Source organism: Xenopus laevis, chromosome 9_10L, assembly GCF_017654675.1.
Source record: "Xenopus laevis strain J_2021 chromosome 9_10L, Xenopus_laevis_v10.1, whole genome shotgun sequence".
Taxonomy (NCBI): domain Eukaryota; kingdom Metazoa; phylum Chordata; class Amphibia; order Anura; family Pipidae; genus Xenopus; species Xenopus laevis.
Genome location: NC_054387.1, coordinates 116,943,201 through 117,087,379, shown reverse-complemented (window position 1 = coordinate 117,087,379; position 144,179 = coordinate 116,943,201). Strand labels below are relative to the sequence as shown.

The following is a 144,179-nucleotide window of genomic DNA, read 5'->3' as shown; positions in this document are numbered from 1 at the left end:
CCACACCCCCTAATTACCATGTGCATTTTACTAAATTTGTCATGAAAGTTTGAACATATTTCTGAGGTTTGTATGTGTTACTACAGTTTTGCAAATTGCCCTTTAAGCTGTGAGTCTAAATTCTCCCAAGAGACCTGTTATCTTTTATTGGTACAATTGTTTCTTTGCTTATTTTAAATTGTTACAAATGTGTCCAAGTGCACCTGTCACATATTCGGGCATCTCTGCCAAAAGCCAATTAAGTTCTAATGTTGCATCTTTTTCTGGCTGTTCAGTGCAGACGATCAAAGAGAAATTTGGGACATTTTAGTGATAATCCGGGACTGTGGGTTGAGCTGTCAAAATCGTGACTGTCCCACGAAAACCTGGCCAGGTGGGAGGTATGTTATATGCCTTATAATAAGGTAAAAAAAGAAAAATCGCCTGCGCTAATCACACACGGTGATTCGTTTTCCGAAGTCGCCCGAAGTTTCCTCGTGAAATCGCCGGCGACTTTTCATTTTATCCAGGTGCAGAGCAAGGGGAGTTGTGCGACTAAATCTCCCCAAATCGCCCAGTGTGTCCCAGCCCTTAGCGTTGAAGCAGCAATTGAGCCCTCTGTACTGTCTGGTGTTTCAGTCTGGAAGCTCAGTAATTTAGATGCAGGTTCTGAACTGTTACTATTTTTCAACATTTAGTTGATACATTTCTCAGCAGCATCTCTGGAGTATTGAAACTATTGTATCAATGTAACAGCTGCACAAAGATAAGAAATGTAACAACTAATGTATCGATTTAGAACAGTTTACAGGTTCGGCGACCCCCCCCCCTCCCAGAGCTGCTTTAGAAGGTGAAAAATGAAACTTTACACTTCAAATATTAGAAAAACAGTCACACATAGAAAATAGAAAGTAATTGGAAAAAAAGTCATTATTTCTGGTGATCTGTCAGAAACCAACTAGGTGTTTTCCAAATAACATCACTTCAGTAATTTAGATCTTCATGTAAACATTAAATAAAGCCAATATGCTGGTTTTGCCTCCAATAAGGATTCATTATATCTTAGTTGGGATCAAGTACAAGTTACTGTTTTATTATTACAGAGAAAAAGGAAATCGTTTTTTAAACATTTGGATTATTTGGATAAATTGGGAGTCTATGGGAGATGGCCTTTCATAATTCAAAGCTTTCTTGATTATGGGGTTTCCAGATAATAGATCCTATGCCTGTACTATACAAATGAATGTGGGGTTCTCTTTTGTCAGATATTGCTGGCTTACCACTCAAGCAGTGCTTTGATTAAGGATTTTGCCAGGATTCAGACAAATCTACGTGCCTGGCTGAACCAAATCCTTAAAATCTTGACTTTTCATCACACAAACAACATAGTAACATAGTAAGTAAGGTTGAAAAAAGACACATGTCCATCGAGTTCAACCTTTTTTTTTTTTTTGTTTATTAACTACCTATCTGCCAGTTGATCCAGAGGAAGGCAAAAAACCCATCTGAAGCCTCTCCAATTTGCCTTAGAGGGGGAAAAATTCCTTCCTGACTCCAAAATGGCAATCGGACTAGTCCCTGGATCAACTTGGACTATGAGCTATTTCCCATAACCCTGTATTCCCTTACTTGCTAAAAAGCCATCCAACCCCATACAAGGAAGTAAAAGAATTGTAACTGGACCTGCAGTGCGTGGTTTTCTTTCTCCCTTCCTGGACGTACTTTGCATATATGTAAATTAGGTTTCAGAATTGGTTCTGCCGAATCTTTCACAAAGGATTCGGCCGAATCCCACAATAGTGGATTTGGTGCATCCCTAGTTTTCATTAATGTAGCCTACCATAGAATAGTAAAAGCAAATATCTGATTAGTTGGGTTACTGCACTGATCCAAATGAGGATTTATGTTATTAGAAGTGCCCAACCCTCTTATAAGTACAATAAGGAGAAACACCCAGGTAAATAAACAGAAGGAGCTAAAGGACAGGATAAAAACAACAAATTTGGTCATGGTTTAGGGAGAAGAACGGACGTTTATTCCATCCTGCAAGTGAACAGTAGCATTGTCCTAGTGGAATTAGTGCAGAGCTATAGTCTTGCTGGGTCACGTAGCCTCCAGTGTTTTTCAAACCTCAACCATTATACAAATATTACATTATCAGAATAGCAACTGACAGCTTCCATATTACTGTACTACATCTCCCAGAATCCCCCAAAACCCTTCAAGTTAAGGTGGGATTAAAAAGCAACTACTGGTTGCCTACGTTAGAAGGAACACTAAATAACATTGTGCGTTGTGTCTCCTTCTTGAATATTATTTTAATTGTGGGTCAGAATGGACGGCAAGTTTTACATCTGCAACAATACGCAGCCCAAACATATCCAGGGACGCAAAGGCAAACTAAAGATGACCATAGACGCACAGATATAAAACAAATTTCCATACGATATTCGGTGCGTGTATGGTGGGAAATAAGCCGACCGATATCAGCAAAGGACTTGGATATTGGTCGGCTCGTCGATCGGTCTGGATGGAAAATTTTGATCAGGTGCCTTTGAAGGGACCCAAACATCGGCCATTGTTAGTGCTGAATCATCAGATAGAGAGAGAATTCTATTGTTTCTGTCTTTATATCTGACGATTCAGCTCTACACCTGTGTATTGAAACAAACAATCTTTCTTGGAAAGACCTTATCCATTGGCCTACCACCCAGAAAACAAATGACAAGGGCAATGTCTGTTGGGCGCCCTCTACTGGTTACATTACAATTAAAAAGGAGGCTAAAATGTCTTCAGAGTCGCTTGCAATGTTGCATACTTGCAAGCTCATAGAACTTATTTAAAAAGAAAAAAGGAACACTAATTAAAAGGGCTGGGAAATGCAACAGTCTGCTATAATCCTTAGATGGGATATTGGCTTCAAGATTGCCCAATCTAAAAATGAATCTGGCAGAGAAACAATTTAGGTCAGAGAATCTTAACCCTTTCCTTAATGTGTGTGTATATATACACACACACAGCCTCTGATTTACATCAATGTGGCAGTACCAATGAAGGGGCAAGACTTGCACAAAAATATTAAGACATTTAAAGGAATACGGACACTTTTTTCTACTTTAAAAAAAAAAATAAAACATCCCCAGGTCAACAGCCTAAAACATCCTGACCTGAAGATACAGCTTGTGGTCACTTATGGCAGCTTGTAGCCAGATAAATTCCTATGCTCTTCTTAAAGGAGTTATACACTACCTCCCTTAAAAGATCACATGCCAATGACTATAATCGCTAAAGTTTTAGCTCACCACTCTGCATATTAAGTTAGAGATCCGTCTTTGATGTTTCCAGCTTATTTGGAAGAATGCGGTTGCCATCTTGAGAAAGGAATATAGGCTTCCTTTCACTATTGTGCATGCGCGTAAAATCAATCCTCCTGACCCACATCATATATAGTTGTGGCCAGAACACATTAAAAACACTTTCCCCCCTCGCTGCCTGGTAGCTCCTGCCTGCATGAATAAGAACCAACAATCAAGAGATGCGTAGCTTGCAAACTGATTTACAGGTGCGTGTTTACAGGGTGTCAATTATGACGTGTGACTAGATTAATTTGCATGCGCGTCAGCGTAGAAGGGAAAAAAGCATGCGCAATGGTATCTAATTTTTCCTAATGCGCCTCAAGGCTGCCTCGGGCAGCTTGTAGGAAGCTTGCTATGAAAACAGTGACGTCACTGGACTCCTTCACTCGCATTCTCAGCAGTGCGCGTTTTCTGCTGCTAGACAGCCCTGTAAGTGCTTCTTCTAACAGCCTTATCAAACAACTTTAGTTATTTTTTTTTTTAGCTTTCATTCTCCTTTAAGTCAGGCCAGGAATTTTGGGTGGCTAACAGTGAAATGCCAGTATCACTTATGGTTGAGATTTGTGACCACACAATGAATACGGGAGTAAAAAAAAAAAAAAAGCAATAGACTGAGACCTTCTGCCTACATATATGTATTCTGTCCATGTTGAGATTTCCCCTAAGCCACAATCCAGATCCCATTTTTCCTATAGAGCCTCCATTCAGAGAACTGAATTCCCAGGTATAGTTACCCCACAGGTTTTAAACACATCATGAATACACTTGTTTTCTAGGTAGGCGATGTTTAAATCTACATTCAGTGGGTGACAGAGGGCATACAGCATGGCACTGCAAGTCTTCCTTTTTAAAGGGAACTCGTGTGAGGTTTTAAAAAAATGGGACAGAACTTACCCAAATGGGGTATCATTTATATCCAATAAGAACAGAGGAGAGAGAACTTGACAACATAAGAATCTACAAGACTTTTTTTTGTTAAGATTGTTACAAGAACAAGAATGGAATAGGTGGTCTGCGTGGCAGGTGCCTCCTTCATTCAACCTTCAGTCCCCAGATAACCTGCTGTGCCTGAGCGAGGCGCAACCGATTGTGGTTTCTTCTGGCTGCCTGGGAAATATTTATTCTTATTTTGTAGGGTGCCGAGCTTCATGGGATAGTGGTAAAGAGTCCATATCTTTGCTCCTTCTTCACAGACAGGTAAGCTCTGCAATAACTAGTTTCCTGTTGATCGCTTTCCTACGGGGAGAGAAAAAGCGTGTTAGGCATAGGACAGTACAATCTTTGTATATAACTGCACAGAATAGTATATATACTACATAATCCCTTGGGGTGGCACATAAACTGACAGCTACACTGCACTGCTTAAAGGAGAACTAAAGCTTAACTAAAGAAGTAGCTAGAAATGTTGTACATTATGTTTTGGGCTTCTGTACAAGCCCAAGGCAACCACAGCCCTTTAGCAGTAAAGATCTGTGTCTCCAAAGATGCCCCAGTAGCTCCCCATCTTCTTTTCTGCTGATTCACTGCACATGCTCTGTGCTGCTGTCACTTACTGAGCTTAGGGACCCACTCACAATATACAGTACACATAGAATAGAAATGTCACAATATAAGGCTGATTAGTAATTAATATGGATAATTAATACATGGAAGCACAGAAACCAGTGCAATTAGCATCAGAATTTAATAATCAGCCCTGTAGCATCAGCTTATATTACAGACCAACCTCATTTTCTGCTGGATAATTAGTGACGAGCCCTAAGCTTAGCTTCTCAACAGCTGCTCAGAGCCCACTGAGCATGTGAGTGTCACAGACACTTTCCAAGATGGTGACCCCCTGTGACAAGTTTCAAGTCCTGGATCATTGCGGCTAATGACAAGCTGAAACTTTAGGCTGGTGCATTAAGTTCTGTACATAAAATATGGCATTTTTGGCTATATTTATTTTTAGGTTTTAGTTCTCCTTTAAGCCAGCAGCAACCAGTGAACCTCTAGCTCAATTTCCAATGGAAGGCTGTCACGGGCAGAGACATTGGGAGTTAAAGTACGAGAACATTTTAGAGGGACTCGATTGCTCATGCCTGACCAAAACCATCAGCGTAGTTCACCTATATTTAAAGGAGAACTAAATCTCCACTAGTAACAACAGCCCCTTTAACTGCCTTCCATCACCCCCCTCACTTCTCCCTCCCCGCACTGTGTGTTAATCAGAAAGGTGCCCCTGAAAAAAAAAAACCTGAGTTCCCCAGTGCCATCTTCTGCCTGTTCCAATTCATTTGGGTCTCTTCAATGACATGAAGCCTGCGGGAGCCTGCACAGTTCAAGCAGATTCCTGACTAGGCCCAACTGCGCATGTTCCAGCAGGTTTAGTGTCAACAAACAGACTTGAAAGAATGCGAATGGGCAGAAGATTGCACCGGGGAACTCCACTGTGCAGCTCTGCATTTTAGGTAGGGATGCACCGAATCCACTATTTTGGATTCAGCGGGGGGGGGGGTGATGGAAGGCAGTTAAGGGGAACTGTTGTTACTAGGGGGGTTTAGTTCTCTTTTAAGATGTAAAGGAGTAAGGGAGAGGAAGAGGTATAACTTAAAGGAACAGTTCAGTATAAAAATAAAAACTGGGTAAATAGATAGGCTGTGCAAAATAAAAAAAATATTTCAAATATAGTTAGTTAGGCAAAAAAACAAAACACTACTGCCTGCTTTGCAGCTCTCAAACTCTGAGTTAGTCAGCGACTTTAAGGGGGCTGCACTGTTCAGTGAGTTTGCAATTAATCTTTGGCATCCAGCTCAGATTCAGAAGCAAACAGTTATGGCCCATATGGCTCCCCTAAAGTCATTGATTGGTTACAGACTGGTAACCAATCAGAAAGCCGCAAAGCAGGAAGTAGGGTTCTGGCAGTTATGTTACACATCCAGTCACTCCAGCCTTTATAAATTATTTTGGCTAACTAACTATATTGAAAACATTTCTATTTTGCACATGCTATTTACCCAGTTTTTATTTTTACACTGAACTGCTCCATTAAAAGAAACCTTTACTGTAATTTAGACTCATGTATTTGCTGTTGTTATTTTAGTTTCTCTGCAGTTCTCCATTTGAGCCTTTAGGGTAAGGACACACGAGGAGATTCAGGGAGATTTTGTCGCCGGGCTACTAATTGCCTTGTCTTTTGAGCAACTATCTCCCTGAACTGCCTCAGCGTTTTTCCCCATAGGCTACAATGAAAAGTTGCCTGCGTTAATGCACACACGGTGATGCGTTTTCAATAGTTGCCTGAAATTGCCTCACTGAGGCAACTTCTCCCTGTCCTTACTCTTAGGGTAGGGACACACTGGGCGATTTGGGGAGATTTAGTCGCCTGGCGACTAATCGCAGCGACTTTTCTCCCCGAATGCCTCCCCTCACTCTGCGCCTGGATAAAATGAAAAGTCGCCGGCGCTAATCACACATGGCGATTCGTTTTCCGAAATCACCCGAAGTTGCCTCACGAGGAAACTTCGGGCGACTTCGGAAAACAAATCGCCGCGTGTGATTAGCGCAGGCGATTTTTCATTTTATCCAGGCGCAGAGTGAGGGGAGGCATTCGGGGAAGATTGGTCGTGGAAAGTCGCGGCGATTAGTCGCCAGGCGACTAAATCTCCCCAAATCGCCCAGTGTGTCCCTACCCTTAGACTGGAGGGCTGTTCCTTATGTTAACAGCGGCTCAGCTGGTTGCCATTGAGGGAGGGAAGAGGCCTGAGGCTAGGCAGGGAAAGAATCAGCTATTTTATAACCTACAGAAAAGTAAATATCTAGACAATTTTATTGTAAAATCTATCATCCAATAGGAACAGACATTTTTTATTGGCAAAGCCATTTCACAGCAATTTGGTTGTCAAGTTTGTTAGAATTTAGGGAGGAAATAAAAAGACTGTTCCTACCTCACAGAGGTGTCAGGAGCTAAACATTCTCTTTAGTTTGCTTAGGAATCCCTCCTTGTTCTCCCCTGCCTGCTCAGTCTCAGGTCTCTCCTCCCCAGCTGCAGAGCTGGGCTGGTTTCTGCCTGATGAGCACAGCAACGATACCGTAAATACCTTGTAGCTTACATGCAAGGGATGCCCCATGGCAAACACATCCATGGCAACTTCTGTCACAGGATCTAGTTCTGCCAAATTAGACTGTGTCCCCCCCAGCTTTTCCCACTACCTAGTACGTTTCTATTCTAACACTCCAATAGTTCCCCCAGCCATATTCTTCACTTTTAGTCGCTAGTGCTTAACAGTACATGCGAGTGTATGAATAGGTGGTTCCCTAAATTAATGAACAGAAGGTAAAATACCCTCACCTGCTTTACTAAGCTGAATGTCTGCAGGCATCTCTTAGACAGGGGTAAACATGAAAGAAGTGGGCTAGGCAGAAAATGTAATCAGCCAAGTACTTCTCTGCACAGCCTCAAGGTGTGATTTGGCTGGAAGCCTTACAAATGAACCAGGTTCAGTTCAAACATAATGGTTTTGTAATGGGATTCTTATAAGGAACCCTATAAAACAAATTGTGGCTCATTTAATAACCCTATTGCATTAAGCTATAGTAACCAATCACAGAACTGAATTCATTCTCCAACTTGGTTAAGGTGGCCATAGCTGTAGAGATCCTCTCATTTGGTGATGTCACCAAACGAGCGGATCTCTTCCCGATATGCCCACATTGAAGTGGGTGATATCGGGCTGATCCAATCGTGGGCCCTAGTGCCCAACGATCGGATCATAATGGATGCAATACAGGTGGTCGGATCGCTGGACAGCATAGTTGCTGCCGTGATTCGAGAGGAATTTTTTACCTGCCCGATCGAGATCTGCCCGACTTTCGGTCAGATATTGATCAGGGAAGCCCGTCGGATGGCCCCACACACGGGCCAATAAGCTGGTGAGTTTGTCTGTCTGCAGCTTTTATCGGCCCGTGTATGGGGGCCTTTAGACTGTTCAAAGTTTATTGTGGAATGGTTTCTATGTGTTGCTGCACTTTGGCAAAAAGGACAGATATCTTGTAAATAAGCCCCACACATTTCTTTTGGCTTGGGATCACTTACCTGTTGTTGTGTTAGTGATGCCATTTACTGTTCCTTCTACATCTGTCTCATCCTCTGCAAAGCTAAGCATTAGCATTCGTTGCCTGTCAGTCAGATGCCTGCAAACAAGGGGAAATACCCAAATCTATTAGCTGGCATTTATTCTAACTGGCTTGTCATTTCATGTCATAAGATCTCTCACCTGGGTACTTTGACCTTGACGTGGATATAATGATCTCCAAAGCCATAACTGCTCATACGAGCAATACCTTTTCCACCAATCCGAATCCTCTGGTCTGCTTGTGTGCCGGCAGGGATCTGGGAATGGTAGCAACAAATCAGTTTTAGGGGAAAATTACACAAGCCTTTTCAAGGATAAAATATATACTAGCATTGCACCACCGTTAAGAGGAAAAGAAATATGGTTTACTCTGAAAAAATGTTGCTTTCAGTTGCCCATTGCCCTAAATTAAGGGGCACATTTACATCCTAAAGGCCTGGAATGGGAAATAGAATGTCAGAAAATGCTAGTGAGTTTTTTTTTCACATCAATTTTTTTTTATTCTTCATACAGGATTTTTTTTTCAAAAAAGCTCACCACCTAAAACCTTCACTTTATTTTTTGGGGAAATTTGTGGGAAAAATATCCTGCGCAAAGAATCTAGTACCCGAGTCCTGGAACCCTCCTATTCTGATCATGCGTAACAAACAACGAGTTATACTTACAGGGACATTGATGGGTTCATATAGTCCTTGTGCACGGGCAGAACCCCCCAGAACAGCTTGAGCAACGGAAATAAACAGGTCCGAGTGAATATCTGCCCCATCTCTTCTAAAGACTGGACTTTTCTGCACCTGTAACAGATCAGACGTTTTAATGCTGGTGCCTGGGACTAAACAGGATATCAAAGATTTCTAAGCTTTTCTAAGCTTTCAAAAATAAAGGCCATAAATCTAAACATTTAAAGTGACCGGAGCCTCCAGCAGAAGCCCATCTGTAGCTTTATGGTCAAGAACAATATAGTGAAAAAAGTACCCCTATTGTAAAATATAAGAATTTATAAGTTACCAAGGAGTTCCATGACTACGAGGCCGAAGTAAGAGTGTTTTAATACAAGTCATGGAACTCTGAGGGGACTTCCAATATCCTCATATTTTGTAGCAGGGGCACTTTCTTTTATTACATTACACAAGTTTCAGTGAGTCATGTGACAGAAATGACATCACTAAGCTCCGATTATAACCAACGAGATCACTGAGCACCGTGTATATAGTGAATAAAGTACCCCCTCTTGTAAAACATAAGGATATTATAAGTTACCGAGGAGTTTCATGACCATATAAAAACACGAGGCCGAAGGCTTTTATACAGGTCATGGAACTCCAAGGTAACTTCTAATATCCTCATATTTTGCAACTGGGGATACTTTATTTATTATAATACACAAGTTTCAGTGAGTCGTGTGACAGAAATGACATCAGAACTGACCGTTTGATGACATCAGAACTCACAGTTTATAAGAATATCATTTACAGGATATTCATGGCTTTTGTGTATTATAAGGATATAATTTACAGGATATTCAAGGCTCTTGATCATCATAATTTCACCCTTCTTTGTAAGTGATTGTGAGCAGCAATTTTACTAGAGAATACACATGTCTTAAGCAAGACTCTGCAAAGCACATTGCCAAAGGTTTAGCATTACTGCACTCTGCTGTGCAGGATAGGGTAGTATAACAAAGTATTCTTCATAGAATTTAAAGCTTTCAGGACCCAGGATAAAGCACCTACCCGAAATGTAATAAAAATCTCTTTCTTTCCCACTGGCATCCGAACCGTCTGCCCATTTTCCACACCTGTCCGGAACCAAAAGGGAGATTTCACTGTACAGTCCAAAAGGGATAGTGATAGAAATATTTATTTATCCACAAGGCACTCACCTGCAGGTACAGGCACAGTAACAGTTTTCTTCTGCTTTGTTTGGCCAGAGCCCCTGCATGACAGGCAAGGGTTGGTCATGGTAGAACCCTTCCCACCACAGCGCCGGCAAGTCGAGCGCATCACAAAGGGGCCAGTGTTGATAGTTTCCTTGTTAAAACAAACATACATGGTCATTTCCAGCCCAACCCAAAACAACGTGGCAGGTGTCTATACAAATGTAGTTCTTACCATCCCAGTTCCATTACAGTAATGGCAGTGCTGCAGTTTGGTGCCAGGCTCATTTCCTTTCCCATCACACCTGTGGCACGTGTCTGTAATGTTTACAGAGATCTCCTTGTTCACTCCCTTAGCCGCCTGAATGAACGTGAGGTCCATGATGTACTGAAAGAGGGAGATAAGCTTGCATGGTAAAGAAACACCATGTTTCAGATAGGCATGCACCGAATCCACTATTTTGGATTCGGCCAAACCCCCGCATATGCAAATTAGGGGTAGGAAGGGGAAAAAAAATTTTACTTCCTTGTTTAGTGACAAAGTGTCACACAATTTTGCATATGCAAATTAGTATTCAGTTCAGCCGGCAGAAGGATTCGGCCGAATCTGAATCTTGCTGAAAATGACTATATCCCGGCCGAATCCTAAACCAAATCCTGGATTCGGTGCATCCCTAGTTTCAGAAATATTACACATTTCTAATTGCTACTGCTGTCTTACCTCTTGTGGCTGCTCAAATATGCTACCTAAATCTCCAAACGGGGAGCCAGAGAATTCCCCAAAGATCTTCCGGAAGAGTTCCTCTGGATCGACAGTAGGACCTCCTCTCCAGCGTTGCTGACCTCCTCCGCCTCCTGCCCCGGCAGCAAAGTCTGCAGTTCCATAGGTGTCATACTGCTTGCGTTTGACCTCGTCACTCAGGACCTGAGCAGAAAACAGACATCAGTTATCGTTCAGCCATAGTCATTCAGAATCTCATTGAATTATAAATCTGGAATTAGGGCCAGAAAAAAAGTACAAATGCACTTTTCTTAACCATTATTTCAAAATGCATCAGTTAAAGGAAAAGGTTAGTTAAACTAAAGAAGTAGGTAGAAATGTTGTACATTATGTTTTGGGTTTCTGTACCAGCCCAAGGCGACCACAGCCCTTTAGCAGTAAAGATCTGTGTCTCCAAAGATGCCCCAGTAGCTCCCCATCTTCTTTTCTGCTGATTCACTGCACATGCTCTGTGCTGCTGTCACTTACTGAGCTTAGGGACCCACTCACAATATACAATACACATAGAATAGAAATGTCACAATATAAGGCTGATTAGTAATTAATAAAGATAATTGCTACATGGCAGCACAGAAACCAGTGCAATTAGCATCAGCATTTAATCAATCAGCCCTGTAGCATCAGCTTATAATACAGACAAACCTAATTTCTCTCCTAACTTCTCAACAGCTGCTCAGCGCCCACTGAGCATGTGGTGTCGCAGACATTTATCAAAATGGTGACCCCCTGTGACAAGTTTGAAGTCCTGGATCATTGCTGCCAGGCCCGGACTGGCAATCTGTGGGTTCTGGCAAATGCCAGAGGGGCTGCTATAAGGTCCCATAGAAAGTCAGCATTTAGTGGGCTGGTCGGGGCTGTTTGGGCCTCTATGTAAGCTGATTGGGCCTCTGTGTACCTGAAATGCCAGGGCCTATTTTAATTCTCAGTCCGGACCTGATTGCTGCTATTGACAAGCTGAAACTTTAGGCTGATGCAATCAGTTCAGTATATAAAATATGGCATTTTTAGCCCCATTCATTTTAAGGGTTTAGTTCTCCTTTAATAGTGCTGCTCCAGCAGAATTCTGCACTGCAATCCCGTTCTCAAAAGAGCAAACTGATTTTTTATATTAAATTTTGAAATCTGACATGGAGATAGACATATTTCAGTTTCCCAGTCATGTGCCTTGTGCTCTGATAAACTTCAGTCACTCTTTACTGCTGTACTGCAAGTTAGAGTGATATTACCCCCTCACCTTCCCCCTCCCCCCAGCAGCCTAACAACAGAACAATGGGAAGGTAACCAGATAACAGCTCCCTAGAAGATCTAAGAACAACACTCAATAGTAAAATCCAGGTCCTACTACGTCACATTCAGTTACATTGAGAAGGAGAAACAACAGCCTGCCAGAAAGCAGTTCCATCCTAAGTGCTGGCTCTTTCTGAAAGCACATGACCAGGCAAAATGACCTGAGATAGCGTCTACACATCAATATTACAACTAAAAAAATACACTTGCTGGTTCAGGAATTAAATTTCATTTTGTAGAGTGAATTATTTGCAGTGTAATTTAGAAAAAAAAAACAACATCATAAAAATCATGACAGAATCCTTTTAAAGTAAATAATAAACCAAAAGGCCAAGGTTGGGTGATTTCCACCAGCTCAAAAAAAAAAACCACTGGCAGAGAATCCTCCCCCGTGCCCTTTAGAATTGTTACCTCGTATGCTTCTGCCAGCTGAGAGAACTTTTCTTTAGCCTGCGGATCCTCCTTATTAGTGTCTGGATGGTACTTTTTGGCCAACTGGAAAGGAAAACAGCATTCGGGTTAAAACAACATCTAACTTCACAGATTGTGTTATATAGTTGTGACAAGGTGAAATGCAGAACCTGATTATATTAGAAATAGGGATTCTCTTGTACAGTCTGGAGGCACCTGTGCACCCATAGATTCTGCCACATATTAAGCTGCCCATAGATGTTGAGATTTTTAAAAGATCAGATCCTGATCGTGAGACCACGATCTACTGGGAACGATCGTACGAATTGACCATCAACTAAAAAGACCAATTTGCCAGGAAAACAAAGGGGAGCTGCCTGCTTGGCCCTGCAAACATAGATAGATTGCACTGGGGCCGACAAAGATTTTTTGACCTGGTCGATCAATGTCCGAAAATTCGTAAGATGTTCGATCGTTCAAATCCCACTAACCGCACGATAATTTCGAAGGATTGGTCGGACTTCCCTAAAATCGGTCGTTCGGCAAGAAGAATCGTCGCGTCTATGGGGAGCTTTATAGTAAGAATCACCTGACCAATTTGTGCAGGCGACGGTCACTATAAAATGTGGGGGAGCAGCCACGGCTCTGCTATGCAAGTGAAAAGCGGTTTATTGTGAATACTTTCCCCACAGAGATCCCAATGGAATCTCCCCCAAAAAGGTCACGCAACAGACCCACAATTCCATGGATGCAAAGAACTGAATAGGGAACCTGCCAGCTCTGTGAATAAGACTTAGAAGTCTTGGCAGATACTGCTCGTAAGACTAAAAGCAAAAGAGCCTGTTAATTCATAGTAATCAATCAGCGTTTTTTCTTGAATCATTTTATTTTACTACAAAGGCCCTTACATATGAAATAGTGTATTAATATCACTTAAAGGGGTTTTTTCTTGTTGTATGTAAAGAATGGCCTATTCTTAGCAACTTTTCAATTGGCCTTCATTTTTTATATATTTTTTTTGTCTCTATCTGGTTTTCAGATGGGGGGGTAACTGACCCCAGCAGCCAAAAACCTATAGCTCTATGTGGCTACAGTTTTATTTTTACTTTTTATTAATCATCTTTCTGTTCAGCCCCTTTTCCTATTCATATTCATGATTCTCATTCGCACCAGTGCCTAGTTGCTAGGGCAAATTAAAACTCCAAACTAGAGAGGAGCTGAACAAAAAACGAAATCATTAAAAAAAAAAAAGTATCTATCTATCTATATCTATATATATATATATATATATCTATATCTATATATAGTCCAGCTCCTTGGTCTTGGAGTATCATTGTCTGCATCCAACTAAAATCTAATTTAAAAGGCACACACCACCCTTAAAGGAACACTAACATCAAAAAAGAAAGTTTTTTCAAAGTAATAAAAATATAATGCAGTGTTGCCCTGCACTGGTAAAACTGGTGCGTTTGCTTCAGAAACACTACTGCTGTTTATATAAATAAGCTGCTGTGTAGCCATGGGGGCAGCCATTTAAGAACAGGATACACAGTAAATAACAGTTAAGTTCTGAAGAATCTTATTGTATACTACAGAACTTATCTATTATATATCCTGAGCCTTTTCGCCTTTTGTAGCTTTGAATGGCTGCCCCCATGGCTACACAGCAGCTTATTTATATAAATAATAGTAGTGTTTCTGAAGCAAACACACCAGTTTTACCAGTGCAGCACAACAGTACATTATATCTTCACTACTTTCACACAAGACCTTTTTTTTCCTTTAAAAAATAAATTATAGAACCTGCTATGAGAAATCAGTAGGACAAAGTCCTCTGAAACATGATGCAACTAATCACAAGGTGGGAAAGCAACAGACTATTAATTAACTCCTTTCCTACCCATACTAAGCAAGTTTGAAACATATATAGATATATATATCTGAGAGTTAAGCTCTGGACTGTATTCAGCAGGCAGATAAGCAGAGCACAAACCAGTGACAACATATTTTAAAGTGTTGTACAAACAAATTTCAAAACTGTACAAAACACAAATACTCCATAGTTCCTTGTAAGTACAATGTGTGTGAGTCCCACCTGGTAATAGGCCTTCTTTATTTCTTTCTGGCTTGCGTTCCTCGGAACCCCCAGTACCTGGTAAAAGTCTGTCTTGTTGTATGAGGAAGAGGTGGTATGGAACTGGGAAAGGCGCTCACACAGGACTGAAAAAGAAGTGAAAAAGAAGTTGCAGGTTATACATCAGCCTCTGTATTTGCGTCCGACCAATAAGCAAAAAGGATCCAGCAGCCCAATGAGTAACATAGTAACATAGTAAGTAAGGTTAAAAAAAGACATGTCCATCGAGTTCAACCCTTCTACCTATCTGCCAGTTGATCCAGAGGAAGGCAAAAAACCCATCTGAAGCCTCTCCAATTTGCCTTAGAGGGGGAAAAATTCCTTCCTGACTCCAAAATGGCAATCGGACTAGTCCCTGGATCAACTTTATAAAGTTTACTGCTGCTCCTTTAAAAGTCACCTTCAAGTTAACTTTTAGTATGTTATAGAACAGCCAGTTAAAAGCAGCTTTTTAATTGGTGTTCATTATTTATATTCTATAGTTTTTCCGTTTTTTGCCTTCATCTTCTGGCTCTTTCCAACTGTCTAATAGGGGTCGCTGACCCCATCTAAAAACAAATGCTCTGTAAGGCTACAAATGTAATGTTATTGTTACTTTTTATTACTCATCTTTCTATTCAGGCCTCTCTTATTCATATTCCAGTCTCTTATTCAAATCCATGCATAGTTTCTAAGGTAATTTGAACCCTAGCAACCAAATTGCTACTATAGCAAACCAGAGAGCTGCTGAATAAAAATCTAAATAATTCAAAAACCAGAAATAATATTAAATGAAAACCCATTGCAAATTGTGTCAAAATATCACTATCTACATCATACTTTAAAGTGAACTGGAAGGTGAGCCACCCCTTTAAGTAGGGATGCACCAAATCAGGACTCGGTTTGGGATTCGGTCTTTTTCAGCAGAATTCGGCCAAATCCTTCTGCCCGACTGAACCGAATAATTTGCATGTGCAAATTAGGGACGGGGAGGGAAATTGCGTGACTTTTTTTCACAAGGAAGTAAAAAAAGTTTCCCCCTTCCCATTCGGTTTGGTATTCGGCCGAATCTTTCGCAAAGGATTCAGCCGAATACAAAATAGCGGATTCGCTACATGTATTTCTACCCTACAAATGTCACTGTTAGAGGCTTGTTGGCCACCCCAGATCAGAGAGAGATCTGCAACCTGTGGCTCTCCAGCTGCTGCTAAACTTCACATCCCAGAGAAGCCCCAATCCCAAAAGCACTGGAAGTCTCAGGAGGGGATGATGGGAGTTGTAGTTGAAATAAAGCGTCAGACGATTACACCAAAGGCTCCTACATTGAGCCACTTATTCGCTGTATAAATACAACACATGTCCTTGAAGTTTCGAGTTGCTGCACAGCTGAGTGTTCCATGCAAAGGTCAGTCACTAGCAACAACACGGATCGCATAATCCTTTACCTGCAGCTGGGCCACGGGCCGCCCGCAAGGCCAATACCAAAGCTGCCTCAGCCCTGGGCCCCCGATGGACACCGGGAAGGATGTGGCCCCGAGCTCCAGACACTGCGACCAAGAACCAACGCGACGAACAGCGAGCCGCCATCTTCCCCAGGACAAGCCGGCACACTGCACATGCCTATTAGACACACGGGGGGAGGAAAGTCATTGGGACACCGGAAGTACGCCATCTTACTCCTCTCAGTCCTCCTTAAAATGAATTGCTCGAAGTGACAGGAAGTGTAGAAGTTTCCATATTGGTACTCTCATGAGCTGTCAAGTGACCAAGGGGTCGCCTGTCAACGCCACCATTTAGGTGGAAAGTTTATGAAACGAGCCTTTTCCGATATAAATTAAAGATTTCTATTATTTGGCTTTAAGTACAGTAAATATCCCGTATTGGCAGGGACAGTGAGAGACTATATTTGCCTTGGGCCTATGTTTTGGGTCTATGGTTGCCTCCTCACCCCATTGAAACGCAAACACATATGGAATTCACACATACCTCCCAACATTTTGGAAGTAAAAAGAGGGACAAAAAAATTTTTTCGCACGTAGTGCAGCATTTTTTGGCCACACCCCTTTATGTGGCCACACCCCCTAATTACCATCTTTGTTTTACAAAATTTGGCAGGTTATGAAAGTTTGAAAATATTTCTCCTTATCTAAACTGTGTTTTTGTGTCTCAAAATTGTTACAAAGTATGTTATTTGCACCTGTTAGCTGTTCTGGGCTCTCTGCTAAAAGCCAATTTAGTGAGAAACTTTGTTTCTTTTTCTGGCTGTTCAGTGCAGAGAAAAGAGGGACTTTCCAGTACAAATGAGGGACTGCGGGTTGAGCTGTCAAAAGAGGGACTGTCCCTCCGAAAAAGGGACAGTTGGGAGGTATGTCCACAGTCTGTATGGCTAATTAGGAATTCATTTACATGCATGCTGCAGACTGAACTGATTTATGTGCAGCCATGCATCATGCATTTAAACGAATTGCTAATTAGCCATGCAGGCTGTGGATTCCAAGGGGCAAATTTAGGACGAAGTGCCCAACACTGGCAAAAATTCATCATTTCGGAACTTCGCAGATTTACTAACGGTCGCTGGCGCAACTTCGCTAGTGAAGGAGATAGACTCTAGCGGTAGTTCGCTCCCTAACGCCAGGCAAATTTTCACTATTACGAATGGACGTAACTATACAAATTCACTAAGATGCGGATTTTACTGAACGTTACCTCTTGCACCAGACTTTCCTTCGCCAGCTCAGACCAGGCGAAGTGCAATAGAGTAGATAGGACTTCCTCAAAAAATAGTTGAAAATTTTTCTAAGTCCCAAAAAACGCTGGCGACTTTTCCTTTTTTCAGGGTGACAGGCTGCAAAAGAACGTAACATTTTTTTGGGGTAACCAGCTTCCCTCCTACATTTCCTAACATATGGAACATTAACTATACACTGGGCTCATGTGTAGGGCAATATAACAACTTTATTTATTTTATTAAGGTTTCCCGTGTTTGTGTAGTATAATGTATTTGCTGCTACATATACGTCCATTTAACTTTAACTTCCTGCCTTATGCAAATTAGCCAACGCTAGCGCAACTTCGATTGGTGCAGTAACGCTAGCGCAACTTCACTTCGCTTGGTGCAGTAATGCTAGCTCAACTTTGCCAGCGTTCAGAGCCCTAGACGCAACTTTGGATTTTAGTGAATTAGCATTGTCCTGGCGAATTGTTGCGCTGTGAGCAAAGCCGTCGCTGGCTAATTTTCTGAGGTTAGTAAATTTGCCCCCAAATGTATTTGGTTGTAAAGGGGTGAGTTGGCAACCCTATTTGGGTCCCCTCAGCAAAGTAATTTCAGGCTTTAACAAATAAATAAATATACAGGGATGGGATCCTTTATCCAGAAACCTGATATCCAGAAAGCTCCAAATTATTGGAAAGCAATCTCCCATAGACTCAATTTTAATCAAATTATTCATACATTTAAATACGATTTCCTTTTTCTCTGTTATAATAAAACATTACCTTGTAATTGATCCCAGCTAAGATATAATTAATCCTTATTGGAGGCAAATAAATCCTATTGGGTTTATTTAATGTTTACATGATTTTTTAGTAGACAAATTATGGAGATCCAAATGACCTTGTACCTCTTGGGCCCCCCAGCAGTGCAGGGCCCTCTGTATCTCATGGGGAAATGTGTAGTTGTTTTACTATAAACATCATTGAAAGAAATACAACAGATTTTAGTGCTGATTTATGAACAGTAGGTGCTAAATTGCACACGTGGAGTTACCAGTAGCAACCAATCAGGAGACAGTTTTAAACAAGCGACTACAACTTAGAAAATGAAAGCAGAGCTCTGATTAGTAACTGCAATTTAGCACCAATGTTCTTAAATCAGCATGTTTATCTTATATGTGAGTATGGGCCTAAAAACTGCTAAAACATTACATTACTTTTTAATGTCAACACAGTATAAAAGGCAAGTATATTTAACAGTAATGTGTGCAGGCACCCGTAACCCTAATTAATAACTGTAATTTAATTAGAGACTGTTCTAGTACATTCCTGTGGTTGAAAGGGATGTTAGGGCTCTTTGAAATATGACTAAGTGATTGGAAATTTTTATTTGAATGTTTATTACTTGGATCTTATGAGCATAGCACAAGCGTCAATGAAACAATGGTGAAATTATTGGCACCAGGGTATTCTGCCTACACACTTGTACACTGATTCAATGCAAAGGCACATCTCTTGTTATAAACAGGGCTGTGGCGTCATTACATAAATCCTTCGAATCCGATACCTCAGTTTATGGTACCTCCGAATCCAACTCCGACTCCTCTATTTTTAAAGGAACAGGAACATCAAAAACTAAAGTGTAGCAGAGTACTTAAAATATAATGTTCTCTTGCTCTCACTGGTAAAAGCTGTGTGTCAGAAAGACTACTATAGTTTATACAAACAAATCTGCTGTGTATGGGGGCAGCCATTCAAGCACAGGGCACACAGTAGATAACAGATAAGTACTACTATAGTTTATACAAACAAGCTGCTGTGTAGCCATGGGGCAGCCATTCAAGCTGGGAAAAAAGGCACAGGTTACATAGCAGATAATGGATAAAAGACTATTGTCTTGGACAGGACGTATCTGTTATGTGCTATGTAACCTGTGCCTTTTCTTTTTTTTCAGCTTGAATGGCTGCCCCCATGGCTACACAGCAGCTTGTGTATAAACCACATTAGTCTTTCTGAAGCAAACACACATCTTTTACCAGTGTATACGAACAGTGTTTTATATATTATTTACTTTAAAACGCTTTCATTTTTTGATCCTTTAATATACTAATGTATTTTCCATGTTGATTGAAAGAAGTACACAACATACAGGCCATTTTATCACTGCCAAAGCTCAAAAATATAAACCACATCCTTTGGTAATTCTAAACCAAAGTCAACTACATAAACCAAAAACAATTGGAAAACCTAAAACAGCATATATATTAATTGAACCTGGCATATAGCTGTAGGATAGCCATTAAATACAATCCAAAATTAACTAAAGTATTGTTCTTAGAAACAGAATTGCTTCTGCCATATCCTCCTTCACAGAAGCTCTTAAATCTGAATTGATTATTTTCAGTGCTTGTATTTAAATTTATTAGGAGTCGGTACATTTTTGGTGACTCTGACTCAGGTACCCAAAATTGCTCCAGACTCCACAGCTCTACTTATAAATACCCATTTGAGAGTATGACATGTGAAAAATTGTCTTGTTTCTAAGATTTATGGGGGACCTAAATTGGTTTTGCTGTGGGGCCCAGTAACGTATAGTTACAACACTGCTTATCTCTGGCACAAACAGTAAAATAGATGCATATTATGTGAGTTGCCTGTCCTTGGTACAATTTGACCAAGGACATAAAGGGTTTTCTTGTTCCATTGCCCCCAGTGTTTTTTTTTGTAGGATGGTTCATTTTTCTCACTCCTGCCTGTCCTGGTTTGACCTCTGATTGTCTCAGACACTTTGCAGAGTAATCTTTAAAGGAGAGAAAAGACTGAGTCATGGATTTTCCCAAGGGATACATATGAGCTGAAATGTGAGAGACAGCAATTGCAGTACAATAAGCACAGGGGAGTGTTCTGCTGATAAACGTAATGTCTATCTCTGTACTTCAATACCAGGAGCACAACCCAAAAGGCTACGTTGTTTCATAGTGTTCTATGATTTCTGTCAGACTGCTTTTTATTCCCCGGTTGTTTAATTTAGGTGGACAATTGCTGCCCATTCAGCAATTTATTACACAAAAAATATTTTGGGAATGTTAGTACATTAGCGCGGTGTTATCTATTAGAAAACACATGGGCATACTGTTCATCCAAACTTTGGGCAGGTTTTAGGGGTTAAACTGTACTTAGCTCTGTCTTTATTGGGGTAGGATGAGTAAAATCTAATTGTGTTTATTAAGTCAGAAGTCAAAATGATTTCCAAATAAGCTATTATTTATATAGATTGAGTGAGCTGGGCAATAATGTTTTAACAAACAATGCATTTACCATACACATGCAGTGAGAACAGATTACATGCTTGCTACCCAATATATCCAGTGCTAGCTGTATCACATTTTCTAATGTTTAGTACATGTTGCTTTAGTAGATGATGCTTTCCAACTTTTTTTTACATTTGAATGTAGCTTATTGGTAAGAAAAAAAGTTGGGGATCCCTGCTCTAGACTCTGGCCGCCTGGCAAGGGTATGAAAATGGATGCCCCCCTGCAACCATCGAATCCTTCGCCCCAGCCTGCAGGCCCTAATGCTACTTAGGATTGCCACCTGTTCGGTTTTGAACCGAACAGTTCGGTTTTTCTAAGGCCTGTTCAAGTCTCAACCTTGTGAAACCCCAACAATAATCTGGCCAATAAATAATAACATTTAAATACTAAGACACTCACCTTAACATGGCTTAGTTATTATCAAGTACAGTCAATTTCTTATTATTACAGCAAGTTACATAGTTAAGTTGGGTTGAAAAAAAGACCAATTTCAAAAATAAGAAATTGTTTTTCTAAATTAGCATGTCTTTATTTCAGAGCTTTCTTGATAAATGATTTCTGTATAATAGATCCCATACCTAAGGTTTGGGCTTACTCGTCAGGCAGAGTATAGATAGAGATAGGATTGCCACCCCTGTGGTTTTGAACTGGACATCTCGGTTTTTCAAAGGTCTGTTAAAACATTTAGAAAACTGAGCAGAAATCAAGCTACACCCACCTCGGCATCATAACTCCACATCATTGTGCCTTCCTCTGATGTCATCATCCCCGCCCGAACATCACTGTCCATCCACAACACTATCTGTCCCATCCCCTGTGTTCGTGTTTAGCCGCTGGCACAGGTGGCTACCCTAATGCTACTCCATCCAGCATGCTTGCATGCTCCTTAGCAACTTACTATATCACATACCTAGCAGTAATCCCAGGGTTCCCATAGTGATTTGTGACTAGAAAATGTGTAGGAAAAGGATCAGATCTGATTGTAACATTTATATTTGAAACAGATGACTGGTGAAAAACCATAACTGGGTTATATTTGTGATGTCTAAATCTGGGAAGAAATAAAATGATTGATTATATATATATATCATTAAAGGAGATGGAAAGGCTTCGTACAGCAGAAAACTGCACCGGTCCGGGGTTATTCCATCGAGCACCATGGATCGATCTTCCTTCGTCTTCCTCCTTCTTCGCGCGGTTGCGCATGCGCAGGTAGAACGAAAAGCTAAACTTTTTTCGTTCAACTGCACATGAGTCTGCCCCGGGAAATTTGGAGAAAAAAGACGCCGGAAGAGGATCGCTCAGTGGTGCCCACTGGTATTACAAGTGATTGTATTGACTTACCTGAAACCCTGGGCCGGTGCTCCTATCAGCAGAAAACCTATCAGGCAAGTCAATACAATCACTTGTAACATTTGGCACCCCCAAGTGTGCAAAGCCTTTCCTTCTCCTTTAAATGAGACATATAGGATAAATGAGAAAAACTCAAATTTTGCAGGCAATTATCAGCAATATACAGTGTCGGACTGTACACCCGGTGGGCCCCAACCCTTAATGGGCCCCCGCCGGGCCAGTCCCCTCTCCCAATCGGCAAAAAAGAAATAGTTTTTTTAGGCACAGCGCAGTGCCATCTGCGCATGCATGTGCAACCATTTGATCCTTCTGACAGGCTTCAGTTCCCTATCAGGTCCTGCAAGCTGAGCGCACGCATGGAGGCGCTCGTGTGCGTATATCACCATGCTCATGTGCTGATGGCGCTGCCAGGCACGCATGTGCTTACGCTACTGGGTAGCGCAGAATTTTTTTTTTTGAGTGGGGTCTTCCGGAGAAGGGGTCTTCCGGAGAAGGGGTCTGGCCCGGCCGGGCCAGTCCGACACTGGAAATATTCAATAAATCAGCCTGAAACACTTCTTCTATATCTAAATGAGTATAATGCACTGGTATGTTCTTATTTTTTACGCAAAATGTATCCTTTAAAGGGGTGGTTCACCTTTGAGTTAACTGTTAGTATGCTATAGAATGGTCAATTCTAAGCAAATTTTTTAACTGAACCTCATTTTTTATTTTGTATAGTTTATGAATTATTCTGCTGACTCTTTCCAGCTTTCAAATGGGGGTCACTCACCCCACCTAAAAAACAAATGCTCTGTAAGGTTACACATTTATTGTTATTGCTTCTTTTTTATTGCTCATCTTTTTATTCAGGTCCTCTCCTATTCATATTCCAGTCTCTTATTGAAATCACTGCATGGTTGCTAGGGTAATTTGGTAATAAGTCAATTAACTAAATAAACAAAAACTGGAGAGCTGCTAAAAAAAAGCTAAATAAATAAATCAAATATATCAATTAACTAAAAAAATAAATTAAATAAAAACTGTAGGGCTGCTAAAAAAAGCTAAATAAATAAAATAAATCAATTAACTAAATAAATAAACTAAATAAATAAAAACTGGAGAGCTGCTGAAAAAAAGTGAAATAAATAAATAAAACTGGAGAGCTGCTGAAAAAAAGCTAAATAAATAAATAAAATAAATCAATTAACTAAATAAATTAAATCAATTATCCACCATTTATTCCCTGTTTGCTATAACTGCAGTAAAGCACTGCGTATCTTGACAGCGCTATATAAATAAATGATGATGATGATGAAATAAATAAATAAATAAAATAAAAACTGGAGCGCTGCTGAAAAAAAAGCTAAATAAAAAAAAAACCACAAATAATAAAAAATGAAAACCAATTGCAAATTGTCTCAGAATTATCACTCTCTACATCATACTAAAAGTGAATCCAAAGGTGAACCACTCCTTTAAAGAACATTCCAAAAGTACTTTTCTATAATGAATGAATTGGAAGCAACTCTGCGTCTGTGCTTGTGTAGCCCGCTAGGTGTCGCTGTCTCCTCTCATTCAGCTGGCGCAGTGACAGAGACTACATTTATACCACTGTGCATTGGCAGTCATCCATAGCCGATGTTGGAGCAATAGATAGAGGAGCAGGGCTGGGACAGGGAGTGGTAATGGATGACCGATGACATCGCTGAATGCTGTCTCAGGGGCAGGGAGGGACCCGGGGGAGAGGAAGAGACAGCAGTGAGTGAGTGAGAAGCGGCAGGTAACTGGCTCCGAGACTCAGGGACTCTCACACACTCACAGACTGCGTCACAAGCTCCTCATTCGTCATGAATCGATTCAGAACATCGAAATTCAAGAACTGCATTCCCAAGATCCCCAAGAAAGCGGTGAGTAGCGGAGGGAGGTCCTGCTGGGCTTGGGCTGAACTACAACTCCCAGAATCCTCTAGGCAGCTAGCCAGAGGCACTGAGGGGCGCTGTTGTGCAAGTGCAGAGGTTAAAGGTCCCTGGAGTAAGAATTCATGGCTGCACATGGCTGAGAGAGAGAGAGAGTTAGTGATTAGTGTGCGACAACACTGAAGCCTGTGTTTATCCTGAGGGGCAGTGGATCTGAATGGCAGGCGGGGGGGGGGGGGGGGGAGCATTGGTATGTCACATGTTAATAACGCTGGCAGGACTCCCCCACTGCGCAAGTACATAGGGGTGCCTGATGCTCAGTTGCTGCTATAGGGTCTTGCAATATGTTGGAGTTCTATAAATACATGTTAATAATAATAATAATAAAATAATAAGAGGACCCTCCCTCCCTCCTGCACAGACATCTGCTCCACAGGAACATGTCTACTCTAGGGCTGGTTTCAAGGAGACATATAGGAACCATGAAAAAACCCTAATTTTGTAGGCAGTTATAAGTAATATAAGGTGTTGCTTTTAATGGTGCTAAAAATTAATATTATCTTTAAAAATAGCCCCTTTAGTGGAGCTCCCTATAGATGTTCTCTGGTCCCTGTCTGTGTTTCAAATGAGGGGTGGCCGTGTCCTAATGGTCTCTGCCAGAAGCACAGTAGGAGGGGGACAGCCAATCACAGCCCTGCAGTCACACAAACAAAGACAGGCTTCAGTTCCCTGTCAGGTCCTGCTAACTGCTGATTGGTTCCTGTCCTACAGAGCAGTGAGCTGAGAGCCACCGGCTCCCCTGCACAGCCTGGGAATTCAGGGAGCAGGAAGTGGAAGAGAAGGAATAGGCTACAGTCAGGTGACCTGCAGCAGTCCCAGGCCTGGCAATCTGTAGGTTCTGGCAAATGCCAGAGGTGCCATAGAAAGCCACTATTTAGTGGGCTGCTTGGGCCTCTTTGTACTTGGAATACCAGGGCCTATTTTGACTCCCAGTCCAGACCTGACCCCCAGTCCCTGTCAGAAACAAGCAGCAGTTGGGCAGGCAGGGGTTAATTGCACGGCCGACTCTTGTCAGGGTTTATATGTGGGTGCTAAAGGGATGGCTCTGCTTTATTTAACTTTAGGCATGTTATAGAATGGTCAACGCTAACCAACTTTTCAATTGGGTCTTCCTTATTTATTTTTATTTTTTTTTATAGTTTTTGATTTATTTGAATCCTTCTTCTGACTCTTTCCAGCTTTCAAATGGGGGGTCACTGACCCCATCTAAAAAAGTTTTGTAAGGCCACAAATGTATTGTTATTGCTACTTTTTATTAAAGGAGACATTGTGTAAAAAATAAGAATGTCCCAGTGCGTTATACTCCTTTAGATATAGAAGAATTGTGCTTAAAAAAAGTAGTGTTTCAGGCTGATTTATTGAATATTTCTGCAAAACCCTAATAATCCCTCCCTTCTCTTCCACTTCCTGCTCCCTGAATTCCCAGGCTGTGCAGGGGAGCCAGAGGCTCTCAGCTCACTGTACTGTAGTATAATGTGTTGTATCTACCGCTCAACCACCACTTCACTTTCCTGCAATGGTGGTGCTGGTTCTCCGTCCGCCCCGGCAAGGCCCCTCAACAGTAGCAGCAAAATCACAGGTCAGCACACACTCTATGTATCTGCAGTCGGGGATGTGGCCCCTCTTTTTATTATTGTATCACTACAATGTATTTTTATTAATGTATCACTACAAGGATCAACGTTTTGGGGGGTTCAACCTCCCTTCATCAGGATGAAGGGAGGTTGAACCCCCGAAACGTTGATCCTTGTAGTGATACATTGATAAAAAGAGGGGCCACGTCCCTGACTGCAGATACTAGAGTGTGTGCGGACCCGTGATTTTGCTGTCACTGCACTGTAGGACAGGAACCAATCAGCAGCTAGCGGGACCTGATAGGGAACTGAAGCCTGTCAGTACTGTGTGACTGCAGGGCTGTGATTGGCTGTCCCCCTACTACTGTGCTTCTGGCAGGGACCGTTAGGACACACCCACCCCTCATTTCATACAGGGACAGGAACCAGTGAACATCTATAGGGAGCTCCAATTAAGGGGCTATGTTTAAAGATAATTATTTTTAGCACCATGTAAATGCAACCCCATATATTACTTATAATTGCCTACAAAGTTAGGATTTTTTTTCATTTATCCTATATGTTTCCTTTAATCATCTTTCTATTCAGACCCTCTCCCGTTTGTATTCTAGTCTCTTCAAATCAATGCATGGTTGCTAGGGTTATTTGAACCCTAGCAACCAGATTGCTGGTATTGCAAAGTGCTTTTGAATAAAAAGCTAAATAACTCAAAAACCACAAATAATAAATAATGAAAACCAATTGTAAACGGTCTCAGAATATTCCTCTCTACATCATACCAAGAGTTAATTTAAAGGTGAACAAACCCTTTAAAGAGAAAAAGGCATTTGCAATGGAGCCACAGCATTGGGGGGGGGGGTTTAACGTTGAAATGAAAGTACAACATGTGGCGCCCACAGACAGTTGAAGGGGAATGCTGGAAGTTGTAGTCCGACCACAAGTTGCTCGTCAGTTTCGAGCCCCCACATCAACCAAATCTTATTTCTCCTTTAATGGCTACAAGTGATATAAAGGGTCCCGAATCCTGATCCCCAGGCGCTTAACCCCTTCAGTACCAGGCACTTGCTGCCAGTTTGCTTTACACTGACACAGATACACAGGCTCTCGAGCAGTTGTCGGAGCATCAAGTTTCCGTTTGTTTTGTTTGCTCAAAGATTTCACAAGATTTGCATTTCCTCTTCTCCTTCCTATTCGAATACCTAGGTCTCATGCCTCATTAGGCAAGCTCAGAGGGGGACATTTTGATTGGCTTAGCACCATTTCAAGGGAAACAATATAAAAGTAAAAAATGTAATTTGAGGCGAGTTTCCGATATACATTCATTGCACATTTTTAATGGAGTGGTTCACTTTTAAGCTATCCTGATGAAGGGTGGGTGTTTCCCCCCCGAAACGTTGATGTTTGGTGGCTGAATAAAAGGGGATATTCCCCGACTGCATTAATCAGCGTGCGGATCCGGTTTTTATACACATCGGTTGCTAAGGGACCCGGCCGGGTCAACGGAAGGAACGCACCACCAATTGCAGGATTGTTGAACTACATGTGTGTGGTAGGAGAATTACATTGTAATCACTTTTCAGCTGGCCATAGATGCTGAGATTTTTAAAAGATCAGATCCTGATCGTGAGACCACGATCTTCTCAGAATGATCGTACGATTGTACGAATTTACCATCAACTAAAAAGACCAATTTGGCAGGAAAACAAAGGGGAGCTGCCTGCTTGGCCCTGGGACCGACAAAGATTTTTTTGACCTGGCCGATCAATTTCCTGACAGATGTCGGCCGAAAAATCGTACGATGTACGATCTTTCGAGTCCCACTAACCGCACGATAATTTCGAAGGATTGGTCGGGCTTCCCTAAAATCGGTCGTTCGGCAAGAAGAATCGTCGCGTTCATGGGGAGCTTTAATTAACTTGTAGTATGTTATAGAATGGCCCATTCTAAGCAACTTTACGGTTGGTCTTCATTTTTTTAATGGTTTTTAAATTATTTGCCTTTTTCTTCTGACTCTATCCAGCTTTCAAATGGGGGTCACTGACCCCATCTAAAAACAAATGCTCTGTAAGGCTACACATGTATTGTTATTGCTGCATTTTATTACTCATCTTTCTATTCAGGCCTTTCCTATTCATATTCCAGTCTCTTATTCAAATCAGTTCATGGTTGCTGGGGTAATTCGGACCCTAGCAACCATATTTCTAAAATCGCAAAGCGAAGAGCTGCTGAATAGAAAGCTACATAACTGAAAAAACACAAATAATAAAAAATGAAAACCAGTTGCAAATTGTCTCAGAATATCACTCTCTACATCAGGGATCCCCATTTTTTTTTTACCCACGAGCCACATTCAAATGTAAAAAAGAGTTGGGGAGCAACACAAGCATGAAAAAGTCCCTTGGGGTGCCAAAAAGGGCTGTGATTGGCTATTTGGTAGCCCCTATGTGGACTGGCAGCCTACAGGAAGCTCTACTTGGCAGTGTACTTAGTTTTTATGCAATTAAAACTTGCTTCCAAGCTTGAAATTCAAAAATAATCACCTACTTTGAGGACATTGGGAGCCACATCCCAATGTACTAAAAGTTAACTTAAAGGAGAACTAAAGCCTTACTAAAGAAGTAGGTAGAAATGTTGTACATTATGTTTTGTCCTTCTGTACCAGCCCACGGCAACCACAGCCTTTAGCAGTAAAGATCTGTGTCTCCAAAGATGCCCCAGTAGCTCCCCATCTTCTTTTCTGCTGATTCACTGCACATGCTCTGTGCTGCTGTCACTTACTGAGCTTAGGGACCCACTCACAATATACAGTACACATAGAATAGCAATGTCACAATATAAGGCTGATTACTAATTAATACAGATAATTACTACATGGCAGTACAGAAAACAGTGTAAGTAGCATCAAAATTTAATAATCAGCCCTGTAGCATCAGCTTATATTACAGACCAACCTCATTTTCTGCTGGATAATTAGCGACGACCCCTAAGCTTAGCTTCTCAACAGCTGCTCAGAGCCCACTGAGCATGCGAGTGTCACAGACACTTTCCAAGATGGTGACCCCCCTGTGACAAGTTTCAAGTCCTGGATCATTGCTGCTATTGACAAGCTGAAACTTTAGGCTGGTGCAATAAGTTCAGTATATAAAATATGCCATTTTAGCCACATTCATTTTAAGGGTTTAGTTCTCCTTTAAAGACGTACAACCCCTTTAGGGAACTGGTTATATGTAAATGTAATTGGTACTGATAGGTGCATCTGGCTGACTTTTTTTTTTGCAGTCCTCGTTCAGGCTCCTAAAACAATGTAGCAGAAGCCAGCCGATTAACAGACCTGGAGAAGGACAGATTTGTGCTACATTGGTTCAGGAGTCAGAACCAGAAAATAGAAAGGGATAAACAGACACAGCTTTCAACATCAATCACCTCACAAACCATTCCCAGTATTCCTTCAAGCCCAGTGGAGGAAGCCCCCTATCTCTGCTGTACAGCTGGAAGCAGGGAACATTGGTTTTACTGCATTGCATTTTTACTTCAGCTACAGGGGTGCAGTGATATTATGTGGTGTCTTTTTGCTGTGGTTGAATAGAAGGGAGAGGCCCGTGCAGGGGCCCTATGATTAAACTATGAGTTCACTTCTCCTTTATAGGGGTTGTTCACCCTCCAAACACTTTTCAGTTCAGTTGTTTTCAGATTGCCCTCATTTGAAATAACTTTTTTCAATTGCTTCATATTTTTTAATTTTTTACTGTTTTTCCAAAATCTAAGTTTAAAGGGGAACTCGGCTTCCAAAAAAATCTGAAACCAACTGAAACTTTCAAACTGGCTGCCAGATCCCAGCAGACACTGATAGGTTTTTCATCTAGGCTAATGTAATAATAGGAACAAAGCTTGGTCTACAAACCCACAGCAACCAATCAGAATGTAACATTTACTGGTCAAACAAACATCTAATTGGCCAATATGGGTTTCTTGATGTGCTAGGTATGGGTTACTAGCAGGTCTGGACTGAGATTCAAAATAGGCCCTGGCATTTTGGGTAAACAGAGGCCCATACAGCCCACACAGGGGCCCAAACAGCCCCCCACCAGCCCAATATCATTGTCTATGGCAATTTACAGCAGCCCCTCTGGCATTTGCCAGAACCCACAGATTGCCAGTCCGGGCCTGGTTACTAGACCTTAACAAGCTTTTTCTTTTATTACATTATTATGTTACTAAAAGGCTGTAGGGGCACCTACATTTAATAAGCCTTTTCTTGTGAGGCTCCCTTGAAATACTGGAGAGTCCAGATGACAATTTGCACACTACACACAGACTATTTTTCCTCTGCACTTGAACGTCAAGATTATATGCTTGTACCCCATAGTTTTATTTTGCTTGTTCCTGGTTTCACATTTTTTTGACGTCAGCATTTTACTATACAAAGGATCAGTGTAGAAGATAAAGGGTAAGTAGCGCCCTCAATAACACTTACTGTTGTATAAAAGAGCACACAAAGCCTTGCATGTTTGTAGCAATTGGTCCATTGCAGTGCAGCGATTCTCACCATTTGCCTTTATTGTGCTTTCAGGAATGGATTAATGACATTGGATCAGCATCATCATCATCCACTGGGAACAACATCAAGTGTGGGCAAAGCGCTATTGCTTTTAATACAGACAATGCAGGTAGGTTGCACCATAGCAACACTTGCAGATTACTCGCAGCACAGTAGGTTGCCTACATTATCAGGGCTGGATAAAAGAATTATCCCCAGGAGCCAGAATTCTGTTTCCACTCTTCATGTCAGTGAGGTGACTGTATAAACACTGTACCCCCATATGTAATAAAAGGAGCCGTATCCCTTGGCAACAATAGGATGTTTGCTTTTAAAAATAATTGTTTGGTATAAAAATAAAAACTGGGTAAATAGATAGGCTGTGGAATATGAAAAATATAATATAGTTAGTTAGCCAAAAATGTAATGTATAAAGGCTGGAGTGACTGGATGTGTAACATAATAGCTAGAACACTACTTCCTGCTTTTCAGCTCTCTTGGTTTCCATTTATTGGTTACCAGGCAGTATCCAGTCAGAGACTTGAGGGGAGTGGGGTCATATGGGTCATAACTGTTGCTTTTGAATCTAAGATGAATGCTGAGGATCAGTTGCAATCTCACATAACAGTTATGTCCCATGTTGCCCCCTCAAAGTCACTGACTAACTGCGAGTTAGAGATCTGCAAAGCAGGAAGTAGTGTTCTGTTCTGTTACGTTAGGAATACAGTCACTCCAGCCTTTAAACATTACATTTTTGGCTAATTAACTATATTAGAAACATTTATTATCGTGCACAGCCTATTTACCCAGTTTTTATTTTTTATTTTTTTTTAACTCAGGTGAGATTTTTATTTGGTACAAGCAATTACACACACAGGTATAACAAACCTTACATTAGCATACATAATTGACAGGTTATAAGAAGTAACCGTGATAAGGCAACTACAGAAAAACAAGTTATCCATGTCTCAGAACATCCTGTAAACATGTCAGTTTATACATTCTCCAGTATCCACAGCTGCCATACTTTCAAATACTGATCAGAGGTATTGTTACGCTTAGCAATTAATTGTTCTACATTACACATGTTTTGGACCGATTTTTCCCAGTCAGCATAGAGAGGGGGAAGTGGAGATTTCCATACCTGGGCAATGAGTCTGCGCGCTTGAAATAGAATTTTATGAAGTATTTTTTTTGCTGGGCGAGTCAACTGAGTAGGTGGGTCCATACCTAAGATATACCACTTGGGGTCAAGCGAGATCTCAAAACCCAGGATGGTGGTAATACGTTTTTGTATCCCAACCCAGTACTCCTGTAAAATAGGGCATGACCAGAACGTGTGCAGTAAGGTTCCCTCCTCAGCATTACACCTAATACAAATATCCGGAATATCAGGGTTGACCTTGTGCAGCCGAGATCGTGTATAGTATGCTCTGTGTATCAAGTACAGTTGTAAAATTCTATACTTATATATGGGAGAAATAGATAGAGGGGTTAACAACACCTGGGCCCACTGATCATCAGTAATATAGTCAATGGAGTGCTCCCAGCGCGCCCTTGCCTTGATAGGGATTCTCCGCAATACCAAATTTTGTAATTCTTTGTAAAAGTGCGTGATGGAGTGACGGGAATTTTCTGAGATCAATTGTTCCATTATGGAGGAGGTACCAAATTGTAGATGTTTAGATTTAGTCAGTCTATAAAGCGCAGCTCTTACTTTGTGGTATACTAGCCATTGAGATTTGGGCAATGAGTAGGTTTGTCGTAACTCATTAAAGGGGACCATGCCATTGTCGGTCCAAACCTGGCCTACACACCATATCCCTGCCTGGATCCATTCCTTTGGCTTGGAGAGTTTGTCTAGGGGGGCCAGTTTACTGTTATACCATAAGGGGGTTTGCAGTTCTAGTACTGCAGGATGGGCCAGTTGGAGAGACCGTTGCAGACAGAGTTTCTGGGATTCCACCAGGAAGCAGTCGCTCGTCAACTGTTTAGTCTTATAAAGGTTCAGGGCCAGAATGGCATAGAAAGGAGGGAGATCAGACTTTAATAAACACTGCCATAGCTGAAACAAGGCGTCTTCCGGCTGAGCACCTTTCAGAGTGCGGATTTGTGCGAGTTGGGCCGCCAAGTAGTACAGATACATGTCAGGGAGGGCCATGCCCCCATCAGTTTTAGGTCTCTGCAGCGTTTTGATAGCTAGTCTACATCTGTTGTTTCCCCAGATAAATTGCCGAAAGAGAGTCTCTAAGTGGGCAAAAAAGGGGGTTTGGATCTTAATAGGCGCATGCCACAGTACATAAAGAAGCTTTGGGGCGATCACCATCTTTATAAGTTGGATTCGCCCGGTTGGACCCAAAGGGAGAAGTTCCCATGCCTGAAATTTAGTTTGAACCCAGTAGAGTAAAGGTGCGACATTAAGAGCATAATAAGAAGATACAGGGGTAGCAACCTGAATGCCCAAGTACGTAAATTTATCAACCAAATGTAGTTTTGCACAATCCGGGTTCAGGGGACCAATTATGGGATGTATTGGAAAAAGTGTGGATTTGGAGGGGTTAATTTTAAGGCCCGAAATACGTCCAAAGGCTGCGGTTAATGTCAGAAGTTCTGTCAGTGAAGCGTGTGTGTGTCCCCTAAATACACTAAAGTGTCGTCAGCATACATTTGCACTTTTTCCTCTCTGTTTGCCAGGCGTAGGCCAGTAATGCGTGGATTTTGTTTAATTGCTAAAGCCAAGGGCTCGATGGCCATGGCAAACAATAAGGGAGACAGAGGGCACCCCTGGTGTGTACCCCTAGCTAAGGTAAATTTCTCAGTTTGTGAAGCATTGAGTTTTAGGGATGCCACCGGGGTCTTATAGAGAAGTTGAACTAGGGAAGTGAAATGAGGGCCAACCCCAAATGCTTTAAGGACACGCCATAGGTACGCCCATTCCACTGTATCAAAAGCTTTAGCTATATCTAAAGCAGCCACAGCTCTTTGCCCCTTATTACAGTGGTCCACAGACAAATTAAGCATCAGCCTTCTAATATTGTGTGCGGTGGTTTTGTGAGGGATAAAGCCGGTTTGGTCCTCAGTAATAATGTGGGAGATTACACCCAGTTTTTATTTTTACACTGTTCCTTTAAAGTTTAAACAGATGACTAGTAAATGCAACCTGCTGATTGGTTGCTTTTAATTTACTGCTCCTGGGCAAACATAGTACCTAATATTTTGGGGTTCCTTAACCCCATAAGACTAAGATCACTCTTGGCCTTTACCTCCTATCAGGGACTTCCATGACTGGCCTTTAGTTCCCAAATGGCAGATATTGCTGACCAGGAGCATATTCATTCGACCATGAGTAGTCTTTAGTGCACATGCTTCTGCTTGCTGATCATTGCCAACCAACATGGGAGTGGATGTGACGGCCAAATATAATGGCTGCAAAAGGGGTGAATGGGTTAGGGAGGAGGCAGGGGGCACTGAAGTTAGTTTCCCTTTAAATCTAACAAAAGTGCAGCTGGTTTCTCAGGGATGATTTTAGTGGCCAGCTCTAGACTGAAACTGTTGGGTTTTCAGCTTTATAACTGTAATACAAAGGATAAGAAGCTCCACCCCTGAGTCTGCCAAACGTGGAGATGACCCAGTTTCTCACTTTTTTGTTTTTCCCTCAGGGATACTCGGTATTACTCCACTGGAGGTCAGAAGCGGAGAGAAGAGAACGGTCTCCACAATAAGCTGTCACACAGGTATCCTCTCTAAGTACATATGACTGGTGTTCAGTTAGGGCCCACCAGAGAACCTGACATCCAGGGGCCCATTCTCACTGTAATTAGATAGAGACAGAGCCAAATGCTATAGAAATTATATAGGATTAAGGTGAGTGACAAATGGCTTATTATGGGAACAAGTCTGCAGCCCACTAGAAGATCCTTTGTTAATATGGCAGGCTAGTCCAACGCTAGTTTGGTATTTCCTAGCCAGAAGGAACTCGTAATGTATTTGTGGGATGGATAATATTAAAATGAAGATGTTGTACATATAAATCTAAAGATCCCATGGGCATTAAATGCATTTGAAGGCCACTTCTGGCCCCTAGCCATCTATTCTACAGCACTGTGAGGCACAATTCTTCCCTTAATCACCGTCTTTGTGCTTCTCATCCATTGCACTCTTTTGCTTCCTTCTCTCTGCCGACTCTGCTTTCTCCCACCCTCTTCTCTTTCTCACATGCATCCCACACAATTTGCAGTGGGAGTCTGGAGACTGATTCCCATTTAGAAACTGCCTTTCCCCTTTCTACTGTAGCTCAAATATTTCAATGTCTCTATTATATATATATAGCTCTCATTGCTGGGGCCACTATATGATATCTCTTGTTGCTGGGGTCAATGTAAGGTAGCTCTTGTTGCTGGGGTCACTATAAGATAGCTCTTGTTGCTGGGGTTACTGTAAGGTAGTTCTCATTGCTAGGGTCACTATAAAATAGTTCTTGTTGCTGGTCTTACTATAAGGTAGGTCTTGTTGCTGGGGTCACAGTAAGGTAGCTTATTTTTGAGGTCACTATAAGATAGCTCTTGTTGCTATAAGATAGCTCTTGTTGCTGCGGTTACTGTAAGGTAGCGCTCGTTTCTGGGGTCACTAAGATAGCTCTTATTGTTGGGGTCACTGTAAGGTAGCTCTTGTTGCTGGGGTCACTATAAGATCGCTCTTATTGCTGGGGTTACTGGAAGGTAGCTCTCATTGCTGGGGTCATTATAAGTTAGTTCTTATTGCTGGGGTTACTTTAAGGTAGGTCTCGTTGCTGGGGTCACTGTAAGGTAGCTCATTTTTGAGGTCACTATAAGATAGCTGTCGTTGCTGGGGTCACTGTAAAGTAGGTCTTGTTGCTAGGGTCACTGTAAGGTAGGCCTCATTGCTGGGGTCACTATAAGATAGCTCTTGTTGCTGGGGTCACTGTAAGGTAGGTCTCATTGCTGGGGTCACTAGTGGGAGCCAAGACAAGAGTTACTTGCCTTGATCACAAGTTGGCCTGGCACTAGCGAGTGTCATTGTGTTCTCATAAGCTCACACTCATACTATAATTAGAGAATGGGTCAGTGAGGTGGGGATGCTCTTGCTATTGGCAGGGAAAGAATATTCCTGCCTTTATAGGAAAGAGATGGCACATAACCACTACCTACGATGCCCATCTTCCTGCTGAGATTGGCACAAGCAAATTACAATCTTATCTGTGGGCTGATGGATCACAGTCTGTACCTACCCCAATGGTTCGGTAAAAAAAAAAAAAATGTGACTCATCTGCCAGATTCCAAGTGATTAGAAGGTTGCACGTTAATGTTCTGGCACTTCCCTCCACAAGAGACTGTGCCCAGTGTGCCATGTCCATAGACGATTATTAGAGGGATGGCATAGGAACAGGATTTATTTATATCATGAGTAGAAATCATTTCTCTCTTGTCGTTTGTACCACAGATTTGGTGACAGACTTCGCCTTTTCACCGTTTGCTGATGATCTCTTGGTCACTGGATCCTCTGACCAAACAGTGAGTGAGCTGAAAACGTTACGTCTGCCTTATCCTTCTGCTAAACATATACACATGTTGGTCTCTTCCTATTTATAAACCTTTAAAAAAATGTGACGATGATGAGTGATGAAACTGCACCGAGCGCTCTGCTAAGCACTTTTGCAGTTTACATTAATTATTTCTTATTTTTGGCTTCTAAGCTAAATAAACGGCTTATTGTAATGAAACGTGTGACTACATCGCCACCTGGTGGTCAGTTTTCCTACTATAAGTTGGGGAGAATGCGTCTGACAGAATGACCAGCAGGTGGCACCGTAGATACACAAATCATCAGTAGCTCTGAAACCAGAAATAACAAATATTGTATGTAATGCAATTGTGCATCACTCTTTTTTTTTTTTAGGTTTACGTTTTCTTTTGCGTATGATGGGGGGGTTTGAGATGCAGATCATACTGACTGGTGGTTTCAAGGATTTTTTTTGTGAATTAAAGGAACAGTAACACCAAAACCGTATAATGTATATAATTAATAAAAATATAATATACTGTTGCCCTGCACTGGTAAAACTGGTGGGTTTGCTTGAGATACTCTACTATAGTTTATGTAAACAAGCTGCTGTGTAGCCATGGGGGCAGCCATTCAAAGATGAAAAAGGAGGAAAGGCACAGGATACCTTTAAAACACTATAATTTTTCGGTGTTACAGTTCCTTTAAATAGAGGTAGAGCAGCTTTAAAGGGAAATTATCGCTAAAATGTAATATTAGCTTCAGCATACTGAAATAAGAAACTTTGTAAATACAATCAATTAACTATTCTGCATTGTTTCTGAAATAATGAAGTTTATATTCACTATTCCTCTCTCAGCATCTGTTTTTCTTCATTTTCTCTTAATGCAGCAGTTGGGTGTCAGATATTCATTGACAGTTAGATCCAATATATCTTATAGGGGGGGGGCTCCTTTTGCCTGGCAGATGTGTTAGAGCTCACTCAAATAGCTGATTCCAGTACATAAAACAATCTAACAAAATAACTGCCTTTTGCTCAAATTCTGCATGTAGTGAGACAGGATTTCTGGTTATTTTATTAGAGTGAGCTCTAATACATCTTCTAGGCAAAAGAAGCCCCCCCTATAAGTTATATTGGATCTAACTGTCAATGACTATCTGACACCCAACTGCTGCATGAAGAGAGAATGAACAGAAACAGATGCTGAGAGAGGGATAGTGAATATAAACTTGATTATTTCAGAAATTATACAGAATATTTAGTTGATTGTATTTAGACGGTTTCTTATTTCAGTATGCTGAAGTGAATATTACATTTTCATTTTCGCGGTAGTTCCCCTTTAAGACAATAAACATATCTTTTTGTGATCTCCAGTCCACTGGACCCTAATCCTCCAGTCATATACCATGGCTGTATACACTATAGTTATAGCAGTGCATGTGTGTGTACCACTTGTAAGCTAATCACTCCTATATATATATATATATATATTGCAGATAAAGCTGTGGCGGGTGTCAGAGGCAGCGGATGCAGGGTCCCTGTCTGGCACACTGGCAGGAGTTGAAGGGCAGGTAAGGGCCTTGCAGTTCCACCCATCAGCCGATTCCTTGCTTGTGACTGCTGCTGCAAAGACAGTGCAGATATGGGACTTATCCAAGGAGATCAAACTGACAGGTGAGAGTTTATGCATGGATACAGAATGGGTGAGTTTCTTGTCCTCTGACCACCATCCATTAGTAGGCAAACTACATTTCTTATCCCTTTTATGGATATAAATCTCAAAATAGAATTTCAAAACATTGACAAAAACTGGTTTCCATGGTAATTGAAAAGGCAAGAGTTTTATTTTTATTAACAAGCTACAGGCAAACAGTGAAATACACAGTTGTTTTCATGATTCCCATGCACCTACAAAGGAGAGGCCCATAAGGGATAAGTACCATCGCTTTTGATATCTAGTGTCAAAAGATCTTCATACAGGAACAACCCCACCTTGAAATGGCTACTGTGATACACAGAGAGAATAAGACCATTTCCTTTGTTACTTATGTCTGCATCTCTTCATTATGTTGTAGCTCTGGAAGCACACGGGGATCAGGTACAAAGTGTTGGCTGGAACCAAGATGGTGTCCTATTAGGGACATCCTGCAAAGTAAGTAAGACTAGATACCTTCATTAATTATGTTATTTTTCTGCTTGCAAGTTCTCCGGTGTAGGAGGGATCATAATCCTGTGATTTTACAGAAAGGATTGAATTACAGGTATGGGACCTGTTATGCAGAATGCTCTGGACCTGGAGTTTTCAGATAATGGATCTTACCAGATTTTGGATCTTCATACCTTAAGTCTACTAGAAAATCATCTAAACATTAAATCAACCCAATAGGCTGGTTTTGTTTCCAATAAGGATCAATAATATCTTAGTTGGGATCAAGTACAAGCTACTGTTTTATTATTACAGAGAAAAAGGAAATAATTTTTAAAAATTTGGATTGTTTGGATAAAATGGAGTCTACAGGAGATGGCCTTTCCGCTATTAAGAGCATTCAGGATAACGGGTTTTCCACTATATGGGGGTTAAAGGCAAAGATGCCATCACATTATTTATGCTGACACCCAACATAGAATTTCAAGAGAGATAGAGGCTACAGTGGAAGTTTCTTACCGCTCATTGCAATAGGAAGAGCAGCAAATTGATGTAATACGGTGCATTGCCTTTTTTAGCCCACGTATCTTCTCAGTGCATATTAAGTAATGGGTGTTTAAGGGTTAATAATCTGCCCAACATTAGCTTGCTGCACTCTCGCATCCTACTGTGTCTCTGGGTTAACTTATGTCCATGTCTTTGTGTTGGCAGGATAAGAGGCTGAGAATCTTTGATGCACGCGGCGGTACAGGAGCCATACAGGTAGGGAGAAATGTGCATTATAGAGCCTAGTTCTTGAGCCTTCAATAACGTACTTACGGAGATGCAAAGTTTAGACCCTTGTTGTTTGTGCAACATTATATTTGGATAAAATCAATTTAGTTGTTTTCTATGGATTAGAAAAAAAAAACACTTTTACTCATTTAAACTGGGCAAAGTTGCATGTGGGCAGTAACCCATAGCAACCAGTTAGATGACTGCTTTCATTGTTTCCTTGCAGCTGGCAGAAAAAAAAATCTAGTCACTGATATGCTATGGGTTACTGCCTACATGCAGTTTTGCCCAGTGTCTATAACTGACCACTACTGAATTGAAGTGGCAGACAAAACGCCAAGGATGCAATAGCCTTTAGAACTGGACGTGCTAAACATAAACTATATATACCAATATAAATATTGTAGAGTTTAGTATCACAATAGCCTTGGATATTATGCTTGTTTAATTAATAAATCAGCCAAGCCACTCTTAAAGGCATTAACTGAATCAGCATCACAACATCACCCGGCAGTGTATTCCACAACCTCACTGTCCTGACTGTGAAGAACCACCTACGTTGCTTCAAATGAAAGTTCTTTTCTTCTAGTCTAAAGCCTCTGGTGCATTGATCTATTTTATGAGAAAAAAAGATCCCAGGCTATCTGTCTATAATGTCCTCTAGTTTGCGGAGAATATCATTGTGCTGTGCGAGCTTGGAACCACAGGGTGGCACCAAATTTCAAGTATTTTAACCCCATTTGATGTCTGCTGTATTGTTATTTTCCAAAAGAGGGCTTGGTCATACATGGAAGACCTGTTAAAATTAAAATTTGAATATCAACAGTTGCCCTGCATATTATAGCCGTGTATTTCTATAAAGTTTATAATCAAATTCCCTGATCACAGTTGCATATACAGTAGGCTCAGCATCTGGACCACATGGGGGAAACCATACAGATGTTAGGGGAGCACTTAAACTCCATTTTCAGGCCTGTATTTGCCATTTAGGTACCCCAGGGCCCTGGCCTTGGCCATAGCTTTAGCGGTGCAGTCTGGAAATATAGTTATTTAGAATAGGGAGCTCTATAACATATTTAATGTGAACTTCCCATTTAAGACTGCACTTGTTCTTTAGTTACCAGATGGTAATGAATTCTGTGTATATATATATATATATATATATATATATATATATATATATATATATATATATATATTTATATATATATATATATATATATATATATATATATATATATATATATATATATATATATATATAACCTGTGTACTTTATATCAAGAGATTTGCTAAAAAAGTGGTGCATCCACTGGCTGGACAAAAGGCAGTGGTGATAGAGACCAGGGGGCATATTTATCAAAGAGTAAAGTTCGAGATCGACCACAGTCCGCTAGAGTGAAATTCCGCTACTCTCCATTCATTTCTATGGGATTTTGAAAGGCGTATATAGGATTAAGGATGGGTAGTTAGGATTAAGGAACTTTCACCCATAGATAAATCCAATAGAAATGAATGGAGAGTGGCGGAATTTCACTCTATTGGGCTGTGGGGATCTCTAACTTCACTCTTTGATAAATATACCCCCAGGATTGCACCAAATCCTGAAGCAGCTCCTGAATTTAGTGCTTCACTAGTGCATATATAATATCTTGGCTATAAATGTCCTAAAGGATTTCATGTTCTTTCAGCTGTCAGATATGGGAATGGGCTGCGTAGGTGGGCCGCATGCTTCCTATACAATACTATGCACAGTGTTATCTTGTACAGATTGTGCTGCCGTACCTCTGCCTCCCACCGCGGATTACAGCATTTGCCCTTTATCTCTACAATATGACAACCGCCCACGTTTGCTACGTTGGCGTTTTTTTGGACAAGTTTGGCAGGACTTCAGCGGGTCCATGTGTCTGTTGGCACAGCTAAAGCTGCCACCACATATTACAGAATAAGAATTGGCCAACCTCCTCCCTGTGTGTGTGTATATTATATATATATATATATATATATATATATATATGGGTGCGCTGGCCGCAGAAACCATTTCCAGATGTTACAGGGCGGCGCAGCATCCTTCAGCATTCAGGGCAAAGCGAGAGGGAGGAGAGACATTCTTTCCTTCAGCATCATGAAATTCCTGCTCAGTAAAGAAACACTCCGTTTTCCGCCTCATGCTTTTATATGGTCATGGAACTCCTCAGTAACTTATAATATCCTTATATTTTACAAGAGGGGATACTTTATTCACTGTACACTGTTTATATGAGCAATACTGGCTTTCTTTACAAGGATTTTAGGCATAGTGTCCCTAAATAAAGAGAGAGAGAGAGAGATTTCCACATCCTCCATATAAAGGGGAGTCATTCAGAGCTCCTTTAGATTATTGACACTTTTGAAATGATGCTGAATTGTACATTAGAGGCTGATAGAAGCCTGGTGGTCAATAGATGGTGTAGACCAGGGCTGTCCAACTGGCGGCCCGCAGGCTGCTGTGACTACTTACCTTGTGTAAACTATTAAAGGGGTTCAACACTTTTTTTCAGTTCTGTTGGTTTCAGATAGTTCCACAGAAGTAAAGATTTTTTTCAATCACTTTCCATTATTTATTTGGGACCATTTTTTCTAATATTGAAGTTTAAGCTTTAATATTTTACTTTTTTTATGTCTTTCTGAAGCAGCTCTGGGAAGGGGGTCAGTGACTCTGTAAACTCTTCTAAATTGATACATTAGTTGATACATTTCTTATCTTTGTCCCTGCTGAGCAGAATCTCTGAGTTTCATTACAGGCAGCTGTTAGAATTGATACAATAGTTGCTAATACTCCAGAGATGCTGCTGAGAAATGTATCAACTAAATGTTGCAATATTGTAACAGTTTAGAGCAGGGGTCCCCAACCTTTTTTTACCCATGAGCAACATTCAGATTTAAAAGGAATTGGGGAGCAATAGTGATGTGCGGGCCGACCCGATACCTGCAGGTCGGGTGGGTTCAGGCTGACCTCACGCTTCTTTGCAGGCAGATGCGGGTTGAGCTCTTCTCCTGCTCTCCCTGCCCACCACCGTCAAATGCCGTCTTCCGTGTTCGTCTTTTATAGATGTTGCGCCTGTGATGTCATTGGTGGGGCGGGGCGGCTCGGGTCTATAAAAGCAACACAGAAGTCCGGATGCTAGCAGTCTGCAATAAATGAAAACCACAAGCAGTTAATCTGCATTAGAGTGCTCTCCTTTTTCTCATCGATAAGATGATATTTGGGATGACGGTGCATCCATAGGTAAAGGATTGACGCATTTGCTACGTGTGGTGGGAGGCTGTGCGCTGATTCATCAATATTGTCTATAGAATGATCCAATATATCTTATAGGGGGGGATCCTTTTGCCTAGAACAGTGCTGTCCAACTTCTGTGGTACAGAGGGCCAAAATTTTACTGGCCTATGTGGAGGAGGGCCGATAATGGAAGTCAATGTTGGCCACTCCCCCTTTAAAACCACACCCACTGTAAACCACACCCATATTACCACAATAACTTTTAAGATCATATCCACATTAACGGTGGTAGCACACCAAAAAATCAAATGGTTAATGCTCACTGCAGGGAAATCCCTCATCACTCATGTGAAAAATGTAAGTCATGTTAAAACATACCCTTAAATCCATATGCCTCATCCTCCCCTGTGGATAATACAACAACCCCCAACACATGATTAAATACCTTAGGGGCCCTTAACAACAATTTCCAAATGCTAATAACCCCAAGAACAAACCCCTAATAGGCTTACATCCCAGGTAGCATAGGGCTAGGAGAGAGTTTCACACACAAGCAGCACTGGGCAAGCAGAGAATGGCACACACAAGCAGGCCTGAGTAAGGAGAGAACTGCACATACAAGCAGCACTGGGCAAGCAAAGAATGGCACACACAAGCAGCACTGGGCAAGTAGAGAATGGCACACACAAGCAGCACTGGGCAAGCAGAAAATGGCACACACAAGCAGCACTGGGCAAGCAGAAAATGGCACACCCAAGCAGCACTGGGCAAGCAGAGATTGGCACACACAATCAGCACTGGGCAAGTAGAGAATAGCACACACAGGGAGGGAAGGCAGAACAGAGCAGGTGACAGGGAAAGCTATCAGTCTCATATGTACTACATACAGTGACACAGTGCTGGTGCCCCATTAGCATTTTGAATAAAGTGTGAACAGGTGAACAATGTGGGCATTTTCAGTCTGGGTCTCAGGTGTGAACAGTACAGGGTTTAGAATGTGAACAATAGAGGTGTCACAAGTGTAAACAATACAGGGGATTAGAGTCTGAATTTGAGGTTTAGACAATGCAGGCGCCAGTTAATCTCTGTAGTGATACCTTTTAAAGTTTACATATGGTAATTGGACACACCATGTGGGGGGCCACAGAAGGGGGGGGTCACGGCCACCAGTTGGACAGCCCTGGCCTAGAAGATGTATTAGTACAGTTATGTAGTACAGGGGCTTATAGGGGAGAGATCTAGTACAGTTATGTAGTACAGGGGCTGATAGGGGAGAGATATAGTACAGTTATGTAGTACAGAGGCTGATAGGGAGAGATATAGTACAGTTATGTAGTACAGGGGCTGATAGGGGAGAGATATAGTACAGTTATGTAGTACAGAGGCTGATAGGGAGAGATCTAGTACAGCTATGTAGTATAAAGGCTGATAGGAAGAGATATAGTACAGTTATGTAGTACAGAGGCTGATAGGGAGAGATATAGTACAGTTATGTAGTACAGAGGCTGATAGGGAGAGATATAGTACAGCTATGTAGTATAGACGCTGATCGGGAGAGATATAGTACAGTTATGTAGTACAGAGGCTGATAGAGAGAGATATAGTACAGTTATGTAGTACAGGGGCTGATAGGGAGAGATATAGTACAGCTATGTAGTACAGGGGCTGATAGGGAGAGATATAGTACAGTTATGTATTATAGAGGCTGATGGGGAGAGATCTAGTACAGTTATGTAGTACAGAGGCTGATAGAGAGAGATATAGTACAGTTATGTAGTACAGGGGCTGATAGGGAGAGATATAGTACAGCTATGTAGTATAGAGGCTGATGGGGAGAGATATAGTACAGTTATGTAGTATAGAGGCTGATGGGAAGAGATCTAGTACAGTTATGTAGTACAGGGGCTGATAGGGGAGATATAGTACAATTATGTAGTACAGGGGCTGATAGGGAGATATATAGTAAAGTTATGTAGTACATGGGCTGATGGGGAGAAATATAGTACAGTTATGTAGTATAGAGGCTGATAGGGAGAGATCTAGTACAGTTATGTAGTACAGGGGCTGATAGGGGAGATCTAGTACAGTTATGTAGTACAGGGGCTGATAGGGGAGATATAGTACAGTTATGTAGTACAGGGGCTGATAGGGGAGATATAGTACAGTTATGTAGTATAGAGGCTGATAGGGAGAGATCTAGTACAGTTATGTAGTACAGGGGCTGATAGAGGAGATATAGTGCAGCTATGTAGTACAGGTTTGATAGGGGAGATATTGTGCTTCTCTGCTGAGCAGGCAGAGGTACAGGGTAATATAGTGCTGTAGTGTCAAGGCTGCTGGGGCGGAATGTTCTGCAACTTAATTGTCAAGGGAAGGATTTAATTGCAGCCTAATTCTACTCCTTGGCGCTCATATGTAGCAGCACATGGCTTCTATTAGCCACTCAAACACAGCTTCTCATGAGAAAACTAGCCCCCCCCATAAAGAATATAGGCTCTCACCCCACCCCCAGCCTACTATATCCTTCTAACATTGCTGTGTATGTGCATAGAGAAATGTACCTTATATACAGAGAGAACTCTGCTCCTTTTACACAGACATTAGGCCATCTACTTCCTCCCTCCTCCTTTTACACAGACATGAGACCACCTACCTTTCCACTTCTCTTAATATACAGACATAAGGCCACCTACCTCTCCCCTCCTCCTAATACACAGACATAAGGCCACCTACCTCTCCCCTCCTCCTAATACACAGACATGAGACCACCTACCTCTCCCCCCTCCTAATACACAGACATGAGGCCACCTACCTTTTCCCTTCTCTTAATACACAGACATAAGGCCACCTACCTCTCCCCTTCTCCTAATACACAGACATGAGGCCACCTACCTCTCCCCTTATCTTAATACACAGACATCGGGCACCTACCTCTCTCCTCTTCATAATACACAGACATCGGGGCACCTACCTCTCCCCTCCTCCTAATCCAGGACATGTACATCTTCCTTCCTCCTACACCACCTATCTTTCCTAATACACAGACATCAGGCTTCCTCCTAATACACAGACACAAGGGCACCTACCATTCACCTTCCTCCCCACTCTCACTTTCTCACACATTTGGTATGTTGCTCCCTACCGCAAACTGTTGGTGAGAGTCCAAAGCTGCCATAACTCAAGTTACACAGAAATCATTCTTTATGAAGGGGAAGTCCAGCAGATTTTGCTCCCTGGAAAATGAGACCGTTTTTTTTTCTACATTCCCAAAAGGTTGGAAGTGGTTGTGCAACTGCAGCCACAAGCAAGAAGCATGACGTCTCCTTCCCAGCGAGGAGACTAAATACAAATCTGCTCTTTTTTTGTGAAGAAAAACAAAAGAACCGTCAACTGCTTTTTCTCAGATACAGTGATTCAACGCATTTGGTGCACAACCCTCATCAGTCTAAACGAAGTCATTTTCTCATAAGTTCATAATTTTTTTTCTCTTCCTTACAGACAGGGCTGGGTTTAGAGAAATGGGGGTGCCCAAGACAAACTGCCCTCACTGCCGTACCCTAAAACGGTCCTGTTCATAAAACTGACTGCATTGTATTAAAGGACCAGTAACACTAAAAAATTTTGTATTAAAAAATCCATCCCCCCCCCACGAATAATAGGTCTACCCTGCATAAAGTTTATTAAAATCCATACTTTATTGAAAAAATACTGTTTGAAAACACTACTTCCTGTGTACTGCAAAACGGCGATAAGACGACTCACTCTGCAGCTCTGCGCTCTGCATCTTCCCCCTAACCCGACTTCTGCCAAAACCGGAAGCCAAGCGCTACAACTGTGACAGCAGCCAATGGAAAACCTGTTTATGTTCCATATCAGGCAAATGCATATCTTTCCTTTGTATGAGAGCACTCCTAAGACGGCATGTTTATGCCTGACCTGTTGTATATGTTATATTCTAGCTAGGTTTATTAAGCCCAGAGTCCGCAGCAGCTCCGACTATTATTAATAGTGAGTAACGCCTTCCTACCTCAGCTAATTTTCACACAGTGCAACCATTTCCCGTCACAGCACAGCACACCATGTCCGACACCGAGCAGCTCTCCGTCTTCTTTCTCTCAGCCGGGTTATTACCTCCTGTCTACGTTCAGCTGACTCGCACTGACAACCACCCTTCTGAATGGCGGAACGCCGTGACAATTCCAACTACAGACGCCATGTTTGCTATGGGCAAGTCACTATCCAGGAACAACGGAAATAGAAGAATCGCGCGGAATGGAGGGAATGATGTCAGGGGCCTCTCCTGTGACGGGAAATGGTTGCACTGTGTGAAAATTAGCTGAGGTAGGAAGGCGTTACTCACTATTAATAATAGTCGGAGCTGCTGCGGACTCTGGGCTTAATAAACCTAGCTAGAATATAACATATACAACAGGTCAGGCATAAACATGCCGTCTTAGGAGTGCTCTCATACAAAGGAAAGATATGCATTTGCCTGATATGGAACATAAACAGGTTTTCCATTGGCTGCTGTCACAGTTGTAGCGCTTGGCTTCCGGTTTTGGCAGAAGTCGGGTTAGGGGGAAGATGCAGAGCGCAGAGCTGCAGAGTGAGTCGTCTTATCGCCGTTTTGCAGTACACAGGAAGTAGTGTTTTCAAACAGTATTTTTTCAATAAAGTATGGATTTTAATAAACTTTATGCAGGGTAGACCTATTATTCGTGGGGGGGGGATGGATTTTTTAATACAAAATTTTTTAGAGTTACTGGTCCTTTAACTCAGTCATACTGTAAAAATTCCCATCATATGTCTGTCTCTTCTGGGTGACAGCAGAACAGGGTGAGCCCCTATGATACATCCTGATGGTGACAAAGAGTTGTGCCACTTTCTGCACTGCTGGAACATGCCAGTGCATACAGGGCTGCCATCAGGGGGGCACAGAGGGTACAACTGTACTGGGCCTAAAGGGGGGGTCCGGCTGTGCTGCACTTTTCAAAATAGCCGGGCCCCCTTGACAGAGCCAAAGCCATGGCACATCTTCCGTAGTCCCAGAACAGCCGACGTTGAAGCCCCGAAGCCGCAAAAAGACCCAAAGCCATGAAAGGAGCCGTGAAAACACCCAAAGCCACGAAAGGAGCCGAAATTGAAGTCATGAAGCCGCAAAAAGACCTAAAGCCATGAAAGGAGCCGTGAAAACACCCAAAGTCACTAAAAGAGCCGAAATTGAAGTCATGAAGCCGTAAAAAAGCCCAGAAGTAATGACAGGGGCCAAAATTGAAGTTCCAAAGCTGCTAAAGGACCCAAAGTCAGGAAAGGAGCCGAAATTGAAGTCATGAAGCCGCAAAAAAGCTCCAAAGTCATGAAAGGAGCCGACCTGGAAGTCCTGACGCCGCAAGTTCCGTTCTACTGAACACCAATGTGTGTTTTTTTTATTTTATTAAACCCCTGGCCACCAATGTATTAATTTAATACTCTATAGGCCCCTGCCACCAATGTTTTTTAAAAAAATATTCTCTTGGGCCGAAATGTTTAATTTTTAACTTGTACGGTGGGGGCCCTGGTGCCTATGTTTTTTAAAAAACCCTTACGGGGGGTATGGCACCACATATTTTTTTAACTTATAAGAATTTTAATCGGAGGCAAGGTGCAATTTGCACTGTAGTATTAGCCATGTCAACAAATAGTTGACCTGAACCCAGCCTGTCCTTCCTAAAGCTGGCCATAGATGCTGGCGATGATTCGTACGATCGGACTTTCCCATCTCCCGACCCGCCACTAACCATTCAGATCAAAGTCTTACCAGTCAGATTAGTTAAAGAACAGATCAATGTTCTGCTCCTGACAGCAATCGTACGATATCTATGTCCAACCAAAGCTAGTGACAGTCTCCCACTGAAAATCCTACAATCGGCAATACACGCAGAGATATTATCGGCAGCCGACAGAAATTTTCTAACCTGTCCGATTGAACAAACGACCGATCTACCAAAAAATGTCGGGACTCTCCACACACGTTCTGAATATCGTGCGAATCCTCGATTCGTACGATCAGATCTTTGCGTCTATGCCCAGCTTAACCTGGACTCTACCTGATCCACTGTGCCACCACCACTAATGTACACCCCCCCCTTTAAGTTAACTTTTAGGACGTTCTAGATTTCTAAGCAACTTTTCAATTAGTCTTAAACTCTTTCCAGCTTTCAAATGGATGTCATTAATTAATTTTTTCTGTTCAGGTTCTCTCCTATTCATATTCCATATTTCATATTCATATTTTAAATCAATGCATGGTTGCCAGGGTAGAGCTGGAGACAGGGATGCAGCACCAATGGGGCAAGTTTAAAAATTACAATCTTCACACTAGCGATGCGCCCACCCCCCGGACCCCCTCTGGCACAAGAAAAGGTAATCGCTGGAGGGAGGACATAGAAGGAGCCGTCTCAGGCTCGGGTAGCTTATTGGAGTTAAAGGGGTTGTCCACCTTTGAGCTAACTTTTAGTAGGATGTAGAGAGGGATATTCTGAGACAATTTGCAATTGGTTTTCATTTATTATTATTTATTTTGTTTTTTTAGTTATTTAGCTTTTTATTCAGCAGATCTCCAGTTTGCAATTTCAGCAATGTGGTTGCTAGGGTCCAAATTACCCTTGCAACCATGAACTGATTTGAATAAGAGACTGGAATATCAATGGGAGTGGGCTTGAATAGAAAGATGAGTAATAAAAAGTAGCTATAACAACACATTTGTAGCATTACAGGACATTTGTTTTTTTAGATGGGGTCAGTGACCCCCATTTGAAAGCTGGAAAGAGTAAGAAGAAGTAAGCAAATAATTCAGAAACTATAACAAATAAAAAATTAAGGTCAATTGAAACGTTGCTTAGAATTAGCCATTCTATAACATTCAAAGTTAGCTTAAAGGTGAAGCAGCCCTTTAAACAGTTATTACTATGGTTGTCGTTCTGTTCATGTAGTCTGTACAGACAGAGGTTGGACATGCCTGAATTCCTTAGGGGTAACAATGGTAGTGCCTGTGCATTGAAAGAATCCCTGGCAGTGCAATGGCTACCATTGTGTACAGCTCATAAGCCACTCACAGGGAACAGCACTTTCTGACACTCTCATATTAGTTCTGTGTGGGGAGAACTGTTTGCAGTGGGGCCCGTGACAGTCACAGCTGTGTCCCAGTCACCAATTCCCAAGGCCTTCGTATTTGCTTGCTGTTTCCCCCACCGAGATCTTGGGATAGAGGGTCTCTGTTGCCATGACAAAGTCAACAGTGGGGTTATCTAGTAAAATGAAGAGAGCACTATGGGGGCTTATGTTGGGAATTTTACAAACAATATTTGGGCTTTAATATCACAGCTATGTTTGTAAAGGGGAAGTGGGCCATGTGGACAGAAAGGATGACAATGAACCTAAGTAATGCATGGATGCTGTTTGCTGGGAAGCTTCCAGGTTCCCCTTCTGTCTAATATACAATAACATGTCTGATATCAGCCTTATAAAAAGTGCTTAGTGATGGCATCAGTTATAATTGGTGCTTAGTGGTATCACGTGACTCTTTGAAGCTCCAGGATGTGGGTGGCCTGACTGCCCCCAAAGGCAAAAGGGACTTGTCATTGGTGTGGCCATGCAGGTGTAGCGGGTTTACAATTTTTTTTGTCAAACCTGTGAGTAACATTAATCTTAAGGTGGCCATACACGTAGAGATCAGTTTATTTGGCGATTTTGCCAAACAAGCGAATCTCTCCCCGATATGCCCACATTGAGGTGGACAATATCGGGCTGATCCGATCGTGCCCTAGGGTCCAAATATGGGATCCGAATGCAGGCAATATGGGTGCTCAATTCGCGGTACTGCATCAACAAACGCTATCCTATGGGATTTTTAACCCTGCCGATCGACATCTGACCGACTTTCGCCAGATATTGATCGGGGAAGCCCATCGGAGGGCCCCACACATGGGCCAATAAGCTGCCGACAAGGTCTGTCAGCAGCTTTTATCGGGCCTGTGTATGGCCAGCTTAAGAATCTTAAAAAATGTGCTAAAAAAACCACTACAATTGGCTTGGTGCTGTCAGCCTGGCTGATGTTCTCTCTCCTTCTTTCTTTCATTATGCAAAATGTGTCAGACAGTAAGTTAATAAACTGATATATAGACAGGTATATATGTGAGGGAAGGATCCAGTTCATGCAACTTTGTCGTATGGTTTTCATTGCTGGCACAGATCCTGGATTGGTGGGAAGGCCACAAAGGTCTGGGCCAAGGTCAGTAAGTTTTTATGGGCTGCATTGTTGTTGGAACACACATAACTACTAGTAATAGCGAGAAAGGTGCTGCACCCGGGTGTGAAAGTGGCATGTGTGTTGCAAGCAGGAGGAAGGCAAGGGTGCCCCGTAGCCAAGGGGCACAACAAAATCAGGCCTTGTACACCTGCCCCCCAACCACATTTGTTGAGTTTATTCTATACTGCAGATAGTAGTATATGAACTGTATGTTCATGAGTCACAAACATTACCAGTTAAGTGAGGAACAAACTTAAAGGGGTGTTCATCTTTGAGTTAACTTTTAGTATGATGTAGAGATGGATATTCTGAGACAATTTGCAATTGGTTTTATTTGTTTATTATTTGTGGTTTTTGATTTATTTGGCTTTTTATTCAGTAGTCTTACAGAGCATTTGTTTTTAGATGGGGTCACTGACCCCCATTTGATAGCTGGAAAAAGTCCGATGAAGAAGGCAAATAACAAAAAGTCCAATTGAAAATTTTCTTAGAATTAGCCATTCTATAACATATTCAAAGTTAACTTAAATGAGTGGTTCACCAAAAAACAATGCTCTGTAAGGCTCCAAAATGTATAGTTAATGCTACTTATTCGTCATCTTTCTATTCAGGCCTCTCCTATTTATATTCCAGTCTCTTATTCAAATCAGTGCATGGTTGCTAGGGTAATTTGAACTCTAGCAACCAGATTACTGAAATTGCAAACTTGAGAGCTGCTGAATAAATGAAAATCAATTGCAAATTGTCTCAGAATTTCACTCTCTACATCCCTTTAAGTTTGTGGGGAACAAACTTAAAGGGGTTCTTCACCTTCCAAACACTTTTTCAGTTCAATTGTTTTCAGAGTGTTCTCCAGAAATACTGACTTTTTTCAATTACTTTCCTTTTTTTTTTTTAACTAAGTTTAAAGTTCAATGTCTCTGGTGTTTCAGTCTGGCAGCTCAGTAATTCAGGTGCAGAACTGTTACAGTTTAGCAACATTTAGTTGATCCATTTCTCAGCAGCATCTCTGGAGTATTAGCAACTATTGTATCAATTCTAACAGCTGCCTTTAATGAAACCCAGAGATTCTGCTCAGCAGGGACAAAGATACGAAAGGTCGCAACTAAATGTATCAATTTATAACAGTTTACAGCAGGGGTGTGCAAACTTTTTGCAGATTTGGTGAGGTGAAAATGTGCCGGGGCCTACCATTCAGCCTGACACCGTTATCCCTTCCGAGGTAGCTAACTAGCGATTTAGGCCCTAAATGAACCCCAGTCTGCCTTATAAGAAAGAGTGCATAATATATTGGGTTAAAAGGCCGCCACCACCACCACCACCACATGCTGCACGTCTTATCCAACTATGTACATCAATAGAAGGGTATGTTACCCTTTTGGTGTAGCTATGTAATTGCTATGAACTGCCTGTGGCACTAATTATATATGCTAAAAAAAAATCCAGTGGCTTGACAACTGAGGGGTACGGTGGGGCAGGAGTGTCAAAAGTCCAGCCCTCTAAATTAAGCAGAAGTACAAGAACGAATATCGTACTACTGGCCGCTAAAGGTCTTTCTGAGGCTGGAGGGCACCATATATGACAGCCCCTGCATGAGAAATGAAAGGCAGCTGTATACATTAGGAATGGGACCAGGGAATCTAGTTGTACAGACTCCATGCTGCAGCCTGGTGTAAATGAACCGAAACGTCCAGTATGGAAGTGGCACCCCATTTGAAAGCCATTACCTAATGAGCCAGTCTGTAAAGAACTTGAAGGAGAATTCAACCCCTTCGGGTTGACTTTTTCCCCCTGACTAGAGAATCCTGAAGCCTCCCCCCCATTTGATACGTGTTACAATAAAATGACACACAGGGAGTGTTTTGTGTCCCCGCTCTGACTGCAGGAAGTGTGTGGGATTGTAGGGATCGGGGTCATGGGAAGTGCTGGCCGAGCTGGGGTGAAGCCTATAAATAGTAACAGGCAGATCCCATCCCACCCGCTTCGGAACATGCATACAGTCGCATATATATAAATTGAGGGGAAGGAACATGTCAGTACCTTGCACTTAGCCCCAAGGCCCATCTACACAGTCTGTAGTACATCTGTCTGATCAGTCTTGCAGGACAAGCCCCTGAGGCTCAGTTATCATGGCACAGCGAGGTGCATAAAACTGCATTAACATATTGTATCCTGGCAACTCTGCATCACCATCAGCTCCTCTTATTTTCTATGTTTCTGATTGGCTGTATTTATTTGTTGGAATCTTCATAATGTTGCCCAGAATTTCTCCCTTGAGCTGCAGTAAGGAGAGTTCAGATATTTCGGTGCTACTATATATCTCGTCTGTGGCTCCCGTTGACTTGAAGAGCAAACATGCAGCTGTGAAGGTGTGAAGACTTTTGGGCCAGAAATGCTGTGGTGAGACAGCTGGAAAACGCTCAAATCTGCACATCCACAGAGGGCCACCATTAGAAATAATGGAGCACCATCTAGACTGAAGGAGTTCTCAACCCTCAAATGTTAATACGAACTCCCCAATTCAATGTTCCTTCATTTTCTACAAAGAAGACATGAAGCACAGACCCAATTTTCATCTACTCTGATGGTTACCACCCCTGGAAATCCTGGTGGTTTGGCCCACTTCCCAACTCATCCCAATTTTACTGCCTGCAATTTATGGCCATCTAATTTTAGCTAAAATGCCTGGTCTCATAGAGCCATGGTGGAAAGACATTCCTACATTATCATAGGCGGTATGGACACTTGCACTTGTTCACCTTTGTGTTTTTTATTTATATTATTATTTGTAGTTTTTGAGTTATTTAGGGTTTTATTCAGCAGCTCTCTAGTTTGGAAATACAGAAATCTGGTTGCTTGGGTCCACATTACCCTAGCAACCATGCATTGATTTGAATAAAAGACTGGAATATGAATAGGAGAGACTTGAATATAAAGATGAGTAATAAAAAGTAGCAATAACAATATAGGCATAAGTTACTCCACATTGAGAAACGAAATACCTTCATTGCCGTCAGTCCTTGCACACTTTATGGATATGGTCTGACTTTGCTCTGAGATTCAGTATTATTGAACTTTATCTGCAATGTAACTGATGAGTCTATTCAATTAGATTTGGAGAAGGCTCTGCTTAACCAAGTGTCTGAGTTCCAGCTGAAGTGGAAAGAACATTAAAGGGGTGATTCACCATTACGTTAACTTTAAGCTTGTTATAGAATTGCACATTTTTATTATTTGCCTTCTTCTTATGACTCTTTCTAGCTTTGAATTGGGGGTCACTGACCCCATGTAAAAACAAATGCTCTGTAAGGCTACAAATGTATTGTCATTGCTACGTTTTATTATTCATCTTTCTATTCAGGCCTCTCCTATTCATATTCCTGTCTCTAATTCAAATCAGTGCATGGTTGCTGGGGTCATTTGGACCCTAGCAGCCAGATTGCTGAAACTGCAAACTGGAGAGCTGCTGAATAAAAAGCTAAATAACTCAAAAACCACAAATAATACAAAATGTAAACCGATTACAAATCGTATCAGAATATCACTCTCTGCATCATAATAAAGGTTAACTTAAAGGTGACATATCTTTGTAATATCCATTCTAATCATACATCAAATGGAAAGAAGAAGACCCCCCTAAAATTTCCAAATTGACTACGCCCTACCTACATATAAATTTGTGTATACCAAGAGAAGTGTCTGCTAGATGGTCTATGCTAACTAACTGCCCCATCACCTAAATCACACCAGCTCCCTACAGGAGCCCCACCCCTTTAACACCAGTTCCTAAACTGCCAATTTAAAATAATACCACGCAAACTGTATGGCTTCCAACGGGAAACTTTATTTACTTTGGCTAAGTTTGTTATGCGCCAGTGTGGATGTTTGCACACCATGTTAAAGGGGTTGTTCACCTTTGAGTTACCTTCTGGGGGCAGATTTATCAAGGGTCGAATTTCGAAGTGAAAAAAACTTCGAAATTCGACCATAGAATAGGCTAGTCCGACATTCGAAGTTGAAGGATTTTTCAGAATGTTCGATCGTATTATGATCGTATTTCGATCGTACTTCAAATTTAACTATTCGAACAATTTAATCGTACGATCGTACGATTTTACAAAAAAATCCTTTGACTTCTCAAAACTTAGCCAAATACTGGCTATAGGTTCTAGGACGTCCCCATAGGCTAACATAGCAATTCGGCAGGATTAAGGTGGCGAAGTGTCGAAGTCGAAGTTTTTTAAAGAGACAGTACTTCGATTTTCGAATGGTCGAATATTCAAAGTTTTTAAATTCGAATCAAAGTCGAATTTGGCCTATTCGATGATCGAAGTACCAAAAAATTACTTCGACCCTTAGTAAATGTGCCCCTTAGCATGATGTAGAGAGTGATATTCTGAGACAATTTGCAATTGGTTTTCATTTTTTATTATTTGTGTTTTTTGAGTTATTTAGCTTTTTATTCAGCAGCTCTCCAGTTTTTATTTCAGCAGTCTGGTTTCTAGGGTCCAAATTACCCTAGCAACAATTCATTGATTTGAATAGGAGACTGGAATATGAATAGGAGAGGCCTGAAGTAGAAAAGGAGTAGCAATAACAATACATTTGGTATTTGATTTTAAGATGGGGTCAGTGACCCATATTTGAAAGCTGGAAAGAGTCAGAAGAAGACAAATAATTAAACAACTGTAAAAAATAAATAATTGAGACCAACTGAAATGTTGCTTAGAATAAGCCATTCTATAACATAATAAATGTTAACGGAAAGGTGAACCACTCTCCCTTAAGGTTTTAATATAGTTAAATAGTTGAATTAGGTTGAAAAAAGACCAAAGTCCATAGTTAAACCCCTCCACATGAAACCCAGCATCCATACACACTGACCCCTCCATACACATAGTTACATAGTTAAATTGGGTTGAAAAAAGACAAAGTCCATCAAGTTCAACCCCTCCAAATGAAAACCCAGCATCCATACACACACCCCTCTCTACGCTACACTTCTCATGAATTATATGTACCCATATCTATACTAACTTATTATTACTTAACACTATTCACTGCACATTCTGCAACATTGCCTTGATCTGTACTGTGATAGTTATTCTAATAAAACCAAATTCAACAAAAAAAAGAAAAAGAAATAATGGAGCCCCATACTACTGTCCTTCTCATTATTATATTATTATATTAAAAGATTAAGTACAAATAAACTGTTCCTAAAAACTCCACCAAACTCCCAAAATATGCCCAAACTCTGCCCATACCGAATTTTCCCTTTTTGCAGTTCACAATTTCAGACCGTCAGTTTGAGCACTATGGGCTGTGCAGGTTCGTATCATCCTCAATACATCACAGGGATCGTTTGTTTATTTGTCAAGATGAATACACACCCATCATGTGTGGGATTTATTATTCTTGCACCAGGCACACACATACTTGTGTTTATAAACTGTTCCCTGGCACACATGCTTTTATTATAAACTTAAGTTGAATATTTATGTATGCAGGCATATTGTGTTGTCAGGATCCACTAACATTCCGTAGTAGTAGTATAAGATCTTGGATGAACAGCCACTAGACATGTAATTCTCTTTTAGTATAAAACATTAATATTAATGCAGACAACTCAAGGTTGGTCTGATTTTTGTTTTATGTCCCGTCAGCAGTGTCGGACTGGCCCCCGCCGGGCCAGACCCCTATTTTGACATAGGAATGCTAAAAAAAAAAAAATTCTTTCGGCACCGCGCAGCGTCGTCTGCACATGCACGCCACTGTTCACGCATCGCGCTGGATGCGCATTCATGCGTGTGGCCCGATTGGCGCCTTACAGTAGGGGGGCCAGAGGGGGCCCTAGACAGCGGTCCCGGAGGGCCCCGGGCCCCCCAGTCCGACCCTGCCCGTCAGGCAACATTAAAGGGGTTCTTAAGCTTTAAATTAACTTTTAGTATGACGTAGAGAGTGATATTCTGAGACAATTGGTTTTAATTTTTTATTATTTGTGGTTTTTTGAGTTATTTAGCTTTTTATTCAGCAGCTCTCCAGTTTGCAGTTTCATTAATCTAGTTGCTAGGGTCAAAATTAACCTAGCAACCATGTCTTGATTTGTATAAGAGACTGGAATGTGAATAGGAGAGGTTTGAATAGAAAGATAAGTAATAAAAAGCAGCACTAATAACACATTTGTAGCCTTACAGGGCATTTGTTTTTTTTAGATGGGGTCAGTGACCCCCATTTGAAAGCTGGAAAGAGTCAGAAGAAGAAGGCAAATAATGCAAAAACTATAAAAAGAAGAAAAAATGAAGGCCAATTGAAAAGTTGCTTAGAATTAGCCATTCGATAACATAGTAAAGTTAACTTAAAGGTAAACCCCCCCTTATCATGATTAATGGTGGGCTGCTTCTTTAATTAGGATTTGTAAACATGGGGGGTGAGGGTGTGGACAGAAAGCCAGAATCCACTGTTAAGTGATCATATATTGACTGGGCTGTCAGCATTGCCTTTCATGCGTATCTCCATTATTATTATTATTACTATGGTTTTGTCCTCTCGTGTATACATACAATTATGTAGAAAGAGAATGTTCTTTACTGTCAGTGTAATTCCTTCCTACTCTACTGTGTGATATAGTTAATAAAGGGGAATGAAACCATACAGATATTTAGTATTTCAACATTGCATGACCAGCCTCAGGGTGACTCCATTTATAACTACAAACAACTGAAATGACATGTGCAGTTTCTGCTGAACCCCATTACTATATTCTAGTCCTGTAATATTTAAAACAAGAATCTTGCTGTTGTTTAAAGGATAAGTAAACCTTTAAAATAAGTGAATGTAAAATGAATGAGGGGGCTATTCTAAGCACTTTCGTAATGTACATTTATTATTTATTTATTTTTAATTCCAAGATATTAAGGGCTACATGTACTGTTGATATGAATGAATTTTATTAAAACAGCGCCACCTGCTGGTCATTTTCCATCTATACTGACCACCAAGTAGTCAAGGAAGTTGTCAGTAGAGAGAAAGAGGCTGCGCTGATGTTCTTCTGATTAGGAAAGATTTGCGAAAGGTTTCTAATTTTTTTCCTAAGCAGAAGAACATCAGAGCAGCCTCTTTCTTTCTCTTGACAACTTCCTTGACTACTTGGTGGTCAGTATAGATGGAAAATGACCAGCAGGTGGTGCTGTTTTAATACAATTCATTCATATTAACAGTACATGTATCCCTTAATATCTTGGAATTTAAATAAATGAAAAAATAAATAATGAATGTACATTGCAAAAGTGCTTAGAAAAGCACCCGCATTAATTTTACATTCGCTTATTTAAAAGGTTTACTTAAGCTGTAAGGGGGGAATCCCAGACTTTTGGTTTCTAGTATAAGGTCATGCACATGGACAGTGACTAATTTGGGGTCAGCATTACCCAAAATGCGTTGTCATTCTTGACTTCATTCTCTTCTTTTTTTATTTCAGAACACACAAGGGCACGACAGCAACAAAGACTCTCGGGTGCAATGGACCAACTCTAGTAACCACTTGCTAACCTCTGGATTTAACCAGGTGAGCTCCTGAGTGCTACATTGTGACTATGTGCTATGTGCTACATTGTGACTATGTGCTACATTGTGACTATGCCCGGGGTGAGTGGAGCAATGGTGAGGGGCACTGAGCCTGAATGCCAGTTAGAGTTTGATATGAGGAGAATGCCTGTTTGCTCTATTAGATGCACCTGGAAGCAGGCCCGGACTGGCAATCTGTGGGTTCTGGCAAATGCCAGAGGGGCTGCTATAAGGTCCCATAGAAAGTCACTATTTAGTGGGCTGATGGGGGCTGTTTGGGCCTCTATGTGGGCTGATTGGGCCTCTGTGTACCTGAAATGCCAGGGCCTATTTTAATTCTCAGTCCGGTACTGCCTGGAAGTCCAGCTTAAAGGCCATTTAGGTTCAGACTTGTGTGAACACTTATTTGCTGCCCTATTTATTATTGATACTAGTGATGCACCGAATCCAGGATTTGTTAAAATCCTTGTGCCTGGCCAAACCAAATCCTGGAAGGGAAATTACGTGATTTTTCGCCACAAAACAAGGAAATAAAATCTTTTTTCCCCACTTTTTCTTTCCCTTAAACATGCAAATTAGGCTTTGGTTTGGTGTTTGGCTGAATCTTTCACGAAGGATTTGGGGATTTGGCTGAATCCCTAATAGTGGATTAGATGCATCCCTAATTGGTACTATTGCTAAGTGACTTCTACACCAATATGTTCTTTAGGTCTTGACCTAAGGACAAACCTCCAATGGGGGCTTTAACCAGAAAAGTCTGACAACCAGTAGTATACAATTTAATGGGAGCAATAGTGCTCTATAGAAGAGCAAACTCTTTCTCTCATCCATTCTGTTCAACTTTATCATTTCTCTCCGTTTGGTTTTCCTTGTTATCATTGTTATTTTCTTCTTGATATTTTCTCACCCTTTTGTTGTGATCCTCATACACTCCAGGTCAGGGAGAGAGAACTTCTGCTTTGGGACATACGCAGCTTCAGCCGGCCATTGACCTCCTTCACTCTGGATGCTTCGTCTGGGTAGGAATCTGTTTTCCCTAGAATCCATAACTGACCTTGCGTTAAAAACAAGCAATTTTATTGTTGGGGAAATGGGAGTCTGAGTAATTGTAAACTTTCTTTGTCCTTTAACATCCCTCTTAAAGGGGAAGCAAACCCAAAAGTTAAAATACCTCTACCCCCCTGCCATACATAGACCCTCCTCCTCCCAGCCTAAGTGTTAGGTTTTTACTTACCCCTTGGTGCAGATTCAGGCATCAGAGTTCACGGGTGCCATCTTCAGCCACTTCGGTAATAGGAATGAGACCGACGCTTCTGAAATTTTCGTGAGTTTCAGCGCATGTGCAATTGTTGAAAAACAGAAAATTGCTCCAACTGCGCATGCACCGCTACACCGGTCTCATTCCGAAGATTACCAAAGAGAAGAAGATGGCGCCTGGGAACTCCGCTGCACAGAATATGCACAGAGGGGTAAGTAAAGAATTAGGGGCATTTGCCCGGGATAACAATTAGGCTGGAGGGAGGGGGTAGAGTCCTGCAGCGGGTCGGGTACCCGCGGGTTACCCGCAAAAACCTGCAGTACCATGCAGGTTTTTCGTTGAAGCTCAAGGTGCGGGTATACCCGCGGGTCGGCGGTTCTGCGGGTTGCAGGTCGGGCTGCGGGTCTTCTCAATATCAATATTTGCTCCTTTTTTCTGGTCACGCCCACTTCCGATGATGTCATTTCCGGCACACAATGACAGCACTTTCGGTTTTACCCCCTTTTTTCTGATCATATCTACTTCCGATTATGTCACTTCCGGTTTATAATGACAGCACTTCCTGATTCTTGATGGTCAGCGGGTCCGGGTTGCAGAGAAGGTACTTGCGGGTCGGGTTGCGGGTCCAAGAGGGTAAGAATGCGGGTTGCGGGTGCGGATTGCAGGTAGCGGGTACGGGTCGGGTTCGGGTCCCAAAAAATGGACCCGCGCAGGACTCTAGGAGGGGGTCTATGTAGGGTAGGGGTTTTTTTTAACTTTAGGGTTTGCTTCTCCTTTAAGATTTCCTTGTTCCTCAAAAACAATGACCTCTAAATTGGAAAATTAAGAAACACTTATAAACGCCATTAGTTTACCAATGTCAACATATCCAAACAACTAACATGAAGCAAGTGACATTTGCAATATAACAGCCTGGAGTGATCTTTAGCAGCAGCGGTTCTGAATCAGTAGGACATTTGGATCTCCCTGTATTTGTTATGAACAGAATTTACTGTGGCTTTTTATGGATCCAGGAATAATGTAGGGATACAGTAGAATTCACCGCATACCCTTCTTTCAACATTATACTGCACTTGTGGTGCAGGTTGTCCATCTGGCCGTCCAAGGTCAGGAACTTGTAGTGATGTACTATGATGGAGCTGCATACACACAATAATATGTAGTTGGGAAGCTTACTCCATTTATTGGGTCACCAAGGACACGTTTCAGGGGTATGAAGGGAGGGTTTTACCCCCAAAAAGTTGATATCTTGGTGACTCAATAAATGGAGTAAGCTCCCTGACTGCATATTATTGTGTGTGTGCGGCTCCATCATAGTACATCACTACAAGCCCCTTACAGTGATATCACCTCTGCCCCCCATTTTTGAAGACTTGCTTGGTAGGTATCTGGGACTGCTTTAAAGGAAAACTATACCCCTCAAACAATGTAGGTCTCTATAAAAAGATATTGCATAAAACAGCTCATATGTAAAATCCTGCTTCATGTAAATAAGCCATTTTCATAATATACTTTTTTTGTAGTATGTGCCATTGGGTAATCCTAAATAGGAAATTGGCATTTTAAAAAATAAGGGCCGTCCCCTGGGATCATTTGTTTCACGTTGCACACAAACAAACCAAACAAACTGTACTTGTTAGGTCACATGAGCCAATTAACAGACCGATTTCTGTCTTTTGCTTCCACACTTCTTCCTGTTACAGTTAGGGGCAGATATATCAAAGGTCGAGGTAAATTTTCGAATGTCAAAAATTAGAATTTTGAGCTATTTTTGTGTACTTCGACTAGGGAATAGTCCAAATTCGATTCGAATTTGAAAAAAATTCAAAAATAGAAATTTATCATGTACTGTCTCTTTAAAAATTCGACTTCCGCCATTCGCCGTCTAAAACCTGCCGAATTGCTGTTTTAGCCTATGGGGGACCTCCTAGAACCTATTTGGAGTTGGACTTCGAATCGAATTCGATTGATGCGCTATTCCTTTGATTCGTACAATTTGAATTCTGCCGAATACGGACCTATTCGAACGAAATCCGACCTATTCTACCAAAAAAAAACAAACTCTGACTTAATTTCGTTTGGTCTTTTTGAATTTCGAAATTCGACCCTTGATAAATATGCCCCTTAGAGCTGTAGTATTTCTGGTCAGGTGATCATCTGGGGCAGCATAAAGACCATCCCTAAATGGGGGTTCAAGGCAAGAGATGTAAAAGGGGCAATATTTACTTAAATATATATACCAGTTTGATAAGATTCTTTAATATACCACTAAATTTGATATCAATTGTCTGGTGCTCAAGTATTCATTTGTGGGGTATAGATTTGCTTTAATAGAAATGGCTAATTTGCTATTAGGCCATCGGGATGATAGATCCTGTTTTAATACTGCCGTCTTTTTTATCAGCTTTCATGCAATTGTATCATCTGGTCCTGTTGTAAGTAACTGACATGCAGACAGCAGCAGCAGCTTGTGGGCAGCCTTACAAAGCACATACCTTTCTCATAATGGCTTGATTGTTTTTCAGTGGGAATGACTTCATCCTGAAAGATTCAGACCTGTCACTTGCATGCTGTGTCCCTTCAGCTGTTACTGATCTACAGCCCCAAGCTCCTTCTCACTTTTGTTTGCTGGAGGTTGCTGAGAGTTGTACATTGGCATCAGCTGGGGCGACGTTCATTGCACACTGCAGTGAGATATGTGTATGCTGTCTGAGGTCTAGGAACAGGCTGTGCAGAAGTGGCTGCTTGCATTTTGTACTTAGTTATACTGCAGCAGCCTGGAGGGCCCCAAACAGTGTCCTGGATCCTTAGGTTTCATACTTAATTCTTAAAGCAGTTGTCACCTTTACATTAACTTTTAGTATGATGTAGAGAGTGATATTCTGAGACCATTTACAATCGGGTTTAATCTTTTATTATTTGTGGTTTTTGAGTTCTTTATCTTTTTATTCAGCAGCTCTCCAGTTTGCAATTACTGCAATCCAGTTGCTAGCGGCCAAATTGCCCTAGCAACGATGCACTGATTTGAATAAGAGACTGGGAAATGAATAGTAGAGGACCTGACTAGAAGGATTAGTAATAAAAAAATAGCAATGGCAATACATTTGTAGCCTTACAGAGCATTTGTTTTTTACATGGGGTCAGTGACCCCCATTTGAAAACAAGTCAGAAGAAGAAGGCAAATAATTCAAACTATAAAAAATAAACAATGAAGACATATTGAAAAGTTGCTTAGAATTGGCCATTCTATAACATATTGAAAGTCAACTTAAAGAAGAACCACCCAGACACAGTTGATTCAGTGTAACTGGAAACAGTCAGAAGAAGAAAGTAAATAATTCAAAATCTATAAAAAATTGTTTACAGTTAGCCATTCTATAACATACTAAAAATTAACTTAAAGGTGAAACAGCCCTTTAAGAAATTAGGAAATGTGGGGTTGTGTATAGTGATGCAGTGCTTGGGAGTAATACATTTCAACAGAATCCACTCATTTTCCACGCTGTTGTGGTCTACTATTAGAGGTGGCCAATGCTATAGGAATAGGGATCACTGCAGAAGTAAGTAGTGACTTTTTAATCCCCTGAGAGTTGTTGAAGAGCTTAAACATTATCAGAACGGCGCCCATCTGAGCCCTTCCATTGCTAGTACCACCCATAACATACACAGCTTTCTGTGGTGGGATTGTTCTTCCAAGGTGATCTCACTATTTTTCTGTGCTAGATCAAAAAATGTTGTCACTGTCATCTTCTAAAATCCAGTCTATCTATAGACTCATACATACATATACATAAATTTAGCTTACACTGTTATGTTTCTATAACCTCTTTAGCAACTGAGTGCCACAGTGGCTTTGGTACAGCAAAAAATGCAGGTATTGGGTGGGTTGTAGGTAGAAATTCTGGTGTTGGTGGCAGATCAGTGGGTCAGGTTACAAAATAGGCTCCTCAATCTCTGTTCCATTCTTCCTCTGTCCTCTACCTCCAGTTTATAATGACATTGTTGGGGTTAATGATGATGCCACTTCTGGGTTTATGGGAGCCAGCTAGGGTTGCCACCTTTCCCCTCCAACGAACTATAGGGGTGGACAGGGCTGTGAGAGTAAGTGGCAGGTCCGTGACATGGTGAGGTGGGACTGTGCCGCCGGGCTATGATGTGGCAATCGGCAATTGGCCGATCGCCTCGTCAATCTCAGGAAATCCTGCCCAGTTTTCCTAATTTGGAAAATCGGGCAGCCAGTTTTTACCCAAACAGCCCTTGAAAAAAACGTCCTGACCCGGACAGGTGGCAAAACTAGAGCCAGCCAGTAGAAGTTTGGGTGATAGGTAAAGCTGCTGTTGGTCAAAGTGGAGGGAGGGCAATGCGGGTTGCACATCTACCTGATTAGACAGCACGCAAGTCTCTACCATCTGGGATTTGATGCAGGGCTGAAACTAGGGGTAGACAGCAGAGGCAGCTGCCTAGGGCATAATTCCAACCCAGAGAGTGAATGAATCATCAGTGTGGGACTGGGAGGTTGTGAGCAGGCAAGTGGAGGAGGAGATGGTGCCGAGAAGTCTTGGGCGCAATACTACTCACTGATCTCTGATTTGATGTCAAATGTTTCCTAATGATGCCCTGTTCCACTTGTCTGCATAGGCAGAGGGTGATGAATGGCAGTATCCAAGGGCCAGTTCCAAATATAATACCACAAACCACATGGCAGGATAAATATGGCAAAAATTTCATGTGCAATATCCCTAAAATCATGGCAGGATGTAGTGGCAATTTTATGTACCCATAGCACGTGGCAGGGTAAATTCAGCACAGACTTCATGTATAATACCTCCATGCTGTTTGTTTAAGGAAGGTCATTGATGTTGGTTCATTAAAACCCATCCATAACAAATTGGGATCCAGTTATCCTAGGATTCTTTCTGACCATGTAGGAGCCATTGAATTCTGGCATTCCTTATACACCTGATCTCTTACATAACATCCTATCACCCCTGTCTAGAAGAAGAAATCTACCAGGCTTCTCAGTTGCATTCTGCACAGCAATGATCTTCAAATCCTCTTGTAAAACTACATCTCAGGCATGGATGCTGCATGTTGTAGTTTAGCAGCATCTGGGGAGTCATAAACTGAATACGGCGTATTCATATACTTCCATGGATGCTTTTTGACTTTCTCTGCTGATCGTCAACTTGAGACTCTGAAAGGTGGAAAACAGGTGAAAACCTATTTGGAAGCCTCTACAGAAGTATTGTAGAAGAACCAGGTTTTCATTTGAATTGAAAATATGAATGTTAAATATTTTTTATTTATATTTTGTATTCATATTTGGGCTCACGAGCATGTTGCTCACCAACCCCATGGATGTTGCTCCCAGTGGCCTCAAAGTTGGTGCTTATTTTTGAATTCCTGGTTTGGAGGCAAGTTGTGGTTTCAAAAAAAAACCCAGATGTACTGCCAAACAGAGCCTCCTGTAGGCTGCCAGTCTACAGAGGGGCTACTGAATAGCCAATCACAGCCCTTATTTGGCACCCACCAAGGAACTTTTTGCATGCTTGTGTTGCTCCCCAACTCTTTTTGAATGTGGCTCAGGGTAAAGGGGTTGGCATTATGTGCACATGATCTGCAAGAGGTTACTGGCTTTTTTTCTCTCCATAAGACTTCAGGGAAGAATTAATTTTCCATATTCCTTTGCTATGCTCAGATGAGCTGTGAATGGTGCCGTGTCAAGCTCCTGCCTTTCCTGGTAAATAGGATTGCCTTATTATACAGTTGCTTCCCCACTTATTGTTGGCTTGCTCCTCACAACCAATTATCTGTCTATGAAGACACAAAGATACCCCATGCCCTTCCTGAGCAGAGCCGGTGCTACAATAACAGTAGCCTGGGGCTATTCTAGCACCGTGTTTATGTCCACAGGATTGGAGGGGGTTGTTTATTACACACATATTGGGCACTTAAAAAGGAATGTCTTTTCTCTTTTTATGGAGGTCAGAGGCCAAAAGCCTCGTGGCTGCATTTTGTTGTGTGCACTCAGTCCCTGCCTAGGGCCACACAGAATGTCCCACACACAAGTTGGGTCCAGCAGTGCAATAAAAGACAGATAAAGTCGAAGACATCCAACGATAAACAGATACAGACCTGTTGTTTATTTTTATAGACTCTCCGGATTCTGCATTTAGAATTACAAAGTGACCCATGGACACAATGTAGTGATTATGTGCGGTCTCAAGCAAAAGTTAAATTGTGTTATTGAATAGAAGTCAACTGCCCAAAATGACCCCTACTGAAATACAGCATAATTAGATCTGCTAGATTAGTTCCAGGTCTCCCATCAGACTCTTTAAGGACCCAACCCTACATTTTAGCTTCTTATATACAGGTATGGGATCCATTATCCAGAAACCCATATCCAAAAAGGTAAGCATGTGTATAACACGAAATGCTTAAGGCTAATAATGACATCATAAAATAATTTTACTGAACTCTACAGCCTGGGGGAGAAGATTGCCTTTATCTGAGTGCTTGCTCTACAAATTCCTCATTATCCAGAAAGCTCTGAATTACGGGAAGGTCATCTCCCATAGACTCCATTTTATCCAAATAATCCAAATTTTAAAAAATGATTTCCTTTGTACTCTGTAATAATAAAATAGTACATTGTAGTTGATCCCAACTAAGGTGTAATTAATTGGAAGCAGAACCACCCTATTAGGTTTATTTAATGTTTACATGATTCTTAGTAGACATAAGGTATGGAGATCCAAATTATCAAAGATCCATTATCGGGGAAATCCCAGGTCTCGAGCATTCTGGATAACAGCTACCATACCTGTATTTATGTTGCAGTACCTTCGATAATCCTGGGCCCCTGTTGCAACAGTCACTACATCTGCTGCTTCCACTGTTAGGACTGGGCGCCTACAGAGTAATGGTTCTATCTGTGATTGTAATGACAAAAAGGTTATGGGTGCCTTGGGGTAAAGTCAATCATGGGAAGCTTTTACAGCAGCTTGTCTCAGGCAGGCAAAATCTCAGTGATAAAAACATGTCTAATTGGCACTAGTTGCTTTAGTGTTCCGGTTAATGGGAAAGGTTGTAAGGAAGCAATAGGGCACAATTATCTCCAATAATACAGATCTGCACTCCTTTTGTGAAATCTAAAAAGCAACTAAGCCACAACTGCACCACTCACACCCACCTATTCCCAAAATCCATGGAAGATGACAGCACTAAAGATTCTGCTCCCCACTGGTGTGTCTGGAGTACTCATGTTGGGGGTAGGGTGGTTGTGTAATTAGGGATTATTGCACTACAGACCCACAGCTGTAGGTTGGAAGATGTATAGCAGTTTTCCTGTAGGCCCATCCGCATTTACAGACAGCCCCGGTGGCCTTTCAACTCCTGCTACCCCCCCCCCCCCCGTAACCCACCCAGTGGCTATGGGTCAGCAGGCTTTGTTGTAATGGCCCTGGTAAAGATCAAAGTACGACTGGCATCAGGGGGTACAGCCAGGGGATAAGTCAGTAAGAGGCCTTGTGGCAGAAGGGGCACCTAGAGATGCCAAAGTGTGATTTGTAGGTTGGGGCATGGCTTGCAGGACACTTGGAGGGGGGTTTTGGACATGTTGTGGTTGGAGTTTTGGGTTCATGGGTTGATATGGGGTGTATCCAAAACAAGTAGGTGGACAGGAGCCGTAATAACCACGGGTAGTATTAAGATAAAAAAATGTCTTTATTTCCAAGCATCTTTAAAAACACAAACAGGCATTCTCCTGGAACTGTTCAACTAAACCATGACGTGTCTAGTCACCTGACGCGTTTCGTGCCTCTCTTCGGCACTTCATCAGAGGTTGTGACACAAATGGTCCAAGCAGGTTGAGATTTGGTACGTAGACAGGGTTTGCAGGTATAGAGGGGGAGTAGGGGAGATCAGAAGCAGACTGCGGCTAAAAAACTAGAGATTACAAATTTGTAATATGACCCCTGGTCTTGGCTGGTATTTTACTGGCTAGGCTGGTAAAATAATGATGGGTGGCAACCCAACGTAAGATAAAAGCTAGGCCCTCATCTGCAATGTTCGGAAAAAGCCTAAATATGACTTCTGATCAGTTGATTGTTCTTATGTACCAAACTGTATATCTTTATACTGTACTAACACACCAGCACTTTCATATCTAGTTCTGTCAGCTCCGGCCCAATAGCACAACTTGGGAGAGGTTCATGAAATGCAGGTCAGAAGAGGGAACGTATATATTAGGACAAATAAAAGGGGAGGATGAGTTGCGGGCTGCTCGGAGCATATTTCCAGATTCCAGACAGAACGGTCGGCCAAAACAGTGTTCTGAGTAGGGGAACCGCAGATTGGAATCAGGACAGGAAGGTGAGGGTTCAGGCAGCAGAATTGCTGACCTGTGAATGTGACAGTCAGTGCGGTGGGAGAGGATCACTGAGTGATTATGGCTCTGATGCCAACTGGCCCCAAATAATTACAGACAGGCTCAATGTAAACAGTGAAGTCTAACCGCAAGTGTTCCAGATCTGACTTTTCATACAGGTTATGGGCCTGGAGTTTATAGCAGACAAGAAGTAAATGTAAGCCCCCCACACAACAATGAAGGTTACATAGCACCTATAGCAGTCAAAAACTCCATGGGGCTCAGTATAGGCACTGTAGTGTCACGGGGGATGCATTATTTGAGACCATAAGGGTAGGTATGGGGGCATTGTGTAATAGAGCAGAGATTGGGACAGAGCAGGAACAGGGATCCAGTATAGGGGACAGGGCAGAATTAGAGGGGAATCAGTTGTAGGTAAGGTACAGAGTAGTTATAGGGAATAATAGAGGTAGCTAAAGGGCACATATTGAAGGCGCAAGGAGGCATCTTATAATAGAGCATATATATGAACAGGGTAGCTATAACAAGAAGGCAGGTAATGGTACAGGGAAGGTATAAGGGAAGGGGCCCTGTGGTAGTCAAGGACAGGTTTCAGGTGGGGGTCCAGCTCTAATAGTTAAAGGGGAAATAAAGGCAAAAATAATAAAATCCCATTTTTACTTTCTTTAATGAAAAATAAATAAATCTCCAATATACTTTAATCAAAAAATGTCTACCGTTTTTATAATAAACCTGACTGTATGCAGTGAAATTCCCCCTTTGTTTTACTTGTTCTTACAGCTGCAGATAGGACGGTCCCTAACTGCTCTGCAGGGAAACAGTCATACTTTCAAACTGCAGGGGGGAGGCACCCACCTTACTTCCCTGACCTCGAGCAGCTTTGTTTGTTTCCCTATAAAGCAGCCAGCGACTGTGTCGAGATTTGTATCTGTAGACCCAGTGCAGTCTGCAGATTCTAATTATTAGTCTTGCAGCATAGGCTTTTATGGCAGAAATTATTTGACTAATTTGACTGTTTTGATAATTTATGATGATCCCTAATCTTAACCTCCCAACTGAAGCCCAGACCACACTGAGCATGTGCGTGGTCTTGTCATCTTGTACTTTTGTTTAACAGAGTTACAAGATGACAGCCCCCTGGGGCCAACTTTGAAAACATAAATCATTTGTTTAATTAGGCTTCTGGTGCAGTAAGTTCATATTTATGTTTAGTATACAAAATACTGTATTTCTAGCATTATTCTATTTTAGACTTTAGTTCCCCTTTAAGCGGAAGTGATCCTAAAACAGAGCAAATATACGAGCAGGGCAGTTCAAAGCAGAGTGGTGCACGAGGAACAACCTGTCATAGATGTGGCATAGGTACAGGGCAGGTATAAAGGAAGTAATGATGTGTGGGTCAAGAAAAATTCGACCCTCTATTTATAGGCCAACGTCACCCTGCCGATGATGTCACAAAAGGGGCAGGGTACTATAAAATCACGCCTATAAAATCAGAAGCAGGAAGCCGTCAATGTAAGGTGGCAGGTGGGTAAAGCCTGCACAAGAGCTCATGCCAAACCCACCCGCTTAGTGTACTTAGGTCAGTCTGGACTTGCCCAACCACAGGTTCCACTGGTATCAGGCCGGCCTGCACATCACTAAAAGGAAGGTTGGGGTTGAAATTGGTATGGGGGGATACCTGTAAGAGTACTAAATAATTCGTGGGATACTAATCCTCCACAGATATATGAACATGGTAGCTCTATTTATATTATAGAGAAATACATAGAGTAGTAGCGTGAATAAAACAGTGCTTTTACTATATTTGTATAGCACTGACATGTATATGCCTTGGCTGCTTTATGTCCCAGCTTTTCCCATTGCATAGAAAGCTGTTAAAGTCCTTCATTTCCCATCCCTCTACCTTCCTCTTCTTATTCACCCCCTCGCCCCTGCATTTTCCTCCCCTCTCCTAGTCTCCTGGACAGATCTGGGTTTATTTAACAGAGGCTCAGGCAGAGGCCAATTTCCATAGCAACCATTAAATAAACAGGTCAACCCAGACCTGAATTGTTCTCTTTCCTAATATGAGCTACACCCCCAGCTGAAATGGGGCCCAGGGTGTGTTGGAGCCATCAAGCCTCTGCCTGGAACATGTAGCCGGCTCTGATCTCTTCTGCAGGCTTATTTAGGGGCACCCGTCTGCTTTCCACCTTCCCCTGTCTCTTTGTCCTCACTCTGTGTCCCTCTGGGGCCAGGCCAACCCCATCATTAGATCAGAAATAAGTTTTCCTTTCCTGCTTACCTCACCCCCCCCTCCACCCACCCTCTCCCTGTCTCTTGAGTTGGGTTCTGGTACATTTTAATGTCAGTTCAGAAATGGCTCCCAGATGCTGCGCTTGGTCAGAATAAGGGTTGGGGGTGGGGGGTGTAAGACGGCTAATATGAACCAGTGTGTGATATTAAGGGGTTAACCCCTTTCCGCTGTCAGAATCTTTTGAAGAGTCTTGGGGCAAGTGGTCAGGGTCAGTTTTAGGGCAAGGTGAGGTTCTTGGTAATATATACCTTCATTTGAGTATTTAGTTAAAACGTACAGCCATCCATATGATGTGGAATTATAACTTCCATTGTCCTTTGGAGGGATGTTGGAAGTTGTAGTGCAATGAAACAAGACAGTTATGCCTAGTGAAAGAAAAAGTCATTTTAAGCATCTAAAAACACATTCATACACATTACCGCTAGTTTTAAATAATATGTAAATATAATTGCTATTGGAATTCGTATCTGGCTGTTCATATTCTCTGCACTTCTGACTCCTGTAGCAATGTAGCAGAAGGCCGCTGATGTCTTCCCTGTCTTAATTCATTGCTCTATTGCTTCCTTGCACCAGAATCCGTTTTCAAAATATGGGTTCTACTGCTTTAAGAGTCACAAGCTTTGGGAAGGCTGGAGTCTGGAAACAACGTGATTGACATGAGTATTATTAATGGGGAAAGGATTTATTAGTGAGCCTCTGATCTGTTCTGCAAGAGAGCTTCTTAAGGGGAACACAATCCTTATTAATAAGCAGGGCTTAAGGCTGTGACACACAGTGAGTTTTGTCTGCAAGGGTTAATGTAGAGATGCCCTGTATCCAGAACCATGGGCATGGGGTACCTGAGAGGCTGGGTAGGTCCCTGATAAGACACTGAATTAGAGCTGGAAAAGTGGGGACATTTTAGAGGATCAACACACTGGAGCTCTTTTTGGAAGGAAAGTGTTAATGGAGTGCTGCCAGAGTGAGGGTAGCGATTCTGTAGGAGGAAAGGTTCCCTGGCAGTGACCCAGGCCACAGAGAGTTAATAATAAGGCATAAGAGAGCTTTGTGCTGGGCACAATATACCGGCATGCCGTTCAGCTCAGAGTCTGGTTTTTAATTTGAGGCTGAAAGTTGGCGCAGGTTTGAGGGATTGGAAAAGAGACGCGTCCAGAGCGAAAATATTTACACAGCAGCAAATTCCAGAAGGAATCCAGGGGCTTGTGCCTCAGATCCAGACAAAGGCTTCTTTCTGAGTGTTCCCTCATTCCTGCATGCTCACTGCTCTGCCCTTTGTGCTGCGCTCACTCACCTCTCTGCCCTGTGTGCTGCTCTCACTCACCTCTCTGCCCTTTATGCTGCTCTCACTCACCTCTCTGCTCCGTGCTGCGCTCACTCACCTCTGCCCTGTATGCTGCGCTCACTCATCTATCTGCCCTGTGTACTGTGCTTAGGGTTGCCACCTAGCCAGCATTTTACTGGCCTGGCCGGTAAAAATGATGGTTGATCCCAATGTTATTAATAGGGAAAAAAGATAAATATATAGGAAGGCCGGTATTTTTTTCCACAAAAGGTGGCAACCCCAGTTGCGCTCCAGTCACTGGAGTTCTCATTTAATGAGTGTGTGTTGTTCACTTCAGTGCACCCACTCACTTGTGCTGCATTCACTGATCCCATTTACTTCCCTGCTGCATTCTCTGATCTGCACCTCCCTGCTGCACTCTCTCCTATTCACTGCATGCTGCACTCTCTCCTATTCACTGCATGCTGCACTCTCTCCTATTCACTGCATGCTGCATTCTCTCCTATTTACTGCATGCTGCACTCTCTCCTATTCACTGCCTGCTGCACTCTCTCCTATTCACTGCATGCTGCACTCAGAGTTGCACTCACTCATCTATACTGTGTGCTGCAACTTCTCCTCTGTGCAATGTGTTGTAATCATTCTTCACTTATTCTCCTGTCCTATGTGCTGCACCCCTACTCTCATCTGTGTGTTAAACCCACTACTCTCTCCTGTGTGCTGCGCCCACTCCTCTGTATCATGTGGTGTGTTCACTCGTCTACTGTGTGCTGCACCCACTCTTTTTTTAGCATGTGTCTTCTGTATTGGGTGCTGCAGTTAGTGCTTTGCTCACGTCAATATAACGCAGGGGTGCAGTGAGTAGCTCTAGTAAGTTATGTGTCCCACATTAATGTGGAGGTCTGGCCATGTTACTCTGTTTCACAACTGCCAAGGATTTGATTGTGAGAAAGATTCTGCTTTGCATCGGATTATACGTTGTGTCCTTCCCATGATTGCACTCAGGTGACTGGAGAAATGCTAACTATGTATTATAAACGATGTATTATAAACGATGTATTATAAACTATGGATTATATACTATGTATTATATACTATGTATTATAAGCAATATATTATTCAGGTGCCAGTATAAATTCTTGTGGTTTCATTAGAAACCCTAGTGGCGAGGGCAGTGCTGTATCGGGCAGCTTATTCTCAGGGCCCCCCAGGGAAGGCGTTGGCTGCAAATTGAGTTCCTATGTATAATATAGAATCACCCAATCATATCTTCTTTATTTTTCCTACTTCCATAGTTTGTTTCTTTAGCCCTCTCTCTCCATTCCGCCACATGGCCATGTGCACCCCCCAGCCCCCAATATTTGGATAATATCTCCCTTGCACAGAGAAACCTTTCTTCCCCTGTAATATAAAACATCCCTTCAGGATGCACACACCTGCCCCCACCCTCCGGCTCACTCCCCGCACGCTTGCCATAGATTAGCCAAGGAGCTCCTGCCTCGGGCACACATAATCACTTCCAGAAAGCCCTGCACACTCACTGCCCACAGCCAACTCAATAGATTTCATTCAGCTTAAAGTTGCTTTAAGTAGAATTAGCACTGAAATGTGCTGTATGTGCCTGTATCCAGAGTCACAGCCCTGCAGGGTAACAACCACGGCCTGGGAGGGGTGATTTTATTTCACAAGTTGCTATCTATACCAGCAGCAGAACCCATGTTAAAGGGAAAGTAAAATCAAAGATGTGGTTGGGGCTGCATGGTTGTTCAGTAGTGAGACCTTCTGCCTTGCAATGCTGTGTGTGATATCAGATCTATGGTATCTAATCGAAGAACTGAAGTAAATGTACCAGTACATGACGGCAGTCAGCAGGTAGAAGTGGCCATACACTGATCAGCTTGGGCTTTAACAATCTGAACATGAGACAAACCTGGACATTGGTGGTTTAAGTTATATGTAAAGGTATTTGCAATTGAAAAGCAGTATTTGAAAGTTCCTTCCTGCACTGCTGGTTCAGTCTCTTGAAATACTGAAGCAGATAACTGCACTGGCAGAATGCTCTGCAGGCTATAAAGATAACTGCCCTGGCAGAATGCTCTGCAGGCCATAAAGATAACTGCACTGACAGAATGCTCTGCAGGCTATAAAGATAACTGCATACCTCCCAACATTTTGGAAGTGAAAAGAGGGACAATTTTTTTTTCGCATATAGAACAGTGACTTTTTTGACCATGCCCCTTTATGTGGCCACACCCCTAATTCAGTTCGTATTGTGGAGCGCTCATTAGCACGAGGTTTCAACAAACAAGGAAATAAAAAATAGAAAGAAATAGAAAAAAAGGGGTATTATTATTATTATTAACATGTATTTATATAGCGCTAACATATTGCGTAGCACTGTAAAGTAAATGTGATTATACAACTACATCACATGAATTACATACATAGAATATATGGAGTAACAAACATCACAGTCAATACAGGTACAAAAAGGTGAGGAAGGCCCTATGCATAGGCATACAGTCTAAAGGGAAGGGAGTAATACACAAGGTGTGGGAGTGGGCAAGATCGAATTAAGTGGGTGAGAAATGTGGTATTGCGTTTGGTAGTTAAGCAGAGTGAGGGTAGGCTTCTCGAAAGAAGTGCGTTTTCAGAGATTTCTTGAAAGTAGAAAGGTTGGGAGAAAGTCGGACAGACCGTGGGAGAGCGTTCCAGAGGAGGGGTGCAGCCCTTGCAAAGTCTTGAATGCGAGCATGTGAGGAGGTAATGAGAGAAGAGTTGAGTAGCAGGTCAGTAGAGGAGCGTAGTAAGCGAGTGGGTGAGTATATAGAGATGAGTTCAGAGATGTAGGGTGGGGCAGAGTTTTGAAGTGCTTTGAAAGTCAGTGTCATTAATTTGAATTTGATTCTGAAAGGTAATGGAAGCCAGTGCAGGGATTGACAGAATGGCGAGGCAGAGGAGGAGCGGTTGCTGAGGTGTATGAGCCTCGCAGCAGTGTTCATTATGGACTGGAGAGGTGACAGTCTCTGGAGGGGGAGGCCAATTAAAAGAGAGTTACAGTAGTCTAGACGCGATATGATGAGAGAGTGAATAAGAATTTTGGCAGCGTCTTGGGTGATAAATGATCGTATTTTGGATATGTTCCTTAGGTGGAAGTGACAAGATTTAATAAGTGACTGGATATGAGGAGTGAATGACAGGGCAGAATCTAGGATAACCCCAAGGCACCGGGCCTGGGGAGAGGGGGTGATAGTGGAATTGTTAACTATGATGGATACTTCGGGGATGCTACTGGTGTTAGTTGGAGGAAAGAGAACCATTTCAGTTTTAGAGAGGTTTAATTTAAGGTAGCGTTGTGACATCCAGGTAGAGATAGCGGACAGGCAGGAGGAGACGCGAGTTAGGAGTTCTGGGTTGAGATCAGGAGATGAGAGATAGATCTGAGTATCGTCAGCATAGAGGTGGTAGTGGAAACCATAAGAATTTATTAATTTGCCAAGGGAGGAAGTATAGAGGGAGAATAGTAATGGTCCCAGGACAGAGCCTTGGGGAACTCCAACAGAAAGAGGTAGGGGAGAAGATGCTACTCCATTGTAGGAGACACTGAAGGAACGATTGGTGATGTAAGAAGAGAACCAGGACAGGGCTGTGTCACGAAGGCCAAGTGACTGGAGGGACTGGAGGAGGAGAGGGTGATCTACAGTGTCAAATGCGGCTGAGAGATCAAGCAGTATTAGTAGTGAGAAGTGATTGTTGGCTTTAGCGGTTAAAAGGTCATTAGTCAGTCGAGTCAGGGCAGTTTCCGTGGAGTGTTGTGGCTTAAAACCAGATTGTAGGGGGTCCAGCAGGTTATTGTCAGAGAGGAATGAGGTAAGTCGGTTGTAGACTAGGCGCTCAAGTAGTTTAGAGATGAAAGGTAGCAGAGAGATAGGTCGGAGGTTGTCAAGATTGGAGGGATCAAGAGAGGGTTTTTTCAGAATGGGGGTGACAAGAGCATGTTTTAGTTGAGAAGGAAACAGTCCAGTTGAGAGGGAAAGATTAAATAGGTGAGTTAAGGCTTTGATTAGACAAGGATTGGTATTGCGGAGAAGTTTTGAGGGAATTGGATCAAGCGGGCAGGTGGTAAGGTGAGAAGAGGCCAGAAGCTTTGAGACTTCCTCAGAGGGTAGAGAGTAATCCCAATATAGTGTAATATTTTTTCAAAAATCTGGCACAGCTTTTAGTGAAATAAGGATATTATGAAAACAGTAATAAGTGCCCTTTTTCCCTTTCCGCTATTACATTCTATGTGCCACTCATTCCATCAATCCAATTCACACGGTGTGATAAATCTTATGGTGGGGTACTCACAGACGTTTAAGAAGAGATGGGCATTAGAAGGAATATTTAGCAGTAGCCTCTTCAAGTGGCTCCAAGTTCCACACCTCATAGTGACATAGTGTAAAACCATCATTTTTTAATCGCCAAAAAAGTTAACATTTTAAACTCACAATATTACTGTTAAAATTCACATATAAGCTTTTAAAAGTCACCACTTCGCCGCTTCCCGGGTTTCCAAGGAGTCGGTATGGATGGAATAGCCGGCATCTCGACCGCCACGTGTACCCGGGGAGCCTATGGATGACGTCACGAGTTTCATAAATTCATAACCCTGCAACTTACTTGCTGCTTTCAATTACCATGTTCATTTTACTTTGGCAGGTTATGAAAGTTTGAAAATATTTCTCCTTATCTAAACTGTTTTTTTATCTCTCAAAATTGTTACAAAGTATCTTATTTGCACCTGTTAGGTGTTCTGTGTTCTCTGCTAAAAAGCCAATTAAGTGAGAAACTTTGTTTCTTTTTCTGGCTGTTCAGTGCAGAAAAAATAGGGACTTTCCAGTACAAACAAGGGACTGCAGGTTGAGCTGTCAAAAGAGGGACTGTCCCTCCTGAAAAAGGGACAGTTGGGAGGTATGCAACTGCACTGGCAGAATGCTGTGCAGGCCATAAAGGTAACTGCACGGGCAGAATGCTCTGCAGGCCATAAAGATAACTGCACTGGAGTAATGCTCTGCAGGAATTGGAGTAAAGCTCTGCAGGCCATAAAGATAATTGCACTGGAGTATTGCTCTGCAGGCTATAAAGAAAACGGCACTGGAGTAATGCTCTGCAGGCATTGGAGTAAAGCTCTGCAGGCCATAAAGATAACTGCATGGGAGTACTGCTCTGCAGGCTATAAAGATAACTGCACTGGAGTAATGCTCTGCAGGCTATAAAGATAACGGCACTGGAGTAATGCTCTGCAGGCATTGGAGTAAAGCTCTGCAGGCCATAAAGATAACTGCACTGGCGTACTGCTCTGCAGGCTATAAAGATACCTGCACTGGTGTAATGCTCCGCAGGCTGTAAAGCTAAATGCACTGGAGTACTGCTCCGCAGGCTATAAAGATAACTGCACTGGTGTAATACTCCACAGGCTATAAAGATAACTGCACTGGTGTAATGCTCTGCAGGCAATAAAGATAACTGCACTGGTGTAATGCTCCACAGGCTATAAAGATAACTGTACTGGTGTAATACTCCGCAGGCTATAAAGATAACTGCACTGGTGTAATGCTCTGCAGGCAATAAAGATAACTGCACTGGTGTAATGCTCCACAGGCTATAAAGATAACTGTACTGGTGTAATACTCCGCAGGCTATAAAGATAACTGCACTGGTGTAATGCTCCGCAGGCTATAAAGATAACTGCACTGGTGTAATGCTCCGCAGGCAATAAAGATAACTGCACTGGTGTAATGCTCCGCAGGCTATAAAGATAACTGCACTGGTGTAATGCTCCGCAGGCTATAAAGATAACTGCACTGGTGTAATGCTCTGCAAGGCTTCAGGAAATGGACTGATGCTCATATAACCTTCACCTCTCTGTTATTGCAGAGAAACAGACAGACCCCCAAATTCCCGAGGGACGTCATTACTGTGTAGTCTGCTGCCAGAGAACAGCTAAGGAGCAATGTGTTCCAGCCCTAACTTGCAGTGAAAAGGTTAACAATGAATCAAAAGGGGATTTTTTGGGTTTCACGTGCAGGCCTGCTCCCCCCTCTCACCACCTAAGCCCCCTCTCTCCTGGCAGTGCAGTTTGGATCTGATCTCTCTAGCAGACTTGTGCAGATACCTCACATTTCCCTCTGCTTTTATATAGTGCAAAAGTGAAGTGAGTATAGAGCTTGAGGCAGGAGTTCTGAGGTTTGCAGGGTGTGAGTGGGAGCCGAGTGGAGCTATGGGTAACCCTACTCAACCTCTTTTATAGTATAACTGCTTGTTTACAGGTGGCTATTTACAAAGTTTAAATGTTACCTGCCCCTGGGAATTAGCCCTGATCCCACTGTAGTGCTCTTATTATTCCCAGCATGCCTCATTTCTTCACCATTCCTATATGCATTAACCCCTCTGCAACGTAGCTACAAATAGCACAAGTGGTTTTTAGAGTAACAAGTTTAGGGCTCGTAACGGGACCAACACCCGCAGAAAATGCACTCCTTAGAGTTCAGTGTAAAAATAAAAACTGGATAAAAATATAATATAAAAGAAATGTTTCTAATATAGTTAGTTAGCCAAAAATGTAATGTGTAAAGGCTGGAGGGCACTATTTGACCTGGCCCCTGGGACTTCAAATGGGCTGTATGGGTACAAATAAGAGCATTTATGATTGGATTGGCCAGGGGCCTCAGCCTAGATCATTTCCACCAGCCCATACCTGCTTCCATTGTGGCTCTATATAAAAACCTATAGCATTTGCTACTACATACAGGTATGGGACCTTTTAGCCAGGACTTGAGGTTTTCCGGATAATGGATCTTTGCGTAATTTTGATCTTCATACATTAACTATACTAGAAATTCATGTAAACATTAAATAACCTCAAGAGGCTGGTTTTGTTTTTATCTGTGGCCTTGTTAAGTGCTTAGGGAATATGTATTGTGTGCTAGTTGGCCTTGATCTTCCTGCTTTCCTGGCTGATTTATTCCAAGAGCCATCTACTCCCTCACCAAATACCGTAATGTCTTTCTTACCATCATCTGTGTAGGTGGTGGTGGGGAAAGAAACCTTTTTCCTTAAACGTGGTTCACCTTTAAGTTATCTTTTAGTATGTTATAGAATGGCTAATTCTAAGCAACTTTTCAATTGGCCTTCATTTTTTATTTGAGTTTCTGAATTATTTGCCTTCTTCTTCTGACTCTTTTCATCTTTGAAATGGGGATCACTGACCCCATCTAAAACCAATGATCTATAAGGCTACAATAGTACTGTTATTACTACTTTTTATTAACCATCTTTCTATTCAGACTCTCTCCTGTTCACATTCCAGTCTCGTATTTCAACCAATGCATGGTTGCTAGGGCAGTTTAAACCCTAGCAACCAGATTGCAGGAATTGCAAACTGGAGAGCTGCTAAATAACTCAAAAACCACGAATAATGAAAACCAATTGCAAATTGTCTCAGAATATCATTCTCTACATCATACTAACAGTTAATTTAAATGTAAAAAACGCTTTACATTTTTTTGTTGTCTATTCTAAAAGTCAAACTCTAACAAGATTATGGGCATTAAAGGGCAAATACACAAAGTCAAGTATTCTTTACCCTAAAGACACAATTAATTATGAGCATACAGCTTACAGTTTGCAAAGAACAAAACTTTTCTTATATTCAGCCCCTATCAGTGCATGTAAAGATGCCATACAGCTCACCCTAGCTCTCAGGAATCTTTCTTGGACAGGGACTACAACTGTACTCATCAGTCATTGTGTCTTTAGGGTAAAGAAAACTTGGCATTGTGTATTTGCCCTTTAATGCCTATAATGTTGTCAGAGTTTGAATTTTAGAATGGATAACAAAACAATTTCAAGGGTTTTTTTTACATTTAAATTAACTTTAAGTATGGTGTAGTAGAGAATGATATTCTGAGACAATTTGCAATTGGTTTTCATATTTCATCATTTGTGGTTTTTGAGCAGATTTTTATTCAGCAGCTCTCCAGTTTGCAATTTCAGCAATCTGGTCTCTAGCATCTGAATTACCCTAGCAACCATGCATTGATTTGAATAAGAGGCTGAAATATGAATAGGAGAGGCCTGAATTAAAAGGATAAGTAATAAAAAGCAATAACAATGTATAGCTTTACAGAACTTTTAGATGGGGTCAGTGACCCTTGTTTGAAAGTTGAAAGATTCAGTAGAAAAAGGCATTTAATTTAAAAAAAACTACAAATAATGAAGACTATTTGAAAAGTTGCTTATAATTGGCCATTCTATAACATACTAAAAGTTAAAAGGCACATCTGAATTTCACATTCTTCTAGGGCCTTATAAGTGGGTCTCTCACTAATACCCTGTTACAAATATTGGCTTACCCTAAAGTCTATCACTGGCTCATCTGCAGAGACAAGTACAAATCAAAGGTATAAACATAATAAAACACAAAGGGTTGTAAGAAAGTCTTTATTTATTATATTGTGCCAAGTTTTGTATCCCAGCATGAATCATTACCATAAGACCCCATCTTGTCCAGCAATAGGTGCCTTAATATCCAGGCCCAATCAAAACTTGACTTTCCCCCTTTACAGGTCCAGCCTAAATGAATCCCTGCAGCCTTTCCAAACTTAGTAGGGTATCAGTCTGAAAAAAAGACCAACTGTTCCTTAATGTTCAGAGTCTGTGAAGAGCTATCTCTTGGACTTCTTCTCTCCAAGTGGTAGAATGTTTAACACTGTCCTGCGACGGCAGACGCTCCAAAGCAGGGCACAAGTACGTCCGGCTCACTTTCTATAACTCTTGACCAAAGATAAGAAAGCTGCGGTTGCACTTTTCAGTGCCTTGTACTAAGATCTTTTGATAGTCCAGTCATCTGTATACAGACCAAATAAACACTTTCAAAGTCACCATAATCTGTGCCTTGATTAGAAGTATGAATGAGGGAGCCTGCCTGTGGGTGCATCATTATTGTTCCCAATCCTTGTTGAGTCCATTAGAGGCTCTTCTGATTCTGCACTATTTTTTTCAGGCCCAGTTTGACCATCTGACAGTTTTTTGATTTCCCCCGTGCCATCCAGTCCTTTTTTTACCCCATCCATTTCTAAAGGACCACCATCCTCAACAGAGTGTCCCTTTCCCTGGCGTCTTCTAGCGTAGCAAGCTGCGGCTGCAACTGCTGCAGACAATAGGATTCCTGCAGCCACTGCAGGAACGAGCACCAGGGTGAGGTTTCCTTCTTGAGATTGTGTGACTTGGGGGCTGTGCTTTGGAGGTTCTCCTAAAGTGTGAATTTCAGTGCACAGATCATCTTCTGGACCTCCCTCACCCTGTGACCCCAGGCATAGCCAATAGGTAGTGTTGGGGGACAATGCCCTTACTGTGTATTCAGGCAGAGAAGGCGGAAAATTATATATCTTTGGTCGACGGTCTGCACCATACAGATTACGCACAGTTAGTCTGATTCTCCACAGCTTTTCTTTGTTTTGGCTGTAACTCTGAAGATCAACTCGGATAGAGCTAACTGTCACTTCAATGATTTTCACCTGCTCTGTGTATTTTTCTGTAACCAGAGCAGGTGTGACTGGACCAGTCTCACAGTAAGTGCCTTGGAATCCAGGTGGGCATTCACATTCCAATTGGCCAGTATGATCTAGTTGGCAAGAACCTCCATTCAGACAAGTCTGAGGTGGACACAAAGGGTCTTCGAATGGAAATGGTTGAGTGTCTTCTTCCTGCTCCTGATGAAGGATGGTGGTAGTTGTAGTGGAGGCAGTAGTTGGGGCTTCTGTCTGCAAGGGCTTCGTGGTTGTAGGTGGCCCAGTGGTGGTGCTTGATGCTGTTGTTGGTATATGAATAGTTGTTGGTGCTGGGCATCCATACTCAGAATCCCGCAATTGTCTCAAAGTCTTGCCGGCATTTTTAGGAGGAAAATGGCAGCGAGTCTCATCTGGCCGCAGCAGTACCACTCCACTAACCCGCATCCATTCAGATAACCAGCCTAGTGAGCAAACACAGTTGAATGGATTTTGTGCCAGGCTTATTGTCCGAAGGCGTTTTGAAGACCTAAATAGACCCTTTGGTAGGGTACGTAGGCTGAGCCCACTTAAATCTAGCTCTTGTAGTGCAGGAAGGTTTGCAAGGTCATCCACTTGTATCTGAGAGAATCCAACATTACCGGCAATGCTTAGCTTTGTCAACCCAAGCAGCCCAGGAGGTAGTTTGTCCAGCTGGTTGTCAGACAAGTCAAGTTCATGAAGGTTTTTGAGGCCACTCAGCAACAATTCTGGTACTTCTTTCAAACCAAGACCAGCAAGACGAAGAGTCTCAATGTTGTCTGCATTAAAGACCCCTGGTTGAATGACAAGAATTGCATTGTAACTGAGATCGAGGAGCAAGAGATGGGGCAGAGAAAAGGATGGAGGTGTTATCAGTTGGTTGTTGCTCAGCTTGAGTTCCAGCAGACTTTCAAGACCCTTAAAGGCGTCTGGGTGAATGCTGCGGATGCGGTTTCCATTTAGGTACAGTCTCTCCAGCCGACTTAGACCCTGAAAAGTGTCTGCAGAAATCTCTGTCAGCTGGTTGGATGTAAGCTCCAGGTTGCTCAGATTGGCCAAGCTCCTAAATACTCCCCCTGGGAGACTAGATAGTTGGTTATGAGAGAGGTCGAGGAGATGCAAACCATTCAACCCAATAAAACTGCTCTCCTCGATGGAGCTGATGCCGTTCTCAAATACATACAGATTAAGTGTGTCAGGGGGCACGCCATGTGGAAAGTATGAGTTTGTGCGTGCGAGGCAGAACACATTCTGTGGCGTATTACACTGGCAGCCAGCTGGGCAACCTTCAGCGATCATCCATCGGGCATTGGCAAGCAGAATTGTCCATACTAGGAGATGCCACATCATGGGAAACCTGCAATGAGAAAAACAAATCCTTGTTACTGATCGAGTACCAAAAATATTCCATAGCTATGCAAAGCCGGGCTATTATTAGCACTGACATTGCAGCTTTGTGTTGTCCATACAGTGTTGAAAGCATGCTTTTATCATTACCTCAGAGGCAAAAGAGCAATGACCTGCAGAGGGCAGGAAAGGAGCAATGTTCTAAAAAGCAAAAACAACAAAAGAGCAAGAACATGATTAAACTCCTCCATAGCTACGCAGCACTCAATGCACATCCCAGCTCCCTGATGCAGGGATTAATGGTATCAAGCAGCATCATCTTTAAAGGAGAAGGAAAGCTACAGAGGTGTTTTATTGCCAATAGATTAGCTGCAATAGCACAAGCTAGAATGCTATATTTATTCTGTAGAATGTTTTACCATACCTGAGTAAAAAGCTCTAGAAACTCTCTGTTTGTTGAGGATAGGAGCTACAGTATTAACATGGTGTGACATCACTTCCTGCCTGAGTCTCTCCCTGCTCTGGGATCAGATTACAGCAGAGAAGGGGGGGAGAAAGAGGAGCAAACTGAGCATGCTCTTGCCCAGGGCAATGAGGTTTAAGCTGAAGGCAGGAAGTCTTATACAGAAGCCCATGTGTACACAATAGAAGGAAAGGAATGCAGTGTTTCTTTTGACAGGGGACTCAGAGCAGCACTTCTTTGGGGGTTTACTGGTATATTTAGATGGACCTTTCTGATAAGGCTTACTTAGTTTTAACCTTTCCTTCTCCTTTAAATAGTTATCATTCAGCCCCAGCAATTTGGACCTTATCTTTTAGGCTTGATGGCCTTTCACCTCTGGCTTAAGAAAGGCTTTTGCCTGTCAGGCCCTGCACTGTGTGCATAAACAAGAGTCCCGATGGTATGCAGCCTGCTCCACCCCACCACCATTTACCATTCTAATAGCATCACGGTGATAGAGAAGCCATGTGCTGGCCACCTTCTGCAATACCAGGGATGCTCATCTAGGATTACAGCTCCCAGAATTCTGTTTTAAGTTGGCCATACACGGGCCGATAAAAGCTGCCAACAGACTGTGTCGGCAGCTTATTGGCCCGTGTATGGGGCCCCCTGATGGGCTTCCCCGATCAAGATCTGGCCGAAAGTCGGCCAGATCTCAATCGGATGGGACGAAATCTATTCGTTGATGCGGTCCGACCACCCATTACTATTCGTTAGGATCCGACCGTTGGGCCCTAGGGCCCACGATCGGATCAGCCTGATATTGCCCACCTCAAGGTGGGCATATAGGGAGAGACCCGCTTGTTTGGCGACATCGCCAAACGAGCGGATCTCTCCGTGTATGGCCACCTTAAGGCTGCTGGAAATGGCATTTCTGTATCTGATTTCAATGCTAATAATTCCTTAAGGGGTGCCCTCTTAGGTGTGAGTTGGCATACTGAATGTTGCATAATGTCTGGCTGTGCCAAACTGTGTCTCTCCAATAGATCTGTGTTCCATGGATTTTGTATGCATTCTAGTTCACAGGAATGAAGGGGCAGCCCTAGCTTTTCTACATTAGGTCTGGGCAACACACATTCTGTATGTAATCATAGATTATATTATGTATGGCTGTGTGTGTGTGTGCCGGGCAGCAGAGGTGGATGATACAGGGAGTAGAAGCATGAATATACAATGGTGCCTTGTGCTGACAGGGTTAATGATGGGGTCAGTGGGAGCAGGTAATATTTTGAGGAATGTGCAGCTGCAAGGGGGGTAAGAAAGGAGCTGGAAGGAGGGAGAAATAGAGAGGGATAAAGCCAGGAATAGGAGAGATGTTACAGATGGTGGAAGGAGGCAGGGGTAGGCCCACTAATTACTGTCAGGGGGTTGCAGGACTTGTGAGTCTGGAGGAACTTGGGGGGTAAGTCCTGTCTGCCTTTAGTAATCTCCTTGCAGGCGATATAAGGCCTTCATTTATAACAGCATCAAGCAAGCATTAAATGTTAAAGCTCATGTCTGCAGTACTGTATTATATATGGGCATAATCATAGGAGTATCTAGTCCTTGGGCTCCTAGAATTTATTTAAGGCCCTACGGAACAACAGGGTCTGCTCCCCCTACAGAAGTTATCTGACTTATTAAAGGGGTTGTTCACCTTCCAAACAGTTTTTTCAGTTCCCCAGAAATAAAGACTTTTTTCAATTACTTTTCATTATTTATTTTTTACTGGTTTTCCAAAATCTAAGTTTAAATTTCAATGTTGGTGTCTCTGGTGTTTGAGTCTGGCAGCTCAGTAATTCAGGTGCTGACTAAACTGTCAAAATTTTGCAGCATTAGTTGATCAGCAGCATCTCTGGAGTATTAGCAACTATTGTATCAATTGTAACAGCTGCCTGTAATGAAACCCAGAGATTCTGCTCAGCGGGGATAAAGATAAGAAATGTATCAACTAAATGTATCAATTTAGAACAGTTTAGGGCAGAGACACACCCGCCCTAGACACCTGGCGACAAATCGCCTCTTCTTCGGGCGACTAATCTCCCCAAAAAGCCTTCCCGTCGGCTAGAATGTAAATCGCTGGCAGGATGGCACTCGGAACACTTAATTTTCCTCGTGAGGCAACTTCGGGCGACTTCATAAAACTAAGCACACCGTTTTCCATCCCACCGTCGATTTACATTCTAGCCGGCAGGAAGGCAGTTTGGGGACATGAGTCGCCCGAAGAAGAGGAGATTTGTCGCTTGGCGACTAATTTCACCAAATCTTCGCATGTGTCTCTGCTCTAAAGTTAACTTTTAGTATGTTGTAAAATGGCCAATTCTAAGCTAGTATTCAGTGGGTCTTCATTTATTTTTATTTTTTTTTTAATTATTTGCCGCCTTTCAAATGGGAGTCACTGACCCCATCAAAAAGCAAATGCTCTGTAAGGCTACACATTTATTGTTATTAATATTTTTTATTATTTATCTTTCTATTCAGGCCTCTCCTATTCATATTCCAGTCTCTTATTCAAATGAATGCATGGTTGCTAGGGTAATTCAGACCCTAGCAACCGGGATTGCTGAAATTGCAAACTGGAGAACTGCTGAGTAAAAAGCTAAATAACTAAAAAATAACACAAATAATAAAAAATGAAAACCAATTGCAAATTGTCTCAGAATATCCCTCTCTACGTCATACTAAATGTAAACTCAAAGGAGAACACTCCCTTTAAAGGAGAAGGAAAGCTCCAAGACAGTATATTGTCAACAGATTAGCCACAATAGTGCAAGCTAGAACGCTATATTTATTCTGCAGAATGCTTTACCATACCTGAGTATCAGCTCTAGACACTGTCTCTTTTTATTTAGGATAGAAGCTGCCATATTAGCTTGGTGTGACATCACTTCCTACCTGAGTCTCTCCCTGCTCACTTACAGCTCTGAGCTCAGATTACAGCAGGGATGGGAGGAGGGAGGGGAGCAAACTGAGCATGCTCAAGCCCAAGCCCTGGAAGTTTATGCTGAAAACAGGAAGTCTGATACAGAAGCCCATGTGTACACAATAAAAGGAAAGAAATGCTGTGTTTCTTTTGACAGAGGACTCAGAGAAGCATTACTTTGAGGTGTTACTGGTGTATTTATTTAGACCTTTCTGATAAAGCTTACTTAATTTTAGCCTTTCCTTCTCCTTTAATGAATGTATATATCGAAGTTGAGGTTTTATTTTATTAGGCAAAGTTGAAATTTCGGGTTTACGTTCCCTTTAAGGCAGGTTAATATTTGTAATCTTCTTCCTTATTCATTAACGTCAGATCGTTGCTCTATTGACATTTAAAGGTCAGCACGCGCTAGTGAACTTGTTGCACGGCTAAAGATCAGCCAAGTCCCTCATTTGAGTCATATCAAGATCATGGGCCACAGGGAGCCGCTGAGCTGACAGACAGAGAGGAATCCGGTGTTACAATCACCTCTGGCAATATGGTAATGAATTGGTCGGAATTGGTCTAACAACCCCCAGGTCTTCCTTTTTTACCCAGTCCCCGTCGTACCCACAGGTGTCACAAGCCATCTGCACTATCAGTGTGTGCAGGCCACAACACGAAAACACTTCTGTTCTACCCAGGCTCTCCCGCCCCCTCGCACTCACAAACACAGCCCCCTTTGATCGCCTGAATTCCCCCCTCTGTTCTTTGTAGAGGTAAAAATAAATACCTTAGTGTGAAACAAAAGAATAGGAAAAGCGTAAGGAGCTAAAACGCCTTGGAACCCTTTTATAGAAATCAGTCAGGTTTAACATGATGGTGAATCAGAAAAATAAAACTCTTTTATGTGAAACTGATCCGGGAGCATTCGGCTTCATTGTGAATCAGTGATGCCAGACTACAAATCCCATGATCCCCAGCCTTTGTCTTTTAGAGAAACGGCTGCAAGTAGTGACAATCTAATTTGCAAACATGCACCCCTGCCGTCTTAAACGGGCTGTTCACTTTTGAGTTAAGGTGGCCGTAGATGCAAAGATCCGCTCGTTTGGCCACATCGCCAAACGAGCGGATCTTTCCCCGATATGCCATTAACAAACATGGCTATATCGGGGGTAATCTGATTGTTTGGCCGTATGGCCGAACGATCAGATTACTATGTGCCGTGGGCTCCGGCGGGATCGGTCGGGTCAAAATCAAACCTGACCGATCGACCAAACGACCGATCTCCGCCTGACGAAAGATGGCACACACCACACACAATCCGAAAATCGTACGAATCCTCGATTCGTACGATAGGATCTGTGTGTCTATGGCCACCTTTAACCTTTAGTATGATGTAGAGAGTGATACTTTGTGGTGTTTGAGTTATTTAGGTTTTTTTATTAAGCAGCTCTCTGCAATTTCAGCAGATTGCTATGGTCCAAATTACCCTAGCAACCATGCATTGCTCTGAATAAGAAATTGGAATATGAATAGGAGAAGGCCTGCATAGAAATACGAGTAATAAAAAGCAGAATTACAATACATTTGCAGCCTTACAGGGCATTTGTTTTTTTTAGATGGGGTCAGTGGCCCACATATGAAAGCTGGGACAAGTCAGAAAAAGAAGGCAAATCATTCAAAAACTATAAGAAATACATAATGAAGACAAATTGAAAAGTTGATTACAATTGCCAATTCTATAACATACTAAATGTTAACTGAAAGGCAAACCACCCCTTTAAGGTTAAGCTTTTTCCTATATCTGTAACAGTATTTCGTAGTGGTGGGGACCAATGACCGATATTGGACACCAAAGTGTGGCTTGAGAAATCCTTAATCCAGGTATGGGATCGGTTATCCGGAAACCGTTAGCCAGAAAGTTCCGAATTGCGTGAAGATCATCTCCCATAGACTCTATTCTATCCAAATAATACAGATTTTTAAAATGAATTTTCTTTTTCTTTGTCATAATAATAAAGTACCTTGTACCTGATCCCAACTAAGATCCCAACCATCCTGTTGGGTTTATTTAATGTTTATATATTTTAAGTAGACTTAGCGGGTTATTTACTAAACTCTAAATGCAAAAATCACGAAAAATGTGTGATTTTTTTTTTTTATATATAAGATCGAACTTTTAAAAAATCACAAATTTTTCGTAATTTATTACACCCCGAGAATGGAAAAGTCCGAATCTGAAATTCCTGCATCTCAGACCTGTCCAGGTTGCATATAAGTCAATGGAAGAAGTCCCAATGATACCCTGAAGTTTTCTGGCAAAAAAAAGCATAAGAAAACTGAGTTTTTGGGTGAAAAAATCGTGAAAATCAGATGAAAAATCTGAAAAATTAGTCAAAATCTGATTAAATAAGCGTAAAAAACCAGAGCGGATTTGATCGGAGTTTGTAGCAGAAAATATTGGGATAAATTCGAACTTTGATAAATAACCCCCTTAATGTATGGAGATACAAATTATGGAACAAGCCCTCATCCATCACCCCAGGTCCCGAGCATTCTGGGTAATAGGTTCCATACCTGTACTTTTATAATAAGAGTGAATGGTGTAACTTAATAGTGTCTGTTATTCTAAAGTGTCTCAGACACTTGTTTGTATCGGAGCACTCGTGACTCGATTGTACAGACGTATAGGTTATGTATGAAGACAATAGCTGGCGAGACACCTCTATATCAGCTACATTATGCATGCACTAGCCTTATTAGTAACAAACGAGACGTGGAGCTTTTTACCAGGCAGTTAACACAACATTTCTTTCACAATAATCAACCTTGCTTGTATTTAGGATAGGCCACGTTTGCGGCATTTGTAACATTCTTTAAACTTACACTGAAAAATGTGACCCGGGTACAGGAAAACTTGTTTTCCCCTGGATGAAATGAGCAAAGACATTGTCAGCTTTCATACCTTTAGCATTCCTCTTAAAGGGGATTTAAAGCCAGAAATAAAATGTTGACTAATGAAAGAAAAATGTAATTCTAAGCAGCATTCCAATATACATTCATTACACATTCTCACTGGTTTTATTTGTGTTTGGAAGCAGTATCTGTCCGTCCCTTGCTATTTCTGCACTGCTGGTTCAGAGTTTCAAAACAATGTAGCCGAAACCAGCCTGTGAAGAAGCATACAAGGCTGTCTTCTGCCAAAAAGGGTGAAAAAAATCAGCTTTCAATGGCAATTACAAATACATTTCAAGGAACGTTAACATCAAGAAATCAGAGTGTTTTAAAGTAATAAAAATATAATGCAGTGTTGCCCTGCACTGGTAAAACTGGTGTGTTTGCTTCAGAAACACTACTATAGTTTATATAAACAAGCTGCTGTGTAGCAATGGGGGCAGCCATTCAAAGGAGAAAAGGCTCAGGTTACACAGCAACTGGGAAAATGTATCATGAATGTATATTGGAATGCTGCTTAGAATGACATTAGGTAAAATTTAGATATTGTGTTTATATTTTCCTGGTTTGGGATTCAGTTCAGTTGGATTTATTAGGGATGCAGGATCCAAAATTCTGCCTACTTCAGCAGGATTCGGATTCGCCAAACAAAATCCGAATCCAAAAAAATCACGACTTTTCGTCCCACAAACAAGGAAGTCAAAAAATTTTTAAGTGCATGGTTCTGTTTCCTTTCCCTAATTTACATATGCAAATTATGGATAGGATTCAGTTTGGTATTCCGCTGAATCTTTCAAAAAGGATTCGGGATTCGGCGAATCCTAAAATAGTTGAATCGGTGCTTCCCTAGATTTAATTCATTTGATCTAGATATAAGTATTGACGTTCACTTTTATATAAGGGCAACTTGCCTTTGAACCTTACAATCCCTTTAGGCATTTGTGCCATTTTTGAGAAGCTGGAAGGATTGCGCGATGCAGCCCCACATGTTGGCGAGCATTCGCTTTGCCTCGTCAGTGCAGTTGCGGTCGTTTCTGGAATGCTGCTGCCATTGCACAACTTCTTCACAACAGATTTTCTGATTTCCATGGAAACCTGAGTTTGTGATACAAACTGCAGCAATATAAAGGCACCAAGGAAACCAAACTTGAGTAAATATGGATTTGATATGGATCCCTGGCCCTGCTAATGGGTCACGCTAATGTCTCTCCTTCAGTCTCCCAGGATAGAGGGTCCTAGAGTCCAGGGTGACAGGGTTAAAATGACAAAGGCAGCAGGTCATTAATCCTTCCCTCTGTCCCCTAGATAAGGAAAATAAACACTGGGACAGTGACATTATCACCAGTTAAAGGGAAACTATTCTGTGTGAGTGATCTTCTTTTGACATTAAAGGGATACTGTCATGGAAAAACATGTTTTTTCCAAAACACATCAGTTAATAGTGCTGCTCCAGCAGAATTCTGCACTGAAATCCATTTCTCAAAAGAGCAAACAGATTTTTAGTGGTGCTTGCGAAGCAAAGCATCACTACTGTTATCTTGTTTAGTGGTGCTTGCGAAGCAAAGCATCACTACTGTTATCTTGCAAACTTATTTTTTAGTGGTGCTTGCGAAGCAAAGCATCACTACTGTTATCTTGCAAACTTATTTTTATTCTTCTTCCGTATGAAAGTTTGGCGCGTAACTAGTCCCGCACCGTTTGTCCTAGACCCATGAATGAGGTGTCAAATCGTGCGGCTTAATCGGGAATGGGGTGGTATGACTTTTCTAAGGGGTGGGTGGTTAATTGCCCCTTGCGGGGGCAATTAACCACCCCGAAAAGTCCCATAGATTAACATTGAGGCCAACTTTTGACGGATTCTAGCGCAGAGAGGGAATCTTGTAGAAACGTTAAATTTACCACATTTGAAGAGGTTTGCGACCTGTGTCAGATGATACCCCACACGAGGGTATAAGTTTTACCCCCGGGGCAGGAGAGGTCCCCAAATTTGCCCCATTGACTTATAATGGGGAATTTATCGAATAATTAGTTTGTCGCAGACCCATGAATGAGGTGTCAAACCGTTCAGCTTATTCGGGAATGGGGTGTTGTGACTTTTCTGTCCTATTTTGGGGACCCAAAAAAGTGAGCGGAGCCGCAAACAACCAATCAGATTTTCCCTATTGACTTCAATGAGAAAATGTAAACAGCTGTAATTCTCACAGTAATAAAGCCAGAGCTCCCAAACTTGGCACCGTGGGTCACTGGGTGACTGTGGCCAAAATTTACAAAAAGTGGGCGGAGTCTACAACAGCCAATCAAATTTCAGCCATTCAATTAAATAGGAAAATTTTAAACTGCTGCCGCTCTTAGACGGTTAATGGCAGCCTCCTCAAAGTTGGCACAGTTGGTCACTGGGGGACTGGGATTAAAATTAAGAAAAGTGGGTGGAGCCAAAACCAACCAATCAGATTTCTTTGATTGGTTTTAATGGGAAAAATTAAGAAGGCTGCCATTCTCTCAGTATTGATGTCAGGGACCTTGAATATCACAAATGTGGTCGCTGGGGGTTTCCACTTCAAGTTTAGAAAAAGTGGGCGGAGCCACCAACAACCAATCAAATTTCATTCATTGATTTTCAATAGAAAAAAATAGAAATGCTGCCATTTTTACACATTAAATGACAGCATTCCCAAACTTTGGTATGTTAGTCACTGAGTGACTGTGGTTCACAATTAGGAAAAAAAGGGGCGGGGCAACAACAGCCAATCAGATTTCAGCCTTTGACCTTAATGAAAAATGATAAACTGCTGCTATTATCACGGTTTAAATGCTAGGTGTACCAAACTTGGCTCAATTACTCACTGGGTGACTGCGGTCAAAATTTAGGAAAAGTGGGTGGAGCCATAAACAGCCAATCCGTTTTCACCTATTGACTTCAATGTAAAATTTTTGATTACCGCCGTTCTCACAGTTTTAAAACCGGAGGCCCCAAACTTGGCACTGACCATGACTAGGTAACTGGGGTTAAAATTCAGAAAAATGGGCGGAGCTTAAGACAGCCAATCAAATTTTACCTAACGCTATTCAATGGGAATATTTAAATTCCTGTCATTCTTACACTGTTAATGTAAGAGTGCTCAAACTTGGTCCATTTGGTGACTGGGTTGCAAATTTTTAAAAGTGGGCAGAGCCAAAAATAGCCAGTTTGTTTGGATTGATTTCAATGGTAAAATTTGGTTGGCTTTAAATTTCACCGGTTTAATCCGGATTCTACCGACTTTGTGTACTCTCTAGGCACCAGGGGCGACTGGGCAAGACACCCAACATATATGGGGGGCCTGAGTTTTGCCACGGCAAGCACCACTCACATTTTCTTCAGGAAATGTACCTCTCTAGTTTTTATATACAATTTTGAAATCTGACATGGGGCTAGACATTTTGTCAGTTTCCCAGCTGCCCCAGTCACATGACTTGTGCCTGCACTTTATGATGGAATTACTTTCTGGCAGTCTGTTATTTCTCCTACTTAGGGTAAGGGCACACCTGGCGATTTGGGGAGATTTAGTCACCTGGTGACTAATCGCCTCGTCTTTGCGGTGATTATATCCCCGAACGCCTTCCTTCTGTCTTGTGCCAGCTATAATGAAAAGTCGCCTGCGGCATGGCACATGCGGCGCTTCGTATTCCGAAGTCGCCCGAAATTGCCTCACTAGGAAACTTCGAGTGACTTCGGAGATCGAAGCGCCGCGAGTGCATTGGCGCTAGCATTTTGCAGGCGGCAGGCGGCAGGCACAGCGAAGGCAGTTCGGGGAGATTGTCGCCCCACAGAAGAGGCGATTAGTCGACAGGTGACTAAATCTCCCCGAATCTGCCTGTGTGCTTGAGGCCTTAGATCTTCCAGGGAGCTGTTATCTTGTGTTAGGGAGCTGCTATCTCGTTACCTTCCCATTGTTCTGTTGTTAGGCTGCTGGGGGGGGAAAGAGAGGGAGTGATATCACTCCAACTTGTAGTACAGCAGTAAAGTGTGATTGAAGTTTATCAGAGCACAAGTCACATGACTGGAGGCAGCTGGGAAATTGACAATATGTCTAGCCCCATGTCAGATTTCAAATTGAATATAACAAAATCTGTTTGCTCTTTTGAAAAATGGATTTCAGTGCAGAATTCTGCTGGAGCAGCACTATTATCTTATGTGTTTTGAGAAAAACATGTTTTCCCATGACGGTATCCCTTTAAAAAAAAATAAAAAAAATAAAAAAAAATATATGATGTTGCTTTAACAATCGGCCATAAAGAGAAATAATTATCTGGCCAGGCCAGTACCACACATTGCAGTTTGTTTATTCTGAGATTATCACACAATACCCATCTGGGAAGGATCAGGCTCTAAGCCTAATGTGCCTGCAGAATATTGCGACTCTGTAACAAAATCCTTTCTTCCTCTTCCCAGGTTATCGCTTTAACCCACGCTGACGTGGCCATTGTCACCAATTGGGCCATTTCTACCTACTCAGCTTCATATAGGCACTATCCTGCCTTTTGTACAACTACCTCTCCCTCCAGGCCTCTGCTAGTCAGCAGTTTTTAAAGGGGGTGTTCACCTTTAAATTAACTTTTAGTACGACGTAGAGAGTTAAAATTTGAGAGAATTTACAATTGGGTTTTCATTTTTTAATTATATTTTTAGTTATGGGGTGCAAATAGGGGTTACCACTATTGGGGCCACAAAGAGCCGTGCAAGATGGCTCCCAGAAGCGTCAGCCTTTAGCTGGGAGTTAAGCTTTACTAAGAGCTGTAGGTCTATAAGTTTATATGGAAAAATCCCTTCTCAATACAGAAAGTAAAGGCCAAGCTACACCTGTGTTCCAAGGCAGTACATTTACCTCTCATCCAGCTCTCAGGCCAGGGCTGAATACAGTAATAACCTGTAGCATTTCATTTCAGAAAGCACAGTCACTCCAGACTGCAATACACAGCCTATTATTAGGGAAAAAACATGGGCTGGCATCCAAGCTGGCATGAGCCCTCCCTGTGATGCAACCCAGCTATTGTCCCATTGCTCATTATGGAGGTACAGACAGGTAGAGCCGCCTTCTGGGAACATCATTAAACTGTGTGTTTTGGCTGTCTAATAACAGCGGCTTAAGCTGTTTTCACCTGAATAGAAGCCTATTTTATTGTACTTTGTAGTGATGGCTGGGTGTTGAGAGGCAGCCTTTCATTTCAAATATAGGAATGGAACAAACCAAACGCTAATTAGGACTCCTCATTGTCATAACCTGTACGGCTGCTGGGAAGAGCTGCAAGTCATTATGGGCCTTTTTCAAGAATAACTATAGCTCCCAGCAGCCTTCCTGCCAGCTGAACTGGCTGAGGGATGCTGGGAGTTGTAGGCCCAAAGAGAAAATCCTGCCACAAAGGATTCTGGGGGTCACAGCCTGAAATCTAAAAGAGTAGTATCACCATGCTCTTAAATTGTAGTTCCTAAACTATTCTATTGCCAAGGTTGCCAATCTCTGCCCTACACTTTGGTACAGGTATGGGATCCGTTATCCGGAAACCCATTATCCAGAAAGCTCCAAATTAAGGGAAGGCCGTTTCCCATAGGCTCAATTTTAATGAAATAATTGTTTTTTTAGGAATTGGGGGGGAATCAAAGCCATCCTACCACGCTTGCTGCATACGTATTTCTTAGCCAAGGCCGAGTGTGTCATAGGCAGTATGATGTCATGGGATCCATTTTCTAGAAACCCGTTATCCAGAAAGCTCCAAATGAAGCGAAGGCCATCTCCCATAGACTCCGTTTTAATAAAAATGATTCTGATTTTTAGTATTAAGGGGAATAAAAGCCACACTTGCTGCATATGTATTTTGTAGCAAAGACTGAGTGTGCCATAGGCAGTTACTTATTGAAAGAATAGAGAAGAGGAGGCATTTTTTCAAGCGAGAGTAAGTGAGAGAACAAGCATTGCACTATGACCATCGGTGGGTGTGAAGGCCGGGAGAAATGAGGAAGTGCTTACTTAGAAATCACAGAAAAATATGAGAGTAACGCAACCAAAAGGGATAGTAGGTCAAATAAAGTCAATAGACCTGACAGGGACTAGAATTCATAGGGCTTAAAATAACAGGTGCAGAGTTTGCAGTGATTCTTGTAACCCATAGCAACCAGGTAGCTGATTAAAAGCAAATACTGAGCGGATTAGTAAATGTCGGGCAAAGTTTGCACCTTATGTATTACATTGATGCCATGGACTCTGTTGGTTGCAGAGGATGGGAAGGCCGTTTGGAGTTTTTGGTGCTGTAGACGGATGGGGGGGGAGTCATTGAGGATTTTTTCCTGAAAACCCACAGTGCCACGTGCACTCGGATAGGCCATCTCAGCGCCTGTATATTATTGTGTATATTATTGGGGGGGGGGCCTCCATTCCCCCACCTAAACTATTCCAGGCATCACATCACAGCCTGCCTGCCCCACCCAGCCCCTTAATTAGGACCACTCCCTGCACAGATCAGCCGCAGAGACTGGGATGATGTTCAGTGCTGGCAGCTGCATCACTTACACCCGCCCTTAACCAAAACAGAGGGTCCCATTGGAATAAACAGCTCCAGCGCCTAACCCCTGCTCTGCCACTGTCTGTGTGTGTGTGACCCCTCACTCCTCAGTCTGGCTGGCCTTCTGTCATTGGAACCACTTCTTAGGCCACAGGGAGGGATGGATGGACTCAGAGGAGACAACTAATATGGAGAGCTTTCTGCTCAGCTACACAATGTGCAGTATGTTTAGACATGGGCAAACTACAGCCCTTCAGCTTTTGGTGGGATGCTGGGAGTTGGAGTTTAGCAACCATGAGTTGCAGCTACCTTAGCTTGGGTCTGGTCTTTATTCAGAGGCACTGTTTCATAACCTCTGGCCCCTAGTTGTTGCTGGACTACGATTCCGAACATCCTTCAATGTATAATCAAGCCTCAGAGCATGCAGGGAGTTGTTTGCATCATCAGGTACCCAAGGTTAGGAAACAAGTCTACAGAGGAAGAAGGCTACACGGAGAGAAGGCAGTACTGTAGCGGGACCAGTAGTGTTGATGGCCCACTAGGGCCCTAATTAATGGATAGTTTTATTATATATAACTAAAAAAAACTTCAGAAATGCATGGGTTAAAATTAATTAGATAGATATTAGTATATTATTGGCTTGTGCTTTATTCAGGGATAGATATAATATGATTGGCTTGTGCTTTATACAGGATATATATCAAAATATGATTGCCTTGTGCTTTATTCGAGGATAGCTATCAAAATATGATTGGCTTGTGCTTTATTCAGGGATAGATATCAACATATTATTGGCTTGTGCATTATTCAGGGATAGATATCAAAATACGATTGGCTTCTGCTTTATTCAGGGATAGATATCAAAATATGATTGGCATGTGCTTTATTCGGGGATACAGTAGATATCAACATATTATTTACTTGTGCTTTATTCAGGGATAGATATCAAAATCGTATTGGCTTGTGCTTTATTCAGGGATAGATATCAAAATATGATTGGCTTGTGCTTTATTCGGGATATATATCAAAATATGATCGGCTTGTGCTTTATTCGAGGATAGATATCAAAATATGATTGGCTTATACTTTATTGAGGGATGGATAGCAAAATATGATTGGCCTATGTTTTATTGAGGGATGGATATCAAAATATGATTGGCTTATACTTTATTGAGGGATGGATATCAAAATCTGTTTGACTTGTGCTTTATTGAGGGATGGATATCAAAATCTGATTGACTTGTGCTTTATTTGTGGATAGATATCAAAATATGATTGTCTTATACTTTATTGAGGGATGGATATCAAAATCTGATTGGCCTATGCTTTATTGAGGGATGGATATCAAAATCTGATTGGCTTGTGCTTTATTCGTGGACAGATATCAAAATATGATTGTCTTATAATTTATTGAGGGATGGATATCAAAATCTGATTGACTTGTGCTTTATTGAGTAACACATCAAAATGTGTATCTAGTATATGTAATTCTAAAACAACTGGACTTGCTGAGTAATCATTGAAGACACTTCACTACTCCTACAAGCAGCTCCTTCAGTTTAAGAAGCTGCTCGGATGAGTAGTGAAACGTCTTCAATGATTACTCAGCAAGTCCAGTTGTTTTAGAATTACCTATACTAGATATACCATGACCTGGATAAATGAAAATCTTCATCAAAATGTGGTTGGTTTATGTCTGGTTTGTGTCTTTTAATTTATTGGGGTTAGAGGCAAAATATCAAGCTGGGCATTTAATGTGCAACAGATCCTTTTTAATCAAAGTGAGGTTATATTGTGCCTGTGAGCTTTGCATATATATATATCTTCCAGAAATAGCTTTCATATGTTGATTTTTCGTTTCCCATTCAAAAATGGCATCTCATGATGTAATTTCCTCCAGAACATTGCTCTGACCGCAAAATTGTATTTAGAAAACACACAGGCTTAAATTCTGGCTTTTCAAAGGCGCGCTTGTAGTTGTAATTAAACCCTGTCACAATAGAACCACCCTCGTAGCATCTAATTATATAGAAAGTAAAATACACAGTAGAGGCTCTTTGGTTCCCTTTCTCTGTATTTCAGGCTATATAAACAAAAAAAGTACTTTTATTAAAAAACAAATAAAGAAATAAAATGGCTTTTGGGTTTATGGGCCCTACAATTTAAGGTGGCACTGCTAGAAATGTAAAATCCTGGCAATTCAACACAAGATGGGATGTTTCGGTTACATGACACATATATAGTGCATTCTACTGTATATTTATATCTGCCCCGGCCTATTGAGTGTAGCATGAAAGTCCCATGTGCAGACTTTCAGCAGATTTTGTTACATATTAGTGAGCGCTAATGACATCATAAAGTTTATGTGTTAATAGGTCTACGTCTGATCTATCAGGCTGTACCCGGAGGAACAGATATTAACTGAGGTCAGAACCAATGTGCTACCTCTGTTTAGTGTTGATGCTCACACTTATTGGTACAGACTGAAATTTAAACTAAGGCCAAGTTAAACTGCTTGTAGCGATGTAGCCTTACGAATTGGTAAGCTCTTATGGACATCCAGTTGTTCTTACTGGGGTGGGATGAGGAGTTAGTGGGGTCCTGACTGGCACCCATCTCATATATATATATATCATCACAAAAGACTTATGAGTGCGGATTTCTTTGCTCTATTGATATATGTTCCAGCACTTAGGCATTTCCATTGTTTTCTGAGTGCACCTATCCATTAGTTTGGTTTTATATATATATATATATATATATATATATATATATATATATATATATATATATATATATATATATATATATATATATATATATATATATATATATATATACACACTGTCAGGAACTACAGCTCCCAAGGCAATGCTTGGCAAGTGGTTGTGGTTTAAATAGATGTCACACAGGACAATCTTTGTAGATATATATATATATATATATATATATATATATATATAGATATAATGGGTACCAGTCAGGACCACTCATCCCCTCAATCTTTGTAGCATATCCCATTATATATATATATATATATATATATATATATATATATATATATATATATATATATATATATATATAGCTACAAAGATTGTCCTGTGTGACATCTATTTAAACCACAACCACTTGCCAAGCATTGCCTTGGGAGTTGTAGTTCCTGACAGTGTGAGGGTAATGATGGGAATGATGTTCTATCAGTACAAGATACAGTGAGAGTTGTGGTTGGGAGCAGAAAGGTGTAGTTTGGGTTGTGCAATACATAATGAGAAAAAGAGACAGGGAAAGTAATTGGGGAGAAAGATCAAAAGCTATGGGAGGGGTGGCAATCAGGCAAAAACCTTGCCCTGGAAAAAACAAACAAAAAAAAAACCTTGCCCTGGCACCATCTTGCCTTATTATACACGCTATATAACATTTACAGCTCCTTCCCAACAGCATCTTAAGTGGTGTAACTAGATATTACTGGGCCCCTCAGCAAATTATTTTCAGGCCCCCAAAATATCTAGAGGTTGACCTGTTTTACACATATTTATTGAAATTGTATATGAATTAGGGCATCATGGGGCCCCTATACCTCCCAGGACCCCCTGCAGCCGCAGGGTCTGCTTCCTCTGTAGTTACACCTCTGAGCATCCTGCCTTACTATACACAGTATCTCTACTGATGCTTAGTAGAAAAGAACAAAATGCAGCACAGTGGAGTATCTGTTGTTCCACAGGGTCACCCACACTTGCACCCCCCTTAAGACACCTCTACGTGGTGCAGAATTGTGCCGTATAGGAGATGTTTGTTGCAATCATATGGTGAAGAGGAAAAAGCACGGTGGGTCATTGGCTTCTGGGAGAGGGTATAGGGGGTGCTGGCTGGAGGGGTAGGAGATAAAAGGGGGATGAAGAAAGAGCGCTGGGGAATGGGGGGGATGACTAATGGGGTGCTGGGTTTGGTAACAAGACTGAAGATGAAGGGAGCGGATGAACCTCACAGTGACACTCTGCCCCCTTTGACTACATGTCAGACCCTGTGGCTGCCAGCTGCAAGAACATCATCAGAGCAGTGAATAACTTCACAGTGTCATGAGATCAAACAGAATGGGAAGCGGCGGCAGCTCTGTGTGCACAAGAGATTGATAGGAGCGCTCAGACTGTGCAGCCTCATTAGTTCTGTGGCAGCTTTGTACACTTTCCAGGCTGCTTCCTCTGCACACATTGCTGCCCGTCTGTGTGGGAAGCAGACAGTGGATCTGTGTGTGCTTCTGTGACTTTCTCAGCTTCTGTGGGACATACATTAGGCTTTTGTACTGTAGCAAACTCTATTAGAAGGGACCCAGGCCCCAGAGGCTTACAATCTAATGCCAATGATGATGATTCTACATCTGGTTCTCTCTAGTTATACGTTACATTGCCTGTGTGTGACTACATAACTGTGGTTAGAACCTTCTGTTTTTCTTCTAAACTCACAGACCCAACAGCTTTATCCCTCCAAAACATAATTACTCTCTTAGAGGGCACCCTGGACTAGAGGCTTACAATCTAATGATGTTGATGATTGTACATCTGGTTCTAGTTGTACGTTGCATTGCCTGTGTGCGACTACATAACTGTGGTTATAACCTTCTGTTTTCCTTCTACACTCACAGACCTAACATCTTTATCCCTCCAAAACATAATTACTCTATTAGAGGGGACCCTGGCCCAGAGGCTTACAATCTAATGATGTTGATGATTCTACATCTGGTTCTCTCTAGTTGTACCTTACATTGCCTGTGTGCGACTACATAACTTTGGTTAGAACCTTCTGTTTTCCTTCTACACTCACAGACCCAACAGCTTTATCCCTCCAAAACATAATTACTCTATTAGAGGGGACCCTGGCCCAGAGGCTTACAATCTAATGCCAATGATGTTGATGATTCTACATCTGGTTTTCTCTAGTTGAACGTTACATTGCCTGTGTGCGACTACATAACTGTGGTTAGAACCTTCTGTTTTCCTTCTACACTCACAGACCTAACATCTTTATCCCTCCAAAACATAATTACTCTATTAGAGGGGACCCTGGCCCAGAGGCTTACAATCTAATGCCAATGATGTTGATGATTCTACATCTGGTTTTCTCTAGTTGAACGTTACATTGCCTGTGTGCGACTACATAACTGTGGTTAGAACCTTCTGTTTTCCTTCTACACTCACAGACCTAACATCTTTATCCCACCAAAACATAATCACTCCTTCTATTATTGGGACGTCTCAACAGCAATTGCTTATTTCACTACAACTCCCAGCATCCTTTGACAGCCAAGCTCTATTCAGCGATACTAGGAGTTATAGTTCAGCTATAAAGTTTAGACGCCCCAGATGCATTTCAGTTTCTGGACAGTCATAATATAAAGGAGAGAGGGTGCTGGGAGTTTTATAACTTTTGCGTCAGTCTGTGGATATGATTAAGAGTTGGCTGTACTCTCTGTACAGTGGATCAGAGTGGAGTTGTTCTGTGCTTTATAGAGCAGCGGGTCAGACAGATGTGGGGACCTGTGAGTAGAAGTGTGCACTGGAGTAAACAAATGAAACACTGCTCTTACCTTATGTGTTGGCTCTGTGCAGAAGTTCCAGCAGACAAATGGCATCCAGATGATGGGAATCTCTCCTTATCCCGGCTCTGTTGCCTGCTGCCTTTTATAAGAAATGTTTTTTTCTTACTTTCTATATGTTCTCTTTCCTTTCTTATATCCCCTTCGTATATCAACCCCCTTTCCTCTCTCACCCAACTCACTTATGACTTTGTCCTTGTCCAGGTGTTTCTAATATCCCTCTGGCAGTTGCCGTGTCTTTCCCCTCTCCTTTCCCTAAATCCAGATTTTCCTTCTCTCCGTGTCTCGCTCCCTCTCTCTCTAGATGGGGAAGTGATAGTTTAGCTGCTCTTGAGCTATGTGTGCCTGGGGCATTGAAGGCGTCACCAGGAGAGGGGCAGTTCTAAGCTTCCCTCCAGTGCTTGCTAAGCAGCCATTGGTTTGCTCCAACCCCCCTCAGCTACACACACACCTCTCCCCCCCTTACACCTTTCACACTGACCCCATACCTACACTCACACAGACATTGGCTTATCCAGCAGTGCAAACCCTTTCAGAGCTTTATATCACATTCCTACATACCCAGGGCACTTACTACCTGAACTACATCCCAGGAATCTTATTGGTGGGCTATAATAATGATAATGGGGTGGAGCAGAGTCGAAGTGAGTCCCCTTGTAGTACATATATAACAATACTAGGATTTGTCCATGCAAAGGGGGATTATCCCACTCCTGCAAAGGAATGTTATATATGGGATTCTAAGCCATTATTGTTAGTGGGCTACTGCAAGGGTTAACCCCCCCCTCTGGATTAAGACTCCTCCCAAACCAATGCAGGGTTAGTTATTTAGACCAGATGATTAGCAGATGCTTCTTTCAGCAGGCTCAGGTTTGAGCAGATACAGAAAAAGGTCATTTGTAGGTATATGGCACCAACACGTGCTGCAGTGTTGTACTGAAGCAACACTTAATGAAACCATACTTGCATTTAACATCAGACCGAAAGTGGCCAAAACTGAGGCTGCAATTTAGTCTGTAAGGACAATGACCCACGGTTCTGTTTTTATACTTATGGGGGACAAGCAGCATGTGATTGGTAACGTGACCCATGGTAACAACCCCCCATTTGTCCACTCACACTCTCTGCAGGTGCCTACTATGCCACCTCTCCCCCCCAGGCCATTCTAAAGTCATGAGGTGTGCTCCTGTAGTTGTACCACTGCACCCACTTTCCTAATTCCAGGGGTGGGAAGGGGAGGTAGTAAGAGTAAAATAATAACAATGCTCCATTTGTATTATATCATGAAAAAAGTAAACATGGACTATCTTCTTAATACAAGAATAGGCAGAATGAATTTTGGCACAGCCATTTAACTGCTCAGTATACCAGTCCAGGAATGTACATACAGATTGCCCTAAACAAAGGCTGGCCATGCAAAGGGGAACTTGAACCAGGAAAGAAAGTCTAATAACTGCTGGTATAGGAGGACAATGGAGAAAGAACACGATAACCTCTGTGCCAAGGATAGTCAACCTTTGGCGTGCCAGATGCTGCACATGTACCACATCCTGTATACAGATTAGCTGCAGATCTGATGATTGGAGTTCTACAAAAGACAGGGGTGCTAAAGGTTGCTCTATTTGCCCTTAAAAGCTAGATGCAAGCATGTCCCTCTCAGGCCGGCCGGTACTTTGATGATTGGGCGGAGGAGTGCAGATGTTTTTATTGGTCTCCTGTAAGCTTCATTTCTGCTTTTCGAGGCTTAAATTATGCACTTTATGGTATATAGCCCATAAAAGTAGGTGTGAGCATGGGAGAGACTCGGACTACTAGGAGAAGGAGATGCTAAAGCTGTGGACGCTATGGTGGTGATTTGTAAATTATAATTCATTTACAAGTTTTGGTGCAGGACATTGGGTGTTACCGGGAGATGTCCCTTTAGTGGTAAAACACACAGCTACACTGTGCTAGTGATGGGAACAGTCAGGTCAGACAGGGAGACTAGTGAATTCTGTGCAGCCTAATCCTCATGAGGACACCATCCTAATAGCCATCTGTGTATGACTGGACTGTATGAAATATTGTATTTATGTGTATCGCTTTAAGATTGGAGCCACTGCCTGTCAGGTCGGGTTCACTGAGAGGAGACGTTTGGCAGCTGACGCCCTCAGGAATTATTAGGTAATGAGCGTGGAGGGAAGGGTAAACGTAACCCGGCGCAGCCTCTCAGGTGCATGCTGCTTCTTGCCAATTGTCTGGGTGACATTTGTGGGACTGGCCGGACCTGTTCTGTGCGACAGGTGCCACACGCGTGTCACTTTGCTGACACATCAACTGGTTTGTGCGCTGGGAAGGGGGAGAGCCATTCCTCAGCACAAAAGAGCCACTGACCTACCTGTCATCTAAATATAGAGAGCAGGCCCAGCCAAACACATAGGGGCTATGCTGTCATCTGTATTTAGAACACAGGCGGTGCCACATATCATTCCTATACCTACTGCTCTGCTCTAAGTAAGGGAGGGTGCTGTCATACCTGCAGTTTTCATGTTACTATTTATACCCCTTTTCATAAATAGACATACAGTATTAAATATGCTGTGGAGTTGTTGCCTAAACCATATTATTTGACCATAGGATTAATGAATGTCTTTGATTCCCCCCCCCCAAGAAAAAAATGCTGCTTCAGTAAAACACCCCAAACTACAACAATTCACCTTTTTTTATACGTTTGTTTCTACAACTCTCAGACTTGGAAATTCATCTGCCATCCAGTTTCTAGCACTTAAATACCCTAGTTACCCGGCAGCCATTTGAAAGTCAGAATGATAGATCAATGAGGGACAGAAAAGAAAGACAAGCATATAAAAAGAAGAATAACAAACTATTACAGTTGATTTGTTTGTTGTTGTTTTTTTCTGTTGCTGGGGTCAGCGACCCTAATAGCCAGATAATTTTTTCATTTGCAAGCTGGGTATGGGCAGAATGGTAACGCACATCATTTAAAAACCACACAAAATAAATAATGAATGTCAGATAAAACATTGCTTCAAATAGGTCCACACAAAGTTAATATACAGCCTTTGAGGTAGCTGTACGTGAGAGAGACAGAGCAAATAAATAAATAAATCTGTAGTACCTATAATAACACGTATTTAAGTTTATGTTACTTGAAATTTTCAGTAAATCATATAGAAATTGTGACTGTTCTGCTGCTGCTGCTGAACTTTTAGCAAATCCTTGCTGGGAGTTGTAGTTCAGCTACAGGGAGGGAATATGATCACTGAAGTATTAGCTTGCAGTACCATATGCAGTATGCGTGCTCCCATTCACCCTACATTCCTCCCACAGAGACCAAGCTGCTGCTCAATATAGTGACCTTCCATCCCTTTTTCTTCCCCTTTTTTCATTTTTTCACGTCCCCCTTCTCTCACGCTTTCCTTTTTTGCCTCTTTCACACAGATCCAAGTCCTCTTCCTGTCCCCCAGCCCCATCTCTCTCACGCTCTCCCCTAATTTACTATACTTCAGATATTTCCAGAGCTAAATCTCTGCCGAGCCGTGTTTGACAGGAGAGATGTGTGAGAGAGTTTCCCGGCCGACCAAAGGGGTCACTGGAAGAAGATAGTCTGCCGTAGCCAAGGCCTTTGTACTAAACACGAGCCCAATTAACCTCAGTGGTTTTATGTAGACTTTCCCAGCTTTATTTACACAACAGCCATAACATAAATAGAAAATTCCTTTCTCTATCCCACTACTGGATATTTATCGCCATGGTTACAAAGGCCAAGCAGTGGCCATTTTGTTTCTACATTTGTTTACATTGCATGTATGGTTTGGAATAGAAAAAAGCCCACTGTCCTGGGAGTTGTATCTCAGCCATCCATTTTGAACCCATGCTGTATGTAGAGGGAACAATCCAGATGAGAACCTTGCCTCAGACAACAATGTGCAGCCAGTTACCAGGGATGCCGAAAAGCAGCATGTGATAACTTTAAGGCCAATGGCACACTGGGCATATGGTCTACTTCTCTGTGGCTGCATTGATGGGGAGGCCATGGGAGGCTGCATGACTAGTGTTGAGAGTCTCTCCTGTGTGTAGCTCCAGTGATAGGTACAGTGGCCTGAGGGTAGCTACTCAGAGCAGATATTGGTGCATGCTTTCTCGTTTTCTGCACCAGAGTCCTCTCCATGTAGCTGCACTCAAGCCAATGTCAGTGGAGCTACACACAGGAGGAGTAGAATCATCTGGGGCTTTGCTCTTTGGGGGCAATAAAATAGGGACGTTTAACACTTAGGGGCATATTTCTCAAGGGTCGAATTTCGAATTGAAAATACTTCAAAAAGACCAACCAAAGTTGTTTTGGGTCGAAGAGGTTCGTATTCGGCCGTATTCGAATCGTACGATCGAAGGAATATGGCATTAGATCAAATTCGATTGGAAGTTTTCCCTCCAAAAAACTTTGATTTTTCAAAGTCCACCAATTGACTCCAAATAGGTTCTAGGAGGTCCCCATAAGCTAAAACAGCACTTCGGCAGGTTTTAGATAGCGAATGGTCGAAGTCGAAGTTTTAAAGAGACAGTACATGATAAATTTCGATATTCGAATTTCGACGTTTTTTTCAAATTCAAATCGAATTTGGACTATTCCCTAGTCGAACTACACAAAAAATAGTTTTTAACTTCGAAAATTCACCTCGACCTTTGATAAATCTGCCCCTTAATACATTCTGTGGTAGCACATGTAGCTCCTGAGTCACCCCTGCAGTAGTGTTACCCGGAGAAAGATGCTTCGCTCCATTAGGGCTGACACCTTTTCTGGAAAGTCATGTGTGAATTACTGCTAAATGTTTATAGCTTTAGCAGGGATGCTCAGTCTGTGGGCCTCCATCTTATATAGCTTTAGCTGCAATAGACTTTGCAGTGTGCAAAGTGCAAAAAAATGCTTTAACATGGATGCTCAGTCTTAAGGCCTCCATCTTATATAGCTGTAGCTGCAGTAAACTTAAGGGGTCATTTATGACCTTTAAGGCAGTGTGCAAAAAATGGGCACAATACCCCTGTCTTTTGCACCTCTGCATTCAGACACGCAAGTTAGGGAGTGGCAGAGGCCACAAGTGGAAAGTACAGGGCTGCGTCCCCTGATTTGGAACATCACAGCCAGATGGGGGGGAAAGAAGTGCTTTTTGAATGAGCACTAAGGTGAGCGCACTTCTTTTCCAGGTCCTTTTAAATTACCCATATCCATAAAATATCCATCCATTTCAGCACTACATCATGCATAGGGTTGCCAAAAAGCTAGGGCTGGTATTACAAATTTGCCGGCAGTGTAGTTGCTGTTAAACTTGTAATAACTAGTAAATCCACTACATTTACATGGAATGACCCACCTAAGAAAAAAGCGGCAGCCCTAATCACCCATCATCCTCAGTAAGCTGTTTTAAATGGTAGAGACATTGTAGTGCAGTAAACACAAATTTTCAATTGATTTTCATTTTTTATTTTTTGAGATCTTTCAACTAGGGATACACTGAACTGTCAACTGAATCTGAACCGTAATTTGCATTTGCAAATTATCACCTAGAATGGAGAAAAAACCTGCAAGGTTCTTAAATTTGTAACCAAAATCATGGGAATTTAAGGTTTGGATTAATTTTGACAAGGAATATGGATTCAGATGAATCCTGCTGAAAAAGACTTGGATTTGGCTTAATCCTGGATTTGGTGCATCCCGGATTCAAGTTTCAGATACTAACTGGTTGCTTTGGTTTAATAACCCTAGCAATTGTGGAAGTCAGAATGGAAGGTCTGTAGGAGGGGGGATAAAAAATGAAAAGCAGTTAAAAATAACAATCAACTTGAACCCTCAGAGTCAGTTTTTTGTTTTGTTGGGTTGCTGGGGTCATTGACCCCTAATAACCAGACAGCATGTTTGCTTGGAATGCTGCTTATTTTTAAATAAATAAATAATGACTAGCTAAAAGGTTGCTTAGAATGGGTTAATGTATAATCTAAGATAGCTGTAACAGGGGAGCTGTTATTTAGGATGCTGGGAATAACCGTGGTAGTGATGTCACAATCTCTTGTACTGGATAAATCCCGAGAAGCAGATGGGCTTTGGATAAGCATGTGCGTATTGTTTAGCACCCAAGCCTTGGGAATACATGTAATATTTTGTCATTTGAGCCATTTAACTGTCTGAAGAACGTCACAATAAAGAGTTGTTGCTTTTGCTTCCCCTTCTTTTTGTCCTCTGTGTATAACATGGGTGAGTGGTAACTGGTTACTTCCCACGGGCCTGTGGTTCCTGGGGAAGAGTTCCCAGCCCTGGGGGGCATAGGACAGGAGGAGGTGAAGAGAGCAAGAGGTAGAAATTTGGGAATCTGAGATAGGGGGCAAGTGTGGGAGAGGTCTGGGGAGGTGACATAAGTGACATAAATGAACATCCTCCTTCTGCTGCTGCTTAACTTACTGATTCCCAGGTCTGTTCTGTCTGGTGCTGGGTTTATCCACTGGGACTGCAAGGAGCGGAATGGATCATTTAACCCTTTTTGCTTTATCTTTGTGTGACTCTATGCATTCTGTTCACAGCAGCATTTACAGTTATACTCTTCACTGCTGTTTGGAAAGTTTCCGTTTTCATTTACTGTAACACTGGCTGGGAATGCTTAGCGGAGTACCCAGAACTAAATGCTCCTTGATGGAATGCATTATTAGTTTGGTTCCTCATATGCTCCCACCTGTATAGACTGGGGATTACATCTAACCAGACCCTGCATGGCTATCATACACACAAGGCTGGTCAAAAGTATGGGGCCCAAAGTAAGGCTGGATCAAACACAATAAAGCAGCAACAAGTACAGGTTAGGAACTGTTATCCCTAGCAATCCAATAAAAAATAGGTTGAGTTCCCCTTAAATCAGTCTTTGCGCAGCATCTACATCCAATTAAAATGCAAAGGTTTCTCAGTTTGTTGGTCAGTGTCCCTGTGCCAGTGTGTTATACCTGCCCAGTGAGACGTAAAATGGCAGCCGGCACGTGAGCCGGGGCACCAAATCACCCGAGGAAATACAGTAGCAAATGAATATACGGATTGTTCCATCAATCTGAGCCCTGAAGACAAGCTACTTCCGAACAGGTCTGGCCAGCCTCAATCTACAATACAACCTATTTATTGTGATTGGAGAGGGGGGATTACTATGCTCCAGTTACATAGGCATTTCCAAGTGTAGTTGCTTAAGTCTCTGCTCACTACAGGGTGCATGACAATCTGACGCACATCCTGCAGATCTGTCTCCATCAGACCAATGAGTGGAATTCTGCCATGAGACTGTATGGGGCCTGTTATCGGTCATGGGTTAATTAATAGGGTGCGGTTTTTCCAGGATTCGATTCGGGATTCGGTTTGGGTTCGGCCTTTTTCAGCAGGATTCGGATTCTGCCGAATCCTTCTGCCGAATCGAACCTGAATCCTTATTTGTATATGCAAATTAGGGGCAGGGAGGGAAATTGTGTGACTTTTTGTCACAAAACAAGGAAGTAAAAAATGTTTTCCCCTTCCCACCCCTAATTTGCATATGCAAATTTGGTTCTGTATTCGGCCGAATCTTTTGTTAAGGATTCGGGGGTTCGGCCGAATCCAAAATAGTGGATTCGGTGCATCCCTATGATAAATAGAGAAATGGGTGCTCTTTTACTCAAGGGCAAGTCATGCCTGAATCTGTGGGATCCTAGCTCTGCTGAGGTGTCCCCGCTTATAGCCTTCATTGTACCCTGAGCTTCAGGCCTAGAGAGTGAGTTTAGTGGATTAAGCGTATAGTGTAAGGCGATGGTTGTTTAACAAAATGAACATGATGTAAATCCATTGTAGAAGTGCAACCCTTTGGTCAGGCTTCCATCATAATGAGCTTACAATTATTTATATTGGAACACATTTCTCTATCAACCAGTCATCTATAATTCCAAGAATATCCAGGGCAAGACGTGTTCATCCCAAATCTCACCCTTTCTGGTGTATCTTGGAAAGGAAACAGACATAATTGCCATATTTTACTCTAACTGGAGGGGCCAGTCTGGAGTGGTGGGGAGCCAAATCCTTCACCATGGCCTGCGCATTATACCTCTTCACTCACTACTCGTTCGAAACACAGTCAGGGACCATAGAAGATCTATCAGAAGTAGAGATGCACCGAACCTCGGAATCCTTCGTGAAAGATTTAGCCGAATACCATACCAAATCTGCATATGCAAATTAGGGGTGGGAAGGGGAAAACTGTTTTTTACTTCCTTGTCTTTTGACAAAAAGTCACTTCACGCCCCTAATTTGCATATGCAAATTTAGATTTGGTTCGGCCGGGCAGAAGCATTCGGCCGAATCTGAATCCTGCTGAAAAAGGCAGAATCCTGGATTTGGTGCATCCCTAATCAGAAGCTCCAATAAAGAGGTCATGTTTAAAGATAATGATCAGTTTAGCCCAGAATGAATCTGAACCATATATTATTACAAGATTAATGTCATTTTGAGTGTTGATATACATTCCTTCTAAGTTGACCATACTTGGACAAATAAAAGCTGCAGACTTGTCCCCTCTAGACTGACTTAAGAAGTCCTGCCCAATCGATATCTGACTGAAAATCCTGTGGGGTGAGGACCACACTGGCGCATTGATGCATCCCAGGTGACCTCACCAAATGAACGGATCTTACCATGTGTTTTAGTGTGGGAGCAGCAGTGTCTTGAGACTAGAGTGAATGGTGTCTAAGGTAGGGAAACACCAAATCCACTATGTCCTTCCCTTTGTATTTAATACACGTAGAAAGCAGCAATGTAGCCAGTCCAACTGTCTCACAGGTGCTCCGTCCACACACCTCAAATCTTGTATACAATCAAAAGCGGAGAACAGAGGAACAAACTTGCAGAATAACTGCTAAAGTGCAAATTTATTATAGTCCACACAACATGTTTCGGGCGTCACAGGCCCTTTTTCAAGTGTCACTTGAAAAGGGGCCTGTGACGCCCGAAACATGTTCTGCAAGTTTGTTCCTCTGTTCTCCGCTTTTGATTGTATACCAAATCCACTATTTTGGGATTTGGCCAAATCCTAATTCCTAAGTGAAAGATTCGGCCAAATCCCAAACTGAATCCAAACCCTAATTTAAATATGTAAATTAGGATCAAGAAGGGTGAAATTCTTTTTACTTCCTGTTTGTGTGATGAGAAGTCATGGTATTTTTGGTTAGGCAGTGCACTTGGATTCTGCTGAATCCAAATCCTTCTGAAAAAAGCCAAATCCTGAACCAAATCCTGGATTCGGTGCAGGTATAAGGTATATTATTTTTGCCTAGTCATCTTTGTCTGTACAACATTCCCCATGCTCCCATAATTTAGTATTTTAGAACTGATCTTTATATGTATGTAGGATTGCCACCTTTTTTGGAAAAAAATACCGGCCTTCCTATATATTTATCTTTTTTCCCTATTAATAACATTGGGATCAACCATCAATTTTACCGGTCAGGCCTGTAAAATACTGGCCAGGTGGCAATCTTATATGTACGTTTGCTGCAGTTTATGTGCTTTAAAGGACAAGGAAAGTCAAAAAAAATAAAATCCCATTTTTACTTTCTTTAATGAAAAAGAAACCTATCTCCAATATACTTTAATGAAAAAATGTGTACCGTCTTTATAAGAAACCTGACTGTATGCAGTGAAATTCTCCCTTCATTAACTGCTGTGGATAAGAATTGTCAGATGGTCCCTAACTGCTGAGCAGGGAAACAATCATACTTATGAACAGCAGGGGGAGCCCCCGCCTTACTTCTCAGCCAAGCAGCTTTGTTTATGATGATCCCTAAGCAGCCCAGACCACACTGAGCATGTGCACAGTCTTAGTCTTGCAAAGATGTTTAACAAAGTTACAACATGTCGGCCCCCTGTGGCCAACTTTGAAAGCATAAATCATGATTAGGCTTTGTTGTGCAGTAAGTTCATGTTTATATTTAGTATACAAAATACAGCATTTCTAGCCTTATTCTATTTTAGACTTTCCTTGTCCTTTAAGGGTAATGTTACCATCAGAGACATTTCTAGTAAAGGTTGCTGGGCTTCACTCCAGTTACTTTATAAACACTGTTTTACTATTCACGTGAGTGTCCTCTGCCACCCGCTGTCTGTTCACTGGAAGTGCAGGAGTCATCTTCAGCTTCAGTTGTCATACTCAAGGGAGGTTGGTAGAGAACTAGGACTGAAGCATTATTTGGCAATTTTTCACTTGTATAAGGTCAGTGTGGGCCATTATTTGGCATATTTTCACTTGTATAGAGTCAGTGTGAGCCATTATTTGGCAGATTTTCACTTGTATAGAGTCAGTGTGAGCCATTATTTGGCAGATTTTCACTTGTATAGAGTCAGTGTGAGTTATTAACAAATCAGTACATTAGGGAGGCTTCTTTCCAGTTTAACTAGGACTTCAAGGTGAATGATATCGACCTATTTGGGAGCTTTCTGGATAACAGATCCCTTACTACTACTAACAGTAGTGCTGAATTGATATCATTGGCATCAGATTTTCTCTGGACCAGCACTTCTATTAACAATGGCTCCTGTAAAGTCTAAAACGTTGTGCATCACAATATTGAAGTGCTCTACCTCCGTATACTTCCTTTTGGAATCAGGTGCTCAGCAATAAAATACCCTACCTGCCATGGGTTAGGGATTCACATGCAAAGTCCACAGCATTGCGGCACACTGACAAAGGGAATGCCTTTTGTCTACTTGAATTGGAGCCAATGAACTTCACAAGTATAAACGCATTCACTTTGTCAGTGTGCCGCAATGTTGTGGACTTTGCATGTAAAACCTTTTGCATGGTAATACTAGAGGATAAAACGCTTCCCTTTCGGTATAGGTTTTGGTGGCCCTTGGGGGTTGGTTGGGCCCCAGGCCTATGCCTGAGCCATATAGTTGCTTATGATATCTAAATAGATGTCTCTAGACTGGATGGAAACATAAATACAATAGCAGTAACCCTATAACAGGGGTATAACAATAGAGGAAGCAGACCCTACAGCTACTGGGGCATGGGGGCTAGAACTGAGAAGCAGTTTCAATATGTTTTATGAAAAATGTCTTGTACTATTTTAGGGGGGGCTAAAATGGTGTTGCTGTGGAGCCCGCTACTGGCGAATGTGCTTTAAAAAAATATTGCTATTGCTCTGTATGGCTATAGAACCGTAGGGCAGGGATTTGTTAGTACTGTAACCCAATAAGTAACCAGATGTTCCCTCTCTCGGCAGAATTCTCATCCCCCTGTACGATGCCGACACCGGGCTGCTGATCCTTGGAGCTCAGGTAAACACAAGTCTGCACGCACAGCTTTACCCAGAAGCCCTCTCTCCCCCATATTAAGCACTGCTTGGCCCAACCACCCACATGGTTCAATTTTAGCTGTGTGCCGGCTCATATTTACTTTGTTAATGTCTTCTTCCTTACACTGCAATATTTAATCCAAGCAGCCCATATAAAATAATGCAAGCCGCCTTCCTATTCAGTTGCTGCAATTAACCCTTTGGCTTCAGGGGCTGCTTGCCCCACAGGTTATGGGGTATATGTATTATTCTTAGGTGTAATGCTGCTGTTTCTCCTCTAGGGGGAAGGGAGCCTGTATTGCATGGAGGTCAGCACAGAACCACACTCTCTATCACAAAGTAAGGACTCTATATATTTCTATATATGTGTTTTTTTGTTGTTTTTTAGTCTGTGATTGTCTCTCTTTCATTTTCTTTTGCAATCTAAAGGCATGTGGTCCTCTGTTTGTCTCACTGTCTATTTGCCGTGCCACTGAACCTCTCATGTAAGGTGAGACACTCTCATTTAGGGAGTGGGTTCTCTGTGTGTTGGCGTGAATGTGTGGCTGCCTCATGTCACTGCCTTACTCTCATGTCACAGGATTTGCTCTCATGCCACAAGGTTTGCTCAGCCTGGTGGTGCATCACACTCATAATTATATCATTCTGTGCTGAGCCTGTGAGTCTCCATGTTTGAGTGAAACAGAAGAGGCTTTAGTGTTGTCTAACTCACCGTCTCTGTCTCAGTTTCGCAGTGTGTCACAGAGGAGCAGACTCGTGGCCTGGCTTTGGTCCCAAAACTGTGTCTGGATGTTATGAACTGTGAGCTCTTGCGCCTCCTCCAGCTTACTGATAAGTTCATTATTCCTATCAGTTACAACGTCCAACGCAAGGTACCATTGATCATCTCTCTGTAACAGCCGTCCTCCATTCACATTGTTTTCTTTTATTCCCAGTACATACCCTGCCATATTACTATTTTCCTCATCTAATCACCTGCCCCCCCTGCACATACCCTCCTCATTATTCTCTGCTACATTACTTTCTTCCTCTTCATTCAGTTAGCTGCCTCCCCTGTACATAACCTGTTACATTACTTTCTTCCTCTTTAATTAGCTGCCTCCTTTGTACATACCCTGCCATGTTGCTCTCCTCCACATTCAATTAGCAGCCTCCCTTGTACATACCCTGGTACATTACTGTCTTCCTCTTCATTCAATTAGCTGCCTCCCCTGTACATACTGTTACATTACTTTCTTCCTCTTCAATTACCTGCCTCCCCAGTACATACTCTGTTATGTTACTTTCTTCCTCTTCAGTTAGCTGCCTCCTATTTACATACCTTGCCATCTTAATGTCCTCCACATTAATTTAGCTGCTTCCCCTGTACATACCCTGTTACATTACTTTCTTCCTCTTCAATTACCTGCCTTCCCTGTACATACTCTGTTATATACCCTGCCATGTTACTCTCTTCCTTTATTAATCCCCTACCTGCCCTGTACATTGCTCTCTTCTATCAATCACCTGCCTCCCCCATACATACCTTGCCACATTACCACATCTTGGTCTGCACCTACAGACTACTATTTACCCATTCTGTGTATAATGTCTCTGAAATTAATGTTGAATTGCCAGCTATATGGGGAGCACTACAATGAAAAAGATGTGGCTCTCAATTTATATCTTGATTCATATAAGTTACACTACTCATGATTATCCTTGTCTCCCTCCCTTTGTCCCTTTCTCAGTCAGTAAAGGAGTTACAAGTCGATCTGTTTCCCGACACAGCTGGTTGCACCACAGTCCTCTCAGCTCAGGATTGGTGGAAAGGGGAAAACAAACAGGTGAGTTAAACCAATCAACACTTTACTCTGCACATGTGACATGGCCCACCTGATGATATATTATAGCTACATATAAGCCCCTAATGTGCAGGTATATCTCAGTCTGTCCATTATTGTACTTACCAGGTCCAGAAGGTCTCCTTGGATCCATATCATCGCCCAGCCCCTTCCTGCCGTGGTAACTCAGGGAAGAAACAGAATGAACAGCAGGAAAATGACATTGTGTCATCTATTGCAGAGCCCAGTGTGAGAATACCCATTATATTTGTGTAATTTATATCCATCTTGTGTACAGAGGGGTGAATGTGTTATCAATCAGAGTCTTGTCATAGTAATAACAGGGAGTTATATAGTGTGTAGATCATTTCTCCAAAATCCCTATATAACCAGGATGGTTTATGCATGAAAGCCTACTGACCCCAACTACCCACTGAATAATCACTTTGCCAACTACATGGGGACTCTATGCATCCTTCAGTGCTGTTTTGTTCTGATTTTGTTCTAGAATGTTTCCCCCACCAGATGGCAGTATTAATCAGATGTGGAAATCCCAAAATGTGCTAATTAGTGGGAAAAGAAGAGCTTGCATTAAAGGGACAAGAAAGCCTGTTATGCCATTTGAAATCACAGAGACCTTGGCATCCATCTTGTTCATCAAGCAAAGCTGCCATAGATACTTAGCCAGCTCAGGGGACCATGAGAACGGTGTTAAAAAACCTCTGATATTCTGTACAGCAGGGGTGCCCAACTGTTTTTACCCATGAGCCACATTCAAATGTAAAAAGAGTTGGGGAGCAACACAAACCTGAAAAAGTCCCTTGCGGTGCCAAATAAAGGCTGTGATTGGCTATTTGGTAGCCCTTATGTGGACTGGCAGCTTACGGGAGACTCTACTTGGCACTATATTTCATTTTTATGGAATCAAAACTTTCTACTAAGCCTGGAATTCAAAAATAAGCACCTGCTTTGAGGCCAGTGAGAGCAACATCCAAGGGGTTGGTGAGCAACATGTTGCTCACGAGCTACTGGTTGGGAGTCACTGCTGTACAGTATATGGGCGTGCATACAAATTGCATGAATGTGCTATAGTCTTACCCTGCAGTTTGTATTGCATAGTACATAGAACCCTTCTTTATCTTCCCTTAGGATGGTAGCACCCTATCCTCTCCCTCCAGCTCACTCACATCCCCATCTAGTGGAATTGTGTCCAGCACCAGTCAACGCTCTCTCCAAAGCTTTTTGGGTAAGTGCGCTTTACTGCCATAGAATCCTTAAGTGTGATGGCACATGCTCTGTTAAGCACATGAAACCTCCTCCTGCCCTTGACTTGAATGTTAAAGTGTTGACTGTAAGCAGCCATAGTGGTTCAGATGCCTCCTATTCAAGTCAGTTGAGAGGCAGCAGTGGAAGGTTTTGGGTGATTTTCAGTCAGCTTCAGCCTAAGATATGCGAATCTGCTAGCATTATTGTATAAAGTTATGAAAGGGTTTTGTTTGATCTTAATTGAATGAAACCTTTAAAGGTCAAAGTTCCCGTCTCCGGCACACTCAGGGCACAGTCCTGCACCGTGACCATCACATTACCAACCTGCGTGGGATAAGCCAGAGCACTCCAGGGGAAAGTGACGGCTTTTGCATCAATTACCAGAGACTGGCTCTGCCATTGGCTGCCCCAGGAGGACAGGTGGCAGTACTAGAGGTAAGCAGGCAAGAGGATATATAAATATATACGGGACCCCCATTTGAAAGTTGGAGAGAGTCTGAAGAAGAAGTTAAATAATTCAAGAACTATGAAAAAAAGAACAAAAGGCCAATTGAAAAGTTACTTAGAATTAGCCATTCTATAACATTCTAATAGCTAACTTAAAGGTGAACCATCCCTTTAAGCCTCCTAAAGGTATGTGTGGTCTTCATTGCATGTCCTTTTATATGGCTCCCACACCAAATTGCACAGGGTTGAGCTACTCTAGATTTCTTAGCTAAGTACGGCTCAGAACAGAAGGCAGATGTTAGAAGTGCTTGGCCTTTTCTCTACAGCCATAGAAGTTGTACATCTTCTACTTTCCTGCTATAAGGGATGACCAGCAATCCTTATTAAATTCCAGAGGTGTTATGCCACTTTTAGGGTGGATTCCAGTATGTTAGCAAGTACTTTGAGCCAGAATGACCTGCACCCAGTGGAATGGAACCCAAATCAAGAAGTCATTATGACAGATTTGCAACCATTGGTTTCTACCAGAAATAGACATTGTAGCTTCACAAGTGAACAAAAAGCTGTCCAAATTTGTGAGGCTTATCTACCATATGGTCACTCATGGGCTTGTGTGTAGGGTAGCAGTTTTAGGGGCAGCCCTTGGGTGTCTAAATGAAGGGGGTGTCCAGCACCAGACCTAAATAAAGGGAAATGTGGTGGTGGGCCATTAACTCAGTCCTGGAAGTTTTCAACTTGACTAACATCTTTACCCATAATTCCATAAATGTGGAAAATGTATTTTTGGGTCATACAGTGGGCTCTCTTGATGTCTCCATTTAATAGTCCACTTAATGGAGAAGGAAAGCTACCAAAGCAGTTTATTGCCAATAGATTAGCCACAATAGTGCAAGCTATAGTACTATATTTATTCTGTAGAATGTTTTACAATACCTGAGTAAAAAGGTCTAGAAGTTTGTTTAGGATAGCAGCTGCCATTTATGCTTGTTGTGACATCACTTCCTACCTGAGTCTCTCCCTACTCACTTATAGCTCTGGGCTCAGCAGGGAGAGGGAAAAGGAAGAGGGAGAGTGGAGCAAACTGAGCATGCTCAAGCCCTAGCCCTGGAAGTTTATGCTAAAAACAGGAAGTCTGATAAAGAAGCCCATGTGTACACAATAGAAGGGAAAAAAAGCCGTGTTTCTTTTGACAGAGGACTCAGAGCAGGGTTTACCTTTCTGATAGAGCTTACTTAGTTTTAGCCTTCTCCTTTAATAGCATTTAATGGTCTGTTTGTCTGCATTTGGTGGCAATGGGTTACTAGACTGGACTAAACTTTGCAGATATTATTGAGGATGAATCAAAAGCATTGAGTGTAGTCAGCTGACCAGTTGCAACCAATTACTTCTGCATTCTTTCTCACAGTTTTCTCAGACTGGCCGTCTTCCGGACACACTGCCCACTGTCCAGAACTCGGTGGCTGTGACAGATCTCACCTGGGACACCTTCAACCCTCACAGACTGGTCACAGGTAATCATTTCTAAACATCTGCTTCTTCTGATGCCATGTGATGTGGGTAACACTAGCAGGCTGGCATGGTAGCAAGCAGCTGGCAGGGAGTTTATAATCACAGGATTTGTACTCTACTATAGGACGTGATGGAAACAACTGGGATAGATATAATAATGGCTGGCGTGCCGGTGGGAGATTGTATTACCATTTTATTGTATGCTTATGATGTATCTCGTTGTCCATCCCACTAATGGAGTTAAAGGCCTCAGTATTCATTTCCTAAGCTGACATTTCTGTTTTTATGCATTATTCCCAGGTGGGGAGGATGGTCGGATACGTATCTGGCAGATCCCACAAAAGGGCTTAAAAGAGACCCTTACGGAACCCCAAATTGTGCTCACTGGTAAGAACATTTTTCAGAATTTTCTGAAGACCTTGAATCTGCCGTTCTCAAACTGTGGGGCCTCTTGAATCTATGGCTCAATAACCGATACACCGTTCTTACATCTGTAACCTGGATATGAGCAATGCTATGAAAGGGGCCCTAACCAAATTTTGGACCACCAAGTGGGTTCTTAAACATAAAAAGTCAGACACTCACTGCCCTATATTATCCAATTACCAATCATTAAAGGGGCAGTTCGCCTTTAAGTTAGCTTTTTAGTATGTTATAGAATGGTCAATGCTAAGCAACTTTGCAATTGGTCTTTATTATCTATTTTTTATGGTTTTGTTCTATTATTCTTCTGACTCATTCCAGATTTCAAATGGGAGTCACTGACTCTATCTAAAACCAATGCTCTGTAAGGCTACAACTTTATTGTTATTGCTACTTTTGCTACTATTTATCTTTCTATTCAGGCCTCTCCTATTCATATTCCAGCCTCTTATTCCAATCAGTACATGGTTGCTAGTGTAATTTGGACCCTAGCACCAGATTGCTAACTGGAGAGCTGCTGAATAAAAAGCTAAATAACTCAAAATTCAAAGTTGATCAACCCTGTTAAAACAATAGATTTATAAATCTGGAAGGACTATTAAATTAAATAAAACCAATAGGATTGGTTTGCCTCCAATAAGGATTAATTAGATATATAGTTGGGATCAAGTACAAGGAACTATTTTATTACAGATTAAAAGGGAATCTGTTTTCAAATTTTAAATGTTTTGATTAAAATGTCTGTGCCAGATGGTCAACTCAGCATTCTGAGCTTTCTGGATAATAAGTATGATAATGAACTCATAGTCAGAGCTCGGGCCAGGTGCCCTAGGCAACCTGGCTGGTCAAGGCGCCAGCTGAGCATGCGCATGCGCAGGTGCAATTAGACGTAAATAGCAGCGGCAGTCGGGTAGAAAAGGGGACCAGACGGGGTAGGCAACAGAGAAGGTATGTGCCTGGTGCCACCCTAGCTTTGCGCCCTAGGCATATGCCTACCCCTAGTTCCAGCCCTGCCCATAGCTTTATAAAGGGACTCATCATTTAAGCCATGGCACCATGTAGCACCTACTACTGTACATTATTTTTGTCTAAGAGGCAAGATTAATGCTGAAGACCCAACAAACAAATTATAAAAGGTGTTCGAATTGAGGACTGCATCAACAAACCGATGCATTTCTCATTCCAACCGGATTTTTCAGCCAGATATCGATCAGGGAAGCCCATCGGAGGGACCCATCCATGCATCTGTCGGCAGTTTATATCTGCCCATGTATGAGGGTCTTAAAGGAATTGTTCAGTATAAAAATAAAAACTGGGTAAATAGATAGGCTGTGCAAAATAAAAAATGTTTCTAATATAGTTAGTTAGTCAAAAATGTAATCTTTATAGGCTGTAACACAATAGCTAGAACACTACTTCCTGCTTTTCAGCTCTCTTGGTTTCCACTGATTGGTTACCAGGCATTAACCAATCAGTGACTTGAGGGGAGGCCACATGGGTCATATCTGTTGCTTTTGAATCTGAGCTGAATGCTGAGGATCAATTGCAAACTCACTGAACAGTTATGTCCCATGTGGCCTCCCTTAAAGTCACTGACTAATTCAGAGTTAGAGAGCTGAAAAGCAGGAAGTAGTGTTCTGTTCTTTTATGTTAGACATCCGCTCACTCCAGCCTTTATAGATACATTTTTGGCTAAATAACTATATTAGGAACATTGTTTATTTTGCACAGCCTATCTATTTACCCAGTTTTTGTTTTTACACTGAACTGTTACTTTACGCAAGATGGTCCTTCACCAACCCCAGATATGGACTCACAAGCAACCTATAATCTGTCTCTTTCTGCCTCCCACCAGGACACAACGAGCGGATTTACACAGTTCGGTTCCACCCCTGTGCCTCAGACATCCTGGCTTCTTCTTCGTATGACTTTACAATTAGAATTTGGAACTTACAGACAGGAAAGGATGTCCATGTGTTGCGGGGGCATGAGGATCAGGTGATTTACCATAAATAACTTCCGTATGGCTCTCCTGCCTCCTCCTACTTTAGTTTGTGTATGCATTGAAGAGTGACACCAGATTGCAGTGTAATATTATATAGGGGAATAGGTAAATATAGCTGGTTGTGAATTGTTTGTTACCTTTGTTTAAATCATGCGAAGCCTCCATCCCAAGGTGAACCTCCCCATTTAGAGTCTTTTGCAGTGTTAGTGATGGCAGGTAGGAGTCTTGTCAGGTGTCCATCCCAAACAGGGGGCCCCATACTGCCATGACAGGGGCTAGGCATCCTTCTAAATGGGCAGAGTTTGGGTAGAATGGGGTTGTGATTGGGTGGATCAGAGGTGTTTGGGGCCCCACAATTCCTCATGGCAATCCTGAGTGGGGAAGAATTTGATTGTATAAACTGGAAAGTGAAATGACAGACGTCTTGTATCCCGTGTAGATCTTCTCTCTGGCCTGGAGCCCAGACGGCAAATACTTGGCTACTTGCTGCAAGGACCAACGAGTCCGAATCTATGAACCACGTAAATCCAACCTACCGGTGCAGGTCAGATTTCTTTAAGTGCTGCTGTTCTGGTGCATTGTGGGTAGTTGGGATACCTACTGAGTGTTTGTGCTGTTTTCTCCATAGGAAGGTCCTGGTCCTGAGGGATCTCGAGGGGCTCGTGTGGTCTGGGTGTGTGATGGGAAATACTTGCTGGTGTCTGGATTTAATAGGTAATAATATACTGTATAATTGGTCTCCACAACTCAGCATTTTCTTCCACAGCATGCCCAGTGATCAAAGCTCCCATTGCTTCACTGCTGCCAGCAGTGTTTACATTGTGTTTAAATTCTGTTCATTTTTCACAGTCGCAGTGATCGCCAGATATTTCTGCTCAATGCCGAGGATCTGTCATGCGGCCCTGTCTCCAAGACCAACCTGGATGTTTCTCCTTCCACCCTCATTCCCCATTATGACCCAGACACCAGCCTGCTGCTGCTCACTGGCAAGGTATGTGCCTGTGTGGGTGTTCTAATAATGTTACCTCATCAGAGCAATCATGGCTACCCACGAGTATACTGATACACGGGGCTTCCTTTGAAAAGCAACAGAGGCACATATGTTTCAATGAATGGAGTTAATTTATAAGGCTACTTATTAACAGTTTATTTTTTATTTAAAACAATTATCCTTAACAGATACTTCCCAACCTTCTCTGTTTCAGGGTGATACCAGAGTGTTTCTGTATGAAGTGATGGCGGAACCCCCATACTTCCTGGAGTGTAACACCTTTAGCTCCTCTGATCCACACAAGGTGAGCACCCTGCCTAAAGTAACGTGGTCCTGCCTTCTTCACATTTCATCTGTTACTATGCCTTTGAAAGGGCAGGATTTAGAAACAAACAAGAAAGGGCTATAACTACTAGCTGTTATGATTAATAGTGGGAAATCCACATTGCAGTGCATGGAAAAGTCCCACAGATGATTTGGAAAAGGTGCAACAGGCAAAATACACAGAAATTGCTCACATGACTCATGCTTATTGTACTAACCATTTCTAGCAGAGATAGTCTTATGGGTCTGGCCCTAAAAAAAAAAACCCTGACTCTATATGGATTAGCTGGTAGGATTTTCTAAACTAAATGATACTTATAGGTTATATTGTGCTTTGGTTACAGGGCTTCCAGTTTCTGAGGAAGTTGGACTGTGCAGTTCGTGATGCGGAAATTGTTCGTGCCGTACGTCTCGGGTCCAGCTCCCTGGAACCAGTATCTTTTCGCGTTCCACGTGTCAAGGTAGATAAATGCGCTATTTCTTTATACTTTTACATTTGGCATTCATCGCCCTCCCCCTGGAAACAGATGCATGAATGGGCCCAACTAATACATATGGTTCATTGTGTTGGAATGCATGGGAAAGCACTGGGTAGCAATGAGTATAAATAAACATTGTATATAAATAATCTAAAAGAGGAACAAAACTTATGGGAGTGCCAAGCTTTCTGCCTTGAATAAGGAACTACCATTAGACCTCACCAGAATGTCAATATTTATTTATGACTGGGTGCTATTATATATGTTGTTTGTGGAAAGAGGGGTATAACGTTTAGAATATACTCAGAAATGCAGTATATGATTATAATGTATTATGTTAATGTCCCTTACAGAAAGAGTTCTTCCAGGATGACCTATTCCCCCCTTCACGCATAACCTGGGAGCCGGCTCTGTCTGCAGGAGACTGGCTGGGTGGGAAGGACATGCAGCAACGGACCATTAATCTGTGCCCTGATGGCATGTTACCAGGTACCAGTTCTTTCAGAGCTTTATCCGTGCCATCATTTCTGATTTACTGTGTGTGCCTTTGATAAACAACTTAACCACACCTACCACACAGCCCCTCTTTCATCCTCTGTTCTGTAGAGAATCTCTCCCCACTACCCCTTTTTTTCTTCTCCGCAGAGGATTGCGCTGCTTACCCCTTCTCCTCCTCCTTACACTGCCGTGCCAGAATACTATCTGATAACCATTTTAGGCAACTAACTGTTATCATTTTCTTATAGTCAGTCAAGCACCAAAGGAGGCTCCTGTCAGAAAAATTCTCCCCTCATCTGTGTATCTGCAAGAGAAGACTGACGAGCAGAAGAAAGAAGAGGTTGGAGCCAACTCATTTGTATTGGATCCAGTTTAGAAAGATGCTGGTTAAGTGCTTTAGCACACGGGCAGATTCGGGGGGGATTTAGTCGCCTGACGACTAATCGCCTCTTCTGCGGGGTGACAATCTCCCCAAACTTCCTTCCCCCTGGCTTCCGCCTGCTAAAATGAAAAATCGGCTGCGGCAATGCACTTGTGGCGCTCCGATTTCCGTAGTCGCCCGAAGTTTCCTCGTGAGGTAACTTTGGGCGACTTCTGAAATCGAAGCGCCACAAGTGTATTTCCGCAGGTGATTTTTCATTTTAGTAGGGGGAAGGAAATTCAGGGAGATTGGTGCCCGAAGAAGAGGCGATTAGTCGCCAGGCGACTAAATCTCCCTGAATCTGCCCGTGTGCTAAAGAACAAGATTCAGATAATACTAGGACAAGTAGTTCCAACATTCCTAAATCTGCAGGGTTTTGGTGCAGTTATGTGTTAGTTCCACCATCATGGAAGTATAGATAGTTCAGCAGAGTTAGGTTCAGTGGAGAAAAATTAGGTGCAGCACAATTTGGTTTAGAGCAGCCACAGGAGGGAGGGTTCCATATGTCCTGGCTTACACATGGCTAAAGCATCAAATCTGAACTCCAAGGGCCCAGTGGAGTGGAGTGGGGTTCCATGTAGCAGAGCTGCATTTAATAGGTCCAGTAGAGCTGCTGAGTTGCATGCACCCATCACAGCAAAACTGGTTTCTGTGCATCAACCTTGGGTTCCATGTGGCCAGTGCAGCAGAGTTGCTGGTCTGTGAAGCTAGTGAAGCCGGTGGTTCTGTGCCACCAGTTTAGCAGGACCAGGGCTCAGTAAATCAGCTTGTTTTGTGTTCATTGCCGTGGAATAACATGGCAATAGAGAATATTACTACCTGATATATGTTGGGTTAAAAGCTATAGTAAGATAAGGTATGTAATATATGAAATACCTTTTGTTTCTCCAGCTGTTGAATGCTATGGTGGCGAAACTGGGAAACCGCGATGACCCACTACCCCAGGAAGCCTTTGAGGGGGTTGATGAGGATGAGTGGGTGAGTAACTTGCATTGTCAGTATCACTGGTTCAACTCAGAACAGTAAATCAGCCATTAATATGCTTAAGGTATATGCCATATTTGCTTATTTTCATGTCATTATATTTTACACCCCACCACCAGCCAAGACTTTAATTCCCACACTTCTTAAGTTTTGAGTTAAGAAACACTGGCATATACCCATTGTAATGTATATTACACCTACAGTAGATATGCATATACCCAATGTAACATATATTACACCTACAGATCTGCATATACCCAGTGTAACATATGATATACCTACAGTAGATCTGCATATACTCAGTGTAACATATATTACACCTACAGATCTGCCTATACCCAGTGTAACGTATATTACACCTACAGATCTGCATATACCCAGTGTAACATATATTACACCTACAGATCTGCCTATACCCAGTGTAACATATTTTACACTTACAGATCTGCATATACCCAGTGTAACATGTAACCAAAACTGCAACTATTCTCATCCCTGGCTTTTGTTGTCTCACTTGCAGGATTAGCACTGACCTCCAGCACTCGCAGCTGCATCCTCACCCTTCACCTCTCCAGCCCCTCTCCCGTGTAACTGGAAATCATTTGGAAAGCCGCCGAGCTTCTGATACATTCCAAGCCCAGGGAAAATAAACTCAGGCCAAACTGTTTACATAATACCAGCATTCCTGACCCATCAGAAACTGGATCTTCCTCCACACCGGGGCTACATACTATATGCATGTTCTCGTGGATAATAAGAGTGGGCATGCCTGCTGTTTACATTATTAGTACATTTTGTCTTTATATTATAAATATATAATACACAAGAGCCATGAATTTCTTGTAAATGCTTAGTGATGTCATTGGTTATAAACAGAGCTTAGTGATGTGCTTGTGTATTAAAATAAAGTACCCCCTGTTGCAAAATATAAGGATATTAGACGTCACCTCAAAGTTCCATGACCTGCATATGGTCCATATGGTCATGTAACTCCTCGGTAACTTATAATATCCTTATATTTTACAATAGGGGGTACTTTATTCACTATCTCATCCTTTGCTACTTTCACCCAAAGTGGGGGATCTTATAATTGATGTCATAAGGATCTATAAGGCGATTTATGTTATCCTCTTTGTTAGCATTGTCAAAATCTTCTTCATGACATCACACAGATTACATCATCATGACACTTGAAAATACACTGAGATGTTCAAAGCCACTACCTATTCAAAAACATTCCATATACAGTTTCTTACACATAATGCTGACCGATTGAAGCCCCTCATAGAATCATCCAATCACAATCACTGATACTGATTCAGTGCAGCTGAAAACAAAGCTTATTAGTTGCCCCACTAATGCCCTGCCTAATGTTTACCTATGGAGAAGCCATACACTTTACTAACAAAGGAACTATTTACGGCATTGCCAAATCTGCCCCGCAGAGCAGGGCCCGCCTTGTGATGTTTAATAAAACATATTAATACCTTCTGCTCCTTATTATTTCTACAGCCTCATTATTAATATGCTACAGGTATGGGATCCGTCATCCAGAAAGCTCTGAATTACAGGATGGCCGTCTCCCATAGACTCCATTTTTTCCAAATAATGCAAAATTTTACTCCGTAATAATAAAACTAGCTTGTATTTGATCCCAACTAAGATATATTGAATCCTTATTGGAGGCAAAACCAGCCTATTGGGTTTATTTAATGTTTACGTGATTTTCTAATAGCCTTAAGGTATGAAGATCCTAATTACAGAAAGATCCATAATCCGGAAAACCCTAGGTCCTGAGCATTCTGGATAACAGGTCCCAAATATATATATATATATATATATATATATATATATATATATATATATATATAAACACACACACACACACACGGCAGCAATCCCTCTGTTACTCTCTGTTGGTAAAGTAAGTGCAGTATATAAAATACTTAGCCCATAGGCAGAATTAATAAAAGAAATTAATAAGAATAAGCAAAATCCGAACACTGTTTTTCTTATTGAAAAATTTCATGAAAGGTGAATATTTATGTCAAAAATTACACCTCTCTGTGATTCCCCAATCATCGTGGCGTGAAACCTGAGACTGCTGAAAATCAGCCCCTATGCTGGCATCAGCTATCTTCCTTGCCTGCACTTGTAACCATTGCGTTGGCCTCAGATTTTGGTTTGAATGCAAACTCTTGCATTTCGGCATGAAAATTTGCTATGTCAGGGGCTTTTTCCCTCAGGCTGAGAATCTCCTACGTTTGGCATTAGGCTTAGAACATATCTGAAGGCTATTCTAATTAATCAAGGGGGGGGGGGGCTTCCTGACTCCAGAAAACTGGCTATGAGATTTCTTTTTGCATCAGCATTTTTCTGTAATTAGACTAATGGCTGTAACTCTGTATACCCTTGGGTGCTAGAAATATGTCCAGTCGTTTTGTACAAATATATATCGGACAGTTCTGCCAACAGCAGAGAATTACATATTTTAACTTTAATGTTAAGCCCCATTTCCTCTGCTGCAGGTGGAACAAACTTGTTTCTGATCTCACCAGAAATCTGTCAGCTCTGTGGCCTCAAACATTCTCCTGTTCTTTATAGAAATAAAGTTATCATGTCTATCAAATAATCCTATTTATCCAGGGGCGAAGTGAAAATTCGAATTTTTGATTATTTTTTTTAGTGGAATTCGATTTGAGTTTTTAAAAATTTTCTATTTGATTTTTTGAAATTTATCATGTACTGGACCTTTAAGAATTCGAAATCGACTATTCGCCACCTTCAACCTGCCAAATTGCTGTTTAAGGGCAGGACTCCACGGACGATTCCGCCACGATCCGACGCCAAGCGCAAAAACGCAGGCGTCACGTCGGTTGCAACGGAAATAAGGTAAGTAATTCTATTGTCAGATTGTGTCGCAGCATTGATGCGTCACGACTGTCGGATGCAGACGCTGTACGCATCAACAATGCGACACGGTCCATAGCATATTTACCTTATTTCCGTTGCATCCGAGTTGACTCCTGCGTTTTTGTCCAACGCGGCGGAATCGTCCGTGGAGTCCTGCCGTTAGCCTATGGGGGACGTCCTGGGATCAATTTGGAGTTGTTTGAAGCTTTCCTGAAAATTGAATTTTTTGGAGAAAAAACTCAAATCAAATTCGATTCCGTTCGATCCCATTCACCCGAGTCTGAAAAATTTGATTTGTTTCGATAAATTTTGATTGTGTCGTTTTTTAATTCGAATTTCGAGTTTATGGGAGTTGCTGGGGCATCAATATACGCATTCATGTGCTCCACAAAGGAGCCAATTTTGGGTTTTGGACCCCTATAATGAGTCTCTCTCTCCCTCTCCCCAGTCGAGAGCTGGGGAATCAATATACACATTCATGTGATCCAACATGGCCTCCACACAAGGTACCTCCCTCCCAGTGCATGTAGCTTAGCTATTGTTTTGCCCTATGTGAGTATGAGAATTATTTCAAGGTATAGCTTAATCACTGATATCATATATATGCCACCTTTGAAAAAAAAAATACCGGCCAGTGGTGGGGGCGGATAATAAAGGGGCGGGCAGTGACGCAAAAGGGGGTGGAGCCGATGGGCAGCAACACAAAAAGGGGCGGAGTCATATTGTAGTGCCACATCGCAGAAGCCGAAGGAAATGTAAGTTTTTACTGTAGGGCAAGGGCTTTTGTAAAGGGTATTACAAGTTACCGGCAGCTACATTGCCGGTAAATTTGTAGCCCTGGCCCTGGCAGGTGTGGCAACCCTACACCTGGCTGGTATTTTACCAGCATGGCTGGTAAAAATGATGTTTGATCCCAATGTTATTAGTTGGGAAAAAAGATAAATATATAGGAAGGCCGGTATATTTTTCTAGAAAAGGTGGCAACCCTAATCATATACCAAAGTGATTATTGCGCTGGAGATATCAACAAAAAAAGACAAAACCCAATAAAATGTTACAGAAAAAAAAACAAGACTAGGGGGCAGATTTATCAAGGGTCGAATTTCGAAGTGGAAAATACTTCGAAATTCGACCTTCTAATAGAATCCTCCGACATTTGAAGTCGGAGGATTTTATTCATCGTAGTACGATCTTACTTCGAATCATATGATTCTAATGATTTGATCGTACGATCGTACGATTTTCCTTCGAAACCCAAAAACTTAAAAATATGCTCTGGTAGGTCCCCATAGGCTAACATAGCACTTCGGCAGGTTTAAGTTGGCGAAGTATTGAAGTCGAAGTTTTTTTAAAGAGACAGTACTTCGATTATCGAATAGTCGAACGATTTTTACACTGAATCGAAGTCGAAGTAAATTCAAAGTTGTAGTATCCTATTCGATCGTCTAATTTTGATTTTTTTTTACTTCGAAAATTCCTTCAAATTCACTTCGACCCTTGATAAATCTGCCCCTAGGACATTCTGTAACATACTCAGTTAATGTAAAGGAGAACTACCCTTTTAATTAAACTACTGCGTGGTATAAGAAAGAAACTACTCCACAAAAGTTTTAATATGGTAATATTTCCAATTAATCTGATTGTTTCAGTTAAAGGAACAGTAACACCAACAAATGAAAGTGTATTAAAGTAATTAAAATATAATGCAGTGTTACCCTACAGTGAAAGAAAATGGTGTGGGGGAGTTTGTGAAACTTCAATAAAATTCACTTTGTATTGCATCCATGAGTGTTCCTGATGTTCCCTGATACATGTTTACAGTGAGGAGCAGCAGGGATTTGACAGATCTGCGGTGAGTGCCGGTGAGAGAGAGAGAGAGAGAGATATATATATATTCTATAGCTGCTGTGTAGTCATGGGGGCAACCATTCAAGCAAAATGGCTGGTAAAAATTATGCTTGATTCCAATGTTATTAATAAGAAAAAACTGCAAGTATAAAGGATACACAGGATACACAGTAAATAACAGATAAGTTCTGAAGAATCCCATTGTATACTACAGAGCTTATCTGTTATCTACTGTGTATCCTGTGCCTTTTCTTTATAAGCTTTGAATGGCTGCCCCATGGCTACACAGCAGCTTGTTTATATAAACGACAATAGTGTTTCTAAAGCAAACTTAACTTTGACTAGTCCCACAGTAAATTATATTTGAATGTCTACAACACATTTATTTTTTGCTGTTACTGTTGCTTTAAACATGAACAGAGACCACGAAACCGTCCACTGCACCTCCCTGACGGAACTATTATTGTAGCGCTAACATGGCAGAACTGCCCATACTCGACTCTCATACAGTAACATTAGATTCTGGCAGTACAAAGATGGCGCTGCTGCACATCCGGTTAAACCTTGAACGCGACGTTATTCGACAGACGTCTGTCACGACCACGAAGGAGCTGTCATGGTTACCTAGGTGGACCAAAGGGAGGACCAACATGGCCGCCTAGCGTCTTCCGGTTGCACTATTCCCTCTGACCCCACAAGGATAACCTTGAATTTTTCAGCGCTGGCCGCCGAATCACGATGGTAAGTGAGACGTAAGAAACAGGGGCATTAGATATTGATCTGTCAAAGCGCGTGTTAGGACAGGTGACATGTCCAGATGTAGGGTCACGTGGGGACAGCTCCAATGTCATGTGGCACTTTGTGTGGGTATTATTGTGCCAGTCTGGCCAGTCTCTTCTACTAATGCCACTTTGTCCCATGACTACCCTGGTTGCCTGTGTGACTATATAACTGCCATTGTCCTTCGGTTTGACACTGTCCCTGGATTTTTATTTTCTCATTAAAACCTGCCTAGAAGAAGCACAAGGATTTTGTGTTTATTTATTTATTTTTGATTATTACTATAGTTTCTAAAGCACCAGCATATTCCCCAGTAGATCTGTACAGTATATATTAGGAAGACCACGTAGAGGATGACAGACAGACAGACAGACAAGAGAGGCATTTCAAACAATGGGACAAGCACGAGGGCCCTGCCCACAAGAGCTTACAATCCAGGACTGGCTGCTAAATGATAAGCCTGATATTTGAAGTAAAAAGAAAAAAACACTTAGAAGAAAAGTGATCAGAGACAATTTTGGTTTTGGACCCCTATAATGAGATACATTCTTGGGTAGTTACCCCTTTTTAGTCTAATTCCATTTTTTATGATTTTGATTCGGCTGTGGTAAGAGCTTCAGATTTTCCATTTTATAGTTTCTGTTTACTCTGCCAGCACTGAGCTTTCTTATCTCTCTCTCAGGCCTAGGGTTGCCACCTGGCCAGTATTTTACCCACCTGACCTGTAAAAATGATTCTTGTACCCAATGTTATTAATAGAGAAGAAATCTAAATATTTAGGAAGGCCGGTATTTTTTTCCAAAAAAGGTGGCAGCCCTATTCACAGATAAACTAGCCATTCAGATTGGCAGCTAGTTGTTCCCTTTATGGGGTCAAAATGATGAAGTCACTGACCAGTATCAGTTTAGTAATAGTAATCAGACAAAAAATCCTGTCAGGTAAGGAGTGTCTGTTGTCATGGGACAGCCCCACGTGTGACCTGGTTGTTGGCTCCTACTTGTACCATTGGATCAGCCCAATCTAGCCCAGCACTGGGGTGGCAGAGTCAGCAGAAGAAGGTCACCCGATGAGCAAAGGGGTTGTTCACCTTTGAGATAACTTTTAGTAGGATGTAGAGAGTGATATTCTGAGACAGTTTGCAATTGGTTTTCATTTTTTATTATTTGTGTTATTTATATAGTTTTTTTATTCAGCAGCTCTCCAGTTTGCAATTATAGCAATCCGGTTGCTAGGGTCCAAATTACCCTAGCAACCATGAATTGATTTGAAAAAGAGACTGGAATATGAATAGGAGAGGGGCTGAATAGAAAGACGAGGAATGCCAAGTAGCAATAACAGCACATTTGTAGACTTACCGATCATTTGTTTTTTGGATGGGTCAGCGACGCCCATTTGAAACCTGCAATGAGTCAGAAAAAAAAGGAAAATAACTAAAAAAAATAAACAATGAAGACCAATTGACGATGGCGGCACTGTAGCACTACTTTTATTCCCAGGGCTGGCCAATGTCGTTTATTGGGGGGGGGGGACATGTAACCTATTGCCAGTTCCAGTGAATTTGTTTTTCTTTATCTTTTAAATCTTTTCATTTACACCCTGTGCCCTTCGTTATTTTCTCTACAGGCCAAGTACTTGGCGCAGATCGTGGTGATGGGCATGCAAGTGGTGGGCCGGGCATTCACACGTGCCCTACGCCAGGAGTTTGCTGGTAAGAACACATGTGTAGGCATAGGATCCCTTATTTACAGACCCATCAGCTCTGAATTCACGGTATGATTAGCTTCCATAAAGTCAATTTTAAGTTTTAAATTGCCCTTATCTGGAAAACTCCAGGTCCCAAGCATTCTGGATAATAGGTCCTATACCTGCATATTGCATTTATCCTTGAGGGCTGTTTTATTGTAATGCAGTCAAACCCCAGTTTTATGTACCCCAGTATTATGTTTTCCAGACTGGACTTCATGCTCTAATGCATTTCAGTAGTAGCATTTCATGACAGCACTTTGCCCCAGTTTCCTTATAAAACCCCTGTTTTCCCCTGTGCATGTGACTTTTCTCACATTTTAAGTTTTGTTTTTTTGTCGATTAAACAGTTTTTACCAAAGAAACAACGATTTTACATCGCCCCATTTTACATTTTCCTCAATGTTATGTTATTTTTCCCCAGGGTTTTGGGGTTTGACTGTATAGTATTTTGCAGCTTCCTAAAGTGATAGTGATATACTTTGCTTTTATATGTGGATAACTAGTTCCATGCACTCATGTTGCCTAATAGATCAATCAATGCATATGCAGGTATGGGATCTGTTATCTAGAAACTTCCGAATTACAGGATGGCCGTCACCCATACACTCCATTTTATACGAATTTTTAAAAAATTATTACCTTTTTCTGTGTAATAATAAAACAGTAGCTTGTACTTGATCCAAACTAAGATATAATTAATCCTTATTGTAAGCAAAACAATCCTATTGGGTTTATTTAATGCTTACATGACTTTCTAGTAGACTGTATAAAGATCCCTTATCCGGAAAACCCCTGGTCCCAAGCATTTTGTATAACAGGTCCCATATCTGTATATGGATATTACTCATCAACAGAGCATGATCTGTATCCAAGTGGGTGTTATAGCGAGTGGTAGATTTGATAAACCCACTTCTGAGATGATAAATAGAGAGTTATTATTATACAATAATAACACTTTTTACATGAGTAATGGTCCTGCAGTTTCATTGCTCTAACAATGCCTAATATGAATAGCCAAGAGAAGGGGGAGATTTTGCTTAAACCTATTTAAAGTAAAGTGCTCAGCTTTTTTCCCCCCTTTTTATACCAGTCGTCTGTTCCCTTCCAATTATACGAGGAGATGCTAAAGGGCTGAGGTTTTCTGCATAGACTAGAAAAGAAAATCATCATCTGTCTGTGAGCACTAGGGATGCTTTGATATCACATATTTATGTTATTGTCTCTGTAAGAGAAACTTTATTTATGGAGTCACAGAAAAGCCCAGTTCATTTCTATATTCATTCCATTACACGCTGGTAGGAAAATGTCCAGCGAATCACTCAGAATAGAACAAACTATTTGTATTGCCCGAAGGCTTCCCACCACATTACTAACTGCACTTGTCTTTATACTCTCTAATTCTCCCTCTTTTCCTATGATGTGTATGTTGCAGCAAGCAAGGTAGCAGCAGAAGCTAGAGGGAGAGCTGGGACAGAGTCAGCAGCAGTCAGCAGCCTGTCTGGGATAAGCCTTCAGGAGGCCCAGCAGATCCTTAATGTTTCCAAACTAACACCGGAGGAGATCCAGAAGGTAAAGTTGGAAAAAGACACATCCCATCCCATAAGACATGGCCAATGTCCCCTCTCCAAAGCCCTTAAGGTGGCCATACACGGATAGATCCGCTCGTTTGGCGATGTCGCCAAACGAGCGGATCTCCCTCCGATATGCCCACCTTGAGGTGGGCAATATCGGGCTGATCCGATCGTGGGCCCTAGGGCCCAACGATCGGATCCTAGCGTTCGCCAAACAGGCGGTCGGATCGCGGGACCGCATCAACGAACAGATGCGGCTGCGATCCGACGGGATTTTTAATCCCATCCGATCGAGATCTGGCCGACTTTCGGCCAGATCTCGATCGGGGAAGCCCGTCGGGGGCCCCCATACACGGGCCAATAAGCTGCCGACACGGTCTGTCGGCAGCTTTTATCGGCCCGTGTATGGCCACCTTTAGCCTGTGCAAAATTGTCCCTTCAGTGGCAAAGACACAAAACAAATTTAAAGGGGTTGATCATAACTTTTAGTATCACGTAGGGAGTGATTTTCTGAAACAATTTGCAATTGGTTTTTATTTTTTATTATTTGTAGTCTTTGCGTTATTTAGCTTTTTATTCAGCAGCTCTCCAGTTTGCAATTTCAGTTATCTGGTTGCTAGGGTCCAAATTACTCTAGCAACCGCACATTGATTTGAATAAGAGACTGGAATATGAATAGGAGAGAGGGTCTGAATTAGGGATGCACTGAATTCCCTATATGGGATTTGGCCTGAATCCCCGAATTTTTGGTAAAAGATTCAGCCGAATACCGAACAGAATCCGAATCCTAATTTACAAATTAGGGGCAGGAAAGGAAAAAGTGGAAAAAATTCTTTTATGACGAAAAGTCAAGGATTTCCCTACCCGCCCCTAATTTACATATACGGTTTTGATTCGGCCAGGCACAAGGATTCGGCGGAATCTTGTTAAAAAAGGCTAAATCCTGAACTGAATCCTGGATACGGTACATCCCTAGTCTGAATAGAAGATGAGTAATAAAAAGTAGCAATAACGATACATTTGTAGCCTTACTTACAGCCCATTTGTTTTTCAGATGGGTCAGCTGGAAAGAGTCAAAAGAAGAAGGCAAACCATTCAAAAACTATAAAAAAATAAACAATGAACACTAATTGAAAAGTTGCTTAGATTTGACCATTTTATAACATACTAAAAGTTATCTTAAAGGTGAACCTCCAAAAATTTTGAGAGGTTTAGCCTTTTATAGAATGCTGCTCCATACAGAAATGTCACCCTCCTCCAGTGTCTAGGGCTGCAGCTTGCATTATATTAACCCATGCACAAGCATCATGCCTTGGGGTGGGACTGTATCTGAAGTCCTATGATATAAGTAGTAGTAGCAGTAGTTGTTGTAGTAGTAGTAATAATAGTAGTAGTAGTAGTAGTAATAATAGTAGTAGTAGTAGTGCTATAATAGTATTCTGCTTGGAGCTGCAGCATGGATTCATCTCTGTACAAGGTGCGACTGGAGTAGCAGAGGATCTCCTGGTGGGCCCCAGCCTATGCTTATTTCCCAAGCCCAAGCTTATTTCCTCTATGTACCAATATATGTAATTACTGTGAGAGTCGGCTTAGGGTGTCAGGTTCTCTGGGGGCCGAGGAGACCCAGTCCAACCCTGCCTCTGTTGTTTCATACAAGTGCTGTCTTGCTTATAGTTCCTGTTTATATCCTATTTATTTGACCTTCCCTAGAGACAATAAACTCTGGGCTCCCTCAGGCGTAACTCCTTGACTCAGTGTTACATGACATTGGCATCAATAATGAATGGCAGCAGTGAGGTTATTGGCATTAGCCCATCTTCTTGTCTCACTCGCAGCCTCTTTCGTTCAGCTCCTTGGCTTCTATTCTGACCTCATTTCTTCTTTTAACAGAACTATGAGCATCTGTTCAAGGTGAATGACAAAGGGCTGGGAGGATCCTTTTACTTACAGTCTAAGGTGAGGTGTCAACGATGGGTTACCCTGCGGTGCCCAACAGATATATATATATATAGATATTATTCCATCATTTTAAATGCACAGAGCAGGTTTGTGTGAGCTACATTGGGTTTCTAGGTGTGATTCAGTGCAATTGAAATCACCCAGCAAAAGCTGGAATAAGAGTCATGGATTGATTTTTGTTTTTGTAATATGTTTATTTTTCACGATTGCTTTCTTTAAAACTGCTTCTAGACTAAAGGGGTCATTTATGTCTATAAGTGCAGTGAGCAAAATGCAATTTTTGAGCCATGTTTTCCCCCATAATTCAGCATTATTTCCCAGAACTGCAGTCACGAGACATTGAACCTTATGCAACAAAATGGCTGCAATTGCACTTGTACTTTGCCATAAATCAGATGCAATTGTGCTAAAATTCTGATCATTGTTATTTGAGTGACATGTGCCTGAATCATTAATGCAAGTGTGCTGCACCTATTGACACGGGCGTTGGTGGGACCCTGGAGCTACTGCCCGGTGCAGAAGTGGTGCAGGCTTCATCTGTGTTGATAGTTTAAACTGTGTTCAGTTAAGATTTGGAGACAGGAAGGAATATGTGGGGCCGAGTGCAACTATATGGAAGTGCAAAGAGTAGATTTTGGTACAAGTACTTATAATAAATTGGGTTTTACTGCAAGGAAATGCCACTGTGCTTGCAGTCAGAAATTACTCCTTACATCTGTCGCTCACTGTAAGCTGCCATTTTAAAGGGTGGTTCATCTTTAAATTAACTTTTAGTATGTTATAGAATGGCCAAATTCTAAGGAACGTTTCAATTGGTTTTCATTATTTTATATTTTTATAATTATTTGCCTTTTTCTTCTGACTCTTTCCAGCTTTCAAATGGGCGTCGCTGACCCCATCTAAAAAGCAAATGCTCTGTAAGGCTACAAATGTATTGTTATCGCTACTTTTTATTACTTATCTTTCTATTCAGGCCTCTCCTATTCATAGTCCAGTCTCTTATTCAAATCAATGAATGGTTGCTAGGCTAATTTGGACCCTAGCAACCAGATTACTGATACTGCAAACTGGAGAACTGCTGAATAAAAAGCAAAATAACTCAAAAACCTTAAATAATAAAAAAATGACAACCAATTGCAAATTGTCTCAGAATATAACTCTCTGTCTAAATCATACTAACAGTTAACTCAAAGGTGAACAACCCCTTTAAAGTGCCCCTCCCACAGTGATTCACTGACTTAGCCTACAACTGCCTGCTGATGATTTATGGCAGTACGCAGAATGGGTAAACACAGATATACCATGCCCAGGTTATACCATGTGGTACATGCTAAATAAGACCTAGGTCAGGTAGGTTTGTTGCTAGGGAAATGTGGCCATCGTTGCAGACATCAGCAGATCATCTCTCCGGTCCCACTGCAGTGTATCCATACATTTGAAGCCTTCAGGTGACGTCTGTGTTTTCATCATCCTTCCAACACCTCCTCTTATACCCGGCACCCGTCTCTGCTCTGGAATCTATGATATGTTGTTATTACATAGGGTCCAAACTAGACAATATCGAGTGTGCTTCAACCACCTTATTTAAAGGAGAAGGAAAGGTTAAAACTAAGTACCGTATATACTCGAGTATAAGCCGAGTTTTTCAGCCCCCAAATTATGCTGAAAAACTCTACCTCGTCTTATACTCGGGTCGCACCTCCAATGGGAGCAGAAACCCTCAATTTTTGGATTGAAACTTACCAGAAGCTGCTGCATTTCTCACCCTAGGCTTATACTCGAGTCAATAAGCCAGTTTTTGGAGGTAAAATTAGGTACCTCGGCTTATACTCAGGACGGCTTATACTCGAGTATATACGGTAAGCCTTATCAGAAAGGTCCATCTAAATATACCAGTAAACTCCCAAAGTAGTGCTGCTCTGAGTCCTCTGTCAAAAGAAACACAGCATTTCTTTCCTTCTATTGTGTACTCATGGGCTTCTGTATCAGACTTCCTGCCTTCATCTTAAATCTCATTGCCCTGGGCGTGAGCATGCTCAGTTTACTCCTCTTCCCCCCCCCCCTTCTCTGCTGTAATCTGAGCCCAGAGCAGGGAGTGTGCATCTGTGTGTCCCAAAATGCCTGAAAACCTGAAGGAATCCACTTTAGGAATGAAACGGTTCCAGATAATGGCCCAGCTAAGTAGCAAATTGCCCCTATTGGTTCCCAAGTAACTGGCTCAGGCTTTGTCATTCAGCTTAAGCTCATATAAACCATAACAAGGAGCACAGAACTGTGACTGACCGTGTATTCATCCACACATGGAGATTAGCAACCGACAGCTAAGGATTTAGGAATCAAGCACATGCCAACTGACAGTTTGGAGTTTGGAAACTACGACTACTTTAAATGTTTAAAGGGACAGAGGCCTTGAAATGCACTTGATGCTTTATAATAGGAAATGTTGCTGGCTGTATCAGACGACCGGCAACTGCTGCTGCTAGCCACACACATGTAATGTTGATATATAGTAGTAGTCACTGGTGGAAAGCTGGTTCTATTGGTAGCAATACAACAAGACTGAAGGGGAATGCTTTGCCTTCTCTACAGGTTGTTCGAGCCAAGGAGCGATTAGATCAGGAGATGGAAATTCAGTCAAAGACACACAAGCCAAAAGAAGAGACAACACAGACGTGACCGTCAGTCTTTGCAGTTCATCATTGTAGCAAAGTGGTCGTTCCATTGTAAAACTGTGCGGGCGATGCTCTGACCCACATTCAGACTTTCTCATTTCTAATTGAGACGGTAATGATTATCTCTGATGCTTGGTTTTTCCCCTTGACTGTCGGCTTACTACATACAGACACCTTCAGGCTCTCAAAATGCATTGTGTCCTGCTTCCTGTCATGTTTCATTTGGAACCAATCTGAATGATTTGATACAGCTTCGGTTCTCTCCAGGCAAATTGCCGTTGGCTGTCACCAAAAAACTCACATCATCACGTTTTGGAGAAAAGGTCGCCAGTCGCCCTCTGGTTTCGCCAATAGACTTGGAGACAATTGCTGTGTCTGGATCATTCCATGTGACATAAGGGAAGACTTGGTGCCAGAATAGTGCTGTGTGTGAGCTGCATTATTGCTTGTTGTTTTTATGGTCACAATAAAAAGCCTCTCACTGAACTGCATCCACTTGTAGCTGATTCCATACATCCATTCATTAGATGAATTTTGAAATCGCTAAGTCTTTATTAAGAAATAACTACCTGAAACTCCACTTACGCTCCTCTTCAGAAAATGCGATCCACCATGCGGCGCTCGATTTCTCCTACTTGCCTTCCTTATAGGAGATAGCCAGGGAGGAAAAATCGAGCGCCACACGATGGATCGCCGTCCTTTCGCCTTTTCTGAAGAGGAGCACAAGCGGAGTTTCGTAAGTTATTTCTTAATAAAGACTTAGCGATTTCGAAGTTTAATTTGTCTTTGTGGGGTTTTTTTCGTTGTATCAACGAACAAATTTAAAAAAAAAGATGTTGCCAAGAGGCCCCAAGTGCTTAAATCTTATCACTTCATAATCAAAAGGATAGAGTCGCTCCAAACTCACCCCTCGCAGGTGTTCCTCCCCCATTTGATGCCACTCCAAAACCGGGTGCTCAGCCACCAGCGCCTCTGCTGTGCCTTGGTAAAATAGAGAAACAAACAGGCGGCACTCCGGATAAAATAAAATTTTATCCGGAGTGCTGGCTGCTTGTTTCTCTTATCACTACATAGATTCGGAAATATTTTTTTGGTTCATGGTGCTCTGCTGCAACAACTGATCATGCCTACTTTTTTTATTTTTTTTAAAGCTTTATTTTGTTTATTTAAATATTATGATATTACTCAACACATTTAAAGACACAGCCAACATTTTCTCCAATATAATAATATGAATGAAACAGCGGAATGTAATATGCTTCGCTAGTTCAAAAAACGGTTGCAAAGACGCTTGCAAGCGTTGCGCCATTTTTCACAGATTAAAGGCCTTACCGAATTCCTCGCAAAGTTTGCAAACAAATTGCTTTTGCAAATGTTCGCAGTGGATGTAATAAAAATGTTTACCTTTTTTGCCACAAAATATTTAATAAAACTTCAGAGCTGGTGTTAAAGGTTAGCAATGCGCAATTAAGATTTGCAATGCAATAAAAGCCTAACGAAGAATATTACATTGCAACATTTTCAAAGTTTTGCTCTTTGCAAATTTTATTACATATCCCCCCTGGTATTTGAACCATTCAACCACGTCCCAGTTGCACACAGTTATAGGGGAACCCTCCTGGAATCTGTCAATAGCAAATGATTTGTTTTCATTTGCTTTAAAGACCTGAAAACTTCCCAAAATGTACTGTTTGCAACAAAGCTGCCGTGCTTGTTTAGGGTTGGCGAGATATAGCAGCAGTGACATTTTTTCAGTAACTACATTTAACTCCAGCCCTTCTATTTGGTGGTTCGCTCTAATTTGAATTGCTAGTGGCTCTATTGCAAATGAGAATAACAGAGGGGATAGGGGACATCCCTGACATGTGCCCCTTCCAAGGCGATTGAAGAGGCCATTTACCACCACTTTTGCCTTTCGTCGTGCATATAATTACAAATGAGAATAACAGAGGTGATGGGGGACATCCCTGACGTGTGCCCCTTCCAAGGTGATTGAAGAGGCCATTTACCACCACTTTTTCCTTTCGTCATGCATATAATGCTCGCACAAAGATATGAAGAGCTTTTCTAGATTATAGCAAGATAATACCTCCCACATGTACTGCCACTGGACTGTATCAACCCTTTGCCCTGGGTTGTCATGTTGGAGTGATAAATAAGCATTAAAGCCATCTTAAGTCAATATCGGTCGCTTTGGCAGGCATGAATCCCATCTGATCAGGATGTACTAGGTCTTTGATTAGATAGGACCTTTGCAAATATCTTAAGGTCTCAGTTCAGGGGATTAATGTAATATAGGGCTGGTAACATGAGAGTGGAATTATTTCTTAAGGTGACAGGCTGTCATGTGTGACATAATTTAGGGACAAGGAGTTTATTATGGGCCTTATACCAATCATTCGGGATTCCATCTGGGCCAGGAGGGAGATCAGATATGATCACCTATTTCTTCCAGGATGATGTAAGCATTTAAGAGAGTTAATTGTTTGTGGTATAGTTCAGTCGGCACTCACCAGTTCTGCAATCATTTTTGCTTGGTGCACGTGACTCGTGGTCCACTCACCAACTGGATTCCAAAGTTCTATTATTCAACACAGCACTGCTGAAGAATGTAGTTAAAACGCCTTTATTTGAAAACACATGGATTTTGATCTGCTACAAGTGCATTTAAGAGAGTTAATAGTTCCTTAGATAATTTGGGGAAATGAATTGCTTCTAAATACTCCATTAGCTCCGAGCTGTATATATGGAGTTAAAATGCTGTCCGAAAAAGGCCACTATCCCTTGTCGGTTAGTGACCAGGACTCTGCTCTCATTTTTAACTCCGTGGATAATTGTAGTTGAGACCACCCCTCTCGCTAGTAACTGCAGTAACTTTTTTTTGTCCCCTTTATCAAACCATGCTGCCATTACGTATAGGTCATTTGGGAGACTTTGTCTACACATAGGAAATTCAGTTTCCTTTTGGCTTCTGTCATGGAATTTCTTGTGTCTACAGTTGGGGAGGTACCTAGAGATGGCTCAGCAGCGGTCAGAATGGGCTTGTGCCACTTCAGCATTTTTGCTGTCTAATAGATTTAATTAAGGAAATATATGAGCCTTGTACGTATGCATTGGCTGCATCCCACACCCAGACGTCTGATGATGAGCCTTCATTGGCCTGCCAGTATTGCTTTGATCACGACTACCTTTAGTTCTTAATAACAATCAACATGGCACAGTTGTATAGCTCAGGGGACCTCTCACCTTAAGAAATAATTCTAAATTATTTTCCATCATGTTAGCTGAACAAAATAAACTTTACTTACACTTTATTTAAAATTAAAATGTATTTCTTGGAATTACACAATCACAGCAAGCAGGCAGTTGCCATTTTGTGGCAATTTGTTTTTAAGACAAATTGTGCATCAAAATCTTGTGTATGCACCAGAATGGGGGACCAAATACCCATGAGCAGTGCCCTACACAATTATAGAGTGTGAGGAGGGAGGAGGGAATGTGAGGAGGGCAGTAACATTTAGGAAGTGCTGAATAGAAAGTGAAAGTAATTGATTGCCCCACTTCTATGCATCAGGCATAGAGGCGGGGCAGGTAATATTTGATTGACAGCTCAGATATTTTAACACCTTTATAACAGGTCTGGATGTTTTAATAAAAAAAAGAATTTGGGTTCTATATTTAATTTGATAAGTAATTTCATTATACAGCTTTTTATTTGTAGGTGACAGGTCCACATTAAAGGCAGTGAAATAGTTCCCTCCCCAGATCTCAACCTAACCAGACCCCAGTCAACACTCAAAGCTGCTCATCCCTCCAGCTTGGGAACTATAATAGTTTTTACACTGCTAATATAATGGAGTTGAAACAACAGCCCACTTGCTGTTTGTTTGGGCCTACTGGACACACAGGGTAGAAAACGGAACTAGTTAAAATGTTAAAATGAACTGACCGGAGAAACATCAGAAGACTCTTCTCTGCTCACTAACTTCATTTTCATTCATACCTCCCAACATTTCGGAAGTAAAAAGAGGGACAAAAAATTTTTTCCCGCACCTAGTGCAGCAATTTTTTTGACCACACCCCTTTCTGTGGCCACACCCCCTAATTACCATGTTTGTTTTACAAAATTTGGCAGCTTATTAAAGTTTGAAAATATTTCTCCTTATCTAAACTGTGTTTTTGTGTCTCAAAATTGTTACAAAGTATCTTATTTGCACCTGTTAGCTGTTCTGGGCTCTCTGCTAAAAGCCAATTAAGTGAGAAACTTTGTTTCTTTTTCTGGCTGTTCAGTGCAGAGAAAAGAGGGACTTTCCAGTACAAATGAGGGACTGCGGGTTGAGCTGTCAAAAGAGGGACTGTCCCTCCAAAAAAGGGACAGTTGGGAGGTATTAGCAGAGCAGGCTGAAATAAACAGCAGGTGGCACTGTGGTTTCACATTATTTATATTGGCACTATAAAAACTGCTAATATCTTAGAACTAACGTTTTTTTAGAGGATTCCCATTTCCTTTAATTAACATGATAGTATGTCCAGCACAAGCCCCATTCATTGACTTCAAGAGGTTCCACTGCATCTTGCAGAACATCCAACGCATTGTAGGAACGGGGCTCTGTGCTGCAGGACAGCTGGGTTTTGCTACACGGTTTCAATATTCAGAAGAAACGCGGAACGCGGCAGTGGGTCGGGTATCCGTAAGGTATTAGATTAGTTGCAAGGTGTATATGGGTGAGGGTTGGTCGGTCTGCTATAATACATTCATGCAGTGACCCATAGCAGCCACTTCACTTTCATTGTCTGAGCTGCACTTTGCTACAGCACTAGAACATGATATATTTCATAATGATATACAGGTATGGGATCTGAATTACAGAATGGCCATCTCCCATAGACTCCATTTTATCCAAATGATTAACAATTATTTCCATTTTCTGTGTAATAATAAAACAGTATCTTGTATTTGATCCCAACTAAGATAAAATTAATCCTTATTGGAAGCAAAACCAGCCTATTGGGTTTATTTCATGTTTACATTATTTTCTAGTAGATTTAAGGTATGAAGATCCAAATTCCAGAAAGATCCGTTATCCGGAAAACCCCAGGTCCCGAGCATTCTGGATAACAGGTCCCATACCTGTGCTATAAACATGCGGGTAGTGGCACATCTGTGTTTTAGAGCTTCCTTTGTGGAGATGGAATTTTCATTGTAGGCCAGAAGATTGCTTTAATGAAAAACATACCCGCCTCTCTGACATGAGCTCATTCAGTTGTGTTATATACAGAAAGTGAACAAACACTATCCGACCTTCCAAATAAATATATAAATGCATTTCCTACACAGACATACATCTGGCAATTCCGATAGTGTTTATGCACATTTTCCATCTGAACAAACCCTGGTATAGTTTCCCTTTAATTCCCATATGTTATTATTAGCGATGGGTGAATAAGTTCGCCAGGCGTGAATTTGTGGCAAATTTCTGCGTTTCGCTGTCGGCGAATAAATGTGCAAAGCTGCAGGGAAAAATTTGCTGTCGAAAAAATCCGGGCCGTCAAAAAAAAAGGCAGCGCGTCAGAATAGTCGCATGCATAAAAATTGACGCGCGTCAAAATTATTCGGACGCTCATTGACTTAATGCATTTGCTGGTATAAAAATTGGCACGGGCGTCTAAATTGACGCACATCAAAAATATTTTGACGCCCATTGACTTCAATGCGTTTCGCAAATTAGCGAAACGGGACAAATTCACCCATCACTGGTTATTATACGGGATATACACCCTTCATACAAACAGGACACTAGGCACAATGACACTGCTAGTGTGATGCAGGGCAAATGAACACTGTGTGCTATATATACTGTATATATATATATATATACAGGTATATATATAGATCATGTTTATATGAATGGAGCTTTAAGTGGAATGTTTAACATCTTCAGCTTTGAACAAATACACTGCTGGGAGAAGGAGACAGGCGGCACGTAGATTTCTAAGGAGACAATCGTTCCTGTGAATGAAGGAAAGGGGGAAGGCGAAAATGTCTTGTGAAACCGTGTCCAGCCATACCTTGGCCAACTCTGTATGAAATCCAGCACATCAGGTCGAACAGATGGATATCGTATGGTACTTGTGGGTCTGAGTCAGAGTATTTTGTCTTTTCTGCCAGATATGGTTCAGGCTCTAAATCCTGAGCCTCAAACACTGGTCAATAAGTAGCCGATTTGGTGTGGGTCAAGTCAGGCCCGGATTTGTGGAAAGGCCACCTAGGCCCGGGCCAAGGGCTGCAGGATTTTAGGGGAGCGGCATGCTGCCCAACCACACCCACATTGGTTCAGATGATGAAGATTTGCACAAAAAAAGGGGACGGGACAGTGGCGACAAACGGTAGTGGGCCTAGGGGCGCCCACTATGTAAATCCGGCCCTGGGTCAAGGGGGTCAGCCGGTGTAAGGCCAGCTTATTTATATGAGTCGTTTCTGTTCCCCTGCTATTGTTTCCCATGCTCACTGCTAGCTCATTCTGTTAAAGCACTTCATGCCCCCATAGAAGAACAAAGAACCATTCAGGTAGTGCCGTACAACTGGCCTACTTTGTGTAAGCTTTAAATGGTATCACTACAGAGAGTACACAGTGCTACGCAATATGTTGGCGCTATATAAATACATGTTAATAATAATGTTAATAAAGAGTAACTGGCCCCTGCATTGTTTATACCTCAAATTCAGACATTAAGGGGGTTATTTACTAAATTCCGAATGCAAAAGTCATGGAAAATTCGTGATTTTTTTTTTTTTTTTTTATATAAAATCTGACTTTTAAAAAGAGAACAGGGGAATGTGGGGAGAGCAGTGACATCTAGGAAGTGCTGAATGGAAAGTGAAAGTAATTGTTTGCCCTGCCTCTATGACTAAGGCATAGAGGAGGGGCAGACAATATTTGATTGACAGCTGAGAGTTTTAAATGAGCTTAAAACCGTTATGAATGCTTAAATGAAAAATAGAAATTGGATTTCATGTTCAATTTGAAAAGGACTTTTAGTATACAGCTTTTTATGTCTGGGAGACAGGTCCACTTTAAGGATATATCTTAATATGACAACTTTTTTCTTGTATAAGTAATGAGTGATATCCCTGCAGTGAGCACCAACCTATACCATTAATATGGAAATGATCTTAAAAGTTCTTGTAGTGATGTGGGTGTGGTTTAAAAAGGAGGCGTGGGCAACACTGGCTTCCTTTATTGGCCCTCCAATACATAGGCCAGAAAAATTGCAGCCCTCTGTATCACAGAAGTTGGACAACACTGAGGTACCGGATTCATGATATCCTGACAATAACTCTCTCTGAAGATGAGAAATCCATGTTTTTATTTTTTGATGACGGAGGAACAGCCATCTTGTACAACACAGGATATCTCTGGCTTTAAATGAACTTGTAGTATGACATAGACATTGATATTCTGAGACCATTTGCAATTGGTTTTCATTTTCTATCATTTGTGTTTCTCTTTTTCAGTTATTTAGCTTTGTGTTCAGCAGCTTTTCAGTTTGGTATTTCAGCAGCTATCTGGTTGCTAGGGTCTTGTTTACCTTACCAACCAGGCAGTGGTTAAAATGAGAGGCTGGAATCTG

At 41.9% G+C, this 144,179-nt stretch overlaps 4 protein-coding genes across 6 annotated transcripts; 2 read left to right on the top strand and 2 right to left on the bottom strand.

Annotated features, from left to right (window-relative positions):
• Positions 1 to 3,775: 3,775 nt before the first annotated feature.
• dnaja3.L (DnaJ heat shock protein family (Hsp40) member A3 L homeolog) lies at positions 3,776 to 16,566 on the bottom strand. Of its 2 annotated transcripts, NM_001097895.1 has the most exon segments (12): positions 4,226 to 4,571; positions 7,262 to 7,383; positions 8,410 to 8,507; positions 8,591 to 8,706; positions 9,115 to 9,243; positions 10,183 to 10,247; positions 10,332 to 10,479; positions 10,561 to 10,713; positions 11,047 to 11,250; positions 12,805 to 12,888; positions 14,900 to 15,024; positions 16,363 to 16,548. In NM_001097895.1, coding segments are annotated over 11 exon segments (1,374 nt in total). In that variant the 5' UTR covers positions 16,505 to 16,548; the 3' UTR covers positions 4,226 to 4,571; positions 7,262 to 7,273.
• Positions 16,567 to 23,936: 7,370 nt separating this feature from the next.
• LOC108701637 (coronin-7) lies at positions 23,937 to 124,558 on the top strand. The gene is made up of 28 exons (XM_018236541.2): positions 23,937 to 24,185; positions 30,399 to 30,495; positions 34,025 to 34,099; positions 35,826 to 35,896; positions 37,383 to 37,560; positions 37,962 to 38,038; positions 38,744 to 38,794; positions 57,836 to 57,922; positions 58,858 to 58,940; positions 111,817 to 111,871; positions 112,170 to 112,227; positions 112,615 to 112,760; positions 113,619 to 113,714; positions 113,841 to 113,960; positions 114,861 to 114,957; positions 115,237 to 115,412; positions 116,830 to 116,935; positions 117,234 to 117,320; positions 119,212 to 119,354; positions 119,801 to 119,905; positions 119,990 to 120,075; positions 120,211 to 120,352; positions 120,567 to 120,656; positions 121,021 to 121,137; positions 121,509 to 121,644; positions 121,902 to 121,993; positions 122,966 to 123,052; positions 123,579 to 124,558. Exons 1-28 carry the CDS (start codon positions 24,126 to 24,128, stop codon positions 123,582 to 123,584), a joined length of 2,724 nt encoding a protein of 907 aa, XP_018092030.1. The 5' UTR covers positions 23,937 to 24,125; the 3' UTR covers positions 123,585 to 124,558.
• vasn.L (vasorin L homeolog) lies at positions 79,623 to 101,027 on the bottom strand. Its single transcript, XM_018236542.2, has 2 exons — positions 100,534 to 101,027; positions 79,623 to 82,081 (listed from the first exon to the last, which is right to left on the bottom strand). The coding sequence occupies exon 2, from the start codon at positions 82,072 to 82,074 to the stop codon at positions 80,095 to 80,097; it is 1,980 nt and encodes a 659-aa protein (XP_018092031.1). The 5' UTR covers positions 82,075 to 82,081; positions 100,534 to 101,027; the 3' UTR covers positions 79,623 to 80,094.
• Positions 124,559 to 128,407: 3,849 nt separating the features above from the next.
• pam16.L (presequence translocase associated motor 16 L homeolog) lies at positions 128,408 to 137,038 on the top strand. 2 transcript variants are annotated; one of them, NM_001091264.1, is given in 5 exon segments: positions 128,553 to 128,560; positions 130,223 to 130,307; positions 131,778 to 131,914; positions 133,807 to 133,872; positions 136,465 to 137,033. In NM_001091264.1, coding segments are annotated over 5 exon segments (378 nt in total). In that variant the 5' UTR covers positions 128,553 to 128,557; the 3' UTR covers positions 136,552 to 137,033.
• The last annotated feature ends 7,141 nt before the right edge of the window (positions 137,039 to 144,179 follow it).

Excerpts from the sequence above, each read along its gene's own strand:
- dnaja3.L (XM_018233885.2), bottom strand. The coding sequence starts at position 16,504 with ATGGCGGCTCGCTGTTCGTCGCGTTGGTTCTTGGTCGCAGTGTCTGGA. Across the intron at positions 15,025-16,362 it reads GGCCCGTGGCCCAGCTGCAG|TCCTGTGTGAGCGCCTTTCC; the intron begins GTAAAGGATTAT and ends CTTCTTTTTCAG. Across the intron at positions 8,707-9,114 it reads ATGAACCCATCAATGTCCCT|ATCCCTGCCGGCACACAAGC; the intron begins GTAAGTATAACT and ends TACCATTCCCAG.
- LOC108701637 (XM_018236541.2), top strand. The coding sequence starts at position 24,126 with ATGAATCGATTCAGAACATCGAAATTCAAGAACTGCATTCCCAAGATC. Across the intron at positions 30,496-34,024 it reads TTTTAATACAGACAATGCAG|GGATACTCGGTATTACTCCA; the intron begins GTAGGTTGCACC and ends TTTTTCCCTCAG. Across the intron at positions 117,321-119,211 it reads ACCCCAAATTGTGCTCACTG|GACACAACGAGCGGATTTAC; the intron begins GTAAGAACATTT and ends GCCTCCCACCAG.
- vasn.L (XM_018236542.2), bottom strand. The coding sequence starts at position 82,074 with ATGATGTGGCATCTCCTAGTATGGACAATTCTGCTTGCCAATGCCCGA.
- pam16.L (XM_041575574.1), top strand. Across the intron at positions 130,308-131,777 it reads CCTACGCCAGGAGTTTGCTG|CAAGCAAGGTAGCAGCAGAA; the intron begins GTAAGAACACAT and ends TGTATGTTGCAG. Across the intron at positions 131,915-136,464 it reads CACCGGAGGAGATCCAGAAG|GTTGTTCGAGCCAAGGAGCG; the intron begins GTAAAGTTGGAA and ends CCTTCTCTACAG.